This window comes from Saccopteryx bilineata, chromosome X (assembly GCF_036850765.1).
Source record: "Saccopteryx bilineata isolate mSacBil1 chromosome X, mSacBil1_pri_phased_curated, whole genome shotgun sequence".
NCBI classification, from domain to species: Eukaryota; Metazoa; Chordata; class Mammalia; order Chiroptera; family Emballonuridae; genus Saccopteryx; species Saccopteryx bilineata.
Genome location: NC_089502.1, coordinates 102,153,735 through 102,297,913, shown reverse-complemented (window position 1 = coordinate 102,297,913; position 144,179 = coordinate 102,153,735). Strand labels below are relative to the sequence as shown.

Here is a 144,179-nt window from a genome sequence, read left to right as displayed (position 1 = left end):
GGGAACCCTCCTGCACTGCTGGTGGGAATGCAGACTGGTGCAGCCACTGTGGAAAACAGTATGAAGATTCCACAAAAAAATTGAAAATCGAACTGCCTTTTGACCCAGCTATCCCACTTTTAGGAATATACCCCAAGAACACCATAGAACTGCTCCAAAAGGCTTTAAAACTTTTTAATGATACTGCAAATACGTAGTCCACATGGTTTGATTGACAACACATATGTACATTTATAAAATATAACATTGCAAGTTATATATAAATTAAAAATAAGTATTAGTGACTTTATAAATTTATCATACTATGTTCATCGTTTAAAAAATCAAGGAGTATAAGAAAATATGAAAGCAGACAAACTTACTTGAACCAATTGAGTCATGGCTTTGTGTACAGAAGAGAGAGAGAGAGAGAGAGAGAGAGAGAGAGAAGTGGGAGGTGGAGGGGTGGAAAAGTAGATGTTTCCTTCTCCTGTGTGCCTTGATTAGGAATCAAACCTCGGACATTCACATGCCAGACTGACACTCTACCACTGAGCCAGTCAGGCAGGGCCTATTGTGCTGTATTATTTTTTTAAATGTATTGTTATATTCAATTTGCTAGTATTTTCTTTAGGAGTTTTGTATCTGTATTCATTATTTATTCATTTTAGAGAGGAGGGAGGGAGGGAGAGAGAGAGAGAGAGAGAGAGAGAGAGAGAGAGAGAGAGCAGGGAGAAGCAGGAAACATCAGCTCCCATATGTGCCTTGACCAGGCAAGTGCAGGGTTTTGAACCGGCGACCTCAGCATTCCAGGTCGACGCTTTATCCACTGCACCACCACATGTCTGTATCTGTATTCATTAAAGGTATTGGTTTGTAGTTTTCTTTTTTAGTGTTGTCTTTGACATGTTTTGCTATCAGGGTTATCTTGGCTTCATAAAATATGTTAGGAAATATTGCTTCTTTTTTCTATATCTATTAATAAATATTATGATAACAAAATTAATAGTACAATTTGATTCACATTATTAGAAATAAAAATATATTTAATTTATTGGCATGACATTGTTTAATAATAACATTGTAAAAGTATGAGGTATGTATCTTCATAATATGACATCTGTATACTCTTTAATATATACAACACCAGAAATCTAGTCTTTTTTCATGACCATATATTGGACTCCCTTTTCTCTATATGTCCTTCTTTACACCCCCTTCTTGTCTGATAACCACCATTCTGTTGTCTTCATCATGAGTTTATTTTTTAGTTTGTTTATTTTGTTTGTTCATTTGTTGAATTTGTTTTATATTCCACATATGAGTGAAATCATATGATTCTTGATATGGTTCTTGTTCTTTTCTATTTCACTTACCATAATACTTTCAAAATCTATTTGCGTTGTTGCAAATAGCAATATTTTATCTTTTTGTGGCTGAGTAGTATTCCATTGTATATATGTATCTCATATTCTTTATCCAATCATCCACTGAAGGACATAGGCTATTTTTAGTTATTGGCTATTGTGAATAGTGCTGCAACCCCCCCCCCCCCAAAAAAAAACAGCATAGGTATTTGTATGTGTTTATGAATAAATGTCTTCAAGTAGATACCCATAGAGAGATTGTTGAGTCATATGCTAGGTCTTTTCTTAATTTTTCAAGAACTTTTATATTGTTTTCTATAGTGGCTGCACCAAGTTGCCTTTCCACCTGCAGTGTGTGAGGTTTCCTGTTTCTCCACATACTCTCCAAAACTTATTTCTTATCTTATTGATAAATAGCCACTTCAACACATGTGAGGTGGCATTCTCATTGTGGGCTTGATTTACCTTACCCTTATAACTAGTAAAATTGAGCATCTTTTCACATATATGTAAGCCATCCATATGTAATTCTTTATATTTTGAAAAGAGAAAACGAGGCAAGAAGAGAGAGAGAAGGTGAGAAGCGTCAACTGGTACATAGTTTTCCTTTAGTTGTGCATTGATTGCTTCCCCGTATGTACTTTGACCAAAGACAAGCTAGCGTCCCCTTACTCAAGCCAGTGATCTTGGATTTTTCATGTCTGCGACTTTTGGGCTGGTGAGCTTTGGGATCATTTGAAACATTTCTGCTCAATTCAGTGATCCCACACTGACGAGCCCGTGCTCAGAGCCAGCGACTTCGGGGTTTTCAACTGTTGATTGATCTCAATGTTCTGGGTGGATGCTTTATTTACCGTACCACCACAGGTCAGGCAATATCTATTTCTTAGAAAAGTATGTATTCAGGTCCTCTGTCTATTTTATTTGTTTATTTTTGTTTCTCTAACTTTTTTTGCACTTATTCACTTTTGTAAGGTTTTATTTTTTAATTGTTTTGTTGTTGCTGATGAGTTGTACGAGTTCTTTAAATAACTTGAATATGAGCCCCTTATTAATATTGTTTGCATATATCCTCTTCCATTGTGCTTTTGTTTTGTTGATGGTTTCTTTTGATGTGTAGAAGCTTTATTTATTTATTTACTACATTTTCAATTAAAATTTAAAAATTTATTGTGTTAACATGATATCAAGTGTCTCACTCAATATAACACCCTCAACCCCCTGCAACATGCCTCTCATTACACTTCCTTTGTCCCCCTCCCCCAACCTCCTCCCCCCCCTTTCCCTCTCAGAAGTGCTTCTTTGTTATCTGTATCTATGTGTTCTGTATATATAATTTGGCTAATCCCATCACCTTCTTTGATCTCATCCCCTTTTCCCCTTTGCTCTGACAGCTGTCCTTCTGTTCCTTGTAACCTGCCTTTGTTTGTACTTTGTTACTCAGTTTATTGTGTTCATTAGATTCCACATATAAGTGAGATCATATGATATTTGTCTTTTTCTGCCTGACTTATTTCACTTATCATATAATAATTTCCAGGTCCATCCATGCTGCTTCAAAAGGCTTACCTTCCTTCTTTTTCAAGGCTGTGTCGAACACTTGGGCTGTTTCCAGATCTTGGCTATTATAAACTATGCTGCAGTAAGCACAGGGGTGCATGTTTTCTTTTGAATTAGTGTTTTGGGATATTCCTAATATGTGGAATGTATTCCTAAGAATAGGATGTTAGGTTACAAGGCAGTTACATTTTTAATTTTTTGAGGAAATGCCATCCTGTTTTCCACAGTGGCTTCACAAGTCTGCATTCCCACCAGCACTGCAGGAGGGTCCCCTTTTCTCCACATCCTTGACAGTACTCGTGTTTGTAGATTTGTTTATGAAAGCCATTTTGAAAGTTGTGAGGTAGTATCTCATTGTGGTTTTAATTTGCATTTCTCTAATGATTAGTAACTTTGAACATCTTTTTCATATGCTTATTGGCCATCTGTAGGTCGTCTTTGGAAAAGTGTCTATTCAGGTTTTTTTTCCCCCATTTTTAAATTGGATTGGTTACATTCCTGGAGATGAGTTTTAGAAGTTCTTTATAAATTTTGATTATTAAACCCTTATTAGATGTATCAGCGAATATGTTCTCTCATTGAGTGAGTTGTCTTTTTATTTTGTTAATGGTGTCTTTTGCTGTGCTATGCAAATGCTTCAGTTTGATACAGGTCCTTTTGTTTATTTTGCCCTTTATTTCACTTGCCCAAGGAGATAGATCAATAAAGATATTGCTACTGTGGAAGAAGGGGCAGGACCCCTCTTCCCTGAGAAGAAAGAAACAAAAAGAATACAAGGGAAAGGATCCAGCTGGGGTAACCAAGCCAGCTAGTGATAAATTATCTATATCCCATAGTTACAATACAAAACAAAAATAGCAAGATCTGTATGTAACTATGGCCAGTGATCTGGAAACCCCTTTCCTCTTGTTTATTCCACCCAAACTTTCTCTCCCCTCTCCTTGAGTCCTGGGAAACCTTAAACAAAGAAATCACATGCACATTCCTTAGATACTGTAAAAGTATATAACCTGTAAGAAAATCAACTTTGGGGAGCCCGTGTTTTGGAGCTACAAGCTCACGTGCTCCGCTGGCTTAATAAATTCTCCTTCTTTTATTGATTGAGTTATCTGAGTGTCTATCCTCCATTGGGTTGCTTCCTGCAACAGATTTTGGTGCATTGGCCAGGAAGCAAGGAGGAGAGACACCCGTGTTTTGTTGACTTTGGGAGCCCCAAACCATCCTGTAGACATGCCTGCTGAATGTGCACCAGGAATTTTTCCGTGCGGACACCTCACAGGGAAGAAAGGGGAATTCTCACCTGCCAGTCCCAGCAAGATTCAGATAACAAAGGAATGGGAACAGAGGGGCTTCTGAAGCATGGTAAGGCAGACCGGGCAAGGGTAGCTAGCTAAGGTCCTGCCTTACTGGGCAGAAGGGAGGCCTGATCACCCTCTGGAGAGTGACTAATCACCCTTCATAGGTTAGGAGCGGTGACTGTACACTCTCCACTGTTTGTGGAAAATGGGCCCCATGGGTTAGGAATGGTGACTCGTCACCTTCCATTGGTGTGTTGGAGGTTGTGTGAAAGAGAGTGAGTATGGAGTGACTGAGGCAGACACCAGGAGAGGGTTCCGACTCTCTCCCACAGGGCCGAAACGAGTGTTAGGCGCTGGTTCTGTAGGACATCTCATATGGCTCAGAGGCAGAATTGCCTACAGATGGTTTATATCAGCTTGCCATAAGCCAAGAGGGCCTGTCATTCTCATGAGGGGAGCAGCCAGTGATAGACTGAAGTGAGCGGGGTCTCCTCTAAGTTTTCCATCCTTTTCTGCTATTCCTTCTTGCAGTGTGACTGTTGTCTGTCATAGGAGGTATGGGAGATTCACAAGGAAAACCCACTCCTTTAGCCACGATGGTCAAGAATTTTAAGAAAGGGTTCTCAGGGGATTACAGGGTTACTATATCCCCAGGGAAATTGAGGACCTGTGTGAGTTAGAATGGCCCGTTTTTAGAGTAAGATAGCCATCAGAAGGAAGCTTGGATAAATCTGTTGTACAGAAGGTGTAGCAGGTAGTCACTAGAGATCCAGGCCACCCCGACCAGTTTCCCTACATAGACACTTGGCTTACACTAGTTATGCACCCACCCACTTGGCTTAGAGGTCAGGTTTCTACAGCATTAGTAGCTAAGGCAGGGAACATTCCACCAGACCCAGAGAGCCACTGCAGTAACCAAAGCCAGAAATTTTAACCCCTAGTGGACCAGACGTAGAAACTCTGGCTCCTCTACCTTGCATACCGGCGAGGCTCTACCCATTCATACCTGACTCTCTGTCCACCCCAGAGACTGCCACTGACTCAGGCCCATCATTGCCAGATATATCAGGTCCTAGAATGAGCTTGCTGGAGCCTGAACTAGAGGTGATTCCCACTGCACACCAGAATCAAGCCGAGGCTCTCCCCCCGATTCTAACTGTGAGGTTACGCTTAAAAACAATGCCTGGTATGCAGATGCCTCTGAGAGAAGAAAGAAACACAGTAATAAATGAGCAAGGGAATATAGTAGAACGGCGAGTGCTGGTGTATCAACCTTTCACCACCACCGACCTCCTCAATTAGAATCACCACACTCCCTCTTATACAGAAAAGCTTCAGGCCCTAATAGATCTCATGCAATCCATATTCCAGACCCACAATCCTATGTGGGCAGACTGCCATCAATTACTCCTTGTTCTGTTCAACACAGAGGAAAGACGCTGGATTATGCAGGCAGCAACTAAATGGCTAGAAGAGAATGCTCCTGAGAAACACCAGAATCCCCAGGAACATGCAAGGGTCCAGATGCCAGGAGAGGATCCTAAGTAGGACGTGAATGAAGAGGAGGGCTTGAGGCAGCTTAGAAGATATAGAGAGACTCTCCTCCAAGGCCTACGGAAGGGAGGCCAGAAGACCACGAATATCAACGAGGTGGCAGAGGCTTTACAGAGGAAGGATGAAAGTTCAGGTGACTTTTATGAGTGATTGTATAAGACCTAAAGAATGTATACCCCTTTTGATCCAGAGAGTCCAGAGAACCAAAGAATAGTTAATATGGCCTTTGTCAGCCAGATTGCAGGAGATATATAAAAGAAACTCCAGAAATTGGAAGGCTTTGTGAGAATAAATATATCCCAACTCCTGGAAGTAGCTGATAAAGTCTATGCGAACAGGGAGATTACAAGAAGAAAGGAAGATGAGTGCCAAATGCAGAAAAGGCGGAATTCATAGCTGCAGCTCTTTAGCAGAAGGGAAAAGGGAAATCTCCCCTGTTCGAAAATGGAAAGAAGACAGGCAAGGGCAAGAAAGAACAGTCAGGCAGAGCTCCCTTGTGACGTGATCAGTAGTGACAGTCATTGGAAAAATGAATGTCCCAACCAGGACAAGGCAGAGGCGTGCTTGCCAGCTGCCTCCCAAGGGGAAGGCACCTTGTCCAACATAGCTGGGGAGTTCCTCTTGGATTGAGGGCAACTGGACTCAGGGGCCCCCACTGAGTCTATGGTCCACACAGTGGTAGGGGGCCAGCAGATAGACTTCCTGATTGATACAGAGGCTGGCTGTACACTCAGTGGTGACACAGCCAGTAGTGTCACTCTCCACCTGTAGAGGGGACATTATAGGTGCTACAGGAACACAGGTGGAACAGGCGTTCTGTCTGCCCTGTAAATGTACAATAGGAGGTCATGGAGTTATACATCAGTTTTTATACATGCCTGACTGTTCAGTGCCCCTACTAGGATGTGATCTGCTGAGCAAATTAATAGCTACTATATATTCTGCTGACAATGGCCAGCTGGACTTACAGGTGCCTAAGCCCAGGCTTGTTCTAACTCTAACTGTCCCCAGAGAAGAAGAGTAGAGGATTTTTGCTGCCGCATCTGGGAAGCTTCCAAGCCAAAAGCTAATTCAAAAATACCCTGGAGTCTGGGCTGAAGACCCCCCCCCTTCGGGCTGGCAATAAACCAAGTGCCAGTGCGGATAAAGTTGAAACCCAGGGCACTACCTGTCAGTCAGAAACAATACCCGATTTCTAGGCAGGCCTTGGAAGGAATCCAGGTGTATTTACAAAGACTCAAAGAATACAAAATCATTACCTCATGCCAGTCACCCTTGAATATTCCTTTGCTCCCTGTCAGAAAACCAGGGCCAGTGATTATCGGCCAGTACAGGATTTGAGGGTCATAAATAAGGCATCAGTAACTTTGCACGCGACACTGCCAAATCCTTATACACTCCTAAACCTCTTCTCTGCTCAAGTCTCATAGTTCACTTGCTTGGAATTAAAAGATGCCTTCTTTAGTATAAGACTGGCTCCTGAAAGCCAGAAGCTGTTTTCCTTCCAATGGAAGAACCCGGCTACAGGGGCAAAGGTGCAGTATACCGGGACTAGGCTCCTACAAGGGTTCAAGAACCCCCCTACCATCTTTGGGGAGGCCTTTGCTTGGGACCTCCAGAGGTTTCCGGCACAGGACATCGGATGTGTCCTCCTTCAGTATGTGGATGATCTGTTGCTAGGTCATGAGACTCTCCAAGGATGTGCTCAAGGAACGAACGAGCTTCTACATCATCCAGAAGAAGGTCCAGATCTGCCAAAGGCAAGTAAAATACTTAGGATTCATTCTCCAACAAGGGGAAAGGAGGCTAGGGGTAGAATGGGAACAGGTTATTCAGAACATCCCAGTCCCCACCATGAGGAGAAAAGTCAGAGCTCCTGGGTGCCGTAGGATTCTGCCATTTGTTGTTCCCCAACTTTACAGTACTGGCCAAACCCCTCTATAAATTCAAAGGGGGGAGAAAAGGATCCCATAGACTAGGGGCCAGAACAGGACTGTGCCTTTCAGACTCTTAAAAAGAAATCACAAGTTGCCCCAGCGCTAGGTCTTCCTAACCTAGCAAAACGTTTTGTGCTGTATGTCTCAGAGAGGAGCAAGACAGCAGTGGGTATACTAACCCAGGACGTGGGGTCATGGCCTAGACCAGTAGCCTACCTCTCCAAGCAACTAAATGGGGTTGCAAAGGGTTGGTCACCATGCTTGAGAGCCCTAGCAGCCACTGCTATGCTGGTACAAGAGGCAGACAAACTAACTTTAGGACAAGACCTGAAAGTGAGGGTGCCACATGCAGTAGTGACTTTGATGAATGTCAAAGGACATCACTGTCTCACTAATGCCCACCTCACTAAGTACCAGAGCTTATTATGTAAAATCCCAAAACTGGTAATAGAGGTGAGTACCACTTTAAATCCAGCAACACTGCCCCCAGTGCTTGAGGGAAAGCCGCAACACAATTGCTTGGAAATACTTGACTCAGTATACTCCAGCCAGACGGATTTACTGGATCAATCCCTAAGGGAGCTTGACTGGGAGCTGTATGCAGACGGAAGCAGCTCCGTCAACTCAAGGGGAGAAAGGCAGGCAGGATATGCTGTAGTGACTCTCACAGAAATATAGAGGCATGGCCTCTATCCCAAGGCACTTCTGCTCAGCGGGCAGTACTCATTGCCCTGACTTGAGCCTTAGAGCTCAGTGAAAGGAAATAGTAAATATTTTTACAGATTCCTGTTTGCCTTTCTCACTCTCCAAGTACATGGGGCAATTTACAAAGAGAGAGGGTCTCTTGACTTCTGGCAGCAAAGAACTTAAATATCCAGGAGAAATTCTCCACCTGCTAGAAGCAGTCTGGAAGCCAAAACAAGAGGCAGTGATCCACTGCCGAGGACACGAGAAGGGAGGAACGGTAAAAGCGCAGGGAAATGCCAGAGCACAAGCAGAGGCAAAGAAAGCTTCTACTCTGCCCTACCACAAGGGTACTCTAGGCTCTCATCCCGTGGGCCCAGAAACCTGCAACCAGATATTCCGAGGGAGAGAAAAGGTGTGCAGAGAAAGAAGGGGACAAAGAATTAAAGGACAGCTGGCTGCAACTGCCAGATGGTAGAGTTGTTGTTCCTCACCTGTTGGGACCAGCAGTAGTCCAGGCTTTGCATGCTGCCACCCATCTGGGACAAAAAAAGACAGAAAAACTGCTAGGGAGATATTTCTATATCCCTCTCTTGGTAACCCTAGTCAAGAAAGTCAGCCGTCAGAATAATGCAAAACAAGGACCTTCAGTATCCCCCCGGTATTCAGTCCTATGGGGCAGCCCCCTTTGAGGGTATACAGGTAGACTTCACCGAGATGCCCAAGAGTCAAGGTTACCAGTACCTGTTGGTGTTAGTGTGCACCTACTCAGGATGGGTAGAAGGCTACCCCACTTGGACTGAAAAGGCTAGAGAAGTAACAAGGGATTTGCTCAGAGAAGGAATTCCAAGGTTTGGACTGCCACTTCAGATTGGCTCTGACAACGGCCCAGCCTTTGTGGCTAAGGTAGTACAAGGAACAGCTCAAGCATTAGACATCACCTACTAGCTTCATGCATCATACAGACCTCAGAGTTCGGGAAAGATAGAAGGCATGAATAGGACTCTGAAGTTAAAGCTTAGCAAATTATGATAGGAAACAGGTCTTAAATAGGTACAAGCTTTGCCTCTAATATTGTTTAAGGTTCAGTGCACCCCTTCCAAGAACACCAGGTATTCACCTCATAAGGTATTATACAATAGGCCTCCCCCAATATTACATAGCTTTCCAGGAACTCCTCGAGAATTAGGAGAAACAGAACTACATTGGCAATTAGAAGCTTTAGGCAAGGTAGCTGCTACCATAACCAAGTGAGTACTAGACAGGGCTCTGATCAGTTTGTTTGCCCCTGCCCATTTTTTTTCCCCAAGAGATCAGGTGTAGGTCAAGGATTAGAATCCAGATCCCCTTTGATCCAGGTGTAAGGGACCTTACACCATGATCCCGACAAGTCCCACTGCTGCCAAGGTAGAAGGTGTACCCGCCTGGATTCACCACAGCCGGCTGAAGCCTGCGGCCCCAGTGGAGACACCTTTATAGATAGCAGAGACTGACCCTGCCAACCTTTATAAGTTGACCTTGAGAAGGACAACATGCCTTGCTCCAGCCACAAACCAGGAGCTGGCTGGTCCATCTATGGCCAAAGCCTGAGGAACCTCGCTGTAGGATTCCTTATAATTAGACTCTAGGGAGGGAGGGGAACTAGGGCAGAGGACTGTGAACTGTGTATCCATGTCACCAAGGAAGGCCAAAAGGTCTTCACCACCTTGCTTTTCTATAGCTTCTATGAGTGTAAGGGAACTCAGAAAGGGACCTGTACCTATAATCAGACTCAATATTCAGTGTGTGACCCAGGGGATAACCAACACTATGTCTATTATAATTCTACAGATCCTCCTACTACAACAATATTTAAAATAAAAATAGCAGCAGGAGGATGGCAAAAATGGGTAGAAGGACCAAGAATAGCCCAGACCAAAGTTAAAGGAAACCCTAGACAAATTACACTGAGTTTTGATGAATGTGCAGCCACAAGCCAGGCATGAGATGAAGGAAAGACCTGTGGGTCTCTCAGCTGGGGGAGAAACTACAGGGTAGAAGAAAAATATATATACTCTCAAAGTTTCACCTGTGAAACCAGCTGTGTATAGTGGTCCTGTGTCTTATAGGCAACCTAGGAAAAGGATAGTTCCAAGAAGAGGGAAGTATACCCGAGGAAAGGAATAGCCCTGTCAAATTGTAGTAGCCATGTATGCAGTCCCTTAGAGCAGGGGTAGTCAACCTTTTTATTTCTACCACCCACTTTTGTATCTGTTAGTAGTAAAATTTTCTAAACGCCAACTGCTTCCACAGTAATGGTGATTTATAAAGTAGGGAAGTAATTTTTACTTTATAAAATTTATAAAGCAGAGTTACAGCAAGTTAAAGCATATAATAATAATTACTTACCCAGTACTTTATGTTGGATTTTTGCTAAGTTTGGCAGAATAAATCTTTATAAAAACAACTTACTATAGTTAAACCTATCTTTTTATTTATACTTTGGTTGCTCCGCTACCACCCACCATGAAAGCTGGAATGTCCACTAGTGGGCGGTAGGGACCAGGTTGACTAACACTGCCTTAGAGCTAGTTATAACCAATCTTCTGGATCCCCGCTGGAGGAAAAATGAGGTATTAACCCTTTGCATTAATAGAGCTAGCTTAAACCCCTATACTCAACTCATCATTTGAGGCCAGATCCAAAACCACCAGTTCAAGCCTTCCAAGTATATAAATTTTTTTATAAAGAAATAATTAGACCCCTACCACCACTCCCACCAACAAGTAAGAACTTGTTGGATAGTTAAGGGAATAGCCCATTCCCTAAATGTCACCTCTTGCTATGTATGCAGGGGAACTCTAATGGGGGACAAGTAGCTGTGGGAAGCTAAGGACTAGTTCCCACAGAGGCTAAGCCAAATGTAATGATCCCCTGCACCTCTTATGAGAGCCAATAGATTTTATAACATCCTATAATAGGGTAGTACTGCTTAGCCAGAGGAGGAGATCTGACTGAATCAGTTGGGGAACTGACTTGCCTTGGACAATGGTATTATAATGCCACCTCCAAACAGAGTGTATGGTAGGAAAACCAGATGGAGAGAAACCTGTTGGCCAAATTCCCTGAGCTAACTAGAGCCTGGTGGGACCCAGGGAGGGATAGAAACTAGATAGCACCACGTGGACTTTACTGGATCTGGGGAAATAAGGCTTATACATGTCTTCCCAAGAATTGAGAAGGAAGCTATGTAATAGGTACAATAAAGCCCTCTTTTTTTCTCTTGCCTCTGGAAACAGGGGAACAGCTTGGCTACCCAGCTCCACAGCCCTTACAACAGGTAAAAAGAGAACTCCAGATAAGAAACTAGAAAGATGATGAGTATTCCCAAGAATGGATAATCCAATACTACAGACCTGCCGCCTGGGTAGAGGATATATTTTAGGGGTACTGCACCCTCATTTATATGTTAAACTGGATTATTCAATTGCAGGCCATTTTAGAAATTATTACCAATGAGACTAGGAGAGCCCTAACCCTCCTTGCACATCAGCAAACTCAGATGAGAAATACTGTCTACCAAAACAGATTAGCACTAGATTATCTGCTAGCAGCAGAAGGAGGAGTGCGTAGGAAATTCAATCTCACTAATTGTTGCCTGCAAATAGATGACCAGGAACAGGCAGTTGAGGGCCTTGTCAAGAAGATAACATAAGTGGCACATGTGCCCGTACAAGTTTGGCACAGACAGAACCCTAATAGCCATTTTAGGGGATAGTTCTCAGCCTTTAGTGGGTTTAAAATCCTAATAGGAGCAGCCTTACAACTCCTAGGAATTTGCTTAATAGGTCCATGTTTGTTGCCATTATTAATGAACAGCATAAGGAACATGACAAAGGCCACAATACAGCAATGAACCACTGCCCATGTATACTTTACCCACCACTATCAGGCCTTCCCCTTAGGATCTGATGAAGAATGTGACTCCAGTATAAAAGAAATTCTGAACTTTCAAAGGGGGGAATGTGGAAGGAGGGACAGACCCCCTCTTCCTTGAGAAGGAAGAAACAAAAAGAATATGAGGAAAGGAACCAGCTGGGGTAACCAAGTCAACCAGTGATCAATTATCTATATCCCATAGTTACAATACAAAACAAGAACAGCAAGATTTGTATGTACCTATGGCCAGTGATCTGGAAACCCCTTCCCTCTTGTTTACCCCACCGAAGCTTTCTCTCCCCTCCCCTTGAGTCCTGGGAAACCTTAAACAAAGAAATCACATGTACATTCCTTAGATTCTGTAAAGGTATATAACTTGTAAGAATGATATCTTACAAGTTGATTACTTTGGGGAGCCCCGTTTTGGAGCTACAAACCCCACATGCTCTACTGGCTTAATAAATTTTTCTTCCTTTATTGATTGAGTTATCTGAGTGTTTATCCTCCGTTGGGTTGCTTCCTGCAACACTACAAGGGATATTGGAGTTTACTGCTTATGTTTTCTTCCTAGATTTTGATGGTTTCATGACTCACATTAAAGTCTTTTATTTACAATATTATGAGTTTGTTTTTGTGAATGGTGTAATTTGGTAGTCTAGTTTCATTTTTTTTTTTTGCATGTACCTGTTCTGACTTTTTTTTTTTGCAGATCTCAGTAGAGTGTGGCCACCAGGAGTCGGGTGGGTGTGGCTTCTGAAACACAGAGATGTAGTCTGCCTGCAGTCTGGAAAGTGTCTACTGAATCTCCCTTGAGGCGTGGGGAAAAGCGGTCTCAAGTGAGTCACTGATGTACCCCCCACATCCTGTTTTACTCCTCTCAACAGGGCGGAGCAAGAGAGATTCCCGAGGGTGGGGCAGTTGCTTTCCCCCAAGGGTGCTGCCTTATGGAAGGACTACTCCACCCAATAAAGGTGGCAACTGCCATATTGGAGAATGACTCAGCACACGGGTTCTTGTGGCTGTCCCCCTCAGTGTCTCTTCCTGGGCCACCAACTTCACTCTCTCCTCATGCAAATCTAGTCCCCTCAGCCCTCCTTTCACCAGAAACTTGGGTAAGTGACTGTGAATGAGGTTTTCTTTCTGAGTCCTTCAAGACAGTGCCTGTGTCTCTGAGAACTCCCATGTCTTTCTTGCAGACAGAAACCTCATCTCTTTTCACTGCCAAATACTATGTGGTCACCTCTTCTAGGCTCTGGTTCTTTAGACTCGAATGCCTGGCTTGTGGCTTAGAATCCACTCCTCTCTAGGTGAATCTCCCTGCAGCTGAGAATCCCTCTGGACCATTCACCACTCACTCTTCGGGCAGTACTATTTGTGCCTCTGCCCTTCCTACCAGTCTCAATGTGGCTTCTTCTGTGACTCCTTGGTTATGTACTCCTCTTCATTTAGCTCGAAGTTCTTTTTTCAAGATGATTATTCTTAAATTTAGTTGTAATCCAATTTGGTCCTGGGAGGTGGCAGTTGGAATGTCCACTTACTCTGTTGCCATTTTGGAATCCCATGTGCAGAAGCTTTTCGTTTTGTATAGTAATGTAGTCTCACTTATTTATTTTTCTTCCCTTGTCTTTGGGGTCAAGTTCACAAAAAAACCCCTCTGCTACCAATGACTATAAGTTTAATGTCTATGTATTCTTACATTTATCTGATTTTTTCTGGTCTTATATTAAAATCTTCAATCCATTTTGAGATAATTTTTGTGTATGGTGTCAGATAACAGTGTAGGTTCATTCTTCTGCATGTGGCTTTCTAGTTTTTCTCACATTATTTATTAAAGAAGTTTTTTGTGTTGTCCTTGCTAGGTTTTGGTATCAGGGCAATGTTGGACTCATAAAATGAGTTAGCAAGCATTGGCTCTTCAATATTTTGGAAGAGTTTGACAAGAATAGATATTTAATCTTCTTTAATTAATTGGTAAAATTTAGTAGTAAATCCATCTGGTCCTGGACTTTTACCTTTGGGAAGTTTTTAAATTTTTTATTTATTTTAATTTATTGTGTTTACATAGATTCTAGTGTTGCCCCGAATGCATTTCCCCCCATATTCTTCTCAACATCTCCCTTGTCCTTCTCCCAATAATGTCCTTCCCCTCTTTCCTTCAGGTTTATCCCATCCTATCATCCCCTTTCCCTCTGTCCTCTTTTCCTCTAGTACCTTTGATCCCTCCTCTGTCTTAATTCTGTTCCTCAGTTCACATTGTTCATTGGAATTCTCAAATGAGTGAGGTCATATGATATTTTTCTTTCTCAGTCTGGCTTATTTCACTTAACATAATAGTTTCCAGATTCATTCATGTTGTCACAAAAGGTAAGATTTCTTTCTTTTTCATGGCCCCATAGTATTCCATTGTATATATGTACCACTTTTTTTAAATCTTATTTTTATTCATTTTAATGCAGTGACATTGATAAATCAGGGTACATATGTTCTGAGAAAACATCTCCAGATTATTTTGACATTTGATTATGCTGCATACCCCTCACCCAAAGTCAAATTGTCTTCTGTCACCTTCTATATGGTTTTCTTTGTGCCCCTCCCCTCCCCCACCCCCTCTCTCTCCTTCCTCGTCCCCTCCCCACCTCCCCTCCCCACCCCCTGTTACCATCACATTCTTGTCCATGTCTCTGAGTCTCATTTTTATGTCTCATCTATGTATGGGTTCATATAGTTGTTAGTTTTTTCTGATTTACTTATTTCACTCAGTATAATGTTATCAAGGTCCATCCATGTTATTGTAAATGATCCGATGTCATCATTTTTTATGGCTGAGTAGTATTCCATAGAATATATGTACCAAAGCTTTTTAATCCACTCGTCCACTGACAGACACTTAGGCTGTTTCCAGATCTTTGTTATTGTGAACAATGCTGCCATAAACATGGGGGCGCATTTCTTTTTTTCAGTCAGTGATATGGTGTCCTGGGGATATATTCCTATAAGTGGGATGGCTGGGTCAAAGGGCAGTTCTATTTCTAATTTTTTGAGGAATCTCCATACTGTTTTCCACAATGGCTGCACCAGTCTGCATTCCCACCAGCAGTGCAGGAGGGTTCCCCTTTCTCTACATCCTCACTACTACCTATCATGTGTTGTTTTGTTAATGAGCACCATTCTGACTGGTGTGAGGTGGTATCTCATTGTGGTTTTAATTTGCATTTCTCTAATGATTAGTGATGTTGAACATTTTTTCATTTGTCTATTGGCCATCTGTATGTCCTCTTTGGAGATGTATCTATTCATTTCTTGTGCCCATTTTTTGATTGGATTGTTTATCTTCCTGGTTTTGGTTATTAGCCCCTTATCAGACGTATTGTCGAATATGTGCTCCCATTGTGTAGTTTGTCTTTTTATTCTGTTCTTATTGTCTTTAGCTGTGCAAAAGCTTTTCAGTTTGATATAGTCTCATTTGCTTATCCTGTCTTTTATTTCACTTGCCCGTGGAGATATATCGGTAAATATATTGCTGTGAGAGATGTCAGAGAGCTTACTGCCTATGTTTTCTTCTAAGATGCTTATGGTTTCATGACTTACGTTTAAGTCTTTTATCCATTTTGAGTTTATTTTTGTGAATGGTGTAAGTTGGTGGTCTAGTTTCATTTTTTTGCAAGTAGTTGTCCAATTTTCCCTATACCATTTCTTAAAGATGTTGTCTTTACTCCATTGTATGCTCTTACCTCCTTTGTCAAATATCAATTGTCCATAAAGGTGTGTAGCCCAGGCACATGAACACAGTCCCACTTGCGCAGGAGAGGCGGAAACTGCAGCAACTGCCGCAGCGGGCCAGCACTGGCAATGCCCATACCCAAACGCCCAAGGCAGTGGCAGAGGGGGTGGCAGGCCTGCAGATAGACCACACTTAGGGAACAGAGAGGCCACACCCAACTGACTCCTGTGGCCACACCCTTCTTGTACACAGACAAAATGGGAAGGCAGAGAAATACAACCCAAATGAAACAAGAGAAATCCCCAGAAAAGGACTTGAATGTGTCAGATATAACCAAATTACTGGATGCAGAGTTTATAATAATGATTTTTAGGATGCTTAAAGCAGTGATTTTCAACCTTTTTTGAGCCGTGGCACATTTTTTACATTTACAAAATCCTGGGGCTTAATCTAGTGGTGGCAACATTTACCTCCAGTCCTGACCAGGATTAGAAATTGGGACCATGGGGAGGAGTAGCAACTTCAACTACTCGCTGCGGCCACACAATGACAAGTGCATGGCAGCCCGAGCGGGGGACCTTCCTGGGTGTGGATGAGAGGTTGCCTACTATTGGTTCATCGCTAGTGGTTGGGATGAATCCTAGAAGGTGATTGGTCAGTGAGCGTTCCCTGTGCCTCCACTCTTCCTGTCACTGATAGCTGGAAGGATTGTGAGGGGAATGTTTATGTTTGGATGGAGGCCGCTGGCGGCAGGCCGGATAAATAGCCTCTGTGGGCCATATCCGGCACACAGGCCGTAGTTTGGGGACCCATGTTTAATTTCCCCACGTCACACCTGACCATGTCTCATGGCACACTGGTTGAAAAACACTGGCTTAAAGATCTTAGAGAACAATGGATGGACATAACAAGCACCTAAATAAAGAGATAGCAAATATTCAAAAGGACAATGAAATAATAAAAAAGAATCAGTCAGAAATGACAAATACAATATCAGAAATGAAGATCATACTGAAAGGAATTAAAAGCAAGATGGATGAAGATTGAATCAGCAAGTTAAAGGACAAAATAAATGAAGGCATGGAAGCAGAGTAGCAAAAAGAGGCTCAAAAAGTCTGTGTGCTTGGACCAAGAATCAGACCCGGGACTTCCACACAACAGGCCAAAGCTTTACTTGCAAGTCAATCACACAGGGCAATGGTATATTTAGTTTTTATTGCTGTTTTCCTCAGTGGATTTTCCAATTTCCCTTGTGGTTTCTTCTTTGACCCATTGGTTATTTAGAAGTGTGTTGTTTTATTTAGAATTTCATTCCATGTCAGAGAACATACATTGTAGGATTTAAATTTTTAAAAATATATCAAAATAGTTTTATTACCTAACATATGATCTGTCCTGAAGAATTTTCTATGGGCACTTGAAAAGAATGTTTATCCTGCTGTTGCTGAACTGTTCTATGGATGTCTGTTAGGTACAATTAGTGTGTAGTGTTGTTAAAGTCTTTTATTTCCTTATTGATCTTCTTTCTGATTGTTTTATCCATTAATAAAAATAAGTATTGAAGTTGGCTTTATTGTGTTGTATCTCATTTCTCCCTTCAATTCTGTCAAAGTTTGTTGCTTATATTTAGAAACTCTGAGGCCTTAGCCAGATAGCTCAGTTGAGCATCGTCACAATATGCCAAGGTCGCAAGTTTGATCCCTGCTCAGGGTACATGCAAGAAACAAGCCATGAATGCACTGGAATAACAATTCGATGTTTTTCTCTGTCTCTTTTTCTTTTCCTCTCTCTCTAAAAATCAATAAGTAAAATATTTCTGATGTTTAGTACATAAATATTTATAATTGTTATGTCTTCTTGGTGAATTGAACTTTTATCAATATATAATATCTTGCATAACAGTTTTTTACTTATAGTGTACACTATCTGATATTAGTAAAGCCCTGATCTATTGTTACTTACTATTGGCCTGGGATATATTTTTCCATCTTTTCAATTTCAAACTTTGTGTGCCCTTAGATGTAAAGTGAGTTTCTTGCCTCACCAGTGGTAGCACTGTAGATAGAGCATCGAACTAGGATGCAGAGGACCCAGGTTCAAAACTCCAAGGTCCTCAGCTTGAGCGTGGACTCAAACAGCTTGAGTGTGGGCTCACCAATTTGAGAGTGAGGTCACTGACTTGAGCATTGGATTATAGACATAACACCATGGTCTCTGGCTTGAGCCCAATGGTCACGGGCTTGAAGTCCAAGGTTGCTTACTTGAGCAAAGGGTCACTTATTCTGCTGTAGCCTCTCAGTCAAGGCACATATGAGAAAGGAATCCATGAACAACTAAGCTGCTACAACAAAGAACTGATGCTTCTCATCTCTCTCCCTTCCTACCTGTCTGTCCCTCTCTCTCTGTCTTTCCCTGTCTAGCTAAACAAATAAAATGAAATGAGTCTCTTGAAGACAACACATAGTTAGATCTTGTTTTTAAAAATCTATTCATCCAATAAGTAAATCAGAAAAAAACAGGAACTGTATTATTCCATACGTAGGTGGGACATAATAGTGAAACTAAGAGACATTGATAAGAGTGTGGTGGTTACGGGGGGGAGGGGGGAATGGGAGAGGGATAGGGGGTGGGAGGGGCACAAAGAAAACAAGATAGAAGGTGACAGAGGACAATCTGACTTTGGGTGGTGGGTATGCAACATAATTGAACGACAAGATAACCTGGACTTGTTATCTTTGAATATATGTATCCTGATTTATTGATGTCACCCAATTAAAAAAATAAAATTATAAAAAAAAGAAAAAAAAATCTATTCATCCTATCTATAAGTCTTTTGATTGGGGAGTTTAGTACATTTACATTTAAAATAAATATGTTAAGGAGGGACTTATATTTGCAATCTGTTAATTGTTAGTTGTATATCTTGTAGCTTTTTAAACCCTCTTTCCATTTCTTACTGCCTTCCTTTGTGTTGCATTGATATTTTGTTGTGGCATGCTTGGATTCCCTTATTTCTTATTATGTATATTCTATTGTTATTTTCTTTGTGTTTACCATAAGGGTACAGGAAATATCTTAAAATGACAAAAACTTAGCTTTAATTGCATACAAAATTCTACTCCTGTATAACTTTATGTTATTGATATCACAAATCCTATCTTTATAAAATGTATAACCATTGCAACAGATTTATTGTTATTTTAGTATTTGTTATTTAAATTCTATATAAAAATTAAAAGTGAACTTACATACCAAAATTACAGTAATCCATGTTACCATATTTGTTCATGTACTCATCTTTACTAGAGAAGTTTTATAAACTTTGTGTTTTTTTATTGTCCTTTCATTTCAACTTGAAGGATTCTGTTTAGCATTTCTTGTAGAGAAGATTTAGTGGTAATTTAGTGGTAACTTTTTCAGCTTTTGTTTATCTTGGAAAGTCTTAATTTTTCCTTCATTTTAAAGAACACTTTTTTCCTAGATAGAGTATTTTTGGTTGAGAAAATTTTCCTCAGCATTTTAAATATATCATCCCACTTTATTCTGACCTGAAATGTTTCTGTTGAGAAATATGCTCATATTCTTAAGGAAGCTCCTTTATATGTTATAAGTTGCTTTGTTGCTGCTTCCTATATTCTTCTTTGTCATTGATTTCTGATGGTTTTCTTATAATATGCTGTGTGTGGGCCTCTTTGGGTTTTCCTTAGTTGAAATTTTTGAGTTTAAGTTTGTATGTTTATTTATTTTTTCAGATTTGGGAATATTTTTGCCATTATTTCATCAGATAAGTTCTCTACTCCCTTTTTCTTTTTACTCGTTCTGTGATTACCATAGTGCATATATTGGTCTTCCTGATGTCCCATAAGTCTTTTAAGCTCCATTTGCTTTTATTATTTTTTTATTGCTCCTATGACTCAATGATTTCAAATGACCTGTCTTCAAGTGCATTAATTCTGTCTTCTACTTGATCTATTGTACTGTTTAATTCCTTTGGTGAGGTTTTCAGTTCAGTTATTGTATTTCTCAGCTCCAGAATTTTTTTAGTCTCTGTTTGCTTTGTTGTTATTCCTATTGTTTTTATGCATCTTTTTTTGGCTTTTGTTTAGTTGTTATTCTGTGTTCCTTTTTCACTGAGTATTTTTAAGACAGTTTTAAAAGTTCTTTATGAGGTAGATCATATATCTCTGTTTCTTTAGGGTTGATTTCTTAAGTTTTATTTTGTTCTTTTGATTGGACTATGTTCCTCTGTTTCCTTGTAGACATTGTAATCTTTTCTTGAGATTTGGGCATTTGAATAAACAGTCCCATCTTCCTGTCTTTATCAACTGACTGTGCAATCAGACAAGGTATAAATTCAAGGACCTCTCAAGCTTTTTCAGACATGTGTCACTTCTGGGCTTTAGGTGTGTGTGTGTGTATGTGTGTGTGTTTAACTGTCTCAAATTCCCTAAGCAGGTTGTCTCTGTTTTTTTTTCCAGAAGAATATAATCTCTCGTTTCCCCTGCTTTTGCTTGTAGAATTGTAGCTCTAATGTGCCACAGTTCTCATCTTGTTTTCAGTGGCTTACAAACTATACTGCCAGGCCTGTCTGTGCTCTGAGTAAGGCAAGAGGAAAATTCATTCCATAGTCAACTTTGAGATAATCCAGAACATTTGACACATTGTCTAATGTTTTGTTTCCATCCTAAGGGAATATTCAAGTATGGAAAATTTTCTCCTGGTTGTGCCTCGCTATTTCAGGTATGAAGAAGAACACAGAGAGGCACACAAAATGCTGTGAATTTCCCTGTCCACTTCTCTGGAATCCCTTTTTGACTTTACATTGGCCTGGATTCTATCACTGCTCTATTTGTCTTTAGGGTTTTCACAAAATTATTCTAAAATATAGATTTTTGTTAACCTGGGGCTTCATAGTCTATCTTGTGGATATCACTCTCAAACTGCCTCTGTTTTTCTTTGTCTTTTGACCTGATGACTCTGCCCTTTCACATGTCCCAATGTCAACCTCCAAAACATTCACTCAGAACAAACAGTGCATGAAATTTTGTGAAAATTATTTAATATCTTAGAGTTGAATGAAAGGAGTTACATCAAGCACCTAGATAACTTTCTACCAGCTCCTTGGCTTATAATTTACTTATTTTTAATCCCCCATCAACTCTCTACCTTTATGGGGAAACAAAATAAACTTCCCCTTGTCTTATGCCCACTCAGGATTATTACTTACCTCAATAATTTATTTATGTAGTTAGAAAGATAGATAAATTCAGAAAATATTTATTTAGAGTCTTGATGCCAGGTTGAAAATCCTTGGAAACATAAAAAAACCCACATAAGTATTTATGCTCTTGTGGATCTTATTTTTTAATGGGGGGAACAGATTATAAACAAAACCATAAAAAGTAATTAAGATACACAATGCATTGCAAAATAAAAGTTATGAGAAAAAGAAAAATAAAGCATAATAAAATGGGGTCAGGATAATAAAAGGTGATCTGGAGGTACTTATTTGAAAAACATTCTCCACTTTGAAAGACTAGGTCATGTAACTATATTATGGAAGAGTATTCTTGGCAATGGAAATACTTGAGCAAGCAAGTCCAGTATATTTAAGGATCCAGAAGAAAACAATGTGGTATGAGTGGAATGAATGAAGAAGTGAGACAAAAAGATAAGAGAGATGTTGAAGGAATCATGTTGGACCTTACAAATAAATCTAAGGACTTAATTTTACTCTAAAATTTATAAAGGAAATGGAAAGGCTGTGAGTAAAGGAGGAACATGAGGTTTTAGCATGATCCTTCTGAATGCTGCACAGAGAATAGGGTGTATGGTACATGATGGAAACAGAAAGACCATGAGGATGCTATCATAAAGGTTCATATAAGCAATGATGGTGGTTTTAACCAGGACGTTAACTACAGAACTGGTAAGAAGTGGTCAAATGACAAATATATATTGTGAAGATAGAATGAAAATATTTTCCTGACAAATTGGTTGGATGTTGGATGTGGAGAGAAAGAAAGTATTCAACGACAAATACATAAAAAGTGTAAAGAAAATATTTAAAATGATAACAGTGTTTATACTGGTATAAAATTATTTTTATTTTCTTTTGTATTTTATAAATTCTAAATAAAATATGAATTGCTTCTATAATAAGAAAAGAGTAAATCTATTTAATCGCTTAGTTTTCAAATATGGGATTGGCTAATTTAAAAAGATAATAAGCCTGACCAGGCGGTGGCGCAGTGGATAGAGCGTCGGACTGGGATGCGGAAGTACCCAGGTTCGAGACTCCGAGGTCCCGCGCGGGCTCATCTGGCTTGAGCAAAGAGCTCGCCAGCTTGGACCCAAGGTCGCTGGCTCCAGCAAGGGGTTACTCGGTCTGCTGAAGGCCCACGGTCAAGGCACATGTGAGAAAGCAATCAATGAACAACTAAGAAGTCGCAACGCACAACGAGAAACTGATGATTGATGCTTCTCATCTCTCTCTGTTCCTGTCTGTCTGTCCCTGTCTATCTCTGCCTCTGTAAAAAAAAAAAAAAAAAAAAAAAAAAAAAAAAAAAAAAAAAAAGATAATAAGACCAGTGTTGGAGATAATGTAATAAAATTAGCATTATATATAGCTGCAGCACTATAAATTGATACAAATATTCAGAGAGAAATATAGACATGAAAGCCTTAGAAGTGTTCATATATTTTCTTCAATGATTCCACCTTTATGAACTAACTACATGAAAATAATCAAAGATTTATTTTAATAATTAGATGCAAAATTATTTATTTTCATGTGCAATAGTGAGAATTAGAAAACACCTAATTGTCTAATGATATGGGATTTAAAAAATACATTATACACAATGTGAACCTACCATTGAAATCTTTTGTGTGTTTTTGGACACTATTTTTATAGCCTTAGGAAATGGTGAAAAAAATTATAATTTAAGGAGAGAAGACACCTTTAGGGTTTACTTCAGAGAGCATCTGTAGATATGAGAAGCATGTAGACATTCCTCCCACCAAAGTGGCCAGAATGTCATGTGGAGCAGGCAGAGTTACATTGATATTAATACCTAATTAGTGACATTTTCCCCCATGTGAAGACAAAATGTACAAGAATAAAGGAAGTAGTCTGTATGGAATCTGTAGGGAGTAATCCAAACTGCAGCAAAAATGGCAAAAGTGTGTTCCTTTGTGTGAGGTAATCTATCATGGAGTGACCCAGCTGCTGACAGGAACTTTAGAACTTGTGAAGAGACATTCCCCATACAGGCTATAGGATGCATAGAGAGTTCTAATTCAAAAATTTCAACTACTGAGATTACTAACCAACTTTACTCTGATGTTAAAGACTCCAAACTACCTGTGATGATTTTACTCTATTGAGAGAGAAGGTGCACATTGCAAACAGTAGCCAGTCAAAATGAGTTTGTTAATGTTTTGGCTTTTGTTGTATGTATTAGTCTCCTGTGAGTTTGATTGTAATGGGTAAGCCTTCCCAAGCTGGATCTTTGTAAAGTGCCCACAACTTGAAACATGGTGAGGAATGATGTCAGAGTAATGAAGGTGTGAGAGATACTCCTGATCTCTCCAGTTGAAATTTCAACAAATTGAACAACTATACTGCTCACAAAAATTAGGGGATTAGGGAATATGGAGATACTCCAGTACTTTCAGCCTTTTGTATAATGCATTTTCACCAATGAAATAAAAGTTGATTTTGCATCTCATCTGCAAAATCAAACAACTTTCTTATGAGCAGTATATAATGCAGCAAAGGAACCCCAAGTGGGCTCACAGGCCAGCGTAAAAAATCCACACACCAAATGGACTAAAGATGGGCTGGGTGCAAAGGGGAGCAAAAGATAAAATGCACTCATAGTTGGCTCTGAAGAAGAGACAAACCCAATGAGACTGTTTTTTTTTTCTCTGCTGAACTATGGGGAGGAAGGAAGTTTGAGCTCTCTATATTTTTGTCTCAGGGGTACGGAAAGGGAAACTCAGAGTTACTGGCTCTCCTTCTGCCGAGAGGAGTGGTGAGATAGAAGGCAGAGGGGGAGATAAATCAAAGCAGCCAGATTGCAGGGTTACAGCCAGAGTTCCCATGATCTGCCTGCAGCCTGCACTTAGAAGAGCCAAAGAAAGCTAAAATGTGCCCCTCCCCAGCCTATGACATACTGCCTTCCTCATCTTGCAGTACAAAGATTGGCAAAGAGAAACCCCACAGGTAGCTCTCCAGAGTCATTCTCTCCCTTGAAGAATGGAGGTGCTCCAGGTCCAGTCCCTAGGTCTGCTGAGGTGTGGAAAGGAGTGCACAGAAGCCTGAGATTGTCATTGCTAGAGCCACAAAGTTGAAAAGCTGAAGCCATAAGACTAAAGCCATAAAGCCCTTACAACACACCCCACCCACCAACGTGACTGCGGCGTCACCTACATCAACATTAAGCAACTTCTCAGTGCATAGCCTAGGAACTGAAAGGCTATGTTGAGAGGTTTCTTCCAGTAGGTGTCACTGTATTACAACTTTTAGCTCTGTGAAGTTCCTACGCTATCCACTGCTGAGAAGGTGTGAGAGATACTCCTGATCTCTCCAGTTGAAATTTCAACAAATTGAACAACTATATTACTCACAAAAATTAGGGGATTAGGGAATATGGAGATACTCCAGTACTTTCAGTATTGGAGTTGTTCAAGCTAGATGAGCTCCACTGAAAATCTTTTACAAACTATAAACCAATACAATAAAGTTGTAGAATAAAAATCAATATGCTAAAGAATATTGCTTTCTTATACACCAATGCTGAAGTATCAGAAAAGGTACTAAAAAATTTTTTTTACAATTGCCAAAATAAACAAACAAAATACCTAGAAATATACTGAACAAAGGATGTAAAAGACCTATATACTTAAAACTACAAAATATTATTGAAAGAAATTGAAAAAGACAGAGTTAAATGGAAAAATATTTCATGTTCATGGATTGGAAGAATCAATGGTTAAAATGGCCATATTACCCAAAGCAATATACAAATTTAATATAATCACCATCAAAATGCCAATGTCATTTTAAAAAGAAATAGAACAAAAAATTATCACATTCATATGGAACCATAAAAAATCCTCAAAGAGCCAAAGCAATCCTGAGGAAAAAGAATGAAGATGGAGGTATCACACTACCTGACTTCAACTTAGACTACAGAGCCAGGATAATCAAAACAGCATGGTATATGCTGGCAGAAAAGCAGACATACAGACCAATGGAACAGAATTGAGAACCAAGAAATAAAACCACATATTTATGGACAAATCATCTTCGACAAAGGAGCCAAAAATACACAATGGAGAAAAGAAAGCCTCTTCAATAAATATTGCTGGGATAATTGGAAACCATATGAAAAAGAATGCAATTTGACTACAGTTTGACCTCTGCACAAAAATTAATTCAAAATGGATCAAAGACCTAAATATAAGATCTGAAACAATAAATTATATAGAAAAAGACATAGGTAATAAACTCATAGACCTTGGCCATAGTAAACAATTTATAAATTTGACCCAAAAAGCAAAGGAAGTAAAGACAAAAATAAATGAATGAGAATATGTATATCAAACTAAAATGTTTCTCCACAGCAAATGAAACCGACAACAAAACATATAGACAGCCAACTAATTGCAAGATGATATTTGCAAACAACAGCTCCAATAAGGTGCTAATATCCAAAATATATAAATAATTCACAAAGCTCAGCAACAAGCAAGCAAACAATCCAATTAAAAAATGGGGAGAGGACCTCGACAGACACTTCTCCCAAGAGGACATACAAATGTCCAACAGATATATGAAAAGATGCTCATCTTCACTAACTATTAGAGAAATGCAAATCAAAACTACAATGAGATACCACTTCACACCTGTTAGATTGGTTATTATAAACAAAACAGATAATAACAAGTGTTGGAGACACTGTGGAGAAAAAGGAACCCTCATTTACTGCTGGTGAGAATGCAAACTAGTACAACCATTATGAAAGAAAGTATGATGATGATTCTTCAAAAACTTAATAGAGCTACCATATGACCCAGCAATTTTTTTTTTTTACAGAGACAGAGAGAGAGTCAGAGAGAGGGATAGACAGGGACAGACAGACAGTAACGGAGAGATGAGAAGCATCAATTATTAGTTTTTCGTTGCGCGTTGCAACACCTTAGTTGTTCATTGATTGCTTTCTCATATGTGCCCTGACCGCGGGCCTTCAGCAGACCGAGTAACCCCTTGCTCCAGCCAGCGACCTTGGGTCGAAGCTGGTGAGCTTTTTGCTTAAGCCAGATGAGGGCGCGCTCAAGCTGGCGACCTCGGGGTCTCGAACCTGGGTCCTCGGCATCCCAGTCTGATGCTCTATCCACTGCACTACTGCCTGGTCAGGCTGACCCAGCAATTTTATCTACCCAAAAAACTTGAACACATTGGTACATAAAGACATGCACTCCCATGTTCATCGCAGCATTATTCACAGTGGCCAAGACATGGAAACAACCAAAATGTCACTCGACAGAGGACTGGATAAAGAAGTGGTACATATATACAATGGAATACTACTCAGCCATAAGAAATGATGACATTTATGACAACATGCATGGACCTTGAGAACATTATACTGAGCGAGATAAGTAAATCAGAAAAAGATAAGAACTGTATGATTTCACACATAAGTAGCATATAAAACCAAGACTCATAGACACAGATAAAAGTGAAGTGGTTACCAAGGGTAAGAGGACGTGGTGTAAGGGTGTAAGGAGGGAGAAATATAAGGTGACAGAAAATGATTTGACTCTGGGTCATGTACAACAGAATTTCAAATGCTATAAAAATGTTTAAATGAAAGCTGTTTACTCATTGATCAATGTCATCGTGTTACAGTTAGTTTTCTAAATAAAATTTAAAAATTATAAAAACAACAAAAGAAAGAAGTTTACTAGCCAAGGCCTTAAGGTTTGCCAGTCCAACAAACCATTGGTTTCTCTGAAATAGATCTCTTTTAAGGCAGTGGTCCCCAACCTTTTTTGGGTCAAAGACCAGTTTAATGTCAGAAAATATTTTCACGGACCAGCCTTTAGAGTGGGACGGATAAATGTATCACGTGACCGAGACAAGCGTCAAGAGTGAGTCTTAGATGGATGTAACAGAGGGAATCTGGTCATTTTAAAAAAATAAAACATTGTTCAGACTTAAATATAAATAAAACGTAAATAATGTAAGTTATTTATTCTTTCTCTGCAGACCGGTACCAAATGGCCCACGGACCGGTATCAGTCTGCAGCCTGGGGGCTGGGGACCACTGCTATAAGGGAACAGGTGATACACCAAAAACCTGAGACTCTCCACAGCTTTAGGAGTAAAGGAAAGGAACCTAGGGAAAATACAGAAATAGAGAGAACAGATACTTGATTGCCACCACCTGGCTCTACATAGGCCTCTAACTCACTAATTGCCTGTATACTTCTCCCTTGCCTTTTGTACAAATCTAGCCATGGACTCATTTTGTGTGTATGGAGAGAAAGACGTTGAGGAATGTTATAGGTCATACATCACAGCCAGATCTTTGCTCAGGCTTGTCCTCCTCTCACAGCTTCCCTGGGAGTTGAATATCAACTTCTTCCTTTTACAGATCAAGAAGATGAGGCACAGACATAGTATGTGAGCTCACTATATGAAGCCACAGAATCAGTAACAGAAAATGTAGAATTTGGGCCCCATGTTTACACTAGTCCTGGTCTGGGAACTAATGCACTCTCCCTTCTTGAGTTTCTGCCACAACTCCACCACCCACCTCCCTTGACCTGTCAATGACCCAGCTCTGACTGTCAGGCCTCTTTGCAGAGAGTGGCACAACCACACTGCCCCCGAGGTCTTCCTGGTGCCCACTGGAGTGGCCGAAACAATCAGGCACTTGTGTGTCTGAGCTACTGCAAACCCTGCTTTAGAGTACAAGTTTACCCTGGTTCCTTCCAAGGATGGGCCTCCATTCCTGGGGTAAAGGGCCAGGCCAGTCTGTTGCCAGCTGCATGAGCCCACTCAGGCACTCCACTTCTCTGAGCCTGGATTCCCAATATGCAAACTGAGAAGGGCAAGGAGCATGTTACTGGGGTCTTACCAAGGACAAGGACAATGACAAGGACAAGGACACACATGCTACTGTTCTTTCAGAATAACTGGAGAGATAAAGGAAGAAAATGATACAGAGATGTGAGATGACCCAAATTGAGCTGATACTTTTCAAAAATCCAAGGCAGACCTCTGTACATTTCACATTTGTTCTGGCATCAGCTCCTGCCAGGAGTCCGCATATGAATGGAAGCTAATGCCAGGAAGGACCACAGCATTTGGCCCCCAAGAGCCAACATCAGTTCTGCCTGCGAATGCATCTTCCTCATCTGTTGCATAGCAACGTCCCCGGTCAGCTGCCTGTTATTCCTCAGCACTTTCTCTGTAAAGTGTCTGCAGTGGGACGTGAGCAGACTGAGGAAAGGAGGTTAGGAAGACCATTTTATACGCTATCTGCTTCCATATCTGTATCTGAAGTCTGGATTTGGCCTATGAATTCTGGATCCAGAATCCAACTGCCAACCTCATTTCTCTAATTGAATGTGTCTTCGTATTTTATTTTTAAAATAAATCAATGGGGGGTAACCTTGGTTAATAACATTATGTGAATTTCAGGTACTATTTTCAGAATTAACAGGTTACGAACTGATTCCTTTCTACATATCCTTGTCTTCACCAACATTGTGTGTGTCTCCTTTAGTCATGTCTTTCTCTCCCCATTAGAATGAAAACCTTTTGGGGAGATGGACTTTTGTTTGTTTCATTTATTGCTGTATCCGGAGGAGGACCTAGAATGATGCATGTCTTATTTTATGTGTTCAAAAAATATTTGTTTGCCTGACCAGGCGGTGGCGCAGTGGATAAAGCGTTGGACTGGGATGCAGAGGACCCAGGTTCAAGACCCCGAGGTCGCCAGATTGAGCGTGGGCTCACCTGGTTTGAGCAAAAAGCCCACCAGCTTGAATCCAAGGTCGCTGGCTCGAGCAAGGGCTTACTCGGTCTGCTGAAGGCCCACAGTCAAGGCACATATGAGAAAGCAATCAATGAACAACTAAGGTGTTGCAACACACAATGAAAAACTAATGATTGATGCTTCTCATCTCTCTCCGTTCCTGTCTGTCTGTCCCTGTCTATCCCTCTCTCTCTCTGGGAAAAAAAAGTTTGTTTAATGAATGAATGACCCCACCAACCACCCTGTTGCTAAAGTAAGAAACCTGAGAGGCATATTTTCTTCCCTTACTTTTACTCGTTATACATACAATGCATATGAATAATTGAAAATTCAATCAGTATTGAAATATTTTAGAAATTAAGTGAACATCACTCTAAGTCTCACCACCTTGTGATAACTGCTATTAAAATGTTGAAGCTACCACTTAAAATAATGCTTTGTGCATACAGTGTGGGGCAAAAGTATGTTTACAGTTGTTTGCATGAAAATATGCAATGATTAAGAAATAATATAGGAACGAACTCTGTGTTTTGCCTACCCACAACTCTAAACCTACTTTTGTTCCATTTTGTATATATTCTTACTTACATGGCATTGATTACATTATAATGCCATAAATATGTGAATAGCACTTTTGCTATTACCTCCCATTCCTTTTTTTCATCTCTGCCCTCATGTGCCAGACATCCATTTTTAACAACCATTTTTATACCCTTCCATGTTCAAAAAGTCATGATTTTAAGAAGTTAAGACTGTGTGCACTTTCAGACGGACGAGGGTTTGGGGACCTGGGTGAAAACGGTGAAAGGTTTGAGAAAGAAAGATTATATGTGAGCTTTTTTTTTTGTTGTTGCTGTGACAAAGACAGAGATAGAGACAGAGAGAGGAACAGATAGGAACAAACAGAAAGTGAGGGAGAGAGATGAGAAGAATTAATTCTTTGTTGCAGTACCTTAGTTTTTCATTGATTGCTTTCTTATATGTGCCTTGACCAGGGAGCTACAACAGACTCAGTGACCCCTGCCTACTCAAGCCAGCGACATTGGGCTCAAGCAGGTGAGCCCTGTTCAAAGGAGATGAGCCTGTGCTCAAGCTGGCACCATCGGGGTTTCAAACCTGGGTCCTTCGCGTCCCAGTCCAATGCTATATCTACTGCACCACCACCTCGTGAGGCCATTTCAATGCATCTGTTTTATGTTAGTTAATGTTACCCAACTCTGATTCATTCTTTTACGCTACTGGATAATATCTCATGATAAAGATGTATCACATTGTAGTCAACCATTTCCCCACTGAAAACCATCTGCTTTAGTTTCAGGAGTACCTTTTTTTGGCACATATAAACAATATTGTGATAAAATACTTGTACATAGATCCTTATGTTTTGATGTTTAATGTTTTTTATTCTTATGGCACCAGATTCCTGGGAGTAAGATTGACATACTCCACAGTGCTTCATATTGTAATCTCTCCAAAATCCACGCCAACCTGTTAGTGTTTTGCTGGTATCTCTTTGTGGTTTTAATTTACATTTGTGATAAGTAAGTAGTGAAACACATATTCTTATATTAATGGACCTATGAAATTTCTTTTGTAAATTGCCTGTGTAAGTCTTTTGCCTATTTTTCTTATGTCCTTGTCTTACTGATTTTTAGGACTTTTTTATACAGTCCTATAGATGGTTATTAAAAAACCCATAGGACTAGATGTATTTCAATTTTTCCCCTACATTTTAGTAAGGTGGTATATTCTGTGTACTCCAACTCCAAAAGCCACAAAGGTCAGATACTCACATTTTCACATTCCCTCTGCAGCTAAGAGAATGTGATCTAGGATATACTAATACGGCAATGTCTTGAAGACCACCTTTGAGTTCAATGATTGCTAGGACTCATAGAACTGAGAAAATGGTTTTCACTCATGTCTAAGGTTTATTACAGTGAAGAGATGCTGATTTAGATCAGCAAAGGCACTTAGGGCAGAGTTCAGGGCAAGACCAGGCATGAGCTTCCAGTTGTCCTCTCTCAGTAGAGTTGTATGGCCAGTGTTGAATTCTTTCAAGAAGATACGTGACAACCAGGGATGCTCACCTGGGCCTTAGTGCCAAGATTTTACGAGAGATCAGTCACGTAGGCATGGAACGCTTGCATGGCTGACGTTAGTTACTCAGTCTCCAATCTATGCAGAGGTCAAACTAGTATTGCAAGGTCCAAGGCCCTACTCTAGATCTTACTGTTAACATAAGTTATCTAGTGTGGCCTAAAGCCTCAGGTGAACGAAGACACTCTAATTGGATAGGATAGTCCAAAGGCTTAGAGGTTATCTCCAAGGACTTTTTCAAGAGCCAGATCTTTCTTTGGAATGTGCAAATATTTTTGTGGGATACACAGAATTTGAACACCCCAGACCTAATGAGTCATATTTTACTGCACAAACAGTCACAAATAAAATCTAATACATGGTAAAAAAAGAGTGATTCAAAGATGCAAAGATGGAATTCAGTGCTATAACTGTGGTGATAGGAGGAGCAGCCACTAGAAAATTCAGTATCTAGGAGCAGCATTGGCAAAAAGGCCAAGGACAGCATCCACTATCCATTGTTCACTGGCGGCAATAATGGGGTTCAACTGGCTATTATTTATTTCAAAAATTTTGAAAGACAGCTGGGCTAGTTGCTTTTAGCAAATTAGTTTTTTAATTCTACTAGTTTAAAGAATTTTAAGAAATGTTTTATTTTGAGATAATTATCGATTCAGGAAGTGGCCATCATAGTACAGAGAGGTCCTATATAGCTTTCAGCCACTTCCTCTAATGGATACCTCTATATAACTCTAATATTTATTAAGACCAGGAAGTTGACAGTGGTATGATAAGCATGTATAGTTCAGTGTCACTTTATCACATATGGAGGTTTCTATGGGTAATCACCACAGTAATCAAGATACAGAATTATTTCAACAGCATAAAGATTTTCCTGTATTACTCCTTTATACTCACACTTATCTCTTTTCTCTCCACTATCCCTAATCCGTGACTTCTTTATCCTTAATCCTAAAACAGCTGACCTCGCCTGTCCAATTTAATATCTCTTGGTATTCTTGAGATACTGACATATCTTAAACTGATGTCTTGTAATATATTCACCTTCTTATCATCATCATTTATTCCTTCACTTGACTTACCATCTCAGTAAATACCACCAACAAGCTCTCAGATTCTTGCTCTATAAATTTAAGAGTATTTCATCACCACTCCCTTCCTGTTATTTCTTTTCCCATATTACCAAATCATGAATATTTTTTCAAACATATACTAATTTTTCTCCCTTTCTACCATTAATCTAGTCCACTGTTATCTCTCTAACCTGGCCTACTGAAGGAGAATTTTAATTGGCTTCTCTGCTTCCAGTCTTTTTCTTATTACAATCAGTTCTTTACAGAATAGCTAGTGTAATATTTTGAATATTCTACCAAATATTCAAAGAAGAACTAACACCTATCCTTCTCAAGTTATTTCAAAAAATTCAAGAAGAGGGAAAACTTCCAAACTCCTTTTATGAGGTGAGCATAATCCTCATTCCCAAACCAGGCAAAGACAACACAAAGAAAAAAAATTATAGGCCAATATCCCTGATGAACTTAGATGCTAAAATTCTCAATAAAATATTAACAAATCGGATCCAGCAATACATGAAAAAAATCATACATCATGATCAAGTGGGACTTCTTCTGGGGAGGCAAGGCTGGTACAATATTCACAAATTAATCAACATGATTGATCACATAAACAAAAGGAAGAATAAAAATCACATGATAATATCAATAGATGCAGGAAAAGCATTTGATAATATCCAGCACCTATTTAAGATCAAAACTCTGAGCAAAGTGGTCAATTGATATTTCACAAAGGAAGTAAGAACATACAATGGAGTTAAGACAGTCTCTTTAACAAATGGTGCTGGGAAAATTGGACAACTACATGCAAAAAAATGAAACTAGACCACAACTTACACCATTCACAAAAATAAACTCAAATGGATAAAAGACTTGACTGTAAGTTGTGAAACCATGACCATCTTGGAAGAAAACATAGGCAGTAAGCTCTCTGACATCTCTCACAGCAATATATTTGCTGATTTAACTGCACAGGAAAGTGAAATAAAAGACAGGATCAACAAATGGGACTATACCAAATTAAAAAGCTTTTGCACAGCAAAAGACAAAATGAACAAAATAAAAAGACAACCCACACAATGGGAGAACCTATTAGCCAACATGTTCAATAAGGGGTTAATAACCATAATCTATAAAAAAGTTGTAAAACTCAACACCAGGAAAGTAAACAATCCAATCAATAATTGGGCAAAAGAACTGAATAGACACTTCTCCAAGGAGGACATCCAGATGGCCAATGGGCATATGAAAAAATGTTCAACATCTCTAATCATTAGAGAAATGCAAATTAAAACCACAGTGAGATATTACCTCACACCTGTCAGAATGGCGCTCATCAACAAAACAACAAATAACAAGTGTTGGTGAGGGTGTGGAGAAAAGGGGACTCTAGTACACTGCTGGTGGGAATGCAGACTGGTGCAGCCACTGTAGAAAACAATATGGAGATTCCTCAAAAAATTAAAAATCAAACTGCCTTTTGACCCAACTATCCCATGTCTAGGAATATATTCTAAGAATAACAAATCACTGATTCAAAAGAAGAAATGCACCCCCATGTTTATTACAGCAGTGTTTTCAATAGCCAAGATCTGGAAACAGCCCAAGTGTCCATCAGTAGACAAGTGGATTAAAAAGCATTGGTACATATATACAATGGAATACTACATGGCCACAAAAAAGAAAAAATCGTACCCTTTGTGACAACATGGGTGGACCTGGAGTCTATTAAGTTAAGCAAAATAAGCCAGGCAGAGGAAGAAAAATATCATATAACCTCACTCATATGAGGAATCCAATGAACAATGTGAACTGAGGAACAGAAGAGAGGCAGAGAAGGGATTAAAGAGTCCAGAGTGAAAGAGGTCAGAGGTAAAGGGGATGAGAGGAGGGGATCAAAGAAAAGAAAGACTTTAGGGAATGTATATACACATAACTCAGCGAGATAGAGGGCAGCATAGTAAATCATGGTGGGAAAGGGGAAAGTCAGTTGGGGGAGGGTGCAAAGACGGTATCAAGGAGAAAACAGGGAGGGCAGAAGGGAGTTATATTCAGGGGAACACTTATAACTATGTAATCACAACAAATTAAAACAAAAAAAAGACACATATGAGAAAGCAACCAAAGAACAACTATGAGCTGATGTTTCTAAAAAAAAAAAAGTCTTCTATCCATTTGTTCGAAAGTGAGACTACAGTATTTTAAAAACCAGAGATAAAATGTTTTAAGGAGATAGCCCACATAATAAAGTACAGAAAAGCTCTATTGCTTAGCCCTCATCTCTGCCCACAGTAACACTATTTAGTTAGAAAGTTTCCTTACTTTTCTGACTCAAGGACAAAATCATTTTTCCCAGAGGTTCCAAAGTGAACAACCAAGAAGCATGAACAATTTATCATGAAATAGCACCAAACTGTAGCAGCTTTAAGGAAGACTGAGTCATAAAATGTAAGGAATGGCCCAGAAGCCTTAGGGAAAATTGCATTAGTGTCTTAGAAAAGTACAGTTTATGTCTGCTATGCACACCAAGTAAAAAGGGATTGTGACTCTCTGGAGAATAGTAAGAGAGGTAGGGCTCCTAGGCCAGTTTGGTCAAAACATAGAAACACTTGAAATTTCCAGTCAAGTAGGATAATGCAGTACTTGTATCCTCATACAACTACATCAAAATTACTACTAAAATACAGAACAACTGATATTCCAAACTGCCTGAAATTTAGTTGAACAGAAATCCTACAACTAAGGTTATAGAGAAGCCATGTAGAGACTAGTAGAAAGGGCAGAGACATAGGACAGGCTGATTCCACATGACTGTGTTGTGAGTTTGATAACAATTAGGAGGGATATCTCAGTGTATGAAACATTCTCAGGATAGATTCTATGTTGAGCCACAAAACTAAGCTCAACAATTTCAAGAAGATTGAAATTATACCAAGTATATTCTCCGACAATGGGGTTTTTGTATTAGAATTTAACCCCAAAAAGGCAGTAAAGAAATCAAGAAAAATGTGGAAATTAAACAACATATTTCTAAAAAATGACTGAGCCAAAGAAGCAATAAAAGCACAGCTCAGAAGATACATACACACAAATGAGAATGAGAAAAAGACATATCAAAATTTCTGGGATGCAGCAAAATCAATAATTAAAGAAAATTTTATATCATTATAGGCTTATCTCCAGAAACAAGACAGATCTCAAGTAAACAACCTAACATCACTGAAAAGAACTAGAAAAAGTAGAAACAAGGCAACACAAAGTCATTAGAAGAAAAAAATAGTAATAACTAGATCAGAAATAAATAAAATAGACAACAAAAACTATAGAAGAAAATAATACAAGGAGTTAGTTCTTTAAAAAGATCAATAAAATCGACAAATTCCTGGCTAGACTCATTAAGGAAAAAAGGGAAATAACTTATATAAACAAAATCTAGCCTAACCAGGCAGTGGCATGGTGAATTCAGCGTCAGACTGGAATACTGAGGACCCAGGTTTGAAACTCCCAGGTCACCGGTTTGAGTATGGGCTCATCCGGCTTGAGTGCAGGCTCACCAGTGTGAACATAGGGTCCCCTGCCTCAGCGTAGGATCATAGTCATAACCTCATTGTAGCTGGGTTGAGCCCAAAGGTCGTTGGCTTAAAGACCAATGTTGTTGGTTTGAGTCCAAGGTCACTAGTTCAAGCAGGAGGTCACTCACTCTGCTGGAGCACCCAGGTCAAGGCACATATGAGAAAGTAATCAATGAACAACTAAGATGCCACAATAAAGAATTGATGCTTCTTATCTCTCTCCTTTCCAGCCTGTCTGTCTCTGTCTTCCCCTCACTCTTGTGTGCATGCTAAAAAGAACAAAACAAAAAACAATCCTGATCTGTGGTGGTGCAGTGGGTAAAACATCGACCTGGGACAGTGAGGTTGCTGGTTCGAATCCCTGGGCTTGCCTGGTCAAGGTATATATGCAAATTGATGCTTTCTGCTGCTCCCCCCTTCTCTCTCTCGGTCTCTCTAAAATGAATAAAAAACAAACAAAACCCCCCCAAAAACACAAAAAAACTGAACTAAAAGAGGAGAAATTACCACAAACATCATAGATATACAAAAGATCATGCTAAAATACTATTAAAATTATATGCCACCAAATTCAACAATCTAGAAGAAATAAATAAGCTCCTAGAACTATACCATCTTCCTAGACTGAGTCACTAAGTAGTGGAAAACTGAAATAGACCCATAAGCAAGGAGAAAATAAAAATAACTATCACAAACCTCCCCTAAAATAAAAACCCAGGACCAGATGGCTACACTAGTGAATTCTACCAAACATTCAAAGATTTAGTACAGATCCTTCTCAAGTTTTCCAAAAAATATAAGAAGAACCAATACTCCTTAAAACATTTTATGAAGCCAACATAACCCTGATAACAAAACCTTGCAAAGAGAAGACAAAAAATGAAACCTACTAACCAATATCTCCAATGAATACGAATGCCAAAATTCTAAACAAAATACTAGCAAATTGAATACAACAATATATTTTAAAAATAAAACATTCTAATCAAATGAGATTCATTCCAGGAGCACAAGGATAGTTTAACATATGTAAATCAATCAACATAATGAACCCATCAACAGAACAAAGAACAAAAATCATATGATCTTATCAATAAATGCAGAAGAGTCATTCAATAAGATATAAAAATCTACTTATGCTTAAAACACTCAATAAAATGGATATAGAAGGAAAGGACCTCAACATAATAAGTGTAATATGTCACAATATCAGCCAATATATAATAAATGGTTAAAAAATGAAGGCTTTTTTACTAAACTCAGGAAAAAGACAAGGCTGCTCACACTCTCTACTCTTATTTAACATAGTTCTAGAAATTTTAACCAGGGCAGTCAGCCAACAGAAAGAAATAAAAGGCATCCATATCAGGAAAGAAGTAAAGGTATCATTTTTAGCAGACGACATGATCCTGTATAAACAAAATCCAAAGACTCCACAGAAAACCTATTATAAACAACAAATCTAACAAAATATGTGAAGGACCTATATACTGAAAACTACAAAACATAATTGAAAGAAATTGAAAAAGACACAATGAAATGGAAAAATATTTCATGTTCATGGAGTGGAAGAATCAACATACTTAAAATGAACATATTTCCCAAAGCTATATTGTATATTTGTATATTAAACTGAGTGGAATCCCCATCAAAACCCCAAAGCCATGTTTTAAAGAAAAAAAAGAAACAAAACAAAAATCACCAGGTTTGTATGGGACCGTATAAACACTCCAAATAGCCAAAGCAGTCCTGAGGAAAAAGAATGAAGTCGGAAGTATCACACTACCTGACTTCAAATTATATTATAGAGCCACAATAATTAAAGGAGCATAGTATTGGCAGAAAAACAGATACGCAGGCAAATGGAACAGAATCAAAAGCCCAGAAATAAAACCACATATAAATATATGAACAAATCATCTTCAACAAAGGAACCAAAAACACACAATGGAGAAAATTAAGCCTCTTCAATAAATAGTGCTGGGAAAATTGTAAAACCACATGTAAAAGAATGAAACTTGACTATAGTTTGTCCCCCTTCATAAAAATTAATTCAAAATGAATAAAAACCCTAAATCTAAGACCTGAATAAATGACCTAGAAGAAAACATAGTACTGAGTTCATGGACCTAGGGCATAGAGAACCATTTACGAATTTGACCTCAAAGGCAAGAAAGTAAAGGCAAAAATAAATGAATAAAACCAAATGCTTCTGCATAGTAAAAGAAACTGATAACAAAACAAAATGATGGTCAACTAAATGGGAGATGATATTTGCAAACAACAGCTCCAATGGAGGTTTAATATAAAAATATAAAAAGAACACACAAAGCTCAGCAACAAACAAGCAAACAATCCCATTAAAAAATAGAGAGAAATCCTGAACAAACACAAAAGGACATAAAAATGGCCAACAGATATATGAAAAGATGCTCATCTTCATTAGCTATTGGAGAAATGCAAATCAAAGTACAATAAGCCTGACCATGTGGTGGCACAGTGGATAGAGTGTTGGACTGGGACGTGGAAGACCCATGTTCTAAAACCTGAGGTCACCTGCTTGAAGTGCAGGCTCATCCGGTTTGAGCACGAGTTCACCAGCTTGAGCGCAGGGTCACTGGTTTGAGCAAGGGCGTCATAGACATGATCCCGTGGTCGCTGGCTTGAGCCCAAAGGTCACTGGCTTAAAGCCCAAGGTCGCTGGCTTGAGCAAGAAGTCACTCACTGTGGTATTTGTGACAACTTGGATGAACCTGGGGACATTCTGTTAATTGAAAAAAGTCAGACGTTGAAAGACAAATATTGCATGATCTCACTTATATGTGGAATATAATAAAAACAACTGTATTAACAGTAATTCATAGTAACAGAGTAGAACAGTGGTTTCTAGGGCTGGATCTGAGGACTTACTGTTTAATGAGTACAGAGTTTAAGTTTTGCAAGGTGAAAAGATTTCTGGATACAGATGGTAATGATCATTGCACAGTATGAATGTACTTTATTTCACTGAATTGTACATGTAAAAATAGTTAAGAAGATAGTAAGTTTTATGATATGTATATTATGACACAATATACAATAATGAAAATAAAGAAACAATTTAAAAATGTATTTTAAAAAACAAATTGAATTTCTACTATAAGTGATTTCCTATTTAAATCTTGAAATTAGGGGTATTTTGTGATAAGTCTTATTATCTTATTTAAATCTTACATTTTAGCAGACTCCCTCTAACACTGCTCCAGTGTTGAAAGGTAGCATTGCCTTATTACTGTCAGGTAGAAGTGGAAGTGCAGGCTTTCCAGGTGGTCTCTGTTGATAGATATCCAGAATGCAAGAAGAGCTCCTTATTACTGCTGTGCAAGGTTGGTAGTTCAGGATCCCTGTTAGCCTTCTGCTTGTATTAACTTGGCTGGGAGAGGCAAAAACCTTGTCACCACACACTATGGAGTGGTGGCCTTTATACTGATAGGGGATGGTGATAGTTCTTGCTTTCTACAGGCCTGCTCTGACACCACCCCACTGGGGATGGAAGAGTGCCTCACTGTTGCTGGGTAGGTGTAGAAGTCCAGGCTCCTCACATTGTCTTCACTGATGCTGCCAGAGACGGGGTGGATTCCTTATCCTAGAGGTGGTAAAATTTCTGTCTCTCCATTAGATATTCTCTGACACCACCACAATCAAAAGGGAGAGAGATTCCTTATGAAAGCTGAGTAGAAATGGAAGTCTCTCCTCGTGGTCTATATGACCATTGAGGTGGTTGGTGGAACTAGTTACTACCTGGAGAGGATAAAAGTCCTGACTCCCCGTTCACCTTTCTCTGACATCAACCATCAGAGTTAGAGTCTGGGGTGCTTCTTTACACCCACTTAAGAGTAGAAATGTAAGTTCTCTATTTGACCTTCACAGGGAGTGGGGATTGGGGAGTTCTGAAGTTTTTTCCCATGGTGCTTGGCGGTTACTGCCTAAAAATTTTATTCTTGAAAGGAAAAATAATTAGGTATACTCCATATTTCTGGAAGCAAGAGTCCCACAAGTGACTTTTGAAAATTATTTGTATTACATGACTTAGGACTAACAACAAAAAACAACTTAAATATTGAACTCTAAGTAATAGTTTTATAGTTGTTTTTGGTATTGGTTTGATTTTTCTCCAAGAAGCATTCGTTGAAAAATAAAAAAAAACCAAAAACCTAATTTTTGTATAGGCTATGATTGAGCAAATAAAGTATATACATAGTGGATAATGCAAGACATTTTTCTCACTGTCAGCAAACGGGGTTACAATTATTGAAAGAGAGATTGAAATGAATCCTGTGTTGAACTGGAATTGTGGTGACAGTATGAATGCATGGTTTTAATATGGATATAAAATGCATTAAAACATGTATATGCACACTGTATCTCCTAAATCTATCATCTGAGAGGTACTAGTAACAATGATGCCTCAATAGCAGTGAGCACACTTAGCACCAGTATCATGCTTTACAAACACCATTACCCACTGAAGAAACCTCCAGAGCTCCATCATGAAATACATGATACCTGGGGCAGGAAACATACAAAATAAGTATGTAACATCTTGCTGTGCCCAAAAGTAAGAAGTGCTAAAAAAAATGAAGGGGTATGTCAAATGGATTTAAGTCAATTTAAAGTGGCTTCCACTGACCAAATCTGTAACTATTTGCATATCTAAATAGATAATCTTAGTAAAAAATTATAATGTGTGTAATGGAATAATAATCACTGAGTCAACACTGACATACATACATACATATACACATATACATTCTTACATGAGAAGGGAAAGAAATCTCTTTGTAGCAGAAAAAAAACCAATAGAAATCCAACCTCTAAATAGTAGAAAAGGTGATGAAAATAGAAAGTCATCTCTAGACAATAAGCATGATAATAATTGAATGAGGGAAGGATCATCAGTGGGCACTAAAACTGATGGGTGAAAAATTGATACCATGCACATGGCTGACTAATGCTCCAAAAGAGAATCTAAGCAGCCTTGGCCGGTCTTTGAGGCTTTTCTTCAATCTGGCCTCAGTTTACACTTGTTCCTTTTTCATATGTAAATTAGGCCATCCCAATGAAGCTTGTATCTTTCACTTGCTTCTCTACCAAACCAAATTAAGATCGACTCTTATGTGTGAGCCATCCCAGTTGTTTCCTGTTTTCACCCTATGACCACCAGTTCACCTCCACCAGGACATCCAACTACACACCTGGGGACCCTCCTTCAGACACACATTATTTGGAAAATATATGGGTCATTACAGGTTGTCCTGGAAGTGCACATATTACTTCTATCTATTGGTTAGAAATAGTCATATGACCTCAACAAAACCACAAAGGTGGCTGGGAAATGTAGAGGAGTGCATGGAAATGTAGTAAACACTAAGTGGTTTGGGGCTTTGTTTGTTTTTGCCAAATACTGTATTTTTCTCATATGCTTTCATAGATGAGTAAACTAAGACACAGAAATGGGAAAATACTTTTCCAAAATCACATTGCCAGGGACAGGAAGAATTTGAAGCCTAGGCTCTCTGATGTTAAAATCCAAGTTCTTTTCACGATATCCTACTGTCTCTGCCCTCCTAGAGTTCACATTATCCCAGCCTTCTTCCGTGCACTCACATGTTGCATCACTTAAGGTATTTTTTCTTACAATGTTTTTATTTAGTTTTTAAAAAAATTTATTGGGGTACAAGTTTCAAGTGTACAACTCAATAAAATATGGTCTGCGCACTGCATTGTGCATCCATCACCCTAAAGCAAAGTCTCTTTCTGTCCCTATCCCTCACTTTGCTATCTTCCACCTTCCCTCACCCTCCTTTCCTTCTGGCTACCATCACACTGTTAGCTATATCTATGTGATATATATATACACACATATATATATATATTTTTCTCAATCCCTTTATTGTAGGCTATATTGTGCTGGTAAATGGTTAACAACTGATCCTCAAAACAAAGCAAAAAAATCCTGATTGGTAGTTTTTGCCACTTTTCATGGAAAAAAGAATCCCACCATGGGCAGTTTCAAGTTACCAATTTCACTGAATGCGAAGGTGGGATGAAGTGCATACAGGTGTAAGCTGACCTTGGTACATCATTGGTTATAAATAATAGGAAGTGGGTGGTTTTTTTGGCTAATGTAAATAAGTGAATTTTTGTTTTTTACTTTACCCTCTTCCATTTTTTTAAAAATTATTTTTCAATTACAGTTATATTCAATATTATTTTGTATTAGTTTCAGGTGTACTGCATAGTGGTTAGACAATCATATACTTTACAAAGTGTTTCCCCCAATATTTTCAATACTCAACTGGCACCATACATAATTATTACAATATTATTGACTACATTCTCTATATTGTACCACACATCCCATGGCTGTTATGTAACTATCAATCTATACTTCTTAACCCCTTTGTCTTTTATAGTCAGTCCTCCAATCCTCCTCCCCTCTGGCAATGATCAGTTTGTTCTCTGTATCTGTGACTCTTTCAATTTTGTTTGTTCATTTATTTTGATCTTTAGATTCCACATATAAGTGAAATCTTATAGTATTTGTTTTGATCTGACTTATTTTATTTAGCATGATACCCTCTAGCTTCATCCATGCTGTCACAAATGGTAAGATTTCATTTCTTTTTATGGCTGAGTAATATTCTATTGTATATATGTACCATCATTTTTTAATCCACTCATCTATTGAAGGACATTTGGGTTCTTTCCATATTTTAGCTAATGTAAATAATACTGCAATAAGCATAAGGATGCATATATTGTTTTGAACTAGTGTTTTGAGTTTCTTTGACTGTATATCTAGAGGTGGAATTGCTCAGTCTTAAGGCAGTTCCATTTTTAATTTTCTGAGGACACTCCATTCTGTTTTCCATAGTGGCTGCACCAGTATGTATTTCCACCAGCAGTGCAGGAGGGTTCCCTTTTCTCCATATCCTTACTAACACTTGTTGATTTACTGATGATAGCCATTCTGACAGGTATGAGGTGATAGTTCTTTGTGGTTTTAATTTGTATTTCTCTGATGATTAGTGACATTGAGAATTTTTTCATGTCTATTGGCCATCTGTCCTCTTTGGAGAAGCACCTATTCAAGTCTTCTGCCCATTTTTAAATTGCATTGTTTTTGGTGTTGAGTTGTACGTAATTGGATTTTATCAGAAAAATGTCAGAGACACAGAACTGGATGAAATCTAGAGATAGTAACTTGAGAACAGGACAGAAAACACAAAAACAAGAACAGCCTGATCAGGAGGCTGCCCTGGGGATAAAATGACATAAACCATTTTTCCCCTTTGTGTCGAACACATGAGTTTCAATGTCCAGCAAAAGAGCAAATGATTGAGGAAGAGTGGGTTGCAGGCCTGCCCTTTGGCAATATCGGACAGGGAGAAGAATCTGTCTTACTTTATTTCAATAAGAGTAGGAAAGTACCTGGATATATCATCTCACAAAGGCTATGTATTAGTTTTATATTAATGCACAACAAATGACCACAAGTTGAGTGCCTGAGACAACATCAATTACCTCAGTAATTGTAGGCCAAAAGTCCAGGCATGACTTGCCTGCGTTCTTTGTTTGAGCAAGCCTGAAATTAAGGTTTTATCAAGGTCACATTCCTTTCTGGAGCCTCTGGGGAAAGACTCCACTTCCCTGATCATTCAGATTGTTAGCAGAATGCCTGTCTTAGGACCTGTTGTCTCAGGTGATCATTTCTTTGATGAAAGTCTTACTTAGTTCATAGACGCCACTCATATTCTTTGCCATATATCCCCCTTCATCTTTAAATCCAGGAATGGAGAATTTCCATGCATCAAATCCCTATCACTCTTCAAATATCTCTTTCCAAGAAGAGTGCATTTCTCTTCTAAGGTTTCACTTGATTGGATCAACCAGGATGATCTCCCTGTTTTGAGTTCAACTAATTTGAGACCTTAATGACATGTGGAAAATCACAGTAGTATCTAGATTATTGTTTTATTAAACAATTGTAAGAAGGTCTATATTTACCAGGGGTGAAGATCTCATAGGCCACTCTAGAATTCTGCCTACTAGAATTTTATCTACTACAAAAAGAGAGAAACTATTATTCTAAGAGGGAATTGAGTTCCATTAAGAAATATGAGTGAATACCAACAAGACAATATTCACTAGAGTCCATTTGTCCAATATCTACACATATGTTTTTCCATTCCATACTTTGGAAAAAATGACAATATGCAATTATTATTTATACATGCAAAAATGTATTTTCTCATCTTCAAAGGGAAACCTAAAGTTTTAACACTCATAATATTCAGATTCAGGGTCTTCAGATGGCATCAATTTTTCCTCTGATTCAGTACAAATGCTGTATCAATACTCTGGAATGAGTTATATAATTTAAAACTTCAACTGCCACCAATTCACCATATATAGAATAGTAAGTAAAAGAAATGGAAAAGGGACACATTAAAATATATAAATATATGCATATTGTTGCAGAGAATAAAATATGAGTAACTACTGCATTCTTCATTTCTAAAAATGGTTACAAAGTCAGAGTTGATATAAACTTCCTTGCCTCATTCTTTAGGTCATTTTCCCTTTCTTACAGTCAGCATCTTAGTTAGATGAATTCTGTATGGAATGGAATGATTCAAACTTTTATTTATGTGGAGTCCAACTAATTGGTAGCCTTACCTATATGGAGTAGGTGTAGTTATCTAGTAATTTTTACCACTTTGAGGTATGATAAAGCATCCTAGAAGGTGTCTTAGTCTCCAGACACATTCCGTTCTGCTCTCATTATGTGTAGGAGCAACCCAACTTCACCTTAAAAACTGAAATCAATCATCTTGGCAAGTACAAAAGCCTCATTTTTACCTACTTGTCCATTGTTATTAGGATTCCAAAATCGCCAGGTGGCCATCTCAACTTCCAAATCAATGAAATCATTGTTGAGTAACCTGATAAAAACACATCTTCTTTAAGTACTAAAAGTTCTAGACCAGTCTAGCCCAAAGTTGCAGGGAACAGAAACAAACATTTTGTAAATAGGTCTTTAGGAACAACTTCTAATCTTTTGTTCTTAGACCTAGGAATTCTGTTTGTTGATTATATGGAATCAAATATATTGGTGGCTAGTTTAAAACATGTATCATATATTGTAGGGCAGGTCCTTTCACACATAAGGTGCTATTTTTCAACTGATGGCACAACTGTCTTCTTCAGTACAGTTATTATTTCAGTGTTTAAGGGCAACTTTTTTCTGAGTGATGGAATACATGATAAGACCAGTGAATTCTGTGAGACTGGTACCTATCAGGAACTCAGTACAGTGTTGGCAAGTTGGGACTACAGCAGTAGAGGTAGTCACATCAGCCTTCGTAAAAGGAAACCATGTTGCCAAGGCCATACATAGCCTCTGTTCATGCCACCCTAACCACTTTGTACAGGTTCCCATTGAGTAAACATAGGAGTAGCTGAGAAAAGAAGTTTACTGACCTTTACTGATGTGAGTGGGTCATATCACCCAGTTGATTACTGAGAGCCTATCGGTGAGCATTCACATATAATATTAATAGTCTCATGCTCCTGACCAGTTCTAGGAAGTCCATATACAATGTCCCTAAATGTGTTTTGTGTCTGTTTTCCCAGATGTGTTCATTCAAAATCCCTGCTAATTAGGATAACCATTATCCCTGGACTTGGATCTAGATAAAACAAATTATGAGACCTTAGGATTTTTCTCTTTGGAGAAGAATGAATGCACTTTTGTATGTATGAAGAATAACTATATCATGTTACACAGTGTCTTTTTTCCAAAGGCTGCAAGTGTGTGTAGATGTTGGATGAGTGAACTTTAGTGACTATTTGTTAAACATAATTTTTGTTTTTGACTTTTTATTCTTATAAAATTGAAGACTTACAAAATATTTTAAATACAGTTCCAAAAAAAGTTTCTCTCTCCCGTTCTCTCTCCTAACACACACACACATGAAAAGGCTTAGAGGGTATTCTGCTACGTGAAATTAAGTCAGACAAAAAGACAAATAACATATGATTTCACTTATGTGTGGAATCTAAGACAAACAAACCAGAAATAAATTCGTAGATACAAAGAACAAACTAATGATTGCCAGAAGGGAGAGAGTTGGAGATGGATAAAAAAGGTAAAGGGGAGTAAGTGGTACGAACCTCCAGTTATAAAAGCAGTAAGTCATGGGGATGTCATCTACAGCATAGAGAAAATACTCAATGTTATTGTGATAACTTTGCTTGATGGCATGGTTACGAGGTTTACTCTGGTGATCCCATCATAAAGAATACATATATTGAATCATTATGTTGTACACAGAAACTAATGTAGTATTGAATGCCAACTAAACTTCAATTAAAAAATTAACTTAAAAAACAGGAAAAAAGTTAACAGGCCTTTGAAAGCAAAACTTTCTTCTTTCTCACCTTGTTGATGTTGAAAAATAATAATAGCGAAAATAACAAAATGTTAAAAAATTTAGAATAAAGTATTTTGAGAATAAGTTACAAAGACATTATCTCACAGAAAACAGTACAATAATCAAAATCAGACTACAAACACTAATATAATACTATTAACTAATTTAAAGACCTTCTTCAGATTTTCCCAACTGTCTAACTTGTACTAGAATTATATGAGCAGGGAAGAGACAAACTCAAATCCCTTCTGGATTGTGAACAGGGCTGTTGGTGTACTGAAGCCCAGAGCTGAGTGCAATCCAGAGATGAAGCTAAGGAGGTTTCCATAGGTATTGGGCCTCCTCTGCCAGCTCTAGGCCCTAATGATCCATCTTCTTCCTTCTTCAGGTTCCCCAAAACTTCCTTGTGACATTCCATACCTGGGACGTTGCCATGACCATTGTCTTCTAAGTAAACTTTACCTGGGACTGATGGTCCTAAGGCAGTGGCCCCAGGACTCTTCCACCACTTCACCACCTGACACCTGACACCAGCCAGAGGATGCCTGGAGCTCCATCATTACTATATAGATTAGGTTGCTATCTCAGAGATCACAAGGGTTGAGGGAGGCCCCAGAGATCATCTCCTTTCATCTTCCTATTGACAATTGAGGCTTGGTGAACACTGAGACTATTGGGGAAGAGCTGGGAGGACACCCCACTGGTTGCCTCTTAGGCCTGGTGTCTTCCTCACACACCAGAGCTGGTCTAAATTCCCCTCCCTTCAGAGAGTCACAACTGCACACAGCATGAAGATGAAGGTGTGGGTGGTGGTGGGGGTGGTAGGAATGATACCTCAGGGAGGACTTGTGCTTTCCTTGGGGGTTGGTATATGGACGATTGTGGAGTTTTTTGTTTGTTTTGAGGCTGCAAAGTGGAGTCCATTTACCTGAATGTGGAGGCTGTAAACACACATCGGGAGAAGCCTGAGGTAGGTGAGGGCTCTGTGGCCTAAGCGGGCACATGGTGAAAGCACCCTCACCCACTGAAAGGCCACCCCAGTCCCACAGACCTTGGGTGTTTCACACCAAGTAGAATAATCAGCACCCAGAAATGCTGGAACCACAGCCCAGACATGGAGGCACCAGAGATGCAGGGCTAGAGCAACCCCTGACAAAAAGGCCTCAGGCAGAGATTCCTCCAGAATTGCCTGAGAAAAGGGTCAGAATCCAAGCCTGACTGAAGGAGGGGGGCCTGGTAGTGAAGACACAGACAGGGCAGGGGTTGGGGCTTCATATTGCTGTCTCTTTCCTATTAATCCTGGGCTTTCTTCTCTCAGAATATGCACTTCACTGGATAACTTGAGGAAGCCCTGGACACTGTCCCTCCCCACTACTGAGTCTTTCCCAGGAGGCTAAATTGACTTTGCTCTTGCTTTATTCTATCCCAGAACTCCTGCTTCTTCCCTCGCCCTCTGGCTTAGTACCACCAAGCCTCTGAGGAAGTTATGGCCTAGGAGAGCTCTTTGCTCTAGGAGAGCAGACCTTAGCAGCTCAAGCCAGGTCCTGATAACAATCACAGCCAAAAGGCTGCCTAGGTCTGCATGGACCTTTGTCTTACTTTTGTGATTCTTGTTTTCTAAGCAGCAAAGGTTCCTTTATTCCCCCAAACAAAAGAAAAAAAAGAGAAGCACATCTAATTCACTTTGCAGTTTCAATGTTTATTTCTGATACCAAAACTTGACAGCACACAAGGGGGAAAAACAATAGACAAGGAACAGTAAATAAATTTATCTCGCATGCCACTTTCAATCAACAGGATGTGGCTCTCTAGATAGCTGTTTAGAAGGAATATGAGGCTTCAGCCTCACTCAGGGGAAAGACTGTTGCAACTGATCAGCAATATCTGTGAACACAAGAAAGAGAAAAAAATTAAAAGTCAATGACATAAATCAAATAGTAAGGAATATAAATACCAAACAATGCTTCCCCATACGTCTTGCATCTCCCCACCATGGGTTTATAACTCCCAGCTTTGCACATAAATACATTCTCATAGACCTTACATTTCCCAATGACTGTACTCTAGACGACAATCTAAAGTGATGTACCTACCCAACATCTCACTCAACCCAGAAGAAACCAATGGCACCAAAGTTGGCAGCAAAGTTGGCACTGGCTGTACCACCAGGGCCAATAATGGGGCCAGTGAAGGTCTGAGGAAATCTGGTACGGGCATTCTGGTGGTATCTGGCCCAGAAAGTAAATGGGATTCTGGACCAAGGATCTCCAAACTCTCCTTCTTCATCCCAGGTCAGCAGCTCAAATTCAATGTCATCCCAGCTCCAGGGCCCAGATACGGCCTCTTCTCCAATCCCCATGCGGGTTCTCGCCTCAGCCCGAGCCTCGGCCTCAGCAGCAGCAGCATCCAGAGCATCCAAAGCCTCATCTGCGGCCTCCATGAACTGTGCAGTCCAGTCACGAGGGTCTCGCTTCTGAACCTGAGATGAAAAATAGAAAATAAAACAAAACCCATAATGGTATTAGTTAATATTTATAAAGCACTTATATTTAGTACCTTACTTTGTGCTAGTTTTTGCTTAACAAGAATACCACCAGCACCTACCGTGTGCAGTACCTAAGATCTTATTCCCAACCAGTCAAACCTTACTCCATGATCTATCAAGTCTTGAGCAGTTCCTCTATTACCTCTGCAATGAATCTCAGCACTTTCATCTTGCTAGTCTCATGGTAGGAACGAAGGCCCCAGAGGAACTCATACTCAGGAGGGTTGCTGTTGGGCACTCGTCTATAGTCCAGGTACCTCAGAGAGAGCAAAAAGGTCTTTGTTTCTATAAAGGTAGAATAGTAGTCCATTAATGCATAATAGCCCTAGACTGTGGAATGCCAGATTTCAGGTCGCAACTCCCCCAAGACTCACTCCTAAACACGATTAGAGTATTTACCCCCTAATACTCAGGCCTTCAAATTTGTGTTAGTGCTTCTACACTGAGCTGTCATCTAGAGATGCAAGGGAGGCCTGCGGAGGGTCATGGAAAGGACAATACTTAATCTCACCTCCTCTGTTAGAGCTCTGGCACCAGGTTCTTGTACTCTTGTCAGTGAACCACAGAAAAAACCATTGCAATGATTACACTATAGTGCAGAAGTCTCAACCAGGCCCAACCTTGGAGCTGTCTACTGTGCGAATGGTGGACAAGATTCACTTGCAAGATTACTGTACTATAGAAAATTCAACTGCAAGGAATATACTCAATAAATACTTCTGAGTGCATACATGTTTCAATAGATTGATAGATGATAGATAGATAGATAGATAGATAGATAGATAGATACACATAGTTAAGTGTAAAAAATGAGCATGGGAAGAACCTTCTGAAGCTGACAAGAACACAGAACTCATTAGTGCCAGACAAAACCCTTAGGCACTACTTACTTTTGCTTTACAAATTCATAAGTGAGAAGTTTCCTCAGATCTCCAAGGAGGGGATGTCTCACCCTGAGAGTAAAAAAAGAAACCTATAATCAGAGACTATAACATTCCCCCCTCAAAAAAAAAGCTTTCCAGCACAGAGATCAGAGATGAGAAAGGAGGCAGAGAATTGACTACTGCTCCATCTACTCAGGTCACATTCTTGGGCTCTGTACCTCCCCAAACCCCCTAGACCACCAAGCTGATGCAATCCTGGGACCATCCTCTGTTGTCAAAGGATGGTATAAACAGGAAAGAGATGAGAGAGCCCAATCATACCCAGGACGCAGTCCCATCTTGCGTAGTGCCTCCCAGAGGACAGCTGCAATGGGAGGCAAGGGGAGACAAGGGATGGAAAATGAGCATGGAAATTAGGCTGTAGCCAACCCCTAGTTGCAGCTCCAGCCACTCACCTTCACTGGCACGGTTGCCATTCATGAAGATGACACCCAAAATCACTAAGAGGAGACCCAGCTTGGGTGTGTCTTTGGTCCTAAAGGAGTAAAAAAGAAGATGCTTTCAGCAGTCATTTGCATGAGACACTCCAGGAAGCATCTACCTTCTCCAGGATTCCCCAACTATGGGATAATTATACTCCAGCTTTACCCATGACCTGTTATGTGACCCTGAATTTTGGACTCTGACCTACCCTCAGAAAAAAAAAAGCACCACTGTGAAAGGCAACATTCCCCCTCCTTTCCCATCTTACGTTCCCAGTATGCCAGCCAGGGACTCGGGAGTACTGATGAGAATATATAGATGTTCTTCCTTGTCAATTTCCTTCAGTTGAATCCCAAATTTCTACAGATAAAGGAAAACAGACTATGAAATTACAAAATCTAGCAAAGTTACACATATTCAGTTGCTCATCTTCCTATAAGATTTGCCCTAAACTCTCAGTAGGAATTCCTTGAATCTTTGAAATAAAGACTTTAGCCATCATTCCTGTCCCTTAGGAGCTGTCTTCTCACCTTCTCCAGGACAAAGCATGCACGTTCAATGATTTCTGGATAAACATCAGTGAATTCACGGATGATATCCCTCAGCATTTCTGTAGGAGAGAGGAGGGAACACCTGGGCTGAGTAGGGGCCACAGAGCTGCAGCCCCATTGTCAGTTCCACTGAAGAGAACATAGGGTCCACAAGGGCGAAAAAAGAAGAATCAGCCATGGAAGGAGGGGACTGAAAGGGAGGGGATTTAGATGTAAGAGATACACACAGATCATGGGGTGAGAGGAAGGGCAGAGCCCCAGGAGGGCACTGGATGCCTACCTGAGCGCTTGATGGGCACCTTTGTGTAATCTTTAAGCATCAGGTACTTGACCAACTTGTTTGCCTGGGAGGGGAGAAGAAAATCTTTTCAGTTATAAGATATTTACAGAAAACTTGGTTGAGTTATAGGTGGGAGGATGACAAAGAAAAGAGCGAGACAAGGGAGAAGTGACTGGGGAGTTAAAGTGCTTACTCTTTCCTGAAGAAGGGCCACATCTCGTGGTTGGGAGGCACCCATGTTTTGTGAGGCACGTGAGTTGGGAGAGGGGCGCAGGTTTGGTGAGGGTCGAAGGTTCTGCCAGTCAGGTGGAACTGGCCAATCAGTGGGGATCCAGTCAGGTGGGAGCGGCCAGTCAGAGGGAAGTGGCCAATCGGGTGGCAGTGGCCAGTCGGGTGGTAGTGGCCAGTCAGGGGGGCCTTGCCAATCTGGAGGACCCTGCCATCCAGGTGGGGTCTGCCACCCAGGTGGGGTTTGCCATCCAGGTGGATTCTGCCAGGCCAATGGGTTTGGCCAGACAACTGGACCAGGCCAGACAATGGGATTTGGCCAGATCACTGGATTCTGCCAGATCACTGGGTTTGGCCAGATCACTGGGTTCTGCCAAGCAACTGGGTTTTGCCAGGCTGGTGGGGTCTGCCTAGCTGGGGGGCTCTGACGTGCTGCTGGGGTCTGCCTCGCTGCTTGGTTTTGCCAGCCTGATGGGTTCTGCCAGGCCAATGGGGTCTGCCAGAGCACAGTGGGGGTTGCACCAAGTGGGTTCTGAATGGTAACTGGAACTGGTGCAGACCTCCAGGTCCCTGGAGGCGGTGCAGCCCGCCTCTGATCCCCACTGCTGTTCTCTTCCACATTCAAGTTATTAATCTGTATCATTAGAGAAAGGAAGGTCCAGGGTTACTAGTTGTTTCTGTGTCTTCGTCCTATCTATTCCAGGAAGGCCCCCTAAAACCCTCACCTTTAGTGACAGCCTGACCCACTAGCCAATGGTCACCCTGAGTCCTGGGCTTGTGTTTCATTCTCTTCTAGACAGGAGTTTCATCTCTGAACCAGGCCAGGATCAACCCAAGGGTGGGGCCTGAAGCTGCTCTTTTTCCTATGTCCACCACTGGCTCTGCCTCCACCACCCCGGACAAATCACTCAAGTCACTTCACCTCTCTGGGACTTAGTTTCCTTCTCTTTTAAACTGAGACTATGATCTCTAACTCATATTAGGTACTTTGAAGATTTAACGAGTTAGATAATCAGTGTGAATGTGCCTAGCTCAAGACCTAACACATGGTGGCTACTATCACAATGTAAACTAAATTACATACAGGTTGTATATATTACATCTCATCTCTCCATCAGTCTGTGGACATTTAGAGGGCAGGAATTACCACATTCACTTTATCTTCTTGTATAATATAGCTGAATAAAGGCAGATATAGATATAACTATGTAGATATAGAAATCTCTATATATTTTTCCTCTATGCTATTTTAAAAACAAATAGCAACCTTAGAGAAGAACCATTAGAGAGATAACCCAAAGCAAATTGGAGCTACCAGGGATCTCACCTTGCGGGTCCTCTTGCCCCGAATTATAGTCCTGGACTCCAGATTCTGAGCCTGGGAACCATCTGCTGATGTCTGTGCAGCTGCACCATCAGATTCAGAGATACCTGGGTCGACCTCTATGTCAGCCTGGGTAGTGGCCATCTTGGTTTGGTTAACATTCTGGGTCTGGGTATCTGCTGTTGGGGCCTTAGTGGTATCATTCCAATCCTTGAATGCTGTTTTAGGCTGAGTGTTAGACATCTCACTGGCATTGAGAGACTGAGAGAAATTGTAAGTGGTATTTGGGCCCACCTTAGCAGTGGCATTCTGGGCTTTAAAGGCCATTTCAGAATTGTTGGCAGTTAACTCATTGGTTGCTGCCTGGGAAAAATCATAGGCAGCATTTGGGCAATTTGAGGTGGCATTCTGGGTCACAAATGCTGCCGTAGGTGGCGTCTCCTTGGCATTAAGAGCCTGAGAGAAATCATAGGCACCATTTGGGCCTTTTGCAGTGGAATTCTGGGCCTTAAAGGCTGTTTTAGGCCTAGCTGCAGCTGATGAAACCTGATTATCAGCAGTCTCCCTGGCTGTTGGGGGCTGTGAACTCTGGGGACTAGAATTCTGCCCACAGGCAGCTGCAGGAGCCTGGTTGGTAGGTGGAGCCTCTGAGATCTGGATGGCCTCCATCAGGGTCTGCATAAGCAAGGTGCTATCTTCTACGGAGGCCTCAGCCTGCAAATACAGGGGGGAAAAATTCAAGTCCCTGGGCCTCCAAAGCGAGCAGAGGGATAGGGGGAGCATCGCAGGGTAGAGGGAGCATGCAGGGGAGGTGCAGGCAAGCAGCTTGTGTAAAAAAGGAGGGCTGAGGTCGAGGTCGACTGTTGGGGAGGCATGCACAGTGGAAACAAAATGTCTGGTAGAGGATAAGTAGGGTAGGGAAAGAGGGGTGGGGTGGGAAGAAGAGAGGGGTAGAGGTGGAATGGAGGGGTGATCAAGCAGTTAGGTTAGCGCAGGGCAGTGCGTGCTTTAAAAGCTCCGGACTGAGGAATTGAGGAGAATAAGGAGGCGGGGAGATCGTAAGGAGTGGGGAATGCAGGAGAGAGGCAGCAGAGAGAGGGAGAGAGGGAGAGAGAAGAGAGAAGAAGAAGGGGAGTGAGAGAAGGAGAGAGGGAGAGAGAGAAGCAGTGGGGGAGAGAGAAAGGGAGAGAGAGAAGCTGAGGGGGAGAAAGAGGGGGAGAAAGGGAGAGTGGGAGAGTGGAGGTGGGGTGGCTGGGGGAGGGGGCGGCAGACTGTTCTACAAACGTCAGGACTATGGGAAAAAATGGTTCCTTATCCAGCCCGCATTCTCTGGGCAGATTGCCCTGACTACTAACAGGGTCTCCCCTTTCTCTGAGCAGGGACTGATGGCTGAAAAGGGACGCCCCTCCCCCCTCGATAAACCCTGGGAATTTGAAAGACGATGGAGTCTTGGCATCAAGAAGGCAAATCGAACCTAGGCGTTTGGACGTCCTAAGGGGCCTGGGGTTGGGGATCTGTCCGCTGGGGAAACGGGGGTGGGGTTGGGGTGGGGGTATAAATCTCACCTGGAAGCCTTGGAGGCCTGCACCACAGTCCATTTTCTGAGCCATCGCTCCTGTCCCTCTGGCAAGAGCAGAGCCTAGGGGGGTGTGGGGGGTGGGAGGAGCCGGACGTTATACTACGGAGGGTAAATACAAAGAACCAAATTTTGGGGCGGAGTGTTTGGGGTTTGATTGTGGGGACGGATGAAGTGCCGAATGTCAAGGGAACGGGCGGGATCGATATAGGAAAAGTGACAGAATGTCCAGAGGGAGATAGAGAATCTGAATTCCGAGAAGCTTCAAATCGGGGTTCGGAAAGCAAAGATTGGATTTGGGAGCCGCATCTGGGAAACTGAATGGAGGTTTCGAATGAGAAGAAATCCTACCAGAAATCTGTGGAGATTTTGAACGATGGGAAGGGTTCAGAGAGAGAACAGGGGTTCTGAATACGGGAGGATCAGGTGAGGGGTGTGAAACAGGGTTTGGGGAGAGGAAAGGGAATCAGAATCCGGGAGAAAGGGATCGGTATGAAAAATAGGGGGGCCCGCACCAGGGGGCAAATGCCCCGTCTGGGGGCTAATCTCACCTTGCCTCAGGCCCCAACCCCAACCCCTTCGTTGCCTCCCTTCTTCACGTCTCAGAAGATCTGGATTGCAGTGCTTGGCTCTCAGCAATTGCACTCTCTCCTTGTCCAGGAGAAAATGCCAGCGCGGCAGCTAGAACGACCCCGCCTCTACGCCTAATATACCACCCACCGCCTCACAAGTTTTTGCGCATGCGCAAAAGCAGATCGAACAAATAAGAGTCCTGTCAGCTTTCCCAACAAAAGCCTCATTCTGAACGCCGTGATGCGCATGTGCAACGGGAGGTAGTCCCGCCCTTTTGCCAGCACACCACCCCACCACCAACCAGGTCTACAGTATACAACGATCCCTCCCTGTCCTCTATATCCCCTCCCCAAAACAGTAGCACTGCGCCTTCAAGTCACACCCCTTATCTCATACACCAGCCCCCTACCTTTTCCGCAATGCGTCTCCGTTCCATCTCTCCCCTCTCATGGACCCTCCATTCAGGTCGCATGCATTTCCACTCCCTTGCCTTAGTACCTTAAGTCACTATTACGGAGGTCTCTGTGTGGGGTCTCTAACTGCAACAAGTGCTAGGTTTTAGGGCCCAGAAAAAGAAATGTCCGGAGAGGATACACTGTTGGAGGTAGAAAAAGCCTGTGCTTCCCACGTGATTCTATATGATTCACCCCCGCCCCCTCTTAACAGCTCCCAGAATCAATGAACAAGTAGCTTCTTTCCTGACCTTTGTTCAGCCCCAGGCACGGACTTCATTTTGTGTGTGAAGGACACAACTTCTACATCACAGTACAATCTGTAACTGGGGCTTATTTTCCTCTCACAACTGTCTTGGGGTGAAGGTTCCCATTTTACAGATCAGACACACAAACACGCTGCATACATGAAATAGTAAAGATCACATGCGATATTGGGTCTGGGTCTTCCTGACTCCAAAACCCACGTTCCACTAGCATTGCCTTGACGACTGAGGCACCCTCCTCTCTTCAGTTTCAGCAACAGCGTCACCACCACTTTCTCTACCTGTCAATACACTATATCTGCCCCGAACAAGAAAGGTTTGTGTTCTCTGAGACCTAAGGTTATGCACGCGAGAGGACACAGGTAGAGGATTCCAAACCCAATCCCTGCCTATTCTACATGAGTCCATCCTACAGCAGACTTTTCTACCTCCAATAGTGTATTCTCTCTGGCCATTCCTTTTTCTGGGCCCTAAAGTATGTAAGTTTAGCAGGAACCTAGTGCTTGTTGCAATTAGAAACCCCATACAAAGACCTCTTTAATAGTGACTTAAGTGATGTTAGGCCAGGCAGTGGAGATACAAGCTACTGACAGGAGGGACAATGAGGGGAGGGATAGAACTGACAGCACTACTGAAAAAGTTCGGGGCTAGTGTGTGAGGTAAGGGGTGGGACTATTATTGCTCCTTAGGGTCGACTACCTACTCCCATAGTCCAGCCTTTTCTTGAATGGTACAACCACACTGCCCCTGAGGTCTTCCTGGTGCCCACTGGAGCGGCCGAAACAATCAGGCACTTGTGTGTCTGAGCTACTGCAAACCCTGCTTTAGAGTACAAGTTTACCCTGGTTCCTTCCAAGGACAGGCCTCCATTCCTGGGGTAAAGGGCCAGGCCAGTCTGTTGCCAGCTGCATGAGCCCACTCAGGCACTCCACTTCTCTGAGCCTGGATTCCCAATATGCAAACTGAGAAGGGCAAGGAGCATGTTACTGGGGTCTTACCAAGGACAAGGACAACGACAAGGATAAAGACAAGGACAAGGATACACATACTACTGTTCTTTCAGAATAACTGGAGAGATAAAGGAAGAAAATGATACAGAGATGTGAGATGACCCAAATTGAGCTGATACTTTTCAAAAATCCAAGGCAGACCTCTGTACATTTCACATTTGTTCTGGCATCAGCTCCTGCCAGGAGTCCGCATATGAATGGAAGCTAATGCCAGGAAGGACCACAGCATTTGGCCCCCAAGAGCCAACATCAGTTCTGCCTGCGAATGCATCTTCCTCATCTGTTGCATAGCAACGTCCCCGGTCAGCTGCCTGTTATTCCTCAGCACTTTCTCTGTAAAGTGTCTGCAGTGGGACGTGAGCAGACTGAGGAAAGGAGGTCAGGAAGACCATTTTATACGCTATCTGCTTCCATATCTGTATCTGAAGTCTGGATTTGGCCTATGAATTCTGGATCCAGAATCCAACTGCCAACCTCATTTCTCTAATTGAATGTGTCTTCGTATTTTCTTTTTAAAATAAATCGATTGGGGTAACCTTGGTTAATAACATTATGTGAATTTCAGGTACTATTTTCAGAATTAACAGGTTACGAACTGATTCCTTTCTACATATCCTTGTCTTCACCAACATTGTGTGTGTCTCCTTTAGTCATGTCTTTCTCACCCCATTAGAATGAAAACCTTTTGAGGAGATGGAATTTTGTTTGTTTTATTTATTGCTGTATCTGGAGGACCTAGAATGATGCATGCCATAATTTATGTGTTCAAAAAATATTTGTTTTATGAATGAATGACCCCACCATCCACCCTGTTGCTCAAGTAAGAAAACCGAGAGGCATATTTTCTTCCCTGAGATGAATTCACTTACTTTTACTCGTTATACATACAATGCATATGAATAATTGAAAATTCAAACAGTATCAAAATATTTTAGAAATTAAGTGAACATCACTCTAAATCTCACCACCTTGTGATAACAACTGCTGTTAAAATGTTGAAGCTACCATTTAAAATAACGCTTTGTCGCCCATCTGCTTCTCCAACCTTCCCTCTCTCCTCTCTCTCTCTCTTTCTCTCTCACTTCCCCTCCTGCAGCCAAGGCTCCATTGGGGCAAAGTTGGCCCAGGCGCTGAGGATGGCTCCATGGCCTCCGCCTCAGGTGCTAGAGTGGCTCCAGTCGCAATGGTGTGATGCCCCAGATGGGCAGAGCATCGCCCCCTGGTGGGCTTGCTGGGTGGATCCTGGTCAGGCGCATGTGGGAGTCTGTCTGCTCCCCCCCCTCCCTGCCCCCCACTTCTCACTTCAGAAAAATAAAAAATAAAAAATAAAAATAAATAAAAAAAATAACGCTTTGTGCATACAGTGTGGGGCAAAAGTATGTTTACAGTTGTTTGTATGAAAATATGCAATGATTAAGAAATAATATAGGAATGAACTCTGTGTTTTGCATACCCACAACTCTAAACCTACTTTTGTTCCATTTTGTATATATTCTTACTTACATGGCATTGATTACATTATAATGCCATAAATATGTGAATAGCACTTTTGCTATTACCTCCCATTCCTTTCTTTCATCTCTACCCTCATGTGCCAGACATCCATTTTTAACAACCATTTTTATATCCTTCCATGTTCAAAAAGTCATGATTTTAAGAAGTTAAGACTGTGTGCACTTTCAGATGGACTAGGGTTTGGGGACCTGGGTGAAAACGGTGAAAGGTTTGAGAAAGAAAGATTATATGTGAGTTTTTTTTGTTGTTGTTGTGACAAAGACAGAGATAGAGACAGAGAGAGGGACAGATAGGAACAAAGAGACAGGAAGGGAGAGAGATGAGAAGCTTCAGTTCTTCATTGCGGCACCTTAGTTTTTCATTGATTGCTTTCTCATATGTGCCTTGACCAGGGAGCTACAGCAGACTGAGTGACCCCTGCCTGCTCAAGCCAGCAACATTGGGTTCAAGAAGGTGAGCCTTGTTCAAAGGAGATGAGCCTGTGTTCAATCTGGCGTCACTGGGGTTTCGAATTTGGGTCCTCCACGTCCCAGTTTGACGCTATATCCACTGCGCCACCACCTGGTCAGGCTATTTCAATGCATCTGTTTTATGTTAGTTAATGCCACCCAAGTGTAATTCATTCTTTTACACTACTGGATAATATCTCATGATAAGGGTGTATCACATTGTAGTCAACCATTTCCCCACTGAAAACCATTCGCTTTACTTTCAGGAGTATTTTTTTTGGCACATATAAACAATATTGTGATAAAATACTTGTACATAGATCCTTATGTTTTGATGTTTAATGTTTTTTATTCTTATGGTACCAGATTCCTGGGAGTAAGATTGACATACTCCACAGTGCTTCATATTGTAATCTCTCCAAAATCCACGCCAACCTGTTAGTGTTTTGCTGGTATCTCTTTGTGGTTTTAATTTACATTTGTGATAAGTAAGTAGTGAAACACATATTCTTATATTAATGGACCTATGAAATTTCTTTTGTAAATTGCCTGTGTAAGTCTTTTGCCTATTTTTCTTATGTCCTTGTCTTACTGATTTTTAGGACTTTTTTATACAGTCCTATAGATGGTTATTGAAAAACCCGTAGGACTAGATGTATTTCAATTTTTCCCCTACATTTTAGTAAGGTGGTATATTCTGTGTACTCCAACTCCAAAAGCCACAAAGGTCAGATACTCACATTTTCACATTCCCTCTGCAGCTAAGAGAATGTGATCTAGGATATACTAATACAGCAATGTCTTGAAGACCACCTCCGAGTTCAATGATTGCTAGGACTCATAGAACTGAGAAAATGGTTTTCACTCATGTCTAAGGTTTATTACAGTGAAGAGATGCTGATTTAGATCAGCAAAGGCACTTAGGGCAGAGTTCAGGGCAAGACCAGGCATGAGCTTCCAGTTGTCCTCTCTCAGTAGAGTTGTATGGCCAGTGTTGAATTCTTTCAAGAAGATACGTGACAACCAGGGATGCTCACCTGGGCCTTAGTGCCAAGATTTTACGAGAGATCAGTCACGTAGGCATGGAACGCTTGCATGGCTGACGTTAGTTACTCAGTCTCCAATCTATGCAGAGGTCAAACTAGTATTGCAAGGTCCAAGGCCCTACTATAGATCTCACTGTTAACAGAAGTTATCTAGTGTGGCCTAAAGCCTCAGGTGAACGAAGACACTCTAATCGGATAGGATAGTCCAAAGGCTTAGAGGTTATCTCCAAGGACTTTTTCAAGAGCCAGATTTTTCTTTAGAATGTGTAAATATTTTTGTGGGATACACAGTATTTGAACACCCCAGACCTGCTGAGTCATCTTTTACTGCACAAACAGTCACAAATAAAACCTAACACATGGTCAGAAAAGAGTAATTTAAAGATGCAAAGGTGGAATTCAGTGCTATATCTGTGGTGGTAGGAGGAGCAGCCACTAGAAAATCCAGCATCTAGGACAGGGGTCCCCAAACTACGGCCCGCGGGCCACATGCGGCCCCCTGAGGCCATTTATCCAGCCCCCGCCGCACTTCTGGAAGGGTACCTCTTCCATTGGTGGTCAGTGAGAGGAACATAGTTCCCATTGAAATATTGGTCAGTTTGTTGATTTAAATTTACTTGTTCTTTATTTTAAATATTGTAGTTGTTCCCGTTTTGTTTTTTTACTTTAAAATAAGATATGTGCAGTGTGCATAGGAATTTGTTCATAGTTTTTTTTATAGTCCGGCCCTCTAACGGTCTGAGGGACAGTGAACTGGCCCCCTGTGTAAAAAGTTTGAGGACCCCTGATCTAGGAGAATCATTGGCAGTAGGGCCATGGGCAGCATCCACTATCCACTTTTCAGTGGTGGCAATAATAGGATCCAACCAGCTATTACTTATGTCATGAATTTTGAAAGACAGCTGGGCTAGCTGCTCTTAGCAAATTAGTTTATGAATTTTACTACTTTAAACAATTTTAAGAAAGGTTTTATTTTTAAATAATTATCGATACACAAGACACTGCCATCATAGTACAGAGTGGTCTTATATAACTTTCAGCCACTTCTCCCAATGGGTACATCTATATAACTATAACAGTATATTAAGACCAGGAAATTGACAGTGGTATGATATGCATGTATAGTTTAGTGTCACTTTATCACATATGGAGGTTTCTATGGGTAATCATCATAGTAATCAAGATATAGAAATATTGCACCACCACAAAGATTTTTCTGTACTACCCCTTTATACTCACACTCATCTCTTTCCTCTTCACTATATTTTACCCGGGGCATCCCTATCCCTAATCCTAAAATTTGAATTATTGTGTTCTCTATCTCTATAATTTTAACAGTTCAAGAAGCTTTTAAAATTAGAATCATGCAATATGTCACATTTGAGGCTGATTTTTTTTGTGTGTGTGACAGAGACAGAGAGAGACGGAGAGAGGGTTAGACAGGAAGGGAGAGAGATGAGAAGCATCAGTTCTTCATTGCGGCACCTTAGATGCTCATTGATTGCTTTCTCATATGTGCCTGGACCCAGGGGCTACAGCAGAGCGAGTGACCCCTTCCTTGCTCAAGCCAGCGACCTTGGGTTCACACTGGTGAGCCTTGTTTAAACCAGATGAGTCCATGCTCAAGCCGCTGACTTTGGGATTTCGAATCTAGGTCCTCCACATCCCAGTCCGCCTGTGCCACCGCCTGGTCAGGCAAGGCTGATCTTTTTTACTCAGTATAATGCCTGTGAGATACAGCCAAGTTGATTTGTGTATCAACATCTGTTCTTTTTCATTGCTGAATACTATTCCATGGTATAGATGCGCCACTGATGGCTTAATGATTCACACACTGAAGGACATCTGGGTGATTTCTAGTTTGGGGCTATTATGAATAAAGTTGTTATAAATGTTTGTTTACATTTTTTTCTGTGAGCATAAGATCTCATTTCTCTGGGATAAATGCCCAAGATTTCAATACTCTGGGTTGTAAAGCAAGAGCATGTTAGTTTTATAAGAATTTGCCAAAGATTTTCAGAGTGGTTGTATAACTTTACATTCCCCCAGCACTGTGTGAATGATCTTGTCTCGAAATCCATGCCAGCAAACTGTTGTCTGTATTTTTAGCCATTTTGAAAAATGTGCAGTGATAAACCCATTGTGGCTCTAATTTGCATTTACCTAATAGCTAATGTTGAACATTTTTACATGTGCTTATTTGCCATCCATACATGCTCTTTAGTGAAATTCCTCTTTGTCTTTAGTCCACTGTCTAATTTGATTTTTTTTTTTTTAGTTTTAAATCTTGAGGTCATACATTTTATGTATGAGTCCTTTTTCAGATATATGGCTTGCAAATATTTTCTCTCTGTTTGTACTTGTCTTTACATCCTCTTAACAGAGTCATAAAGCAAAATTTTGAGAAAGTCCAACTTATTATTATTTTTTCTTTTCAAAGACTTTTTTGTGTCATTTCTAAGAACTGTTTAACAAGACCTAAGACCTAAAGAGTTTATGCAATGTTTTATTCTAAAAGTTTTATGATCTTAACTTTTATATAGAAGTCTATTATCCATTTGGATTTAAATTTTGAATGAGATGTGAGGTTTAGGTTGAGGTTCATTTGGAGAAGGGTAAAAGCAGTACTATGAATAGTCAATCATTCTTGCACAATTTGTTTAAAAGACAACCCTTCCATGGAATTATTTTTGCACCTTTGTGATAAATAATTTGACAGTAACTTTGTGAGGTCTGTTTCTGACTTCTATCTTCTATTCCATTGACGTATGTGTCTATTCATCCAGCAATGTAACACAGTCTTGATTACTGTAACTATATAATAGTTTTGAAGTTGGGTAGAATTTAGACCAATGGAACAGAATCAGGAACCCAGATTAAAACCACACATATATGGACAAATCGGCTTCGACAAAGAAAGCCAAAAAACCACAATGGAGTAAAGAAAGCCTCTTCAATAAATAGTGCTGAGAAAATTGGAAAGCCACAAAAAAAGAATGAAACTTTATTACAGTTTGTCCCCCTGCACAAAAATATATTCAAAATGAAGCAAAAACCTAAATATAAGATCTGAAACAATAAATTACATAGAAGAAAACATAGGTATTGAACTCATGGACCTTGGCCATAGAGAATGATTTGTGAATTTGACCCCAAAGGCAAGGGAAGTAAAGGCAAAAATAAATTCATGGTACTATATCAAACTAAAAAGCTTCTTCACAGCAAAAAAAACTGTAAACAAGACAAATAGACAGCCAACTAAATGGGAGATGATATTTGCAAACAACAGCTCCAATGAGGGCTTAATATCCAAAATAGAATTCACAAAACTCAGCAACAAACAAGCAAGCAATCCAATTAAAATATGGAGAAGATCTGAACAAACACTTCTCCCAAGACGACATACACATGACCAACAGATATATGAAAAGATGCTCATCTTCACTAGCTATAAGAGAAATGTAAATCAAAAAGTACAATGAAATTCCACCTCACACCTGTTAGATTGGCTATTATTAACAAGACAGATAGTAACAAGTGTTGCAGAGGCTGTGGAGAAAAGGAAACCCTCATTCACTGCTGATGGGAATGCAAACTAGTACAATCACTATGCAAGAAAAGTGTGGTGGTTACTCAAAGAAAAAAGAATAAAACTACTATATGACCCAGCAATCCTTCTACTGGGTATATACCCAGAGAACTAAAAAATATTGGTAAGTAAAGACACATGCATCCCCATGTTCATTGTAGCATTAGTTACTGTTTCCAAGACATGGAAACAACCAAAGTGTCCTTTGATAGAGGGCTGGATAAAGAAAATGTAGTACATATATACCACATTTGTGGTATGTATAAAATGGAATACAACTCAGGCATAAGAAATGATAAGCTATTGCCATTTACGATAACATGGATGGACCTTGAGAACATTATACTGAGTAAAATAAGTAAGTCAGAAAAAGCTAAGAACTATATGATTTCCCACACAGGTGAGATATAAAACTGAGACTCATGGATTTAGGTAAAAGTGAAGCGGTTACTAGAGGGAGGGGTATGTGGGGGAGTTGAGTGGGGGGGGGAAGGGAATAAAGAGGGACTAATATATGGTGATGGAAAATAATTTGACTTTGGGTGATGAATACATAACATAATCAACACTTCAAATGCTAGAGAAATATTTACCTGAAACCTATATATTCTTACTTATCAATGTCACCCCATTGTTTAATTTTCTAAATGCAATTTTTAAAAAAGGAAATAAAATAAAGTGGGTAGAAATTTATTCTTTCTTTTCAAGATTATTTTAAACATTATTCTAGTTCTTTTGTTTTTCTACACATTTTAGAATAATCTATATCTATAAAACATCTTCCAGGGATTTTGATAGCAGTTGCATTCAGCCTGTATGTCAATTTAGGGAGAATTAATATCTTTCTATATTGATTGTTCTAATTCATGAAAATAGTGTGTCTCTATTTTGATCTTCTTCGACTTCTTTATCAGTTTTGTGTATATGGTGTTGTTGGGTGGAGCATTCTATAAATATCAATTAGATCTTGTTGGTTGATGTTGAGTTATCTTATAATTTTGCTGATTTTCTCTGTAGTTGTTCTATCCATTATTGAGAGATGGATGCTTAAATCTCCAACTATATAAATGTAAATTTCTCTCCTTTTACTGTCAATTTTATCAGTTTTTCTTTTGGATATTTTGCACCTCTGCTGTTGACACAATTGAGATTACTATGTACTCTTGTTAAATTGATATTTTCATCATTATGTAGTGTCCTTCTCTATCTATGGTAAATATCTTTGCTTTGAGGTCTACATTGTTATTACTATCACCACTCCTGCTTTCTTTTAATATTTGCATGGTACATACAGTAACATCCTTTTATTCTCAACCTACTTTTATCATTATATTTGAACTGAATTTCTTATAGACAGCATATAATTGGGTAATGTTTGTTTACTCTGCCAATCTCTGTCTTTTAGTTGGTGTATTACTATGATCTATTAGGGCTTAGTTCTGCCTTTTTATTTTTTCTCTATTTTTCACTTCTCTGTTTTATTTCTTCTTTCTTTCCCCTTCCTTCCTTCCTTCCTTCTTTCCTTCCTTCCTTCCTTCCTTCCTTCCTTCCTTCCTTCCTTCGGTCCTCCCTTCCTTCCTTCCTCCCTCCCTCCCTCCCTTTTTTTCTTTCTCTCTTTCTTTCTCTTCCTGTAAGTTGGTTAACCTTTTTTTTTTTTTTAAGAATTCTGTTATATTCTGAATGTTTGTGTCTTTCCAAAATTCATAATACCCCACCTGACCTGTGGTGGTGCAGTGAATAAAGTGTTGACTTGGAATGCTGAGGCTGCTGATTTGAAACCCTGAGCTTGGCTGGCCAAGACGCATATGGGAGTTGATGCTTCCTGCTCCTCCCCCCATTCTCTCTCCTCTCTAAAATGAATAATAATAATAATAAATCCTAATCCCCAAGGATGATAGCATTAGGAGGTAGTACTTTTGGAAGTGCTTAGTTCATGAGGGTGGAACCCTCATGAATGGAACTAGTGCCTTATAAAAGAAGCTTCAGAGAGATCTCTATCTCCTTCCACCATGTGAGGACATAGCAAGAAGGTACAACTATGGGCCTGGAAGAGGACCTTCACTACATGTGACCACAGTTGTGCTTTGACCTTGGACTTCACAGCCTCCAGAACTACAAGAAATAAATGTCTGGTGTTAACAAGCTACATTGTCTGTGATATTTTGTTATAGCAGCTCAGATGAACTAAGATAATTTCTCTTTTGATTTGCCTATAATGTTTTTGAGTATATAACTATGCATAAATATTTGTAGTGTTTGCTATAGGTATCACAGTATTATATGTAATGTATGACAGTCCATTCGTGTCAATGTTTTACTAGTTCAGTGAAGTATAGAAAATCCTTAACTCTGCTTACATGGTTTTTACTATTATATATAATTGTCTTAAGTATTGCCTCTACATACATTGGGAACTACAGATAGTGTTATAATTATTGGTTCAATCATCAAACGTGATGTAGAGAACTCAAGAGGAAAAAGAAAGTCTATTATGTTCACCCATATTTTACCCATTTTGTTGTTCTTTTTTCCTTGCTGATGGTCCAAGATTCTTTCTTGTGTCATTTCCTTTCTTTTTGTGAACTTCTTTTAGCAATTCTGTTAGGATAGATGGGCTTGTGACATATTCTTTTAGTTTTCCTTCTGAAAATCTCTTGATTCCCTCATCATTACTGAAGAATGTTTTCACTAGGTGTATAATTTCAGTTTGACAGTTCTTTTCTCGCAGCACTTGAAAATGAGAAATCTGTCATTAGTTTGGTGTTCTATAGGTAACATGTCATTTCTCTCTCTAGTGGCTCTCAAGATTTTTTATTTTTGTCTTTAACTTTCAGAAGATTGAAAATGATGTCTTGGTATAAATTTCCTTGACTGTATCTTGTTTAAAGTTTGCTCTTGAATTTATGGAATTAAGCACTAGAAGCTTCTTGAATCTATAGATTTACCGTATTTCCCCATGTATAAGATGTACTCTTTTCCAAAAAATTTGGTCTAAAAACTGGCTGTGTCTTATACAATGGTTGTAGATTGTTTTACTTGCATTTCTCGCTTTTTCATGCTTGTTTTTGTGCTCATTGTTATAGTTTTTTGTGTGTGACAAAGACAGAGAGAGGGACAGATAGGGACTGACAAACAGGAAGGGAGGGATAGAGATACGAAGCATCAATTCTTTGTTGTGACTCCTTAGTTGTTCATTAATTGATTTCTCATATGTGCATTGACTGGAGTGCTACAGCAGAGTGAGTGACCACTTGCTCAAGCCAGAGACCTTTGGGCTCAAGCCAGTGACCATGGGGTCATGTCTTTGATCCCATGCTCAAGCCAGTGACCCTGCGCACAAGGTGGTGAGTGTGCGCTGAAGTTGGCGATCTTGGGGTTTCGAACCTGGGTCCTCCACATTCCAGTCTGATGCTCTGTCCACTGCACCACTGCCTAGTCAGGCTGTTGTAGATTTTATTACTTGAATTTCCTGTTTTTTCGCGCTTGTTGTCTTTGTGCTCATTGTTTTGCACTTGTTACCTGTATAGGTTACGTCCTGCCCAGAAATGGCTAAGATTTTCGTACACTGCTGAATTCAAGTTAAAAGTGGTCCAGTTTTCAAAAGTGAATGGAAATCCTGCTGCTGAACATAAGTTTGGCCCCCCTTCCAACTGATAAATCAATCAAAGACTGGCTACAGGGAAAAGAAACCCTACTGAAAATGCCACAATAAAAGACAGCCAGGAGAGGCAAGTCAACAAATGGCTTGATTTAGAGAGGGAATTGAAGATTTGGATTGAAAAGCAAAGGGCAATTGGAATTCCTCTGTCCACAAAGATGGTTCAGCATGAGGCAAGAAGAATTGCTGATGAAAAAGAAGTTACTGATTTCAAAGGAGGACACAATTGGTGCTTCAGGTTCATGAAACAGAATGGACTAAGCAGGCATACATGCACCAGACTTGCCCAAAAGATACCTGAAAGTTATGAGCAGAAGGTCCTTGAATTTCATTGTTTTGTCATTCAATGTTGGAAGACACATCAATTTGAGTTGGGACAGATTGCAAATATGGACAAAGTCCCCCTTCAATTTGATGTTTCAAGTAACAGAACTGTTGATAAGAAGGGGGTGAAAACTGTAACTGTGAAGACAAGTGGACATGAAAAGAGCCATTATACAGTTGTTCTAGCTTATTGTGCCATTGGAACCAAGCTGCCTCCTACGCTGATTTTCAAACACAAAACAATGCCAAAAGAAGACGTTTCTTGAGGAGTGATTTTCCACATTCATGACAAGGGTTCGATGGATCAGGATGGGATGAAGATCTGGTTTGAGAAAGTTTGGAGAAGGAGATCAGGTGGGCTGTTATACAAATCTGGCCTATTGTTGCTTGATCAGTTCAGGGCACACATAACAAAAAACACAAAGAAGACTGCTGCAGAGCAAAAAACAAAACTTGCTGTCATACCTGGATGCTTGGCATCACTGCTCCAACCACTTTATGTAATATAATACATTGTTTTCAAATTTTGGGCCCCCAAATTAAGGTGCATCTTATACGTGGGAGTGTCTTATACATGGGGAAATAGGTAACTTTTTTTCCAGTTTGAGAATTTTCAGCCTCTTTTTCAGTCTTTCTTTTTTCTCTCTTCTATGACTGTGTAGAGCTGTATATTAAATCTTTAATAATAGTTCCTGACACTGTTTACTTTTCTTTATCAGCCTATATTTTTCTTTTGGTCAGATTGAATAATTTTCCATTGTTCTAGCCTCAAATTCACTAATTTATTCTTCTGTCACTCATTCAGCTGCTGAGCTCATCTACTGAGATGCTTTTTAAAGTTCATTTATTAGCTATTTAAGTCCTTAAATTTCTTTTTAATTCTCCTTTATGTCTTCTATTTTTTGAAGACTTTTCTATCTCTTTGCTAAGACTTTCTGCTTTCTTTTTTTCATATATTCTAAACATGCTCATAATTGTTCATTAAAACATTTTTATGATTGTTGTTTAAAAATCCTTGTTAGGTGATTTTAATATCTATGTCATCTAGGTGTTGATGTGTGTTGACTATCTTTCCTCTTTCAAGTTGTGATTATCATAGTTCTTGATATTATAATTGTTTTTCAATTAAATTTGGATATTTGCTTATTATATGATAGTATGAAGATCTAGATTCTATTTATACCTCTGTTTTATCACATGTGGGTGGAAGTCCACATTCCCCTTCAGTTTCCACTGACACCCGGGAGTGAGGGTTTTCTTTTTACTGAGGGCTGGTGAAAGTTCCAATTCACCAGCTGACAGGCAGAAGGAAAATGATCTAGGGCAGAAACTTGGGAACGACATAAAAACAGAAACAACATTGGAGGGAAATAAATTAAGCTTTCCTTCAAAGAGGAAATCAAAACTGCAATTAAAGATATTTTGGGATGCTTTAATCAAAGGACATTTATGCAATACATTGTCCATTATTAAACAACTACATGTAATTTTCAAACAAGCACATGTAGCAAAAATAAAAATAAAAAGGATAGAATAAGTTATGGCACACAATAAACAAGGGAAGATGCATTGATTTAAGACATAGCATTTTAAGGGGAAAGATTATTTTAGATAAAACGTTCACTACATGATAAAAATAATATACAAATCATAACAGATGGGCAAAAACACATAATAAAACCAAAATCATAACATGAGATTATAACACCCCTTTCTAAGTGAAGGATAGAATAATTACACAAAATAATGGGTCCTTCTTGAAACTTCTAAATATAGTAGATACTACACATTGAGACTCAAATATAAAGTATTACAATGTTTCAAAATGAGCATTACAGAATTTTTAAAACCCTCTGCCATGTTTTCTGTAACTGGAGCTAACTTTATTTTATGTCCTTTACTTCTATATGCATAAGAATTTAAAAATAAATTTTAAAGTATGCCTAGTAGGTGTTACGTATTGTGATAAGTGCTAGGGATATGATGACCAAAAAAACATGTGTATTACCTTCATTCAAAGACTAATGGATCTCAGTCTAATGTAAATAAAATTGAGTCCAGTCACACTCACACAATTTTAAGAAACTTTACTAGTTTTTGATACTAATTTGCATCATGAGAGCAGGTACAATGACATCTCAAGATTACATGAAATGATTCTGGCATAAACTTAAATAGGTTACACCTTCATACTGCACAGTCCTCTTCCTGTTAACTCCTCACTCCCCTCACCATAATAATTAACATTTCATTACTGAGCAGAAGGTTATCAGAAGAGACAAGAAGAGGACATCTGCAAATAGCACCTCCAAAGTAGTTTAAAGATGTTTGCTAGATACCCGATCAGATATCATTTGCTTCTGGAATCATATACCGATCATTTGCACTGGAAAATTCAGAAGTATATCTGAATGTTCTCATTTACCTGGATTATAATTTAGCTCCATGTGCCCTCAAGATTCAGCAGCAATATAGATTTTATAAACTGCCTATAAGCATGCATCATATACCCATGCACATGGACCCTTTTCAGTCTTCACTGTGTGAAGCTATGCTGAGGAGAGTGCAGTGGTGAACAGAGTATAGATCATCATGCTGAAAATAAACAAAACAAGGTAAACTAGAGTACTCAAGGCACAGTGTACAATGAGCTGAGAGGTACAGAAATTGCCACGTGGAGGAGGTTAGAGGAGGACGGGGTCTGAGATGGCTGGAGTGGAATGGCATGGGGAACTCCTAGAGTTCACATCTCTACTTCATCATTAATAAAAAGAAGAATTATCCTGGAAGTGGGACATTTAAGCAGCGTTATGAAGTATTAAAGGAGGACAGGATGGATGTAACAATGGGAGTGAAGGGAGGGAATTTCAGGCAGATAAACTAGTTTGAGCAAATGCAGGGAGGATATCATTTACAGCTTCTTAGATGTTTTCCAACCACACAAAACAAAACTTAAAAAATCTGTTTGTACATTCAGGGATTGCTAACTGAATATTAAAAATTTATAAGCAACTGATATAGGAAGATTGAGCAATTCCTTTGAGTTTATCATGGCACCCATCATCTTACATAGAGAGAGTAAGAGGCAAATGCCTTAATGATTTGAAAAGACATTTCTTAGATTCTGCAATTTGAAAATTAATACCATGTTGAGTAAAGTGGTCCCTTCTGGACCAAGCATTGGGGTTTGGGGTGTGAGTAATATCTTAAAGGGAAATTGGGAAATTATTGGGAAAAAAATTGAAATGATGTTTAAGGCACTTCGTATCTGGTCATGTGTTCAAACCACAGCTGGCTTTCAGTCCCCAAATATTGCAAGGTAGCAGATCTTCTATTGCTGGAAAATTATTCCCTTTAACCACATTAGTGCTTTGCAACTAATTCTTTTGATATTGAAAGTTGGAATAAAAACAGGAGAATGATAAGTGAAAGAAACATCTTAGGAACATGATAAAAAAAAGGATATTCTCGCAAATCAAATCGGCAATGAGATACCACCTCACACCTGTTCGATTAGCTGTTATTAGCAAGTCAGGTAATAGCAAATGTTGGAGAGGCTGTGGAGAAAAAGGAACCCTCATCCACTGTTGGTGGGAATGTAAAGTAGTACAACCATTATGGAAAAAAGTATGGTGGTTCCTCAAAAAACTGCAAATAGAACTACCTTATGACCCAGCAATCCCTCTACTGGGTATATATCCCCAAAACTCAGAAACATTGATACGTAAAGACACATGCAGCCCCATGTTTATTGCAGCATTGTTCACAGTGGCCAGGACATGGAAACAACCAAAAAGCCCATCAATAGATGACTGGATAAAGAAGATGTGGCACATATACACTATGGAATACTACTCAGCCATAAGAAATGATGACATCGGAACATTTACAGCAAAATGGTGGGATCTTGATAACATGATACGAAGCGAAATAAGTAAATCAGAAAAAACCAGGAACTGTATTATTCCATACGTAGGTGGGACATAATACTGAAACTAAGAGACATTGACAAGAGTGTGGTGGTTACGGGGGGGAGGGGGGAATGGGAGAGGGATAGGGGGTGGGGAGGGGCACAAAGAAAACAAGATAGAAGGTGACAGAGGACAATCTGACTTTGGGTGGTGGGTATGCAACATAATTGAACGACAAGATAACCTGGACTTGTTATCTTTGAATATATGTATCCTGATTTATTGATGTCACCCCATTAAAAAAATAAAATTATATAAAAAAAAAAGGATATTCTCTTGACACAAAAAAATTATAAACTGCCTAATTTGAAAATCATAAATCATTAACATCAACTATAGCAGATATAGAGCTGGACTTACACGTGATCACATACTTCAACTTATAACTTTCTTGTTTCATTTATGAAACAAGGATCATACGAAAAATATTGGGAAAATGGTCCATACCAACTTCAACATTGTGCACACCCACCCACAGTTGCCACGATAATTAATATACTCCATCTGAAACTTTTTAGCACATTTTACATCACAATTATTTCAAAATAACATTTTCTATGACATTAAAATGCAAATGAAAATTTCTTTATAATTATGCAGTATCTCATGACATAAATTTACTTCAAGCATTGTTTTCATTTATTTTTGTGGCGATTCCCACTCACCACAAACCTCTGTCATATCTACAATGATTTATTTATGGTATATTAAAAGAAACTGAATTATAAGGTCAAAAGGATATGAAAAAAATTAAGGTTGGTATTCAATAATAGCAAAATGCTCTCCAGAAAGTTTTTTTATCAACCCTAGTAATGTAGTAGAGTTCTTAAGTATTCTTTTTATTTATTTATTTATTTATTTATTTATTTATTTATTTATTTACTTATTTTCTCTTTGTACTTTTCTGAAGCTTGAAACCGGGAGAGACAGTCAAGACAGACTCCCGCATGCGCCCGACCGGGATCCACCCGGCACGCCCACCAGGGGGCGACGCTCTGCCCACCAGGGGCGAGGCTCTGCCCACCAGGGGGCGTCGCTCTGCCGCGACCAGAGCCACTCTAGCGCCCGGGGCAGAGGCCAAGGAGCCATCCCCAGCGCCCAGGCCATCCTTGCTCCAATGGAGCCTTGGCTGCGGGAGGGGAAGAGAGATAGAGAGGAAGGAGGAGGGCGGGGTGGAGAAGCAAATGGGCGCCTCTCCTATGTGTCCTGGCCGGGAATCGAACCCGGGTCCCCCGCACACCTGGCCGACGCTCTACCGCTGAGCCAACCGGCCAGGGCCGAGTTCTCAAGTATTCTTGATAGTACTCATGTAGTCTTGAACATTTGTTTTGAAATGTCTTTTCCATACATTGTATTCTGTGATGTTTTATAGAACTGTACACTTGAAACCTATACAATTTTATCAATCAGTGTCACCACAATAAATTCAACTAAAAATAAATAAAAGAAGGTTTTGGCCACTGGAGTCAGTCCACTGGGTGTTCCCTAGGTGTGGTCTGTCTGCAGCCCCGCCACCCCCTCTGCTGCTGCTGCCTAGGGCTTTCTGGAACGGGCGTTGCTGGTGCCAGCCCACTCGGGCTGTTGCTGTGGTTTCTGCTTCTCTTTCACGGGAGGGGCTGTGATCACTCGCTTGGGTGTACAAGCCTTAGTGGCCTCGGCCTTCATCCCGCCCCCACGGGTGGGGTTATGCTCCGCCCTGTGGGAAGGGTGAGCACTTATGCTCAACTGAGAGTCTCTGCCTGCTTCCGGGATTTTGCCCCACCCTTGCAGGAAGAGCCCAATCGCGGGATGGCTGCAAGCCTTGGCTCCACGGGCTGGCGGGGCTGCGTGCCCACGCTCAGTTGTGGGACTCTGCCTGTTGTGGGTTTTCACTCCGCCCCGGCGGGAGGAGCCGGTTCCTTCATCAGGCCACAAGCCTCGGTTCCACAGGAGGGGCGAGGCTGCACTCCTGCACCCTTGCTCAAGGGCGGGTCTCCACCCTTCCCGGGGCTCCTGCCCTTCCCTGGAGGCATGGAATTGGCATTCTAAAGCCGTAAAGCCCTCACAACAATTCCCACCCACCAATGCTACTTCAGTCCTGCCTACAACATTGAGACAGCAACATCTCAGTGGAGGTCAAACCAGATTTCATAGAGCTAAATTTTTTTATTTTTATTTTTATTTTTTATTAGTTTTACTAGGGTGATATCAATAAAGCAGGGTACATATGTTCAAAGAAAACATGTCCAGGTTATCTTGTCCTTCAATTATGTTGCATACCCATCACCCAAAGTCAGATTGTCCTCTGTTACCTTCTATCTAGTTTTCTTTGTGCCCCTCCCCCCCTGTAACCAACACACTTTTGTCAATGTCTCTTAGTCTCATTTTTATGTCCCACCTACGTATGGAATAATGCAGTTCTTGTTTTTTTCTAATTTACTTATTTCACTCCGTATAATGTTATCAAGATCCCACCATTTTGTTGTAAATGATCCGATGTCATCATTTCTTATGGCTGAGTAGTATTCCATAGTGTATATGTGCCACATTTTCTTTATCCAGTCTTCTATTGAAGGGCTTTTTGGTTGTTTCCATGTCTTGGCCACTGTGAACAATGCTGCAATGAACATGGGGCTGCATGTCTTTACATATCAATGTTTCTGAGTTTTGGGGGTATATACACAGTAGAAGGATTGCTGGGTCATAAGGTAGTTCTATTTTCAGTTTTTTGAGGAACCACCATACTTTCTTCCATAATGGTTGTACTACTTTACATTCCCACCAACAGTGAATGAGGGTTCCTTTTTCTCCACAGCCTCTCCAATATTTGCTATCACCTGTCTTGTTAATAATAGCTCATTTAACAGGTATGAGGTGGTATCTCATTGCAGTTTTGATTTGCATTTCTCTAATAGCTAATGAAGATGAGCATCTTTTCATATATCTGTTGGCCATTTGTATTTCTTCCTGGGAGAAGTGTCTGTTCATGTCTTCTTCCCATTTTTTTTATTGGATTGTTTGTTTGTTGTTGAGTTTTATGAGTTCTTTGTACATTTTGGATATTACGACTTTATCTGAGCTGTTGTTTGAAAATATCATTTCCCATTTAGTTGGCTGTCTATTTATTTTGTTGTCAGTTTCTCTTGTTGAGGAAAAACTTCTTAGTGTGATGTAGTCCCATTCAGTTATTTTTGCCTACACTTCCCTTGCCTTTGGAGTCAAATTCATAAAATAGAGCTAAAATTTTTAATACAGTGCCACCTGTATTAAAGAAAAATACAGAAAGAAAGAAAAATTCTCAAAAATAAAATGTCCTCTCTTTTTACATTTTCTTTAATTTTTATATTTCTTTTTACTTTTGAGGGTGTTTTGTTTAATTTTTTTTGTTCTCTGTTCTATGTGGTTTTCTCTTTAGCTTTTCATTATTTTTAAAATTTGTTCTATTTTTTATTATATTATTTTATTTTATTTTTAGTTGTTTTATTTTGTTCGATTTCTTAACAATACTACTCTCAAATGGGATAGAAGAAGAAGAAAAGCAAAATCAAGCCTACACAAAAAAAGAGAAGTTCAGAAAGAAAATAAAAATATCCCCAGAAAAATCTTAATCACATAAAAACCTTGGGGTTAAACAATGGAGATATCAACACTGAAGTTCTAAAATACTCAATAAGATGCGAGAAAACTCTGATAGACAAGTTAACTAACTCAAAACACAAATTAATGAACAAGTAAATACTTCAGTAAGGATACTGAAACTTTAAAAAAGAACCAAAGAGACGTGAAGAACTCAATACATGAATTGAAAAATGAGGTAGCAAATTGAGCCAATAGAACAGGCTAGATAAAAGAGATAATCAGTGACAATGAGAACAGGCAACTAGAGATGCATGCTACAGAGAGAAGAGGAGAGAAACTCACTAGTTAAAAAAAAACACAGAGCTCTACAATAATTGTCTGATTCCATCAGAAAGACCAATATAAGTATAATGGGTATATCAGAAGAAGAAGAGAGGGAGAAGAGAACAGAGAGCCTATTCAAAGAAATAATTGATGAGAAATGATTAATCCTATGGAAAGAGTTATATCTTTGAATCTAAGAAGCAAATAGAATGCAAAGTTACTTTAACCCAAACAGACATTCTCCAAGTCACATCAAAATAAAATTATCAAAAATCAATGACAAAGAAAGACTCCTCAAGGCAGCTAGGAATAAGATGAATATAACATATAAAGGAAGGCCCATTAGGTTATCATCAGACTTTTCAGAAGAAACTCTATAAGCCAGAAGAGAGTGGAACCAAACATCTAAAATAATCAAAGAGAGGAATCACCAGTCAAAAATACTATATCCATCAAAGTTATACTTCAAATATGAAGGAGAAATTAAATATTTTACAAGCATACAGAAGCTGAAGGAATTTATCACCAGAAAACCCCCACTGAAGGAAGTATTGAAGATGGTTATCCAACCAGACACAAAGAACAAAACAAATAAAGGCTACAAATAAAAACTCCAACAAGTTCACAACAAAAACAAGAATAATTTGTGACAACATAAAAGGGGAGGATAAATATCTATAGTAGCAAAGGAGGATGGAGTACAGAAGCACTCATAAAACAAAGGATTCTTGTACATATAAAGATTTTTCCAAATAACTTAATGGTAATGACCCACAAAAAAACAACTACTAAAACACAGCTTAAAAAAAGAAGAAATGGGAAAGAAGTATGGAATATCACTATACAAAAATGACTGACAGAAGAAAAAGAAGGACCAAACAGCTACCAGAAAACAAAACATAAAATGATTATAGGAAATCCTCAAGTGTCACCAATTACCCTAAATGTAAATGGACCAAACCTACCATAATGAGGCACAGAGTAGCAGATTGGATCAAAAAGCAAAATTCAAGCATATGCTGTCTTTGAGAGACACATCTAAGCTGCAAGCACAAAAGTAGACTTAAAGTGATAGGTTGAAAAACAATTCTGAAAGCAAATACTATCCAAAGAAAAGCAGGTGTAGCCATACTCATAACTGACAATGCTGACTTCAAGATGACAAAGGTAACCAGAGACAAAGATATTCATTTAACAATGATAAAGGGGACATGGCATCAAGAAGACATAGACACTTCTAAATATATATGCACCAAATCAGGAAGCACTAAAATAGATAAGACAACTACTAACTGATCTAAAAATAGAAACAGACAAAAATAATCATAGTTGGATAACTTAACATACCATTAACAGTTTTAGATAGATCATCCAAACAGAAAATCAAAAAAGAAATATCGGCTTTAAAAGACACACTAGACCAAATGGACAATAATAGACTCCTACAGGACATTTAATCCCAGAACCTCAGAGTATACATTTTTCTCCAGTGTACATAGAACATTCTCAAGAATAGACCATATATTGAGCCACAAAATTAACATCAACAAATTCAGAAAGATTGAAATTAACCCAAGCATATTCTCTGAACATAAAGCTTTGAAATTAGAGTTCAACTGTAAAAAAAAGTAAAGAAACACACAAAAATGTGAAAATTAAACAACATACTTCTAAAAAATGATTGGGTCAAAGAAGAAATAAAAGCAGAGATCAAAAGATATATACAGACAAAAGAAAACAACACAACATATAGAAATTTCTGGGATGCAGCAAAATTATTAATGAGGGAAGTTACAGGCTTATATCAAGAAACGAGAGAGCTCTAGTAAAAAACTTAATATCATATTTCAAGGAATTAGAAAAAGAAGAAGAAAGACAACTCAAAATCAGCAGAAGAAAGGAAATAGTAAAAATCAGAGTAGAATTAAATGAAATAGAGAAGAGAAAAACTATATAAAAATTAACACAACAAAGAGCTGGTTCTTTGACAAGATCAAAAAAATTAACAAAACTCGAGCTAGACTTACGAAGCAAAAAAGAGAAAGGGCTCATATAAACAGAATCCGAAATGAAAGAGGAGAAATTATCACAGATATCATTGATATATAAAGGCTCATTGTAGAATACTATGAAAAACTATATGCCACCAAATTAAACAATCTAGAAGAAATGGATAAATTCATTGAACTATACAATCTTCCTAGTCTGAGTCATGAAGAAGTGGAAAACCTAAATAGACTCAAAAGCAGAAAGGAAATAGAAAAAAAAAATCCTCCCCCAAAATAAAAGTCCAGGACCAGACGGCTACATTACTGAATTCTACCAAACATTCATAGAAGATTTGGTTCCTTTCTTTCTCAAAGTCTTCAAAAAACAACAACAACAAAAAACAGAAGAAACAATACCTCCAAACACATTTTATGAGTACAACATAACTGTCATACCAAAACATGGCAAGGACAATACAAAACAATAAAACTACAGACCAATATCTCTAATGAATACAGATGCAAAAATCCTAAACAAAATACTAGCAAATCGAATACAACATATTAAAAAAATAATACATCACGATCAAGTGGGATTCATTCCAGGAGCAGAAGGATGGTTCAACATACATAAAGCTATTAACATAATACATCATATCAACAAAGCAAAGAACAAAAATCATATGATCCTATCAGTAGATACGGAGAAGGCATTCAATAAGATACAATATCCCTTTATGTTTAAAACACACAATAAAACCAGAATCGAAGGAAAATACCTCAACACAATAAAGGCTATATATGAAAAATCATCAGCTAATATCATACTAAGTGATGAAAAACTGAAAGCTTTTCCTCTAAAATCATGAACAAGACAAGGCTTCCCACTCTCTCCATTCTTATTAAACATAGTGGTGGAAGTTTTAACCCGAGCAATCAGACAAGAGAAAGAAATAAAATTCATTTATATTGGAAAACAACAAGTAGAGGTTTCACTTTTTGTAGATGACATGATCCTGTATATAGAAAACCCCAAAGACTCCACAGAAAGGCTATTAGAAACAATAAACCAATACAGTAAGGTTGCAGGATACAAAATGAATATACAGAAGTCTATTGCTTTCATATATGCCAACAATGAAGCTTTAGAAAATAAATTCAAAAAATAATCCCTTTTACAGTTGCAACAAAAAAAAAATTAAAATAAAATATCCAGGAAAAAAATATAACAAAACTTGGAAAGAATGTATATACTGAATCTACAAAGCACTTATATTAAAGAAAATTGAAAAAGACACAATGAAATGGAAAAATACCCATGTTCTTGGATAGGAAGAATAAATATAGTATAAATGGCTGTATTACCCAAAACAATATACAAATTTAATGCAATTCCCATCAAAATTCCAATGTCATTTTTAAAAGAAATAGAAGAAAAATTACCAGGTGTGTATGGAACCATTAAATACCCCAAATATTCAAAGCAATCCTGAGAAAAAAGAATGAAACTGGAGGCATTACAATATCTGACTTCAAAATATACTACAGAACCATGATAATCAAAACAGCATGGTATTGGCTGAAAAACAGAAACACAGATCAATGGAACAGAATTGAGAGCCCAGAAATAAATCCACATATATAAGGGCAAATTATCTTCAAAGGGCCAAAAACACACATTGGAAAAAAAAGTCTCTTCAATAAATGGTACTGGGAAAATTGGGAAGACACATGTAAAAGAATGAAACTTTAGTTTGTTCTCTTGCACAAAAATTAATTCAAAATGGATCAAAGACTTAAATATATGATCTGAAACAATAAATTACATAGAAGAAAACATAGGTATTAAACTCATAGACCTTGGCCGTAGAGAACAATTTATGAATTTCACCCCAAAGGCAAGGAAAGTAAAGGCAAAAATAAATGAATGGGACTATATCAAACTAAGAAGCTTCTGCACAGCAAAAGAAACCGGTAACAAAACAGCCAGCCAACTAAATGGGAGTTGACAGTTGCAAACAACAGCTCCGATAAGAGGTTAATATCCAAACTATATAAAGAACTCACAAAACTCAGCAAAAAACAAGCAAACTATCCAGTTAAAAAAATGGGGAGAGGAGATGAACAGATACTTCTCCCAAAAAGAAATTCAAATGGCCAACAGATATATTCAAAAATGCTCATCTCCACTAGCTATTTGAGAAATGCAAATCAAAACTACAATGAGATACCACCTCACACCTGTTAGATTGGCTATGATTAAAAGACAGACAAGGTCCTGACCGGTTGGCTCAGTGGTAGAGCGTCAGCCTGGCGTGCAGAGGTCCCGGGTTTGATTCCCGGCCAGGGCACACAGGAGAAGCGCCCATCTGCTTCTCCACCCTCCCCCTCTCCTTCCTCTCTGTCTCTCTCTTCCCATCCTGCAGCGAGGCTCCATTGGAGCAAAGATGGCCCGGGCGCTGGGGATGGCTCCTTGGCCTCTGCCCCAGGTGCTAGAGTGGCCCTGGTCGCGACACCCCGGAGGGGCAGAGCATCGCCCCCTGGTGGGCAGAGCGTCGCCCCCTGGTGGGCAGGCCGGGTGGATCCCGGTCGGGCGCATGCGGGAGTCTATCTGACTGTCTCTCCTCGTTTCCAGCTTCAGAAAAATACAAAAAAAAAAAAAAAAAAAAAAGACAGACAATAACAAGTGTTGGAGAGGCTGTGGAGAAAAAGGAACCCTCATTCACTGTTGGTAGGAATGTAAATTAGTACAACCATTATGGAAGAAATTATGGTGGTTCCTCAAAAAATTAAGAATAGAGGGCTGACCAGGCAGTGGCACAGTGGATAGAGCGTCAGATTGGGACATGGAGGACCCAGGTTCGAAACCCCAAGGTCACCAGCTTGAGCGCGGGCTCATCTGGTTTGAGGAAGGCTCACCAGCTTGAGCCCAAGGTCGCTGGCTTGAGAAAGGGGTTGCTCGGTCTGCTCTAGCCAATCCCCCCCCTCCCCGTCAAAGCACATAAAGGAAAGAAATCAATGAACAACTAAGTTGCCGCAACGAAGAATTGATGCTTCTCATCTCTTTCCCTTCTTGTCTGTCTGTCCCTCTCTCTGTCTTTCTCTGTCTCTGTCACAAAAAAAAAAATTAGGAATAGAACTACCATGTGACCCAGCAATCTCTATACTGAGTATATACCCCCAAAATTTGAAACCATTGGTATGTAAAGACACATGCATCTCCATTTTCATTGCAGCATTATTCCATCTATGTGTGAAATCGTATAGTTCTTAACTTTTTCTGATTTACTTGTTTCACTCAATATAATATTCTCCATGTTTATCTACGTCAAGGGAGGAAGAAAAGTGCTCCCAGAATACAGATCAGCTTGAAGAAAGGCACTACAAGGAAATAACCACCAATACATGGAAATAACCACCATGCCCTTCGATAGAATATTAGATAAAGAAGATGTGATACATACATACAATGGAATACTACTCAGGTATAGTTACATTTATGACAACATCGATGGACCTTGAGAACACACTGGGTGAAATAAGTAAGTCAGAAAAAGCTAAGTACTGTGTGAGTTTTCACATAGGTGGGATATAAAATTGTGAATCATGGACACAGAGAACAGTAAAAAGGTTATCAGGGGGAGTGTGTTTGGGGGTTGGGGTGAAGGGTGTAAAGATGGCCAATAATAAGGTGAAGGAAAATAATTTGACTTTGGGTGATGGGTATACAACATAATCAACAGTTCAAATTCTATAGAAATGTTCACCTGAAACCTATGTATTCTAATTGATAAATCTCATCCTATTAAGTCAGTTTTCTAAATAAAATAAAATTAAATTAAATTAAAATACCTAATAGAATACTAAGAAAAAGAAAGATGGAGAAAAATAAGGAGCTCTGAGGTAAAAATTTTTTAAAAAGGAAAGAAAAATTGAAGGTACGGTAGAAGATGGTTTCAGATTGTTAGTGACAGGAACATTTAGAAACCTACCACTCTCTTATTTTCTGAAGTTTTGTCTTAGCCAAGGAGCTGTTAGTCATCATGTAATTATAGAGTTATAGTTCTTGTTTTACACACCTAGTACTTAATTTATATAAGGAAGTTTCTCTAACCTTAAATTTGGTCGAGGTATTATTTTCCCATGTTATTTTCTGTTTCTCAATTTGTGGAGAAATAGGGGTCAGTTTATGATTATTAATTGAGTTTTAGAAAAAATTTTAATGAATAATTAAAACAAATTTTATAACTGTTCTGTGTTCCATATTTCAAAAAAAAAGCTTGAAGAAGAAATAGTCATATTAAATAAAGAAATTAGGTATAGTTAATAAGGTACAAATCATATATCTGGTGATAAGAACCACAATGGTTAAAATAAAAAAATACCCTGAATGGAATTAGTTAGTAAAGATTAGTGAACTTAGACATTACAATAGCAAATATTCTACATGGAATAAAAGTAAAAAATTTCAAACAGATCATAAGTGCCTTTGTTCAAGCTGAATCGTATACTGGGAGCACTTTTCTTCCTCCCTTGACATGGATAAACCTTGAGAATATTATATTGAGTGAAACAAATAAATCAGAAAAAGTTAAGAACTATATGATTTCACACATAGATGGGATATAAAACAGACTCATGGACATAGGTAAAAGTGAAGTGGTTACAGGGGGGTGGGGGTTTTGGTAAGAGGTGGGGGAGGGGAATAAAGAGGGCCAAGTATGAGGTGACAGAGAGTGATTTGACTTTGAGTGATGGATATACAACATAATCAACAGTTCAAATGCTATAGAGATGTGTAAGTGAATCCTATGTTCTCTTATTGATGAATGTCACCTCATTAAATTTAATTTCTCAAATAAAATTAAAAATAAAAAAGAAAAGAAACCAGTAGCTAGTTGCTATTTATACAGCTAGGGGATGCTGCCTGGTAACATAATAGCTTCACACCACAACTTGAAATTTCATATTTGTTTTCAATGTATGAACTTTAATAAAGTCAGCTGCCATCCCATTCCTGTGTTAACATTTCAAAATTTTATGAAATTCAAATAATTTCTGAGAAGGTACTATGTAATGTGTTTGTGATTTTATTCCAATCCAACGGCTCAATTACAGTCTTTATACATGGAATTTGAGATGTACGTAAATATGTCTTGATTAAAAGTGTATTTTGTCAGAGCAGTACCAATACAACACTAAGAGATGCTCCCTCAGTCTGCAGTAACAAATTCTTTTTTATTGCTGGTGTTTTGTTAGCAAGGGGCTCTGAAGAGCTAAAACAGTAAATTTTTAAGATACAAGGGGTATTAATGATGGCAAAGTCACAGTTCTATCCAATGGATGTAGGTAGAAATTATTGGGTAAGATTTTTGGGAAAGCTCCATATAATGGAGACTAATTCTATTGACAAGGTATTTTTTGCCCTCTCCTCTTCCTCATTGCCGTATCTCAAAAACAGAAATGATAGCTAGAGTTGGAGCAGACATTCTCTAGTCATAAGGCACCTGAAAGATGGGAGTCACATGCTAAGGCTCGTGGAAGAAAAATAAAAACAAACAAAAAAGAAAATGAAACATATATATTATATTTGGGGTTTGAAATGCTGATGAAATCATGAAGTCCTGGACTTGGATTTGTTTTAGGTAAAATAAAGAGATAAAGATATTCTGTCATCATTTGTATCAACTCATTTTCAGATCTGTTACTCATAGTCAAATATAACTCCAAGTGCCCATCACAAAACATTAAATCTCTCACTCTTTTCCTCTAACACACACACACAATCTTTAAAATACTTTCTCATTCATAAATAATTGCCTCTGTAACTTATATAATGAATATGATTTATGATTTATGATCTCTACACACTATCCCAATTCTCCAAACTATCCTCCTAACATGTTCAGTCTATATTACTCCCATTTCTATACCCACACTGTCTTATCCTGTACCATCATCCACACAAAGTCCATATGGTACCATGACACTTCACTGCCAGATACGAGTAGTTCTAACCTAATCCCTATTATCATACACACCATCTCTATCACTCATGGTCACACCTACAATTACTCAATCTGTACACTACCAGTGCCTAACCATATCCACTATCATAGAGTCCACATTCCCACTCTAAAAGCTTTAACATCCTCTAAAACTCCTTTCCCACATGTTTGTGCATCTCCATATCATACACACAATCAATATCCACATCACTTCCACTTGCACACATCCTTTTCCCATTCTTCACTGACACTTGAAAACTCTTTGCATTTTCCCATCACACACTTAATTCAACCCCAGACACTCATGATTTCTACAGTCCATTTCCCAATAGCACAATGCTCACTGTACCTATTTGCCCCCACAAATAGATATGCTTCTCATTTCCCCCAGCACAACATACACACGAACACACTAACCTTATCATTTTCACCATGTACCTATCTTCTATCATCATATTAGAGTGCTCCTATTGTACCCACTCTCTACATTTTTTTTTTTTGTATTTTTCTGAAGCTGGAAACGGGGAGGCAGTCAGACAGACTCCCGCATGTGCCCGACCGGGATCCACCCGGCATACCCACCAGGGGGCGATGCTCTGCCCATCCAGGACGTCACGCTGTTGCGACCAGAGCCACTCTAGCACCTGGGGCAGAGGCCATGGAGCCATCCCCAGCGCCCGGGCCATCTTTTGCTCCAGTGGAGCCTTGGCTGCGGGAGGGGAAGAGAGAGACAGAGAGGAAGGAGAGGGAGAGGGGTGGAGAAGCAGATGGGCGCTTCTCCTGTGTGCCCTGGCCAGGAATCGAACCCGGGACTGCCGCACGCCAGGCCGACTCTCTACCACTGAGCCAACTGGCCAGGGCCTCTACATCTTGTTGTTACTAGTTGAAATGTCTTACTCACATTTTCACACACACAATGATCCCAGTGTCACATTATCAGTATGTCTTTTTCCACTATTCTCTCTTCCTTCCCACTCTCTCACAGAACCATCCATGCACACAAACAATTCTCATCTTTCACAGAATGACATACATTGTGTCCATACTACAATTATAACATCTGTTCTGATCTTGTCCTGTCATTCTCAATTACATTGCCTCTACCTTCATTTTCACAGCAATTTCATAACATCTTCTAACATTACTCACACTGTCTCCATTATCACACAGACCTTGATCACATCAACCTCATTATCCCACTGTCACTCAATACTTTCCCCATCTCTGCATCAAGCACATGACCCAGATCATCCACAATTTGACACATGGTGCCCATCCCCTTCAATCTCTTTCTCATTTTCTCTCTTCTCCCTTTCCTTCTCTTCTCTCCCTCCACCCCCATGCTCATGCACTTTCCCAATATGTGTATATTACATGAACCCAGATATAATAGAGAAATTTCTTTCTTGAAGCCTTATTTCAAAGCTCTAGCACAGGGCTTGGGAACCTATGGCTTGTGAGCCAGATGTGGCTCTTTTGATGGCTGCATCTGGCTCACAGACAAATCTTTAATAAAAAAATAATGTTAAAAATATAAAACATTCTCATGTATTACAATCCCTTCATTTCCTACCGCTCATGTTCATGGTTGTGGGTGGCTGGAGCCAATCACAGCTGTCCTCCGGGACAACACCAAAATTTTATTGGATGTGTAACGTACACGGGTTGTTGTATGGCTCTCATGGAATTACATTTTAAAATATGTGGCGTTCATGGCTCTCTCAGCCAAAAAGGTTCTCCATCCCTGCTCTAGCAAGTTAAGGAACATATCATGCTCAAAAGGTACAATATGTAGTGTTCCAGTTGTTATATACTTGTGAATGGATTCCTTTTGGTACATTTGCTTTTAAGAAGCATGTCTTGCCTGACCAGGTGGTGGCGCAGTGGATAGAGCATTGGACTGGGATGCAGAAGGACCCAAGTTCGAGACCCCGAGGTCGCCAGCTTGAGCGTGGGCTCATCTGGCTTGAGCAAAGAGCTCACCAGCTTGGACCGAAGGTCACTGGCTCCAGCAGGGGGTTACTCGATCTGCTGAAGGCCCGCGGTCAAGGCACATGTGAGAAAGCGATCAATGAACAACTAAGAAGGCGCAACGCACAACTGATGATTGATGCTTCTCATCTCTCTCCGTTCCTGTCTGCCTGTCCCTGTCTATCTCTGCCTCTGTAAAAAAAAAGAAGCATGTCTTCATGATTTATTACAACATTTTAAATATTACACTGATGTATCTTTAATATGATACAATGCAGTTTAGCTATTTGTGCTATACTTAAGTCTTCCTAAAATACCCTAATAGCTATTTGTTTGTTTATTTATTTACTACAGCAAAGTTGTGATATTTTTGGTCCTGAAGAGATAGACAGGTTCAAGCAAATGGCAATACTGAATATATGACTGAGCTGTGTTAGAGGGAACACTTAATCTTTATGTCTCAGGTTTCCATGGGGAAAGACTTCAACTAGACTAACACTCATGCTTTTCTGCCCACAGAAAGAGGGATGAGCTATATAATTAATATATTTGGAAAAATACCCGAGTGTACTTGGCTCAAGCCCTTGCTCTCTGTTTTTCTCTAAAGCATCTGTATGCCCATAGAAAACATGACTCCAGACTAGCACCTTGGCATGCAATTGGAGGACTACTTTTGGTCTGCAGTATTGTGGTTTTTCAGCATTGCCTGTAACTGTCTGGGTAAGTCTGTCTAATTTTGGGATCTAGTGTTAGGAAGATAACACTAAAATCTTCTTCAATCAGATTTATTAATAATGATGACGTTGTTCTGATCTTCACATATCTGATTCCTAAATTCATATTTTAATTAGTAATGAACCTAAGCAGGGAAGACAAATGTAATGATGTGGACCATTGAAATCATGTAAATTCTCTTTACTGGCTTTATCGATGTTTTAATAGAGAAGTTTCTAGGTAGAGTTTGATGTTGATTAACACTTGAGACAAACACTTGGCAACAACTAAGATTAGGTCTAAATAAAGAAATTGTATGTCCACACCCTTAGACTCCTGATTCCCCCAAGATGAGGTAGTTCAAACTATGAAGGATTAGAGTTACCATAGTACAGTATATGCTAGTTGATTAATCAGGATGGTGGGGAGTAGGCACCAACTGGATCTGTTTTCCTTGGCCATACTGATAAATCCTAGGTGGGCATAACCAAAAGAGCTCTGCATGGGATGGCGTGGCAAACTTTTATGTGGAATATTAGACAAGGATATAGACAGTCATGGAAGCTTTATTAAAGAAAGACAAATCAGTGAACCATTTCTCAACAGGTAAAAATCTTTTTAATTAAAAAATAGAATTTAGTCTGATAGAATAATCTTGTTAACAAAAAGTTCCCTGGAAATTTAGATGTAACAGTCATTATAGCACTCTTTTTTTTTTTTGCTATCTAGTTTTGGGCTAGCTTTTGAACCCTCCATACAAATTTAAATAGTGTGCTTATCTTCTCTCAGTGAAAATATATCATTTCAGAGCACCAATATTGGAATTTTCAAGGTTTTACCAGAGGACAATCAGTATTGTGAAGAAATGCCAACTATTCTCTGTAAATAAAACAGTGTGATGATTCAAATTCACATGTAACTTCTTTTGCATAGGAACCCTTTTCATATCTACACAGTGTTCTAGCAGTACTGACCCAAATACACAAAATGATCATTCATAAAAATAAACATGTAAATAAAATAGGTCTCAGGAGTCAAAGAGAAATGAAAAAAAACAAACACTACTGCATAATATATGTAAAAACTTGACTAAAAAGTAGTAAGAGGCCCTGGCCAGTTGGCTCAGTGGTAGAGCATCGGCCTGGCGTGCGGAAGTCCTGGGTTTGATTCCCGGCCAGGGCACACAGGAGAGGCACCCATCTGCTTCTCCACCCCTCCCCCTCTCCTTCCTCTCTGTCTCTCTCTTCCCCTCCCGCAGCCAAGGCTCCACTGGAGCAAAAGATGGCCCGGGCGCTGGGGATGGCTCCTTGGCTTCTGCCTCAGGCGCTAGAGTGGCTCTGTTCACCACTGAGCGATGCCCCGGATGGGCAGAGCATCGCCCCCTGGTGGGTGTGCCGGGTGGATCCCGGTCGGGCGCATGCGGGAGTCTGTCTGACTGCCTCCCCGTTTCCAGCTTCAGAAAAATACAAAAAAAAAAAAACAAAAAAACAACCCAGTAGTAAGAACACTTCACAAAAGTCAAGTATAGCACAGAAACACACCAACAACCTTCTGGAGTTCAAAGCTTTAAAAAACTCAATTGAATAATAAAATAAAAAATGATGGTTAGTGATGAACCCTGATCTATTGGACCAGAAAATCAAGTGCAAGATTTATATCAAAGCACTGAGGAAAAAAAAGTATTGGTAGTAGGCCCTGGCCGGTTGGCTCAGTGGTAGAGCGTCGGCCTGGCGTGCAGGAGTCCTGGATTCGATTCCCGGCCGGGGCAGACAGGAGAAGCTCCCATCTGCTTCTCCACCCCTCCCCCTCTCCTTCCTCTCTGTCTCTCTCTTCCCCTCCCGCAGCCAAGGCTCCACTGGAGCAGAGTTTGCCCGGGCGCGCTGAGGATGGCTCTGTGGCCTCTGCCTCAGGCGCTAGAATGGCTCTGATTGCAGCAGAGCATCGCCCCCTGGTGGGTATGCCGGGTGGATCTCAGTTGGGCGCATGCGGGAGTGTGTCTGACTGCCTCCTCGTTTCCAGCTTCGGAAAAATACAAAAAAAAGTATTGGTAGTAGTAATAATAATGATAATAAAATAACAATAGACTCAATGAGGGACAAGTTAAGATATTTAGATAGTTCCAAAGGGAACTACCATGTGAATATGAGTGGGTGAGTGGGGAGTTAAAGGAGAAAAGAAACAGAAGGAAGGGAAGCAATACCTAAATAAGTGATGTAAGAAAATTTCCCTGAGATAATGAATGGCCTTCTAAATTCCAGACAAGGTTGATTCATTAACTGGCTAATTTATCTATTCATCCATACATTCATTAATTTCTGTTCCCATACATTAATTTAATTAATATATTTAACAAGAATTTATTAAGTGTCCAGTACTGTTCTAGGCACTTGAGATGTATCAGTGAACAACAGACAAAAATTCCTGCCCTCATGAAGATTATATTCCTAGACACCTAGGTGCGCCCTGATCAAATTCCTGAACTTAAAGAATAAAGGAAACATCTTATAAGCTTACAGATAGAAATAAAAAGTTACCTACAATAGAAAAAGTAAATTAGAAGGACATAAGATTTTCACTAGTAATACCAAATTTCAAGATCTCATTCCCTAATCTTCCTCAAAATGACTTTATTTAATTCTCGTGGAAATTAAAGTGAGTCTTTGACCCAGAATCTCTGTTTTCCTGGGAGACTTTAATCTAATAGAGACAATACTACCCATCCCTCATGCAGATAAATTTGTTCTTTTTTAATTTTTCCAAAACCAAGCAATATATTATTTAGGGGCACACATATAGATGATAAAACTATAATAAAACCAAGGAGATTGTTATTACAAAAGTCAGGGTAGTGTTATCTCTAGGTGGAGGCAGATAGGAGGGTATGATCAGAGAAAGGGGCACTAAGGTACTGCTAAAGTCTTATTTCTTGTCCTGGTTGGTGGGTTTATCAGAATATTTTATTTATATTATTCTAAATGCAAAGAGTAGTAAATTTATTCAACAAATAATAAGGGCTTATCATGTATCAGGCATTAGTTTAGACACTGGAAACACAGAAATAAAATAGATAAAATCTGTCTTTATGGAGCTTGCAAGTTATTAAAGAAATAATAAATTTTTCTAGAGCTTAAGTGCAAGAACAAACAAATTGAAAGAGTTTAGCAAGTGTCCAGCATAGTAGGTACACAAATATTCACACACATCATGAAATTTCAGAACATCAGTGATAAAGTGAAAATCTAGAAGATTCCATGAGTTGGGGGTAGATATAGTCCAGATGAGAGCAGGGCAAAAGGCTTTAAAAAGGAGACTCCTAGAAAATAAAATTTCTGGATAATCTGACTTACTTGAGCATGTTGTGAAAAAATATATAATAGATCTAATGGAAAAACAGGAATATATAAAAATATATGGTGAAAAGCAATTAACTCTAGAAATGATAATAATGTGTATAAGAAATGTAATCGCATTCACTACTTGTCTCTTTAATAAACAATATTTGCACAATCACAACAACATAAACATCACTAACAAAAATGTATGCTACAACTATATTAGAAGGATGGAGAGGGGAAATAAGAGAGAAAAAGAGTTTGATTTTCATCTACCATAATGAGAAATCAACAACTAACATCTGAAATAAATAACTCAAGAAATAATAGTATAGCCATATTGTTTAGAATTATGGAGATAAAAACCGAAAGAAACTGTTAATATATTTCAAAGTTGGCTACTTCAGGTATATGACCGTGGTGAGTAACAGAGGTGAAGCTAAATACTGCCATTATTTTGTTACTATTTGATTTTTAAGCCACATATCGTGGCTTAAAATACAATATATATTATATAATACTTAAAATAATAAAATACAAAATAAATATATTTTAGTTATAAATGGAGCTATTTAATTATAAAGGAAAAGGCTATTATGAAAACTTTACTGAGTAAGATGTACTGAAATTAATATAGTTAATAGAATAGTTCAAAAGAGGTGGGGAGCATGCCTAACAAGGTGGTGGCGCAGTGGTTAGACCATTGGCCTGGGATGCTGAGGACCCAGGGTTGCAAATCCCAAGGTTGCTGACTTGAACATGGGCTCACCAGCTTGAGTGCAGGGTCGCCAGCTTGAGTGTGGGATCATTCACATGAACCCACGGTCTATGGCTTGAGCTCAAAGGTTTCTGGCTTGAAGCCCCAGGTTTCTGTTCTGGCTTGAGCCCAAGGTCGCTGACTTGAGCAAGGAGTCACTGGTTTGGTGAAGCACCCCTCCATCAAGGCACATATGAGAAAGCAATCAATAAACAAGTAAGGTACTGCAACTATGAGCACATGCTTCTCATCTCTCTCCCTTCCTCCCTCTCTCTCTCTCTCTCTCTCTCTCTCTCTCTCACACACACACACACACACACAGACACACACAAAGAGGTGGGGAGCATATATATGTAGAAAATAAAGGGCTCTCTAATGTTCACTTTTTATTTTTTGCAACATTTGGTGGAAGATGTTCCAAATTGCTCTTAAATTGTAGTAATAGTCAAAGGAGAGTTTTACACTTGTGAAGTGACCACCAGAGGACCTGTTAACCCCAGTCTCACAAGAAGAATGAGACTGGAAATTATGGGTCCAAAATAGGTAGTAAGGGAGAGGGAAGACTGAAAACAGGAGAGAGGATATTTATTGTGAAAAAGGCGAAAGATTTATACGATCTGAAGAGAAACCAGAGCATTATTTATTGTGAAAAAGAAATTCATACTGCCACAAGAGGGCACAACTAACTAGAAAACAACCTTTCTTCTGGTTTTTCTCTTCTCTTTCCTGCTGCTCAATCTCAGCTTTCTTTGCTTCTCTCCTTTAAAATACCTGTTTTTGAGATTTTGTGTGGACACCCTCCCTTTTATTTTCTCTCATTCTAGACACTCTTCTGGGGAAATCTCTTTAATACCTTAATTAAAACCACCACCTCTGTGCTTGATGACTTCCAAATCTATCTAATCTCACATGCTTTACAGCTGCAAAATACATATATTTCTGACTACCTGCTGGATAATTCCTCTTGGACATTCCAAAAGCGCTTCAGAATTTGCATGTTCAAAATTAAACTAATAATTTCCCCCCTCAAACCCGTTCTTTTTTTTTATTTTTTTAAAATTTTTATTTTATTTATTCATTTTAGAGAGGAGAGAGAGAGAGGAGAGACAGAGAGAGAGAAGGGGGGAAGGAGCTGGAACATCAACTCCCATATGTGCCTTGATCAGGCAAGCCCAGGGTTTCGAACCGGTGACCTCAGCATTTCCAGGTCGACGCCTTATCCACTGCGCCACCACAGATCAGGCTCAAACCTGTTCTTTACGTTGAATTTCTGAGCTCGTAGAACAGCTTTACACCTTCTCAACCATACGAGGCAAAATAAAACTGAGGAGCACCCTAGATTCCTTCTTCTCCATCAGCCCTCCTATATCCAGCCAGTGACTGAGTTCTTAATTTCTCACATACATGTGTTCTCATTTCATTCCTATAGCTTTAACTTGGCTTTCAACATCTCTTCTCTTTTGTAATAGTCTCTGATTCAGCCTACCTGTACCCAGTTCTGTCTTCTTCAGACTGTTTGTCACATTCTCACCCACTGGTTATTTCTAAAATGCAAATTTGAGCCTATTAATCTCTTGATTAAAATCCCTAAATATCTCCCCACGGTTCTTAGCACAGCATTCAAGGGTCTCCAAGATCTGGCAAGTATTTCTTTCTCATTACATCCTCTCTCATTTTATATTCCAGCTGCACTAAACTTACTGAATGTACCATAAACATACTGTAAACATTGAATGATTTTATATAACGTGTCTTCACTCATACCACTTGACAACAGCAAGGATTTGAAAGAAGGTAAAAAGCACAGATTAATTTTCATGGTACTAAAAAGGGGGAAGCAATAGAGAAAGGACAAGTAATCGGGTATGCAAACAAAAGGTAATCACAAAGAAAATAGGGGAAAAAAGAACCCTCTCTTGCCTGTGTTGTAGCACCCACCAATGTCACCCCAAAATACTCCACACTGGCATACTAATTATTTGAATTAAAGTTGCTTGAAAAACAATAGGAGCAAAAAGGATATTCTGTTTTCTGTCCCCCAGAAAGCAGAAGATAAATCACCCATGTGAAAGATACCCTCTTTATACATTCCCCTAAGGGTAGAAGGCATCCTTATCAGCAGAGATAGAGAATTTAGTCCCAGAAGACTATATAAATAAACCTTGTTAATACTTTATCATTTACTATACCCAACCTAAACCCCTTGTCAATTCTTCACAAATTTATTGTTTCTTTAAATTTATAAAAACGTCCTGCTGTGGTCACTTCCTTGAGTCTCATATTTTTATGGGGCAACTGTACATATAAAATTAAATATGTTGTTCCCTTGTTAAGCTGTTTATGTCCATTTGATTATTAGACCAGCTAAAGAACCTATGTACCCCCATATTCATTGCAGCATTATTCACAGTGGCCAAAACATAACAACAACCACAGTGCCCTTCACTAGAGGATTGGATAAAGAAGAGATGGTTCATATATATATAGATATATACAATGGAATACTACTCAGCCATAAGAAATGATGACATAGTGCCATTTACAACAACATCGATGGACCAAGTAAATTAGAAAAAGCTAAGAACTATATGATTTCACACATAGGTGGGATATAAAACTGAGACTCATGGACATAGATAAAAGTAAAGTGGTTACCGAGGGAGGGGGTTGTGGGAGAGAGTATGGGAGAAGGGAGTAAAGAGGGACAAATATAAGGTGATGGAAAATGATCTGACTTTGTGTGATGGGCACACAACACAACCAACAGTTAAAATAAACTATAGAAATGTTTATTTGAAACCTATGCACTCTTATTGATCAATGTCACTCTACTAAATTTAATTTTCTAAATAAAAATTTTTTTAAAACTTGGAAACATTATCTATAAAAAAGGAAAAGAACCTAGAGGAGAAACTTTCCCACCCCTACAGATGCAACAATAATAATAACAACTACAATAACTAGTTAGTAAACTTGTACCAAACAATTAACTGAAATACATCATCTATATTTCACATAGAAACCTTGAGAGATAGTTATTATTGTTCCAATTGTATAGATGAAGAAACTGATGGTCAGAGAGGGGAACTGACTTGCTCAATATTTTAGAATTAGTAAGGAGGGAACTGAGAGTCAACTGAAGTGTGTTTGGCTCCAAAGGTCCTGTATTTTTACCATGTGGGCATTCAGAAACCAGAAACTATTTCTAACATTAACAAAGCTGTAAATTCTCAAGCCCCTGCTTGCCTCATTCTCCTTCCTTGACTAACTTAAAAGGATTTCTTCCTGGATCCTTTTGCCCTTAGTTCTTACCAAATTCACCAGGGAATTCATTTTGGTCTTCTGAGGTAGAAAATCCTTCATTTGGACAAGGAAAAAAAAAAAAACTTTGTGGTTAGACCTAAGATACTAAATTTCTCCAGTTCAGTTCTAGGAGGTATAAAGAAGGTAGTAGAAGGGGTTTCTTATTTACTAGGATACCTTAGAAACAGGCAGGGGTCTTGTAAGAGACGTATAAAAATGCACGTTCCCAAGAGCTAGGGAGAGAGCGTTGAACTTGAGGAATAAAAACCCGGTAAGAAAAATACACTGAGTCATTTATTCTTTTCCTAAAAGAAAGATGCCCCACAATCAGAAACAAACAGACAAAAAATACTGTGATTCAAAGGATACAGTGCATTTAACTGTTTGAACAGAGCTGGGCTCAAGTCCCTATATTACTATTTACGTTATGTGACCTTGAGTAAATACCTTTACTTTTCTGAGCACTGGATATTTTCTCTATAAAATAAAGAAAATAAAACCCAATGGTAAGAAGTTTAGAGCTTAAACCTAATGTCAAAGAAAACGTAGGAAAGGTGTCTACGGCCATACCACCCTGAACGCGCCCGATCTCGTCTGATCTCGGAAGCTAAGCAGGGTTGGGCCTGGTTAGTACTTGGATGGGAGAAAACGTAGGAAAGGGTTATAGGAAATTTTCTTAGTTCTACTAACTGCCAGCTAGGTTGTTTGGACAAACCCTCATACTAAAAACAACTAGAAAGTCTTGATGAAAAAGTAGTAACATCTATTTTAAAACAATAAAAAGACAGGACAATAAAAATATGGAAATAAGAGGCAGAGCAACACCAGGGGAAAAGGAGTACCTAAAAAAGTAAATAAGAAGGGATGCATGATGACATCTGTCCATTAAAAAAAAATACTTCCATATATACTATGGAATACAACTCAGCCATAAGAAATGATGACATCGGATCATTTACAATAACATGGATGGACCTTGATAACATTATACGGAGTGAAATAAGTAAATCAGAAAAAACTAAGAACTATATGAATCCATATATAGGTGGGACATAAAAATGAGACTCAGAGACATGGACAAGAATGAGATGGCAACAGGGGTGAGGGGTGGGGGGAGGGGGGATGGGTCAAGGAAGGAGAGAGGGAGTGGGGGGAGGGGAGGGGCACAAAGAAAACCAGATAGAAGGTGACAGAAGACAATTTGACTTTGGGTGAGGGGTATACAGCACAATCAAATGTCAAAATAATCTGGAGATGTTTTCTCTCAACATATGTACCCTGATTTATCAATGTCACCCCATTAAATTTAATAAAAAAATAATTTTAAAAAATAAAATAAAATAAAATACTTCCATTTTTGTTGCCTTGAAAAGTAAAGGGGACAGAAATTAAAGTCCAGAACTACAAAGAGTAGGAAAAGTAACAGGAGACTTTTCCCTATAACTAACTGGAATCCCAAAAGGCTACCTTCTCAGGGGGAACATAAATGGAAAGGAGGTCATTTTGCAACTCAGGTTGAATTACATAACTTGCCCTGAGATCCTTGAGCTTTGAATTGGTTAAAGAAGAAAATAAACAGGGTCGGCTGATAACAGAAAAGACTTCAAACACTGGATTTAGCAAACATCAACTATAAGATAACTATTTTACCATGGATAAGGAAATCAATAACACACTTGAAGCTATTTACAAACAACAAGAAATGGTAACAAATAACATATCACAATTAAACCTAATCACAAAATTAGAAAAAATCTAGAACTCCAAATCAAAAGGGGTGTAAAGTTGCCATGGACTAACTTAAGTCATAAAAGATGAAATATTGCCATTTGCAACAACATGGATGGATCTTGAGAATATTATGTTAAGTGAAATGTGTCAGATAGAAAAGGACAACAACCATATTATTTCACTCATAATTAGAATATAATAAAAAATAAACAAATGAAACAAAAACAAACTCAGATACAGAGAAGAGGCTGTAGTTAACAGAGAGGAAAAGGGTGAGGGGAAGATGAAATGGGCAAAGAGGATCAAATGTATGGTGGTGGATGGAAACTAACTTTTTAGCAGTGAGCGTAGTAGTGTATAATTTTGTGCACTTGAAACTCAAATAATGGCATTAACCACTGTTACCTCAACTAAAAAGGAAAATAATTTGTGAGAAGGAAATTATTAGAGTACAGTACAAAGAGACAAAAAGGTAGAAAGTACAAAAATGAATAAGACACAAATTGCTTCCATTCCGCAAGCAGGTGTGAGTCACACTAAATCTTAACTATTGTACAAGGCACAAAATATCTACATCTCAATGATACTGAATAAAATCCTTTCCAGCCTTTTCACCACTTCTACAATCAAAATTGGGTTCCAAGACCTGCTTTTTCTATAAAACTAACTAATGAAATTGCAGGACCTCAATTTACAATGAGCTCTTCATAATCAACAAAAGAAAACTCAAAAAGACTTGAAGGCTTTGTACCTGTAGAGGGGTAGAAAGGATTTCACTCCACAATTAGTTTATATAATCTAAATTTAAAACATGTTACATTGATCATTTTGATGAGAATGTCAATCTTATTCTCTTTTATAATATGGAGATTTATTAATATTCATGAGTGTTACCAACTAGTTCTATTCTGTTAACATAAATTTTTCTTTAGAAATAGTATTTAAAGAAGCATTTTTAAGACTCTCACAACTTTAGAAATGGATACATTCATTGTTCTATGAAAATAACCTATAAAAGAAATGTGTAATTCTAATTAGGTGTCTTACTTGGTAATTTATTAACCTATGATAGATAGAATAATGGCTCGCCCAAGGTGTCCACAATCTGATGCAGTGAATATGTTACCTTACTTGGCAAAAGGGACTTTGAATATATATATGATTAAGGATATTGAGATGGGTAAAGTATCCTGGATTATCCCAAAGGACTACATTTAATTAAAAGAGCCCTTATAAGAAGGAAACAAGAGGATGAAAGTCAGAAGGAAATGTGAGGGCCTTCTGGTCAAGGTGGCAGTATAGATAAATGCGGTACTCACTGTCTCCCACAACCACATCAAACTTACAACTAAACTGCAGAACAACCGTTATTCAGACTGCCTGAAATCTAACTGAATGGAAGTCCTACAACTAAGGATTTAAAGAAGTCACATTGAGACTAGTAGGAGGGGGCTGGTTTCACACGCACGTATGGCGGTTTAAAATTGGGAGGGATGCTCTGGAGGGGTAGTTTAGCCAGTTAGAGTATCTTCCCAATGTGCCAAGGTTGCGGTTCAATCCCCAGTCAGGACACATATAGGAATAAACTGATGAATGCATAAAATGGAACAGCAAATCAATGTTTCTCTCTCTCTCTCTCTCTCTCTCTCTCTCTCTCTCTCTCATCAATAAAAATAAAAATAAAATAATATAAACAAATAAATAAAATTGTGAGGGATATCCTGGCTGTGGAGGTTCCTCTTGAGGAGCAACGGGTCCCAACCCCATACCAGGGCTCCCAGCGCAGGGTTCCAGAGCTAGGATGAGAAGTTCCCATAACTTTTGGCTGTAAAAACCAGCAGGGATTGTGGCTGAATGAGATGGAAAGCTACTGGAGTCCCAGGCAGTTCCTCAAAGGGCCCATGCACAGACTTACTCAGACTCACTCTCTCTGAGCTCCAGCACCGGGGCAGCAGCTAGAAAGGCACCAAGAGATACATGAAGAGGAACTGAATTGTGTGGCAACAGAGCAAGAGTGGGGGGAGTAGTTTTCTCCCAGACAGAAGTGCAGGCAGTGGGCACTATTCTTTTGAGAAGCTTTCCTTCACCAGAGTAGCAGGAAAGCACCATATCTGAGTCTCAATCAACCTGGCTCACATTGTTTGCCCTGCCCTGGTGATTTTCTAAGACCCCCACCCCACACAACTTTCAGGCCCACCCAAGCTGTTTTCAGTGGCTTTCCATATGAATAGCTTATCTTGGCTCATGCTTTAGATTTTCCTAAAATCTCTCAAATAAGCAGCATTTGGTCTCAGCATACCTTGTAGCTCTTGCTAAGTGGCCCCAGCCCCAGCACTCGTGGCAGCAGTCATCCTTCACAGCTTGGCCATGCCTGGTTACCTCTAAGCCCAGCACAAATAGCTGCCATCTGCAGATCTCTTTGTAGCTCATGCTGGGTGGCCCTGGGCAGAACACAGGCAGCAGCTAACCTTGGCCTACACCTCTAGAAGGCCTCAGAATCATCACACCCAGTGGACAGCTTCAGACCATCTCACAATATCACCAATAAATCACATCTAAAAGTGACACCAAGGGGCAGACTCAGCGGGCACCAGAGCCCCATTGAAGTTAAGTTCTATTCTGTGGGGTGGGTCCCTGCACAGCTGATCTTCCATGGCAGTAGGAGGTTGATGATTACAGATACTCCTTGCAGTTAATTGGCCTGGGGTTAAATCCCTCCCATTGACATGCCAAGAGCAAGGAAGTCTCAACTACAAGAGGAAGGTGTACACAGCCCACATGAGGGGCCCACCTTGTGCAGCCAGTTTGGGTGATTGGGGAGGTTGTGCCACTGGATTTGGGAAATGCTGTGGGAGTGGGACTTAATGGGTTACATAGTATGCCTTCTGGCATGAACATTTTCTTTTCCTAATTAAGTGAGAGATGAGGAACCAGAGACAGATTCCCACATGCACTCCAACTGGGATCCACCCAGCAAGCCCCTACTAGGCCAACTGGGCTGCAGCTCCTTTGCTCGGCAAACAATCTATTTTAGTTAGCACTTGAGGCCAAGGCCATGAAGCCATCCTCAGCACTGGGACCAACTTTGCTCAAACCATTCGAGCTATGGCTGGGGGAGGAGAAGAGAGAGAGAGAAAGATAGAGGGGGGAGAGGTGGAGAAGTAGATGGTCGTTTTTCCTGTGTGCCCTGACAAAGAATCCAACATGCCAGGCTGATGTTCGACCACTTAGCCAACCAGCTACGGCCACCTGGACATTTTCTTGCAGCTGGTGGGGCAACCAGAATATCCTTCTCGGTCCATAACCAGCTTATTTCATCATGAAACTCTTCTAGCAGTGAGCACCCTAATGGCACTTAAGTGCTCAACCCGTGCCGGCAGTGATGTGGCAAATGGCGAAGGGGATGGAAACTGACTCTTGCTGGTATAGCCAGAGGCTGTGGGAAAAGAGAATAAAAAAGGAAGCTCTCTATATCCCAAACTCCCATTGCCAGAATAGGCACCTCCATATCCTGGAACCTATTCTACTGCTCCCTGCCCAGCGCTTTCTAGACTATGCCCACTCCAAGAAGCAAGTGCTCCTAGAGGCCCCATCAAAATACAGGTGCCCTTTTCAATGCAAAATCTTCTTCAAATCAAAAATGAGCAAGGGAAGTTCTAAGATAACCCTAATAAATTCATAAGTGTTCCAAATGGTCTATTTAACCTTTGACCTAACTTGTAATGATATCAATCTCCTCTTCAATAAAATTCTCTCTGAAGGGGAGTACCAAATCATAGCTGAGGCAGCCTTACAGTTTGCCAGCAGTTTACATATCACCAATCAATGATGTCCAGAGGGCTCTGCCGCCAGACCCCAACATGACCCAAAGTGGGATTACAACTCCCCAGATGACATCTAGGTGACAGATAATATGTTAAGTTGCATACTCAGAGGTATGAGGGCTAGCAAGACTAATCCAATGAACTTTAATAAATTATCCACCATTGAACAAGGGCCAAATAAGAATCTCAATACCTTTGTAGAAAGTTTGCAGGAGGCCTTCCTAAAATATACAAATCCTAACTTTGATTCACGTGAAGGGAATCTGATTATGAAAGATCGGTTTTTAACACAAGCAGCCACTGATACTTGAGGGAAACTCCAAAAATTAAGAATAGGACCAGGCATCCGCTTCCCTGACATCTTAAAGGCTGCTACCTCAGTCTTTTATAATCGAGACAAGGAGGAGAAGGAGAGAATACAAAATGAGGAAAATGTAATGCAACAAAGGAATCCCAGCTGGGCTTGTAGACATGCCTGAAGGATCATGCACTGAATGGACTAACAGTGGGATGAGGTGAAAAAGGGGGTGGAAGACAAAATGCATTCATGGAGGGCTTTGGAGAGGACTGGAAACTAACTTGGAGTGACTGGGTTTTTTTTGGTATTTTTTTCTCTGCTGGACTACTGGGAAGAGGTAAGCTCAGGCTCTCTGGATTTCATCTGAGAGGTACAAAGAGGGAAAGTCAGAGTGACTGGGCCTCCTACTGCTGGGGGGAGTGGTGAAATAGAGGGGCAGAGAGGGAGATAAACCAAAGCAGCCAGAGCACAGGGTCATAGCCAGTGTTTCCGTGGTCTGCCTCCAGCCCACACTGGGCAGAAAGAGAGAAAGCTAAAGTGTGCTCCCCCAGCCTCTCAGATCCTGCTTCCCTCACCTCATGGGTATGGAGAGTGTCAGAGACAAATCCCATGGCTAGCTCTCCAGAGCCATTCTCTTCCCTGAAGAACAGAGGTGCTCCAGGTTTGGTTCCTAGGTCTGTTGAGAGGTGGGAAGGAGCACTGGGAAGCCTGAGATTACCATTGCTAGAGCCATAAAGCCAGAAAGCTGAAGCCATAAAACCAAAGCCGCAAGGCCGTTCTGTGGAAAAGCCCTCACAACACACCCAACCTAACAACACGAATGCGGCCCCACCAACATCATTGTGACAGCAACATCTCAACAAACAGCCCTGGAACTTCACAGAGCTAAAAGTTGTAATACAGTGACATCTACTGGGAGAAACCTCTCAAAAACAAAATTTATATTTGCTCTTTTTTCCTTTTTTTCTTATTCTTTTTTCTCTTTTGAATTTCATCTTCTTTAAATTTTATATTTTTATTCTTTTTTTTGTAGTGTTTTGTTTTTTATTTTTTCTGTTTGCTTTTGATCATTTTTTGTGTTTTTCCTTTTTGTCATAATTAAAAATATATATATTCTTATTGTATTTTTTATTTCAATTTTTCATTTTTTAAAGTTGTTTTCTTGTTAAGGTTCTTAACTATATCACTCTCAAATGCCATGAAGGAAGAAGAAATTGAATAACAAGACAGAGACATAGTTCAGAAAAAAAACGAAAAATCTCCAGAGAAAAATCTCAATCACATGCAAACCTTACAGTTAAGTGATAGAAAATTCAAAATTGAAGTTCTGAAAATATTCAACGAGATGTGAGAAGACATCAATAGGCAACCAAATGAGCTCAGAAAACAAATTAATGAACAAAACAAATAACTTTAAAAACAGAGATGAAGAACTCAATACATGAATTGAAAATGGAGGTAGCAAGTTTAGCTAACAGAACAAGCCTGATAGAAGAAAGAATCAGTAACATCGACAACAGGGAACTAACTAGAGATGTTACAGAGAGAAGAGGAGAGAGACTTACAAATTAAAAAAAATCAACTGAGAGAGCTCTACAAGAATTTTCTGACTCCATCTGAAAGAGCAATATAAGAATAATGGGTATATCAGGATAAGAAGAGAGGGAGACGGGAATGGAGAGCCTATCCAAACAAATAATTGATGAGAATTTCCCAAACCTATGGAAAGAGTTAGAAACTTGAATCCAAGAGGCAAACAGAACATCGAATTAAGGCAACCCAAACAGACCTACTTCAAGGAACATCATAATAAAATTGCCAAAAATCTAAGAAAAAAAAAGAATCCTCAAGGCAGCTAAGGAAAAGAAGACCATAACATATAAAGGAAAGCCCATTATGTTATCATCAAACTTCTCAGCAGAAACTCTACAAGCCAGAAGAGAGTGGACCCAAATATTCAAAATACTGAAAGAGAGGTATTACCAGCCAAGAATACTATATCCATTAAAGTTATCCTTCAAATATGTAGGAGAAATAAAAATTTTTACAGACACACAGAAGCTGAGGGAATTTATCACCAGAAAACCTCACTGCAGGTAATACCTAAGGGGGTTATTCAACCACATACAAAGAACAAAACAAATCAAAACTACAAGTAAAAGCTCCAACAAGGTCACAATAAAAACAAAGATAATCTGTGAAAACAATAACATAAAAGAAAAGAGAATAAAGGTGTGCAATAACAAAGGAGGATGGAGTTCAGGAGCACTCATAAAACAAAAGTAACCAGAGACAGAGATGGACATTTCATAATGATAAAGGGGACATTGTATTAAGAGGACATAACGCTTCTTAATGTATATATATGCACTGAACCAGGGAGCACCAAAATATATAAGACATCCACTAACTGCTCTAAAAATAGAAGAGGACAAAAACATGGTTATACTTAGAAATTTCAACACAGCATTGATGGCTGTACATAGATTATCCAAACAGAAAAATGAATAAAGAAATATTGGCTTTAAATGACACTCTGGACTAAATCTACATGAGACATTTATAGGACATTTTATGCCAAAACAACAGATTTTGCATTCTTCTCCAATGTGCATGAAACATTCTCAAGGATAAACCATATGTTGGGCCAGAAAACTAACATCAACAAATTCAGTAACACTGAAATTATACCAAGCATGTTTTCTGATTATAATGCTTTGAAATTAGAATTCAATTGTAAAAAGGAAGTAAGAAACCCACCAAAATGTGAAAATTAAACAACATATTTATAAAAAGTGACTGGGACAGAGAAGAAATAGAAGTATAAACAAAAGATATATTTATATATAGACAAATGAAAATGACAACACGACATACCAAAATTTATGGAATGCAGCAAAAGCAGTAATAAGAGGGAAATTTATATCATTATAGGCTTATATCTAGAAACAAGAGGGATCCCAAGTAAACAATCTAATATCACACCTTAATAAACTAGTAAAAGAAGAATAAAGGAAACCCAAAATCAGCAGAAGGACATAGTAAAAATTAAACAGAACCAAATGAAATAGAGAATAAAAGTATAGAAAAATTAATATAAACAGCTAGTTCCTTGAAAAGATTAATAAAATTGACAAACCACTTGCTAGACTCACTAAGGAAAAAATAGGATGCACTCATATATAAACAGAATCCAAAATGAAAGAGAAGAAATTACCACAGACATCATTGATATACAAAGGATCATAGTAGAATATTATGAAAGATTTTTTTTTGTATTTTTCCGAAGCTGGAAATGAGGAGGCAGTCAGACAGACTCCCGCATGCACCCGACCGGGATCCACCTGGTATGCCCACCAGGGGGCAATGCTCTGCCTATCTTGGGGCGTTGGCCACAGAGCCATCCTTAGCGCCCAGGCCAACTTTGCTCCAGTGGAGCCATGGCTGCGGGAGGGAAAGAGAGAGACAGAGAGGAAGGAGAGGGGGAAGGCATATGGGTGCTTCTCCTGTGTGCCCTGGCTGGGAATCGAACCCAGGACTCCTGCACACCAGGCCGATGCTCTACCATTGAGCTAACCAGCCAGGGCCTATTATGAAAGATTTATGCCACCAATTCAACAACCTAGAGTAAATGGATAAATTCCTAGTACGATACAGTCTTCTTAAACTGAGTCATGAAGAAGTGGAAAACCTAAAAAGACCTATAAGCAGAGAGGAAGTAGAAACAACTATCAAAAACCTCCCCCAAAACAAAAGTCCAGGTCCATATGGCTATACTGGTACATTCAAAGATTTGGTACCTATCCTTCTCAAATTCTTCCAAAAAATAGAAGCAGCAGCAATGCTCCCCAATACATTTTACAATGCTCCCCAATACATTTTACGAGGCCATTTGTCCTCCTACCAAAACCTGGCAAGGACAACGCAAAAAAAGAAAAAGTACAGACCAATATCTCTAATGAATACAGATGCAAAAATGCTAAACAAAATACTAGGAAATTGAATACAACAACACATTAAAAAATTCATCTTGATCAAGTGCGATTCATGCTCGTAAGGGTATGGAGAAACAGGAAACTTCCTGCATTGCTGGCGGAAATGCAGACTTGTGCAGCCACTGTGGAAAATAGTATGGTGTTTCCTCCAAAAATAAAAAATGAAACTGCCTTTTGATATGATTATCCCACTTTTAGGAATATATCCTAAGAGTGCCAAATCACTGATTCAAAAGAAGATATGCACTCCCACGTTTATTGCAGCATTGTTTACAATAGCCAATTTCTGGAAACAGCCCAAGTGGACACATGGGTTAAAAAGTGTGGTACATATACACAATGGAATACTACATGGCCATGGAAATGAAAAAAAAAATCTTACCTTTTGTTATGGCATTGATGGACCTGGAGATTATTATGCTAAGTGAAATAAGCCAGGCAGAGAAAGACAAATGTCATATGATCTCACTTATATGTGGAATCTAATGAACAACGTGAACTGAAGAACATAATAGAGGCAGAGGTGGGGTCACAGGGAGCTGAGGTACAGCTGTTGGAGGAAAGGGAGATGAGGGGATGGGATCAGAGAAGGTGAAGCAATTAGTTAAATTATATATACATAACACATAGATATAGATAAAGGACAGCAAATCCCAGAGGGAAGTGAGGAGGGAGTTAAGGGGTGTAATGGTCATACGGGGGTGTGGTGAGGGTGTTATATTGAGTGGGACACTTGAATTCGTGTTAACACAATAAATTAAAATCAATAAAAGTTTTTTAAAAAACGGATAGAAGACCTGGATACTTCTTCCAAGAGGACATACAAATGGCCAACAGATATAAGAAAAGAAGCTCATCTTCACTAGCTATTGGAGAAATGCAAATCAAAAAAAAAAAAAAAAACTACAATGAGATACCACCTCACACCTGTTAGATTGGCTATTATCAACAAGACAGGTAATATCAACTGTTGGAGAGGCTGTGAAAAAAAAGAAACCCTCATTCAGTGCTGGTGGAAAGGCAAGTTAGTATAACCATTATGGAAGTAAGTATGGTGGTTCACCAAAACATTAAAAACAGAATTACCATAAGATCCAGCGATCTTTCTACTGGGTATCTACCCCCAAAACTTGAAAACATGATACATAAAGACACATGCACCCCCATGTTCATTGCAGCATTATTCATAGTGGCCAAGACATGGAAACAACCAAAGTGTCCCTCAAAAGAGCTTTGGATAGCCTGACCAGGCGGTGGCGCAGTGTCTAGAGTGTCGGACTGGGATGCAGATGACCCAGGTTCGAGACCCCGAGGTCGCCAGCTTGAGCGCGGGCTCATCTGGCTTGAGCAAAAGCTCACCAGCTTGAACCCTAGGTCGCTGGCTCCAGCAAGGGGTTACTTGGTCTGCTGAAGGCCCACGGTCAAGGCACATATGAGAAAGCAATCAATGAACTAAGGTGTTGCAACGTGCCATGAAAAACTAATGACTGATGCTTCTCATCTCTCTCCGTCCCTGTCTATCCCTCTCTCTGACTCACTGTCTCTGTAAAAAATAAATAAATAAAAATTAAAAAAAAAAAAAAAAGAGCTTTGGATAAAGAAGATGTGGTACATATACTCAATAGAATACCACTTAGCCATAAGAAATGATAGTGACATAGTGACATTTGTGACAACATAGTTGGACCTGAGGACATTATACTGAGTGAAATAAATCAGAAAAAACTAAGAACTGTATGATTTTACACATACTTGGTATATAAAACTGAGACTCATGGACACAGATAAAAGTGAAGTAGTTACCAGAGGGAAGAGAATGGGAAGGAGAGGCAAAAGGACTTGAGTGAATGGGGAGTAGCAGGTGTGGCGAAGGGTGTTAAGAGAGACAAATATAAGGTGACGGAGGATGATTTGACTTTGGGTGATGGGTATACAACATAATCTGCAGTTCAAATGCTATAGAAATGTTCAACTGAAACTTATGTACTCTTATTGATCAATGTCATCCTGTTAAAATTACTTTTTTAATTAAGTAAAATTTTAAAAAATAAACAATACCTCCATACTCAAGGGAAAAAAAAGAAAATGCCAAAAGTTAAAGACAAAGAGATAATTTCAAAATAAGCAAGAGAAAAGCAGTTTGTTCCTTATAAGGGAGCTTCCATCAGCCTATCAGCTGATTTCTCAACAGAAACTTTTCAGGCTAGAAAGGATTGACAGGAAATATCAAAGTGATGAAAAGTAAGGACCTCCAACCATGATTACTCTACCCAGTAAAGCTATCATTTAGAATTGAAGGACGGATAGAGATCTTCCCAGAGAAGAAAAAGTTAAAGGCAAATCAGTATTAAATGAAATGTTAAAGGCTCTTCTTTAAGAAGAAGAAAAATAAAAAAACATGAATAATAAAATGGCGAAAAATGTATATCTATCAACAATTGATCTAAAAAACAAAATAAAGAACAGAAACAAACTCATAGATACAGAGAATATTTTGATGTTTGCCAGATAGGAGGGGAGTTAGGGGAAGAGATGAAAAAGGTAACAGGATTAAGAAGTACAGATTGATTTTTACCGAATAGTCATGGGAACATAAAATACAGCATAGGGAAAATAGTCAATAATATTTTAATAACTATGTATAGTGTGAGATGGGTGCAAGCCGAGTCGGATTTAATGGCGGGTACACCAGGCTCGAGCCCTCGGCCCCAACTTCTGAAGGACCCTGCACAACCCCAACTTTACACTTTTTTTTCTAATGTAAGGAGCCTAATATTTTCTTCTGTGCCCGGGGCCTCAACTGACCATAATCCACCTCTGGCGCAAGATTTATCAAGATGATCATTTAGCAATTTATGCCTAATCACTGGGGTGTGTACCTGAAACTAATATAATAATGTTTGTCAACTGTAATTAAAAAATGAAAATGATTTTAAAATGAAAAATGAACGAAATATGACAATGAAAGTAGAAGATCAGAATCAATGAGTTCAACAAGCTAAACTGTTGGATCTGAAGACTGAGGAAAAGATCTTGAACCAAAGAATTCAGGTAGCCTCTAGAAGCTGGAGAAAGGCAAGGAAACGTTCTCCCCTAGAGGCCGCTGGAGGGAGCTGACGCCTTAACTTTAAAACTGCTGACCTTCATAATTACAAGATAATAAACGTGTTTATTATCTGTCATAATTTATTACAACAGCAATAGGAAGCTAACACATCGGCTGATAAATTTGTAATTGCCATCTCTATATCTGGAAACATGAATACTTCTAAGATCATTCTGACAAATTAGTAGATAATTACTGGCACTTCCCTCTTCATTCACAGGCATGGATAAACAAATAAAACCCCGGTTCTGCTGGATTTACTATATAACAAATACTTTAAGAGGATATATTTATTTTAAATTTGGCAGGGTCACGATTTCTATTTCATCAGTGAGAAAAATGAAATTCTTAAGAAGTAACTTGTCTAAAGTCAGTGCACAAAGAGCTAGGATTCAAATCCCTGTCAAATGACCACAAAATCCAATACCTTCCATTACGTCTTGCTGCCTCTCAACTGCTTCAGGTATGATGGAGAGGGCAGACCATCCAAATATATTCTTCAAATAAACTATATCTGCATAGAAGACTGTTTGTGAGAGTCACTTTTTTGCTTTAATTTCACTCTCATAGTAAGCAACATGCTGTTTTCTTAGTTTGATTTCCCAAGTACCCCAAAAGTGGAACTGATTGGAGAGAGGCCCTGAGTGTCTGGTCACTGGAAAGAATATATTAGTGTAGGATGTATGTTTTTCTTTCTATATCTACATTAGTCTCAGAAAATTAATTTGTACTTGTTTTTCAATAAACTTAATTTCAACATTTCATAAATGCTAAAGGCCAAATCCTGGACTGTGATCAACTAACTGAAATATCACCACCCTGTTGGAATTGCCAAATATAGAGAACTTCCTGTCTTTGATAACTTCAAAAGTATAATATTTACATATCAAACACAGCTAATTAGAGAATGAGGCCTCAGAGATGCTTAAGTAAAATTGTTTCAGAAACAACATCTATTTATTTTATATAGAATGACATCAAGTTACAGAGGTATAAGAAATAAAAGGTAAAAATTACAATTATTCACAAATTACATTAATAAATAAACATTTTATGGTAAATCGAGTTTTACAGTTATGATTTATGCATTTTAAAGTATGTTTTATATAAACTTTATATAAAAACTTAATAAAATCAATAAACAAAAGATTGGACTTATAGAAAGAGATTAGCAAAGTGAATGGATCTAAAAACAATACACCAATGTTCATTGCAGCATTATTTACACTAGCCAAGATATAGATGCAACCTAAGTGTCTATCAATAGACAAATGGATAAAGATGTGGTACACATATACAATGAAATATTACTCAGACATACAAAAAAATGAAATATTGCCATTTGCAACAACATAGATGGGCCTAGAGGATATGATGCTTAAATGTAATAAGTCAGAGGACAAAATTCTGCATGTTTAATTTATATGTGTAATCTAAAAAACAAAACAAAACAGAAAACAGAAACAGACTGATAGATATAGAAAACAAACTGGTAGTTGCCAGAGAAGGTGTTAAGCCAAATTCGGAGGGACCCGAAACAGGAAAGACAGGAACAAGGTCCGTCGTTTACATATCAAAGCTTTATTGTCTAGCTTGGCCAAGCGGCGGGAACTCTGACAGAAATCTGACAGAGAGCACGCCGGCCCTTTGTTCTACTTAGTTTTTATAGTTTTGTAAGTGGGAAGTACAGAAGCGAAAATTGCAATTAGGAGCCCCTTACCACTATTGGTTATAGTCATATGTCCTTTAACATGATAGGACCACGTTCCATTTGCAAGCCATACATCCTTTTGGGGAAAACAAAGTTTACAAGCCAACACAATGGTAGAAAGATATCTCTTTACATATTAAAGGTATTCCTATATTATCTAGTGTTTATCTGCCATCTCTCTGTCCAGAGTCACATGTGTTAACCACACGCATTTACATAGGAGAGGTAGTTTCGGTGGGGACAAATGCCCGCGAATGGCTCATTGCTATAAGAAAAGGTTTATTTTGGTTTTTCTCTCCCTGTACCTGGCTAGCCATTCACACTTTTCCCCACAGGCGTGGTGGAATGTCTGGGAATCCATGTTTTCCTCCCCTCTGCATTTACAATACAATGCCAAGGGCCATCCTGACTATGCCAATCACACAGTACAGAGACTATTCTCACAATTTCTCTGCAAATTACCTTAACCCAAATTAATAAAATGTTCTCCAAGCCTCTTATAATATTAATATTAATCCTGTAGCCTTTGGTTCTTTACAACACCTGTGAGTGAAATGGCTCAGTGGCTCCTCAAAGGGATTGGAGAAGATGGGTGAAAAAAAAAAAGAGGAATAAGTGGCACAAACTTCCTGATAAAAAATAAATAAGCCACAGGGATGTAATGTGCAGCACAGGGTATATAATCAATGACATCATAACCTTGTATGGTGTCATATGGTAACTAGACTTATTGTGGTGATCACTTCATTAGCTATGCTGTTCATCTGCAACTAATATAATATTATATACCAACTGTATTTTAATAAAAAATAGAAAAATAAAAATGAAAAGAAACAAAAACAATACACTGGGATCAAGCATTCTCATATACCAGTTATAATCAATTACAGAATGTAATTTAAAAATATTAGTAAGAGCAACAAAAACTATCAGGTTCACAGAAATATGTCTAAGAAAAATGCATGAGACCCTTATTGAGAAAATTATAAAACTTTTTCAGAGACATAAAAAATACCTTGATTAAAGGAGAGATGAACCACTTTCACTGATGTAAAAGTGTCATTTTTGTCTCTATAATCTATAAATAAAATGCAGTTTTAATAAAAATTTCAATATTTCTTATAAACCACGTTAAACATCTTAAAATCATATGGAATATTAAAGGGCAAAGAATATACTTTTGAGGATGAGGAATAAGGCAGGGATATTTCCCTACCAAATATTAAAATGCAATACAAAACTATAGTAATTAACAGTGTAGTATCATAGTATCAGTATAGAAATAAACAAATAGATCAATGGAATCGAATAGAAAGCGTAAAAGAAGACATGTATATATTACAGAGACAGCATTAGAAATCTGTGAAGAACAGACTACTTTAGTAAACAGTTCTGGATCAGCTGCTTAATCATTCAGAATAAGATTAAGTAAGATCTCTACATCATACATAAAAAAAATAAATTCCAAGTGGATCGTAAACTTAATTGTGAAAATAAAATAATAAAACTTCTACAGTAAAATACTTTTATAAAACAAAGGTAAGAGAGAATTACTTAAACAAGATTAAACATAGATAGCATATATAAAATTATAATAATGAAATATTAAAAAATTATCATTCTTTGGCATACTGGGGGAAATGGAAAAGCCTGCTTATGCATAAAGACTAAGGTGATTGATATTATAGCATAAATTTAACCTTTTATAAAACTGTTCCTCTCTACTTAGCCCTTTTCCCTAGCTCTATTACATCAATCAGTGGCCCATTTCTTAAGGTACTTCCCAAACTCAGGGTTAGATGTCAAATCCAGACAGGCATTATACATGGTCTAAATCAGTGGTCCCCAACCCCCGGGCCGCGGACCGGTACCGGTCCGTGGGCCATTTGGTACCGGTCCGCAGAGAAAGAATAAATAATTTACATTATTTCCATTTTATTTATATTTAAGTCTGAACAGTGTTTTATTTTATTTTATTTATGAATAAATTTTTATTAATTTTAATGGGGTGACATCAATAAATCAGGGTACATATATTCAAAGAAAACATGTCCAGGTTATCTTGTCATTCAATTATGTTGCATACCCATCACCCAAAGTCAGATTGTCCTCTCGTCACCTTCTATCTAGTTTTCTTTGTGACCTTCCCCCTCCCCCTCTTTCTCTCCCTCCTTCCCTCCCCCCCCATCCCGTAACCACCACTCTTGTCCATGCCTCTTAGTCCCGTTTTTATGTCCCACCAATGTATGGAATCCTGCAGTTCTTGTTTTTTTCTGATTTACTTATTTCACTCAGTATAATGTTATCAAGATCCCACCATTTTGTTGTAAATGATCCGATGTCATCATTTCTTATGGCTGAATAGTAGTATACCATGGTGTATATGTGCCACATCTTCTTTATCCAGTCTTCTATTTTTTTTTTACAGTAATTAAAGCCTTTAAGCAAACTCTTGGCCAATACAGCAAGACGATGTTTTATTTTTAAAAAATGACCAGATTCCCTCTGTTACATCAGTCTAAGACTCACTCTTGATGCTTGTCTCGGTCACGTGATACATTTATCTGTCCCACCCTAAAGGCTGGTCCGTGAAAATATTTTCTGACATTAAGTCGGTCCGTGGCCCAAAAAAGGTTGGGGACCACTAGTCTAAGTGACAGCTTATTCTTTGGTCCCCATTCTCATTCTCTGCCAGATTGATGGCTATTTGTATGCAAAATTACATTCTTAACATGGAGGCTTTCCCTGAGCCTTTAGGATGGAGAACCTTCTTCCATGTTTCTACTGACAGCATCACACCCTGATATTTCCTTTATCATAACACCCTTGTTACAACGTCTGTGTATATCTCACCCACCAGATTCAATAGAAAATGCATCTAATTCAACTATATGTCTTCACTATCCAGCAAATTAAGTTATTTACTTAATTGATTAATTAATTAATGGTCTTATTGAAATTTTCTAGGCTTCTAATCAACCTATTTTCTCCAATGGTGACTTAGCACTTCTAACACTTTCAGACCTTGTACGTTTGCCTCTCTCATCTTCTGATTTCCTCCTTTGTCAACTCATACTTCTTGTCTGGTAGGATCCTGGGAAAATATTTTTCTGATAACCAAGAAGACAAATAGAGAGAATGAGAAACAGGAAGTCATGCCCATTTTCCCTTGAAGCTATGGGTTCACTGCTTTCTTTCCTACCCGGAATCTTTCCTTTGTGACCTGTAAAATTCCCCTTCTTGAAAAATAAGCTCATTCACGCTGCAGTGGTTCACAGAACATTACCTTCACCTCCTAGCCATAAATGAGATAGTTCTCTCTTAAGCCTGCTGATTCTCCCACACCCTTGGTCTCCAAATTCCCAAGGGTCAAGACTGGACTTTTCTGGATAACTTTACATGTTCTATTTTTTGGTACTGGACAGTTCTTTTATAGATGTTTACTTTATAATTATTCACTTTTCTGTATATTTTACCTTATGCAACTTTTGCCATTTTTGTGATATTGCACAATTAAAAAGCATTTTTTTAAAAGAAAGAATCTAGGGGCTTCCTATGTAACTCCCTTAAAGCATGTGTTCTCAACCATTCTGGGATAAAAATGTAATATAAAAAGCATCGCCCCCTTTCTGTAAAAGCTATGGGTGCTGGCTATCCACATTTGTTTGCCATAAGATTCTTGGACAGGGACATTTGGGTAAGCCAGGGTCCGACAAGCAGTACTATTTCCCTTAAAGTTATTAAGAGCAGTTTTTCAAGTTCCTCCAAGTATATAAATGAATATAGAATGCTAGCTTAGCTTCTCTCACATTCAAGATGAGTCTAGTTCTTTCTTGGCTCTGGTCATTGGCAAAAAAAAAAAAAAAAAAAAAAAAAAAAAAAAAAAAAAGGCTTGTTAGGCAAAGACAAAGTTGAAACCAAGTCAGCGTTATCTAAGGGATAAATTGCAAAGCTGGTTAAGGGTGACCACTCATGTTGTCCTTTGCGTTTCTATTCCCTAAATCTTCTTCCCTGCTGGGAAAATCTCTGTTCCTTTGGTTCTCATGTTATCTGCCTCTCAGCTACACTTACCCTTTCTTCTACAAAATATAGTGTATTTCTCTCTAACACCCTATAACTTTCTCACTATCTTTGATGATACCATAGCTAACTTGTCCATCACCCCAGCTTCACAGTTCCTAGATCTCCTCTTCTCCAACTCACCCACCTACTGAGCTTTGTCATCAACCAACACTACTTTTCCTCTGAAATCTTAAACTCCAATATTTTACTCTGACTATAATTTTTTGTCTACCATTCTTTTTAATATCCACTCTTTAGGTTTTGAAGTCTCTATGCAACTTCCCCTACACCCACCCACATATTCACACAGCTTCCTTCACAGGTTCCATACAATCTTATTGAGAATACACTCTTTCCTGATGACATTAGATGCCATATTCTATAACTTGGACAAATTTCACCAGTAACTGCAACAACCCACTAAGCTAAGCCCTTCACACCTTCCACCACCCACAGTCATCACCACCACCACATTCACAACTCTAAAATCAAACACAATGTTTGCCTTCCTTGCTGCAAATTTCTTGGCAGCTAAGCATAACTGGAAAAAAAGAAAAAAACCTAAAAACACTTTACTTCCAACTCAGATAGATGTGCATAACTGCCCATCAATCTTCTCTTATTTTCTAGAGAAGGTTGCAACTTTCCTCTTTTTTTCTCTATTGGCCATCTCCTTTCACACTCTAAAATACCTTTACTACCTTATTCACAGGGGATATAGGGACACCAGGAAAGAAGCTATTTCAATATCTTGCCTTTTATAACTTCAGAAACATGCCTTTCTGACCCTCCTTAACTCTGATGTCAGAAGTGATGCCTTTTCTCTTATTAATGGCTAGTCCTTTCACATGTTCTGTACACTACATCTTGTTTTTCCAGTTATCCCTTTTCCCACCTATATTTTCAACCTCTCTGTTTTTATCAGCTCCTTCCCTACAGAACATATAAACATGTTCAAATCTCTCATCCTAAAAATATATTTTTACCACCTGTTATCCATTCACGTACAAGATCCTTGACATGGTAGTTTACACTCCATCAACCATTTTACCATCTACATTATTGGCCCTTTGCACTTTAGCTTTCACCAACACTGATCCATATACATTCACTGCCTTGTTTGCTCCTACGTCCCTAATCTAACAGAACCCTCTTTTAGTGCACATCTTATATAACCACATATTTTCATACTATGTATTAAAAAGTTCAAGATAGTAACTTTAAAAGACAAATGCAATACATGTTCATTAGTATATAAATGCCTGGCCCAGAGAAACATAAAAAGAAATAAGCATCTTCAAGCATTCCATCTTTCCAGAGACAATTGTTGAAGCTTCATTCTATCTAACCTGGGGGAGAAGCTGAGCAATTGTTTCACTCCAGTTCCAGAAAATTCCAGGAAGAAGTAGAGGAAGAGTAATTCTCAGATTACTCAAAGGTACACAACTGGGTATCTGTGCCAACTGATGGAGCTTTGAAGAGGAACAACTCAATAAACAAAACTTTTGATGTGGCCTATTAAAGAAAATAATTATTCTGACACTTGTTAAAATGATAGAAAACAGTTTATTAAGGACTATTGTGATAGGTGTCAAGATTATTGCAAAAAGGAAGAAAGATTGATCTCAACTTTGATCATTTTTTAAAAATTCTAAACAAAATACTAGCAAATCAAATAGAACAGCACATTAAAAAAAATAATATATCATGATCAAGTGGGATTCATTCCAGGAGCACAAGGATGGTTCGACATATATAAATTGATTAACGTAATACGCCATATCAACAAAATAAAGAACAAAAATCATATGATCTTATCAATAGATGCAGAGAAGGCATTCAATAAGATACAACATCCCTTTATGTTAAAACACTTAATAAAGTGAGAACAGAAGGAAAATACCTCAACATAATAAAGAGCATATATGACAAACCATCAGCTAATATCATACTAAATGGTGAAAACTTGAAAGCTTTGCCTCCAAAATCATGAACAAGACAAGGCTGCCCACTCTCTTCATTTCTATTCAACATAGTGCTGGAATATTTAGCCAGGGCAATCAGACAAGAGAAAGAAATAAAAGGTATTCATATCAGAAAAGAAGAAATAAAAGTTTCAATTTTTGCAGATGATATAAGCCTGTATATAGAAAAACCCAAAAAACTCCACAGAAAGACTATTAGAAACAATAAACCAATACAGTTAAGTCACACAATACAAAATGAATATACAGAACTCTATTGCTTTCATATATGCCAACAATGAAACTTCGAAAAATGAACTCAAAAAAATAATCCCTTTTACAGTTGCAACAACAAAAAAATACCTGAATATAAACTTAACAAAACAAAGAATGTAAAGAATCTGTATACTGAAAACTACAAAGTATTGTTAAAGGAAATTGAAAAAAACATAATAAAATGAAGAAATTTTCCATGTTTTTGAGTAGGAAGAATAAACAGTTAAAATGGCTATATTACCCAAAGCAATATACAATTATTTATTTATTTATTTAAGAGAGGACAGAGAGAAAGAAAGGGGAGGAGCAGGAAGCATTAACTCCCATATGTGCCTTGACCAGGCAGGCCCCCGGTTTCGAACTGGTGACCTCAGTGTTTCCAGGTCAACACTTTATCCACTGTGCCACCACAGGTCAGGCTGAACTCAACTTCATTTACAGTAAAAACAGTTGGGGATTTATAGCCAAGGAGCAGATGTGAGAGGTGGAGGACACATCAAGGATAAAAGGATTCTTACTAACCAACTTAGGATTCTTGCAGAGAGTGATCAGATATCAAGTGTGTGTGGGGGTGGGGAATTTATGCTAAATTGACTTAAAATTCTTTCTAAAACTGGGCTAGGCATGTCAAAGACAATGCCCCAAAATAAAGTCTAGTTGAAAAGAGGGTTCAGAGGAGCATGATTAATGTTTGTTAACCTTTTCTCATTCTTCAGTTTTCCCTTGGAAGTATATATCCACTGAACTATAGTATATATTAGACCTGTGGTGATGAGACAGCCTCTGAGTAATAAATTGTAGACGTGCAACACTATATACATGTGTATGCACAGATCTAATATATATATATATAAAATATATATATAAATGTTATGTTACACTTCACCTTATGTGTGAGTCATGTGTGTGTATATATATATGCACATAATTTCCATATATTATACTATTATAATATAAATTATGGCTCACACACATTATTTGCACACACATAAGGTGCAGTATGTAAACATGACAATATCTCTCTCCTGGACAACCACATCTCTCTCCTCCTTACCAGTCTCCAACTGCCCCACTAATATCCACTGACCCAGTGCTTCCTCAATACATCACAGAGGATACTTAAGACAATTGCTTAAGACAATTCCATTACTTCTCCCTCATAGCCTTCATAGTGAAATCCCAGGTTTCTGTCCTAACCTTTGGGGCTCACAACATCCTAGCTCCTATCTATGCTTCAGTTTTGTCTCTCTCTCCTCCATAAAACTTTTGTTTCAGTTTTAACCAACTACATCAATGTGTTCCTTAAATACATCAAGATCCCCCAACCTCTTCCAGTTTCGTCTGTCTAGAATGCCATTTCTAGCTCCTCTACCTTCATACCACCTCTACTCACCCATATCAAGCATTATTTCCCTTTCCAAAGCATTTTGAAATGTCCTCTCTGTGATCCCACTTACCTATGCCCATGATAGTATTGATCTTACTCTTTAGACATTATTTATTCACATTCTCACTATAATGAATCTACATCGAGGACAAGAAACCAGTCAGGTTTAACTTCATATCCCTGTATCTAGCATAAGACCAGATACATGGCAATAAGTGTTCTATAAATTTTTGTTAAATGAATGACTACAGAAACAAATGAAAGCCAATCTAACTGATTTTCAATGGAATGCTGGTGGAATCACTCAAATGTACTCAAAATAGTGAGAAAAAGGGTATTAAAAATAACAATCCCTGAACACTCACATCTTGGTTTCTAAATTCCACTCCTTACTGAAAGAATCCATGATTCCTCACAAAACTGTTTATTCCAGGGCTAGGGCAGGCAGTGTACATAATTGAGCCTAAAATATCTTGTATCAGAAAACAAAGAAGTTAATGAAATAATGTGAAAAGGACACAGAAGCCAAACAGAAAATGCTCTTAATTTCTAAGGTGACAGCGTTTGAGCATAAAAAAATAACAATGGATATACATAAAAATCTATGAATTCATAATGTTATTAAAGCAAGCAGTGATGGTCTCTAGGAAACCAACTCATTACTCTGAGAGTTGATAAATGGGGAAAAAAAAGAAGCATTTATGTTTACCTTCTTTTAAAATTAACAAATAGGCCCTGGCTGGTTGGCTCAGTGGTAGAGCGTCGGCCTGGCGTGCGGGAGTCCTGGGTTCAATTCCCAGCCAGGGCACACAGGAGAAGCGCCCATCTGCTTCTCCACCCCTCCCCCTCTCCTTCCTCTCTGTCTCTCTCTTCCCCTCCTGCAGTCAAGGCTCCATTGGAGCAAAGTTTGCCCGGGTGCTGAGGATGGCTCTGTGGCCTCTGCCTCAGGAGCTAGAATGGCTCTGATTGCGGCAGAGTGACGCCCCAAGATGGGCAGAGCATTGCCCCCTGGTGGGCGTGCTGGGTGGATCCCGGTTGGGCGCATGCAGGAGTCTGTCTGTCTGCCTCCCGTTTCCAACTTTGGAAAAATAAAATAAACAAATAGGGTACAGGGGTGATAAACGGCGAAGGATGGAGACTTGACTTTGGGTGGTAAATACACAAGACAGTGTATAGATGACGTGCTGTAGAATTGTGTATCTGGGGTCTGTATAATTTTGTTAACCAGTGCCACTTAAATAAATTCAAAAAAGGGAAATCATTTAAAAAGTCATTGAAATGTTTAAAAAATAAAAAAAATGGGAGTACATCAAACTAAAATATTTTTGCACAGCAAAATAAATCATCATCAAAATGAAAAGGCAACCCACTGAATGAGAGAATATATTTGCCAATGATATATCGGATAAGAACTTAATATCCAAAATTTATAAAGAACATATATTGCCTGACCTGTGGTGGCGCAGTGGATAAAGTGTCAACCTGGAAATGCTGAGGTCGCTGGTTCGAAACCCTGGGCTTGCCTGGTCAAGGCACATATGGGAGTTGATGCTTCCAGCTCCTCCCCCCTTCTCTCTCTCTCTGTTTCTCTCTCTCCCTCTCTCTCTCCTCTCTAAAAATGAATAAATAGAATTTTTAAAAAAAGAACATATATTACTCAACACTAAAAACACACCAAACAATCCAATTAAAAATGGGCAAATAACCTAATTAGACACTTATCCAAAGAAGAGGTAGAGGTGACATATGAAAAGATGCTCAATGTCACTAATCATCAGAGAAATGTGAATTAAAACCACAATGAGATGTTACCTCACACCTGTCAGAATGGCTATCATCAATACATCAAGAAACAGTAAATGTTGGCAAGGCTGTGGAGAAAAGGGAGCCCTTGTGCACTGTTGGTGAAATTGCAGATTGGTACAGCCATTATAGAAAAAAGTATCATCAGTTCTCAAATAATTAAAAATGGAACAGCTTTATGACCCAGCAATTCCACTTTTGGGTATATGTCTGAAGAAACCCAAAACACTAATTCAAAAGAATATGTGCAGCCTTATATTCATTGCAGCATTATTTACAATAGCCAAGTTATGAAAACAACTTAAGTGCCCATCAATAGAGAAGTGGATAAAAAAGCTGTGGTACATATACACAATGGAATATTACTTGTCCATAGAAAAGAATGGAATCTTACCATTTGTGACAGTATGGACAGACCTAGAGGGTATTATGCTAAGTGAAATAAGTAGTTCAGAGAAAGACAAATACAATATGATTTCACTTATATGTGGAATCTGAAAACAATATAAGTGAACAAACAAAACAGAAACAACTCATAGATTCAGAGAACAGACTGATTGCAACCAGAGGGGATGGGGTGAAAAAGGTGAAGGGATTGAGGAGTACAGATTGGTAGTTAGAAAATAGTCATGGGAGTGTAAAGTACATAAAAGGAAATATAGTCAGTAATATTGCAATAACTATATATAGTGTCAGGTGAGTACTAGAAATATCAGGAAGAACACTTTATGAAGTATATGATTGTCTAACCACTACTACACTGTACTTCTGAAACTAATACAAAACAATATTGCACGTATACTGACATAATTTTTACAATATATATTTCAGGGCAAAAAAAACAAAAACAAAAACAAAAAAACAAACGTAGCTAAATGGAAAAGTCTGTTTTATAAGATAATTCCAGCTAATAAGTACAGAAGTGTTGATAGAATTAGGCTACCATTTTTCAACCACTACTGAAATAAGGAATTTAGACAATTGTCTTCAATGGCTGCTAAACCCAACAAGTTTGGTAGGAGATTCTACAACGGAGAGATCAGGCTGACAACACCTAAAAACACCAATCAATCCCAGCATTAGTTAAAAAGATAAAACAAGATATGATGAAATGCCATAGAAAGTACATATCGTTGCCTGAAATGATTCTTTCCCTTAAAAAACCACCGAAACGGCCCTGGCCAGTTGGCTCAGCAGTAGAGCGTCGGTCTAGCGTGCGGAGGACCCGGGTTCGATTCCTGGCCAGGGCACACAGGAGAAGCGCCCATTTGCTTCTCCTGCCCTCCCCCTCTCCTTCCTCTCTGTCTCTCTCTTCCCCTCTTGCAGCCGAGGCTGTATTGGAGCAAAGATGGCCCGGGTGCTGGGGATGGCTCTGTGGCCTCTGCCTCAGGCGCTAGAGTGGCTCTGGTCGCAACATGGCGACACCCAGGATGGGCAGAGCATCGCCCCCTGGTGGGCAGAGCATCGGCCCATGGTGGGCGTGCCGGGTGGATCCCGGTCGGGCGCATGCGGGAATCTGTCTGACTGTCTCTCCCTGTTTCCAGCTTCAGAAAAATGCAAAAGAAAATGCAAAAAAACAAACAAACAAACAAAAAAAACACACACAAAAAAACACCGAAACATCCTAATCAAACCTTAGCTCTAAATGCTAGTGAGCAGGAAACATGAGACTGGGAAAGTAAATGTCACCTCAAGGAAGCAATCATCTAAACCCATTTGTCAGTAACTTAGTTTCTCTAATAAATCAATGATTTTTAAAATAGAAGGCGTTATAAAGGGTTTTATAAGAAAAAAGATTTAAAATAAAAATACACAGTGGCAACAAACATTCCTCATTTGGATCCAGATTTAACAAAACTACTGTTAAAAGACATCTCTAAGACAATCGTTTAAATCTGAATAAGAATTGAGTATTAGCCTGACCAGGTGGTGGCACAGTGGATAGAGCTATGGACTGGGACACAGAGGACCCAGGTTTGAAAACCCAACATCACCAGCTTGAGGGCAGGCTCATCTGGTTTGAGTAAGGCTCACCAACTTGAGTTCAAGGTCGCTGGTTTGACCAAGGGGTCACTCTGTCTGTTGTAGCCCCCCACCCCCATCAAGGCACATGAGAAAACAATCAGTGAACAACTAAGATGTCGCAACAAAAAATTGATGCTTCTCATCTCTCTCTCTTCCTGTCTGTCTGTCCCTATTTCTTCTTCTCTCTGTCACAGAAAAAAGAATTGAATATTAAATGATATAAGTAATTATTGTTAATCTTATTACGTATAAATGTCTAGTGGTTATTTAATATAATGCACCTCTGAGATAGAGATGCATAATGAGTTATTTACCTGTGTAATAACATGATGTTGCAGATTGCTTTAAAATACACCAGTGGGTCCTGGCTGGTTGGCTCAGTGGTAGAACGTCGGCCAGCTTGTGCAAGTGCCATGTTCAATTCCTGGTCAGGGCACACAGGAGAAGTGACCATCTGGTTCTCAACCCTCCCCTCCCCTCTCTGTTCCCCTCCTGAAACTATAGCTCGAATATTTTGAGCAAGCTAGCCCTGAGCACTGGGGATGGCACCATGGCCTCATCTCAGGTGCTAAAATAGCTCTGTTGCTGAGTTACAGAGCAGCAGACCCATATGGGCAGAGCATCATTGGTAGTGGACTCCCCAAGTGAATCCAGGTCGGGCTGAATGTGAGAGTCTATCTCTTTGCCTCTCACCTCTCACTTAATAAAAATAAATGAATAGCCCTGACCGGTTGGCTCAGTGGTAGAGCATCAGCCTGGCATGTAGGAGTCCCGGGTTCGATTCACAGCCAGGGTACACAGGAGAAGTGCCCATCTGCTTCTCCACCCCTCCCTCTCTCCTTCCTCTCTGTCTCTCTTCTCCTCCCACAGCCAAGGCTCCATTGGAGCGAGGTTGGCCCGGGCGCTGAGGATGGCTCTATGGCCTCTGCCTCAGGCGCTAGAATGGCTCTGGTTGCAACAGAGCAACGCCCCAGATGGGCAGGGCATCGTCCCGTGGTGGGCGTGCCAGGTGGATCCCAGTCGGGTGCATGCAAGAGTCTGTCTGACTGCCTCCCTGTTTCCAACTTCAGAAAAATACAAAAAAAAAAAACAATAAAAAAATAAATGAATGAATAGATAAATAAATAATAAAATCCACCAGTGACAAAAGACAAAAGATAAAAAAAAATTGGCAATATGATATTAATTGTTGAAGCTGGGAAATGGATACATAAATGCATGTTTATTTTACTAGTTTCTACTTTAAATATATTTGAAACCTTCGGCAGTAAAAGAAAAAATACAATATAATGTGAAGGGGCTATAAGCAGCCCCTTCCAAATCAGATAATTTCAGCAACAATAGAAATAATGACTACAATGAATTGAAAGGTACTAAATATATACATAATCACAAGTTCAACAAAATAATAGAAAATAACAATAAAATCTCAAATATAAAAATCCATTAATCTAAGTTATTTTTTCAATATCAGTTATAAAACGCTTAGGGAAAAAATTTCAAAATGGATTAAGTATTAGATGATATTAAGAAATTATTGTTTTTCTTGGTGAGATGATGGTAATTAAATTATTTATAAAATGTTCCTAATATTAGAGGTTGAATGCTGAGATATTTTGAGGTGACTTGCAATGATATGTGCTCCTCAGGTTGATCTACTAAGTGGTATCTCAATCCAAATGTCAATAAGAATTTTTGTGGATATTGACAAGCTGATTCTAAAATGAGAATGAAAATTCAAATGACCAAGGATAACCAAGGAATTATTAAAGAATAAGCACAAAACTGTAGGACTTATTGACATATATAAGGTTCATTTTCAAGTTACATTAATTATGAAGTGGTACTCATACAAAAATAGAGAAATAAACAAAATATACAAAATTCAGAAATAAACCTGCATATATAACCTTATCATTTGATTTATTAAAAAGATAACACTATAGCAGAGGAGAACGATCTTTTCAACATGTGGAATTAGGTTGAATGGATGTCCATTTCAACAACAACAAAAAAGTCCATAAAGCCATACTCATAACTCACACTGGCAACATACACAAAGATCAATTACAAATGAACTGTAAATATATATGAGAATATACAATAACACAACATAGAAAAATATCTTCATGACCTTGAGCAAGACAGATTTCTTAACCAGGACAAACAAGCACTAGCCATAAAGAGGAAACTCATGAATTGAACAATATTAAAATTGATATATTCAGTTCATCAAAAGATACCACTGAGAGACTGAAAATGCCAGCAACTCAGACTTGCAATAAATATATCTGACAAAGTAGTCATGTCTTTAATATCGAAAAATCACCTAAAAATCAATGAGAAAAACACAGTCCAAAAAAGAAAAAAAAAAGACTCAAACAGGCACCTCATAAAACAATATCCAGGCCAAGAAACGTATGGAAAGATGCACATATACTAACAGAGATATGCAAATTAAACCACAACGAGATATCACTTATAATCGCTAGATTGACTACTCCCTTTTTCTTAAAACAAAAAACAGTGATAGTGCTGGCTATATTCTAGTCCAGGGGTAGTCAACCTTTTTACACCTACCACCCACTTTTGTATCTCTGTTAGTAGTAAAATTTTCTAACCGCCCACCGGTTCCATAGTAATGGTGATTTATAAAGTAGGGAAATAACTTTACTTTATAAAATTTATAAAGCAGAGTTACAGTAAGTTAAAGCATATAATAATAATTACTTACCAAGTACTTTATGTCGGATTTTCACTAAGTTTGGCAGAATAAATCTTTATAAAACAACTTACTATAGTTAAATCTATCTTTTTATTTATACTTTGGTTGCTCCGCTACCGCCCACCATGAAAGCTGGAACACCCACTAGTGGGCAGTAGGGACCAGGTTGAGTACCACTGTTCTAGAGCAACTGGGACTCTTAAAAATTTCTCTTGGGAATGTTTTAGTACACTTTGGAAAACTGTTTGACAATAGCCATTAAAGTTCATCAAATACATGACCTATATTCAGCAATTGTACTCTTAGGTACATACCTGACATATATCTCACACACACACACACACACACACACACAGAAAAACATGGACTAAAATTTTCACACTGCTATTTGCAGTCTAAAAGTGGAAACAACCAAAATGCTCACCTATTGTGGTATATTCATACAGTGGAATGCATATCAATGAGAATGAAGGAATTATGGCTACACCTAAATAGTAGATACATTTCAAAAGCAAAATCTTATGGCAAAAAATCAAACATACCAAAAAAAAATACAAACTATGCTAGTGTATTTTTATAAAATTCAAAACCAGGCAAAATTATTATACATAATAGAAGCAAACAATTTGAAGTTTACTTGTGACTGAGAGAGGATACATTCAAAGTCTTTCAGATACTTATCACGTTCTAGTTTTTAATCTCCATGGTGGTTATGCAGGTGTGTTTACATTGTAAAACTGCTTTGAGCTGTGTACTTATGATATGTGCACCATTCTACATGTGTTTAAGCTTACTCAGAAATAATGCTTGCAAAACTTCAAATTATTCTGCAAAATAGATAGATAGATAAATGACACCTTAATAAAAAAATAGATGGATGAAGTGAGCAAGTGAATGAATAACTGATCTAATATGGCAAAAGTTAACTTTTGAATCTAGATTCAAAGTATAAAAGTATTTATCATATTCTTGCCTTTTTTATTACATTGGGGTGATATTGGTTGATAAGATTATATAGTTTTCAAGTGTACAAAAAAGCTCATACAACCTGACACCAAACAAACAGTACCTGAACAGATACTTCTCTGAGGAATATATACAAATGACCAACAGATATTTTAAAAAGAGTCCCGGGTTCAATTCCCGGCCAGGGCACACAGGAGAAGCGCCCATCTGCTCCTCCACCCCTCTCCCTCTCCTTCCTCTCTGTCTCTCTCTTCCCCTCCCACAGCCGAGGCTCTATTGGAGCAAAAGTTTGCCCGGGCACTGAGGATGGCTCTGTGGCCTCTGCCTCAGGCGCTAGAATGGCTCTGGTTGCAGCAGAGTGACACCCCAGATGGGCAGAGCATCGCCCCCCCGTAGGCATGCCGAGTGGATCCCGGTTGGGCGCATGCGGGAGTCTGTCTGACTGCCTTCCCCTTTCCCACTTAAGAAAAATACAAAAAAAAAGAAAAAAAAAAAGATGATCAACATCATTAGCTATTAGGGAAATGTAAATCAAAACTTCAATGAGCCTGACCTGTGGTGGCGCAGTGGATAAATTTTCGACCTGGAAATGCTGAGGTTGCCGGTTCGAAACCCTGGGCTTGCCTGGTCAAGGCACATATGGGAGTTGATGCTTCCAGCTCCTCCCCTCTTCTCTCTCTCTGTCTCTCCTCTCTCTCTGTCTCTCCCTCTCTCCTGTCTAAAATGAATAAATAAAAAATAAAGAAAAAAAAAAAAACTTCAATGAGATGCCACCTCATGCCTGTTAAAATGGCAATTATCATCAAAATGACAGCCCTGGCTAGCTGCCTCAAGGGTAGAGCATTGGCCCTGGATGTGGAAATCCCAAAGTTCAATTCCCTGTCAGGGCACACAGGAGAAGCAACAATTTGCTTTTCCACCCTTCCCCCTTCCCCCTCCCTCTCTCTCTCCCTTTCCCTCTCCCTCTCTTCCTCTCCTGCAGCCATGGCTCGAATAGTTCAAGTAAGTTGGCCCCGGGTGCTGGGGATGGCTCCATGGCCTAGCCTCAGGCACTAAAATAGTTCAATTGCTGAGCAACAGAGCAGCAGACCCAGATGGGCAGAGCATCACCTGGTAAATGTCTTGTGGGTGGTCTGGTCCAGGTGCATGTGGGAGTCTGCTTCTCTGCCTCCCCACATATCACTTAAAAATAATAATAAAAAAGACAAATAATAACAAGTATTGGAGAGGTTGTGCAGAATAAGGAACCCTCCTGCAAAGCTGGTGGGAAAGTAAACTGGTACAACCACTATAGAAAACAGTATGGAGGCTCCTCAAAAAAATTACCACTGTATTCTTCTTTCAACTTATACTTGTTTATACATTTTCTTGGAAAATGTTCAAGTAAAAAAGGGTCATTACACTTATCAGCTCTTAATATTTACAACTAGGAAGCAATTCAAGCACCTGACATAGTCTGACTTGTGAAAGTAAACTTTACAATTAAAATTTCTATATCCAGATTATGTCATAAAATAATAAAATATTCCATAAATTTTTCCATTTTTCATTAATAAACAGAGAAAGAAAGAGAGAAAAACAAAATCAGGACAGAAATATGTCTTACAGACCTTAATTCCATGAATTTTACCACCATTTAGCAAGTCACTATATCTCTGAGTCTTGTTTTTATCATCAGTAAAACGACAATGACAATGCTGACCTTAAAGGGTGGTTTTTAATCTTAGGTGGCCAACTATATTTAGAACCACAGAATTCATTTCCTTTTACCACACTCAACATTTATGGTCTACATATTATGAACACAGTGCACCACAAAGAGAGGTTGAGGATGGAGATAGAGATATGTCTTCCTGGAAGGGCTGGTAATTGACAATTCACCTAAATGCTAGCAAAAAACTAGCCAGGAAGAAGAGAATATGGGAAATTTTTGTGAATTAATTAAATTAATTGAGTATACAAAATGTTGAATTAATGTTATCCAGAAAAGTGACTGGGTGTGGGCTTGTAAGAACCAGAGTGATTAACAAATGCAAACCCTGACATAACTATATCCTGTTTTCCTGGCCATTCTATCTAAAATAATGCAGCCTCTCCTTATCACAACACCATTATATGCTTACTATATATTCATTTATTGTCTATCTTAGCTATAGTTTAAAAGACTTTGTTTTGGGGGTCAATTCAAGAAGAAGATCTAACATTTATAAATATCTACGCACTCAACACAGAAGCACCTAAAAATGTAAAGGTAGTATTAAAGGGCATAAAAGAAGAAATTCACAGTAATACAATAAAATTAGGGGATTTTAATACCTCATTCATATCAATGGATAGGTTATTCAAATAGAAATTTAATAAGAAAATGGCCTTAAATGTCACACTAGACCACATCAACTTAATAAACATTTATAAAACATTTCATCCAAAAACTGCAGAATACATATATTTTCAAGTGCACATGCTCTAAGATAGATAATACATTAGGCCACAAAACAAATCTCAATAAATTCAAGACTGAACTCTTTTTTAACCACAATAGCATGAAGCTAGAATTCAACTACAGGAAGAAAATTGGAAGAAACACAAATACATGGACACTAAAGAACATGCTACTAAACAATCAATGAACCAAAGAGGAAATCAAACCGGAAAATTGAAACTACCTTGGACAAATGAAAATGAAAACACAACGTTTCCAAATTTATGAAAAGTTTTTGTTATTTTCTACTGTTGTATCTTCAATGCTTAGAACAGTGTCTGGCGCATAAAAGTCATTCAATAAAAAATACTGAATCCGTGGATGAACAGATGTTCAGTGGGTTGAAGGTAGTGTGATAACATTTAAATTTTGTGTAATTGAGATTTGAATAGAGAATATAGAATACCCTTTGATAAGGTTCCTAAGTGTTTTGGTGTCATAAAATATCTGCTTCATTGTTTACTCTAAAATAAATAAAAATGGTGTAGAAAAAAGAATCACCTCTTATTTTGGCAAGCATAACACATTAATTACAAGAGAACAAGGGAATGAACTGCTGGTTCAAGGAGATCCTTGGTTAAATTTCCTTTCACAGCTTGAAAACTCTGAATCTCATAAATATAATCATCATTTCCCTTCTTTGGGTAAAGAATTGAAATAAAAATTCTGATTATTAACTAATGTTCTCACAAAATCAATTACATGTGATAAATGAAACAGCAAAATACATTTCACACTGCAATAAATGAAGAAGAAAGACAATTCACAATGCATCAAAGTATATAATACTCTCAAAGCCCCTAGGAAAAAAAATTTGTTTGAAACATCTGCCACCTTGCTGTTCAATGTTGCTACCAGAGACAAGAAAAATATTTTCATAATAAATCCAACTCATGAAATAATACATTTTTAATCAACCATTTCTGCTCTATAAGAGAGGTTCTCAAGGTGAAGGGAAAGCTTCCACCTCCTAAGGCAGACACTAGGTATAGGCAAATGCTTGCCATTCTATAAAAATTTAGGGAGTCAGTTCTATGCTAAAATTTAAAACTAAAAAAACTCATGAGTAGAGGGCTGAAACCAGTGCAATACCTAATGTGTAATTGTGTCGACAGTAAAAATATAAATAAAAGGACACAATAATTTGAACACGTCTCTTTGTCTCGTAGGACTCTAAAATTTGTTTCTTATTTTTAAAATGAAATAGCCTTGACCTTGAAATTGAAGTCACACTTGATTTTGTAAAGTGGCTTCTGCAGACAGGTACAGGAAAAATCAGAAGCCTTCAGAGGGAGTGAAATACTGGGGTCAGAAGGAAAGGAAAAAAATAAAGAATGTAGGTTCAGAGTGGGGGAAGGCGTTTGCAAAAGTTCTGAGGCTTAGAGGGGGCGGGGTGAGAGGTAGGAGTAAAAGATAGGAAAGAAGTCTGTGGTAGAGGGAATGATCCAGTCTCAGAATGATCAGGAAGAGGATCTGGGACAAAGAGGAGAAGTGAAGAATGACATGATCAGGGATAAAAGAGCCACAAGAGTAAGAATGGGGAAAGCTGCCATCTCTGAGGAAGAGATAGTGAAGCGTTCAGAACCACAAGCGTCAGAAGCATCCCTCACACTCGGAATGAATTCTTTGTTTAATCCCATGCTGAAGCAAGGAGGGAAGTTTCCCAAGCATGTTTGTGGATTCACCTGTGAGAATTACCATCCCTTCTTTACACTCACCTTGATGAAGAAAGCCGGGACGCGATGTGACCGGAAGTATTCTTTTCTTTTGTTTGGCGGAAGCTTTAGTTAGCTTCTACTGCCACCACCCTTCCCCACTTTCACTTCAGGCAGCTTCCTGTGCCTCTCTAGCAAGCTCTTGCAGTACTTTATTTCACTAGTCTCTCATCAGATCAAAACCTGGATAGATGTGTAAGTTGGCTGGAAATCAGTTAATTTTGTTTTTTTCAAATCCTAGCTCTAACCATCCCAGGAACTGCAGTATCTCTGACAAACCCCATGTATCCAGTTTGTCACTTTGTCTTGTTGATTCAGGGTATTAAGTACTTCCCTTACCCTTAGATGTCTAGGGTTACATATTTAACATACCAGTTTACTATTTTCTGGGATACTAGTTTGAAACAACAACAAAAAAAAAGGTTATTTTTTTTACTAGTAATATACTTTGGATTCAAGGTTTGTTTGTTTTTTGTCTTAAATCTGTATAATTTTTGTCTTGGAATGGTATCCAGAGAGTTTCATGCTATACTATATTTCCAAATAAATAAAAATGAACTCTTTAGAAATCATTCTTTTACACTTATATACTCCCCCAATAAAGAAAATGACAACTTATAAAATGTTTCAATACAGTAGTAAAAATAATCCTTACTTTGCTTTAAAAGTTCAATATTGAATTACCTATTGCCACTTCCTCCAAGAAACCATTCTGGGCTCAAAATCTGGACCACAGTTTTTTTTCTTTTGTGGTTTACAGTCAATTCACAGGTGTATACCAGAACATTTACCATGTCTCAAACACTATGTTACACCCAGAAGCATTTAACTAGTGGCCTTCAGTGTAAAGAGTAAAGGTGACAGTTAAACACATAAGAACCTAAGATAATATAGGTGATTGTAAATGTTTGCTGAATGAATAAATGACCAAAATGTAGTCAGAGCAATGACAGGGGCCAACGCAAAATCCTTACTTTTTCTAATATTTTTATAGTTTATTTCAACATTTTTGACTTATATCTTGTCATTCAGCCAACAAATTTTGAACAACCACTCAGTGTAAAGTTCTGTTCCTGATATTGCCCAGATAAGGAAGAATAAAACACAGTCCTGCATTTTGAGATCCTCCTACCAGTGGGGGAAGCACACCTAAACAGCTAGCAGCAATATAATGTGACAATAATAATCAATAAAGAGGAGGCAATGTAGGAACTCTGACTATGCCATTGACCGGTGCATACTAAAAACCTACAATAGACCTTACTTATCTCTAGTGGATACTCAAAAAAGACTTGTTTAGGTTGAATATATGATTGAATGAATGAATAAAAGGGAAGAATGGTGGTGGACTTGAAGTACAGAGTGAAAGGAGCAGTGATGAGAGATGAAGCTGGATATAAGAAGAGGCCAGAGAAGGAAGGACCTTGCATTCCATTTTATGGAGTTTGAGCTTAATTATGAGGAAAATACAAAACAAAAGAAGGATTTTAAGCAAGGAAGTAGATAGTAATGCTTCAAAGCAGAACATAGAAAATAGGTTGTACTAGTGTAATCTAGAGGTAGACAGGTTGGTTTAGAGGATACTGTGGTGATCAATGAATAGATACAGAAAATTAGGAATTTATGCTATTAAGGTTTAATTGATACGTAAAAACACATGTAGCCCCATGTTCATTGCAGCACTGTTCACAGTGGCCAAGACATGGAAACAACCAAAAAGCCCATCAATAGAAGACTGGATAAAGAAGATGTGGCACATATACACTATGGAATACTACTCAGCCATAAGAAATGATGACATCAGATCATTTACAGCAAAATGGTGAGATCTTGATAACATTATACGGAGTGAAATAAATAAATCAGAAAAAAACAAGAACTACATGATTCCATACATTGGTGGAACATAAAAACGAGACTAAGAGACATGGACAAAAATGTGGTGGTTACCAAGGGTGGGGGGAGGGAGGACGCAGGAGGGAAGGAGGGAGAGAGTTAGGGGGAGGGGGAGGGGCACAGAGAAAACTAGATAGAGGGTGACGGAGGACAATCTGACTCTGGGCGAGGGGTATGCAACATAATTTAATGACAAGATAACCTAGACATGTTTTCTTTGAATATATGTACCCTGATTTATTAATGTCATCCCATTAACATTAATAAAAATTTATTTTAAATAAATAAATAAATAAAAAAGGTTTAATTGTACTTGGGAAATGAGCTGGAAAAAATAACCAATAGATTATCAGAAATTTAATGGCATTGAAACATGATCACTTCTTTTACTCCCTCTGCATTCAAATTTTTCATTAATTCATGCCATACAAATATTTTAATTGAATTAGCACCATATAAATATGTAATAAGTAATTAATATTCCCAGACTCTGTGGATAGAACTGTAACCAGAACTGTAACAAAAATGTCTACTTTCACAGGACCTGCATTTTGTGTCAGGTAATGAAAATTTTAAGAAAATACATGCTAAAAGTTGACAAGTGCTATGAAAAAGAAAACAAATAAATACAATAACAACGTAGAGGTTGTTGACAACAAGAGGTTGTCAGTATAGAAGGTATAGAAGGACTTACTAAAAGGGTAATGTATGAACAACATCTATAGACTTCATTTATTTCTTTCAGTAACCAGGATCACTATCTTAGTTTAGATTCTCCATATTTCTCTCCAAATTCCAACTCCTTACCATCCATGGTACACCTTGACTTTGTAGTCTAACTCTCTCTCTCTCTCTCTCTCTCCCTCATCCTTCTCTCTTATCTCTCATCAATCAGCTTCTTCCACCCTAAGTCCAAGTTTCACATAACTGCTCATAATTTTTAAACTACACCAAGAGCTCAAATCTGTGCTTTCACATGCTGCTAACTCATAGTTACCTTTCAAAGGTAAGCTCATATTTTGTTTCTATAATGAAAGCTTGCTGACATTTCCTTCCTTTCCTTAACCAAACCAGACAACTTCTCCTCTTCTCTGCTCCTTTCATGTTTCTTATTATCACTTTTTTTTCATTTAGTCTACAAACATTTGTTAGTCAACAACTGTGTCATTGTCACTGTTCAAGGCAGTAGAGATACATACATTAAAAAAGTGAAAAAAATCATTGCACTCTTGAAACTTACATTTTAATGAAGAAGACAAGCAGTAAATAAAATAATAAATATGGAACTTATAAAGCAATAGTTCTCAACTCTGGGTCCACATTTACAATTACTAGGAGAACTTTTGTCTTTCTTCTTTTTAAAATACCAATACCTAGTCCCCATCCCAGCTAAAATTAGTCTAAAACTCTAAGAATCAGTTCAGACATTAATATGCATATATTTTTACATTTCCTTAAAGTATTTCTGATGCACTGAGATTGAAAACTACTGATCTATAGACTACACCTCAGAAAAAAGGAAATGATTCCAGAAAGACAGTCTGACAAGATAGAAGGAATGGTGAACAAATAAAATGATAAAGATGTAGTTCATCTAAAAAACAAATAGAGTATATATAAAAACGATAATTAGGATGGAGTTGTAGGTTGAAGAAAATAATGACTCAAAGATTCTGAACAAAAATATGTAACTCAGGAAGAGATGGAAATCAAAACTAAATTGCTTGGGAGAGAAGTTAATATATTTTTAAAGTTTAGATATTGTTAAGTTAATAATTTTATAGATGGTGAACACACAACATAATATACAAATGATGTATTATAGAATTGTACACTTGAAATTTATATACTTTTATTAACCAGTGTCACCCCAATAAATTCAATAAAAGTTTTAATAAAATAAAATAACAAAAAAGTAATAAATATTTTAAAGTTACCACTGAAATAACAAAAGCACGAGAGTAAAAAAAATAATATAAGAAAAAAATGTGTAAATTTAAAACTTAGAGAGATAAAGTTGAGTAAGATAAAATTTTCAATCAATTAAAAAATAGAAATACGTACTTATATAACTAGAAAGACATATGAATTGGTAGATAGTGTTTACTTCCAGGGTAGATGATGAGAAAAGGCAAGGGAAGATCTCATAAATGAAATTGATTAATAATTATCTTGCTGTTGGGTTGAGAGATAGTTCAAAAGTGTTTATTATACCATTGTTGTTTATTATTTACAAATATATGACATAAACTAAATAGAATAATTTAAAACAACAAAAGAGGAGACAAAATTATATGCAGTAAATACTTTCCATCTTATTCTTGGCACCTAGCCATCTAGTGAGTTTTGAATTCTTTTTTTTTTTTTTTTTTTACAGAGGCAGAGATAGACAGGGACAGACAGACAGGAATGGAGAGAGATGAGAAGCATCAATCATCAGTTTCTCGTTGCGCGTTGCGACTTCTTAGTTGTTCATTGATTGCTTTCCCACATGTGCCTTGACCGCGGGCCTTCAGCAGACCGAGTAACCCCCTGCTGGAGCCAGGGACCTTGGGTTCAAGCTGGCGAGCTCTTTGCTCAAGCCAGATGAGCCCATGCTCAAGCTGGCGACCTTGGGGTCTCGAACCTGGGTCCTTCCGCATCCCAGTCCGACGCTCTATTCACTGCATCACCACCACCTGGTCAGGCCAGTTTCTAATTCTTTTAAAGAAATTTTATACATATGCAAGCAAACACACACACACACATTACATTTTTACAGCAGCATATTACACAAACTACTTTTTGTTTCTTTGTTTTAGAAACATGAATTTGTTATTCTACCCATTCATGCTTCATTGGTTGACTCTTGTTTGTGCCCTGACCAGGGATCAAAACACTGGCATATCAGGACGATGCTCTAACCAACTGAACCACTTGGCCAGGGCTGACCCAAAGTATTTTTGCAGGATTTTTTCACTTAATTATAAATGTAGACATTCATTTTACCTAGATACATAAAAATGTCATTTTTAAAATTTACATACAGCAAATTATTTTTTTGTTGTGTACAGCACTATGAGTATCAACACATACATAGATTCTTGTACCTACACCACCATCTGGATAAAAAACAATCCCATAACCCCCAAAAGTCCCTACAATATCTTATTTTACTTACACAGTCCTTCCTCCCCATTCCTTAACCTTGGCAAAGACTAATCTGTTCTCCTTCAGTCTAGTTTCCTCTTTTCTAAAACATCATATAAATTGATAAATAGAATATATAACCTTTGGAGACAGATGTTTTTTACTTAAAGTAACAGCTTTAATATTCATCCAAGCTGTTGCATATATCAATTATTCATTAGTTTTTATTTCTAACTAGTATTTCATTGCATGGATATAAACTCTACAAATTCATGAGCACTAGATGTCACTCCATTTCTTTATACCTTCTTAGATTTCTTTAATCACTGTCTTATAGCTTTCTAAACTCTGAACTTTTAATTTTTGTCTTAAATTTACACCTAATCAGATGTATTGTCAAATATGTTCTCCCATTGTGTAGTTTGTCTTTTTATTCTGTTCTTATTGTCTTTATCTGTGCAGAAGCTTTTTAGTTTGATATAGTTTGATATAGTCTCATTTGTTTATCCTGTCTTTCATTTCACTTGCCATGGAAATAAATCAGCAAATATATTGCTGCGAGAGATGTCGGAGAGCTTACTTCCTATATTTTCTTCTAAGATGTTTATAGTTTCACGGCTTACATTTAAGTCTTTTATCCATTTGAGTTTATTTTTGTGAAAGGTGTAAGTTGGTGGTCCAGTTTCATTTTTTTGCAGGTAGCTGTCCAATTTTCCCAAGTGGGAGGTATCACACTTCCTGATATCAAGTTATACTCCAAGGCCATTGTACTCAAAATAGCCTGGTATTGGCATAAGAACAGGCATATAGATCAATGGAACAGAACAGAGAATCCAGAAATAAACCCACAGCTCTATGGACAACTGATATTTGACAAAGGAGGTAAGAGCATACAATGGAGTAAAGATAGCCTCTTCAACAAATAGTGTTGAGGAACTGTGGTTTTGTTTCATTAGGATCATACTAGAAAGAAATTATTATGGTACTAGAGTTTTGACTGGGTGAATAAATTATGTCCAAAGGGAGAACAACATTAACTGTGAAAAGCAGGTAATGTCACCAGCAACTCTGAGAGCCCCTGTAAGTGTCAAGCTAGTGCCCAGGTGTCAGGCATTATTTTTCTCCTACATATGACTAAGGAGCAGAAAAATTTGGGGGAAAGTGGCTCAACTACCTGGGCAGGGGGCAGGGCCAGGCCATGCAGGGCCCGAAAGACCATGTTAACAGAGATTAACTTTATCCTAAAAGCAAAGGGAACAGAGTTGATGTACTTATTAAATCCGTGTGTCAAGAACTGTGGAAGGTCTAAGATTTATGCTCTTTGCAAGCTTACAAGTTCATTTGTCACAAATTGACCAATGCTGCCAGATGACCACAAGACAGAGGACTCCTGGGTGAGAGACAAAGGACTTTATTGCTGGCAGCAGAAGCAGTAGCCAGAACACCACATTAGCCCCGGTTCTACCACATCCCTAAGAGCCATGGGTGCAATGAAGATAAACTTACCTGGAGTCCACACGCAAAGGGTTGTGACGTAAGAGAGGAACTCTGAGTTTGGGAGATTTACTGCTTTGGTAGTGAGCAGAAGCAATCCTGCTCTTTGGGAAAAGGTATCCCTATATCCCGAAGAATTGCTCAATACAAACTGAGCCCCGAGAAACTTCCCAGGTAAAGTGATTAGGGCTTTGAATCCTTGGGAAACCCAGAAAAAAACCATGAAGGAACACTCAGGGCCCATAATGGATGTCCTCTCTCAAAACTGTTTTTTAAAAGGTCAACAGTGGAGACTTGGCTCACTAAAGGACAAAACAAACACTGAATCTGCCTTCCATTTGATATTTCCATCACTCTACACACATGCTATAATTTCTCCTGTGTGACCCCCACATACACCTCTACCTACTGACCCACCCCGTCAACCTATTAATGGGCAGGGGAAATATACCACACCCTGAGATAACTCTGATGACAAGAGGGTGTAAAGGGATGGTGGCACTTTGATGAGTGAAAGAAGAGCCACCCCACCCATGAGGAAGGAAGGACTGGTGGAAGCAGGGAGGAGGGTTTTCTGGGCTGGTGATATGGTAGATGCTAAACCTATGGACATTGGTGCTCTGTAAAAGCATGAAAACATCACTCAAGAGGTAGCTTTATATGTAGAAAATGTGGGCCTGGTATGAAGTAGACAGTACCCAGAGGAGCGGCATGAACCCACGCATCAATATCCAGACTACCTCTTTGACAAAGGCTCACCCTGCATTTTCTATGAAAGATGATCTCCCTGATATATTTGGTTGCCATGGGAACTCAGTACATGCCAGCTTCTGTGTCTCACCAGGAACAACTTTTCCCATGATGGATTCAAAATGGTTTTGTTCTGAACTTGCCGATGTCATCTGCAGATGGGTGAACAGCTGGCCTATTTGGACTTTAGGGATGAACTAGGACACATTTCTCCATCAAATCCCTGGGAGGATTGCCCGTCTAACCTGTTTAGTCCCTTGTTCTATCTGTTCTGATATTTGCGTGTGTTCATTACGCTATTTTGCACTATTTTAACAGAGTATTTAACAATTAGAATTCTGGCACAGTATTGACTGATTTTTAATTGGCAACATCCTACAAATTACTATCTCATTAATGACTTAAAATGTGAATTTTAACATGTAATGATTGGTTACAGTGCCAGATACCACGCTAAGCACTTTACTCACAAAATCTAATTGAAGCTTCACACAAAAAGCTATGAGTTTATTTATTTTTTAATAAATCATTACTTTACAGAAGAAGAGACTGAACCCTAGAGAAGTTAATTAAGCTTCCAGAGGTCAGATATAGCAGCAGGGCTGCCTCTAAAGACCTGCAACTCATGTGGCTTCTGGGTTAACGTTGCCTCCTTGAAATTCTTAACATTTTTAATCTGAATTTGTGTTTTGTAAGTACTGTCTGATGGGACAGCGCAGTACGTACTGGGGACCTGGGGCCTCACTAATCCTGTGGTCTAGACCCACCAGCTCTCTGCCTCACTGGGACAGGTTTTCTGCTGCTCACTCACTCACCCGCCCACCCACTCACCCATATCCCCCTTCCTGTCTTGCCCATGTGACTGCTGCTGCCCTTCACCCTCTGGGTCAACCTGAGTGTGGGTACAGCAAAGACCAGGTTTGAGGGTGTCAGATCATGGGGTGGGTGGCGTGGGGACCCTGGCCAAATGAGAGTAACGCACGGCAGTCTACAGCTAATAGAAAACACCATGTGGAAGAAAGGAAGAGATCTTTCCCCTGCTTTTTGAATGGAAAACCCTACCTTTTCATTCTGTGTTAGGACCTTCACTATATAGTAGGACCTGCATGGTAGAGGAGGCCACAAATTAAGAATGCATTGCTCCAAGCCTGCGTGATTATTGCATTTCCTTTTCTCTTTTTGCCTTCAACAAAAGGACAATAATTAAATAGGTAATTAATGCAGGCATGGTATAAAATTGAAAAGTTTCAAAACATGAAGTCAAAAGTATGCCGTTCACTACAGATAAAAAAGCACCCAGTTCAGAATAGGAAGCCAGGCTTGGTTACCAGGCTCTGCTAAGCTTTCCTAGCAGAGGTACATTATTCATATGCAAGCATTTGTCAACTACTCCCTTTTCTATGCAAATGCTCAAATACCAAGCAGCTTCCTGGACCTTCCTTTTTTTCATTTCACATGTATCTTGGAGATCTTTCCGGGTGACCAAGGTGAGAGTGAAAGTTAAAGCATGCTTGTCATTCCATTGTTTTACATGCTTTGATACATCTCTCATCACGCCAAGGAAGCGCACACTATCCTCGTTTATTGAAGACGAAACGCAAACATATAGAGCTTAAACAACGTGCCAAAGGTGGCACGGCTAAAAGTGGAAAGAGCCAGGATGAGAGCCATGCAGTGCAGTTCGGAATGCACACTTAACTGCTAAGCTAAAAGCATTCGATATTTTTAAATTAGCTGCCTGGTGTCCTTTTATATGGTGGTATCCTCTTTTATTGACTTAGCCAGTTTGCTACTGATGGACAATTATGGGTTTTCAAATCCTATGTTATTACAGACAATAATAACTGTTATTATTCACTTGTATTGAATTAACTTATATATAACTTCATTCCACATATGTGCAGGTACATTTCATGGATAGATTCATAGGAGTTGGATTTCCGGATCAAAGGGTAAAATCACACATAATTTTTACAGATATTGCCCTCTCTCGGTGCTAAGTCAGATTATAGCAGCACTCACAGTGCAGGAACATTTTTTCCCCCCACATTGTTGCCAAAATGGTGTTACTTCAAAGGCTGCTATATTTGGCCATATATTGATAATGGATGGTCTCTTCTGGTGGGTAAAGTACGGATTCTTTTACTGTAAGTAGATTGGGGAGTTTTAAAACTTATTTAAGGGCACTTTGTGTTTTCCCTCCTGTGAACTGTCATACTGATTGTTCTCCAAATCCATTTCCCCTCCTCCTGAGGTCTCCCAGCCCTCCAGCAGGTAATTGTAGCTGGGGACTGAGTCCTGGCCAAGGGGAAGCGAGCCTAAGTGATGCACAGCTCTGACCAGCATGACTCCTAAAGCCTCCTGTAAGATCCTCCTATTCTTTCCCCATCTGCTGGCGCAATGTCTGCACTCTGGGATGGACTATGAAGCCAGCTGCGGAAGAGGGTAGAGCTTCGCTCAGTCTGGTCTCTGAATTATTGCAGAGAGCGGAGTCATGCCTCCCAACCCTGCTTCCCTCCGGGTTGTACACGGGCAAGAAACATTTTTATCGTCCCAGGCTACCCAGATTTGGGAGTTCAGCTGTTAAAGCAGCTAGAATTATCACAAATAATAGTGAAGCCTTTGCTCCTTTTGCACAAATGGTCCAAAAAAAGACTATTTTCTGTTTAGGCTAATTAGCATTTTGTGTGTGATATGGGTAGCAAATCCTTTTTAAACTTTACCTTTTGAGTTCTAACTTTACTTAAGATAGATTTAGCTTGTTGAATCTCTCTCTCTCTCTCTCTCTCTCTCTCTCTCTCTCTCTTTATCTTCAGTCTCCATGTACACATATCTATCACCTTTTCCTTTGATAAATCCTGGGTTTATCACATACCTAGGAAAACACTGTTTATTCCAAAATTGTATCTAGACGCTTAGGAGAATATTTCTTCGACCTGTTTTATTAAACGTTGTTTCATCATGAGTAACTGATGACTTTTATTTATGTTTTTAAAATTCATTTATTCATTTTAGAGATTGAGAGAGAGTAAGGGAGGAGCTGGAAGCATCAACTTTTATATGTCCTTTACTATGTAACCCTGGGGTTCCGAACGTCTCCCTCAGTGTTCCAGGAGGACATTTCACTCACTGCGTCACCACAGGACAGGAGAATGACTTTTAATAGAGTATGTTTATGCATCAATTGAGGTGACCATACTTATTTTTTCCCCTTCATCTGTTAAATTGGTGAAAAATACTGATTTATTTTCTAAGGTTAAACCAATTTTGCTTTCCTGGGATAAACCCAACTTGGTCATGATATAGTATCATTCTTTACTTATTGAATTTATTGGGGTGACATTGATTAATAGAATTATATAGTTTTCAGCTGTACTACTCTATAATACAACCTCTGTATATTGTATTGCGTGTTCACCAGGTCGAGTGGAGTCAAGCCTCCTTCCATCACCATTTACCTCCCCTTACTCTTCTTCTGCCTCCCCCATCCCCGTTCCCTCTTGTAATTTCCAAACTGCTCTCTGTGTCTATGAAGGTTTTTGTTGTTGTTGTTGTTATTTGTTTGTTTTGCTTAATTCCTTCACCAATTGCCCATCAGTAAACGAGTGAACAAAAGAGCTGTGATATGTTGACACAATGGAATACTATGGAATACTACTCAGCCATAAGAAATGATGACATCGGATCATTTACAATAACATGGATGGACCTTGATAACATTATACGGAGTGAAGTAAGTAAATCAGAAAAAAAACTAAGAACTATATGAATTCATACATAGAAGGGACATAAAAATGAGACTCAGAGACATGAACAAGAATGTGATGGCAACAGGAGTGGGGGGTGGGGGTGGGGGAGGGGGGATGGGGTGAAGAAGGAGAGAGGGGTTGGGGGAGGGGAGGGCAAAAAGAAAACCAGATAGAAGGTGACAGAAGACAATTTAACTTTGGGGGAGGGGTATACAGCATAATCAAATCTCAAAATAATCTAGAGATGTTTTCTCTTAACATATGTACCCTGATTTATCAATGTCACTGCATTCAATTTAATAAATAAATTTAAAAAAAAAGAAAAAAAGAAAAAAAAAGAAGGAAATCTTACCTTTTGCAATATGATTTCCTTTTTATGTGGGATCTAGTGACCAAAATAAACTAACAAACAAAATATAAACAGACCCAAGGATAAGGAGAACAGACTGAGAGCTGTCAGAGGGATGGAGGTTGGGGGGCTGGGGGAACAGAGTGACTGGTATCATTTTTATACATGGTAGGTTATTTTTTTGCAAATATGATGCTTAGGATAGTTTCATCTGTGTTTATGAGACAAGCGATTTTGTAAATTAATATTCTCAAAATTTCCCATCTAGTTTTGGCATCAAAGTTATGCTTCATAAAATGCTACTAAGTAGTGTACCCTGTACCCCTAGTCTCTGAAACATTTGAGCAATATTGGAGTTATCTCCCAATTAATTATTGACGGAACTCATTATGAAGCTATCTAGAATGACATTTCTGTGAAAATTATTGCATGTTTCATTTCATAGTTTTAGTTCAAATCATGTTTTCTCACCTTCTTTCTCAGTTTTATTAAGCTGTATTTTCCTGTGTTTCTAGTCGCTCTAAATTTCTATGTTTATTGGCATAAAGGTCTCTGGTGATGTCACCCCCTTTTGAGTCCTGGAATTAGTAATGTGTGCCTTTACTCTCTTTTCGTGATAACTGTCAGCAGAGATTTACTGGTTTTATTCTGATTTTTTCGAAGGATCAGGGAAATGCTTTGTTAATATGCTCTACTGTGTTTTTGTCTTCTCTTTCACTATTTGTTTTTCATCGTTAATGAATATTTTATTTATTTATTAATTTTTACGTTTATGTCATTACTTCTCAAGATGGATGCTTAGCTCACTTTTAGCCATTCTTCCTCTTAAATATAAAACATGCTTTTAAGGACATACATTTTCATTGAAGTTAAGCTGTTTCCCCAAGCTTGGTCTGTAACATCCCTGTTGTCACCTACTTTAATGTATTTTATCTTTACACCCAAATGATGCAGAGTAGGCTAAAATGGAAGCTTATTTATTTAGGTTTTCTTCATTATGACTCGGAAAGTGTATGCTGGAGGACACGTATCTTCTAAAAGGGGCGGGGTGGTTACCATCATTACCACTGTTGATAGCTCTGAGAATTGACGACACTTTTCCCTCTAACAATGGCACCAAAGCACAGTTTAGCTTTACAGCTGTTTACCTACAGGGAAAAAGCAGTTCTCAGTCTAGGTTTGTTCTGTGAGGCCTGTCTTCTCTAGAACACAGTCATTGGACCCAGTAATTCCTCTGTATCCTCTTGGAACTAAATTGATGGAAATTTTTTTCTTTATTCAAATCTTGGGCTTCACAGTTACTCTCAGCAAGCACACTGGACGGCATAACCCACTCACATTAATCAAAATTTGAACTCTGTAATCTCAGTGCGGGTGCAGAGTATGAGATACATCACTTTGACCTCTCATTTGTTATTTATTTAGTTCTTATACATTCTTATTAATTGTGTGCTCTTAATCAACTATACACTGAGAGAGCCCATTTCAAGTCTCACACTGTAATTTATGTCTGTCATATTCACAAGTGTCATATCATCTTAGGTTAATGTACTCTTTTCATTTTTAACTTACAGCTGACATTTAATATGATTTTATATTACTTCCAGGTGTATAGCATAGCGGTTAGACAATTATACACTTTACAAAGTGATCCCCCGATAATTCTAGCACACATTTGGCACCATACAGAGTTATTACAATACTATTGAATATATTCCCTAGGTTGTAATTTATGTCCCTGTGACTATTTTGTTACTACCAATTTGTACCTCTTACTCCCTTCACCCCTTACACCTAGTTGCCCACGGTCCCCTTCTATCTGGAAACCACTAATTTGTTCTGTGTATCTATAAGTCTGCTTACATTTTACTTGTTCGTTTATTCTGTTCTTTACTTTCCTCCTATAAGTGAAATCATATGGTATTCATTTTTCTTTATCTGACTTAACTCACTTAGCATTTTTCTTTTCTTCTAGGTGCAACCATGCTGCTGGAAAATTTGAAGAGCCCATACTTTTTATGGATGCGTAATATTCCATTGTATATATGTACCACACCTTCTTTATTCAATTGTTACAGATGGGCACGTGGGTTGCTTCCTTGTCTTGGCCATTGTAAATAACACTGAAATAAACATAAGGGTGCACATATCTTTTCAAATTAGTGTTTTGAATTTTTTTTAGATATATTCCCAAAAGTAGAGTTGCTGAGTTAAAAGGTAGTTTTATTTTTTTAATTTTTTAAGGAACCTCCTCCCTGTTTTCCATAATGCCTCTCCCATTTTTTCATTGGATTCTCTGTTGTTGTTTCTGGGTTGTAAGAATTAACCTTTCACCAGATGGCTTATTGGCAAAAATCTCTCATTCATTATGTTGATGATTTTCTTCATTGTGCAAACTGTTTTTTCATTTGATGTAGATTCAGTTGTTTAGATTTTCTTTTGTTTGCTTTGCCCAAGCAGATATATTGGAAAACATATCACTAAGAGCACTGTCACAGAGTTTACTGCCTATCTTTTCTACTAATGTTTATACGGTTTTGAGCCTTACATATATGTTTTAATCCATTTTGAGTTTATTCTTGCAGATGGTATAAGAAGATGGTCTTGTTTCATGTTTTCCTTTTGCATGTATATGTCCAATTTTTTTCAGCACCATTTATTGAATACTGTTTTTACTCTATTGTATATTTTTGCCTGTTGACATAGATGATTGGACCATATAGGCTTTGCTTTATTTCTAGGGTCCTTATTCAATGTCCTTGATCAATGACTCTGTTTACATGCCAGAACCATGCTCTTTTAATCACTGTAGCCTTGTAGTATAGTTTGGCATAATGTAGTGTGATGCCTCCAACTATGTTCTTCCTTCTGAGATTGCTGTATGAATTCGGGGTCTTCGTGATTCCATATAAATTTTAAGATTAGTCCTGTGCAAAACACCATTGGTATTTTGATAGCAATTGCATTGAATGTAAAGGTTGCTTTATAGCATGCACATTTTAATGATGGTAATTCTTCCTATTCATGAGCACTGTATACACTTTCATTTATTTGCATGCTCTTCACTTTTTCTCTTCACTGTCTTATAATTTTTTTCAGAACAAGTCTTTTACCTCCTTGGCTAAATTTAATCCTAGCTATTTTATTTTATTTTATTTTATTTATTTCCTTTTTTATGTAATTTTGAACTACATTATTTCTTTATCTTCCTGGGTGGTTAATCTGGCTGCTGCCAAAAGAGCCTTGAGCCATGTGGGAGTTGAGTGGAGCAGGATCTCAGGTAGTTGTCACGATGTAGCTAGTGGAGTTTACCAGACTAATGCAGATTCAGATTTGCCTTGTGGGAGAGGGCTCAACATAGGAAAAGTAGTGCCTGGCAATCCTGAGAGAGGAGGAGTACTCAACACAGAGACAGTGACAGCAGTTGTCTCTCTTCAGCTCTCATCCTGAAGCCTCAACACTCAGTTTCCCCCTGTATGTCTCTGGAAGCCCCTGAGCATCTATCTATCTGTCTCTCTGCTGGACCCGCAGGTGAGTGCCTGCGAGCAAAAGTTTGTACATAGGGCCTTTGAAGAGGATGCCTGAGTTTCTAGCCACTTGCCTTCCACCCGGACAGATTAAATTTTCACTGATTTTCACAGCCGGATGTTATGTGAGCTCCTGTTCCTGACACTGGTGTTCTTTATTGGGAAGCTTGATATGGGACTGAGAACCCTTGGGCCTCAACGAGGACTTCTGTGGCTAAAATATTTCTTCAGAACCTCAACTTCCATGTGTGGATGTGGGACCTGCCAGTTTCACGTGTCCACCCTTCTGACAAGTTGCCATGTGCCTTCTTCTTTATATCTTTAGTTATAGAACGTCTGTTCAGCTAGTCTTAAGACACTTAACCAGGTTGATTGTTCTATCGTGTAGTTGTAATTTTGATTTGGTAATTGGAGGGGTGAGGACAGTGTCCATCTGCGCCACCATCTTGAGCAGAACCGTGAAATTGTATTCTTTTGCAATAAAATATGCCCTTCTTCTCAGGTTCATCACATTCTAATCTTAATTCTTGTCTTACTTTAAGATTGTGACATGTGTTTTGAGAAGAATATATTACTTTTGTCTGGAAAGTCAGCCTGTCTAGGCTAAGCTATACCATGGTAACAAACAACAGCAATATGACTTTTCCTCACGTGCTGGTGATGTACAATTCCTTGCCACATTCCTTCAGGATGTAGCCTCCAGTTAAGGTATGGCTATATTAAAATTTTTGATTGGAGGTAAGAGAAAGTATTATGTAATGCTATTTAGAAGACTTTGAATGAAATGTACCTGTCATAGCAATGCATGTGAGTGGTATAATGTGTCTTAAAGACTGGCTACTAAGTTTACATGTGTCATAGATCAAGATAAGGCAGTGGACATGTTTGAGTTCAACAGGGTTGTGCAGTACTCCCACTGGGGAATGTCAATGAAGAGTTCAGTGATGAATAATTTGTAGAATAATATAAAATGCAACCTTTGGTACAGCTTGTTCTTTTAAATGTTAATCCTTCAACATCCATGAATCACTTGCTACATATAGCTATGTCTTGAGAATTCATCACACACCTGAGTTTTATTTTGTGATTCAAAGAGAAAATAGTGTTATCAATTCAATTCCAAGCAGTAGAGTGTTAAAGTTTCCTACTATAATTGTGGATTTGTCTGTTACTCCTTTCAGCTCTATCACATTTTGTTTCATATATTTCCTTAATTCTGGCTGCATACACACTGAGGATCGCACGACTTCTTGCTGAATATACCTTACACCATTATGTAACTGCCACCTGTACTAGTAATTTTATTACTCTGGAGCACACCGTCTCTAGCAGTGATATAGCCATTCTTCTTTTTGTTAATAATTAATGTTAGCATGATATATTCTTTTCCATAAACCTACTTTCCATGTGTTTTTTTAGTTGTGTTTAAAATGCATTTTTTTAAAACTAAATATACCAGGGTCACTTTTCTGGAAACATTTCTGCTCATCACTGTCTTTAATTGATGTATTTAGAGGAATTATATTGAAATTAGATATTCATATGTTAAAACTTTATGTTTTCTTTTTCAAAATTTTTGTTGTTTCCTCATTTCCACATTCTTATAGAGTTTTTTTTTTGCATTTTTGTGAATTCCTTGAATATGTTTTAAAGTCCCATTCAAATTCCTTTAATGTTTTTGAAAATACCATCTTGTATCTTTTTCAGTGTTTTTTTCCAAGTATTATAATGTACATGTGTAGCCACCATCTACAGAGTAATGTTTTATGATTTTGCATGAAGTTAGAATGCTTAAGTCCTTTTAGCTCCATTTCCCTTCCTAACTTTTAAATAGAATTGTCTCAAGGATTTCCTTTCCATGCATTTATCATCCAAACAGATGTTGTAATTTTTACTTTAAATATCAAACTAGATTTAAGATGCCCCTGAGGAAATGGATAACTTATTGTATTTACACCGATTTTTGTTCCGTTCTATTTCTCTTCTGCCCTCTGTGACATTCCAAGCTTTCTTCAATTATTCTTTCTCTTTCATTTGCAAAGTTTCTTTAAGCCACTGTCTAAGGCTAGACCACATGATCATGGTTGTCCTTACTTAGAGTATACCTTTATTCTACCTCATTCTTAAAGGATACTATCTCTACTTACAAAATTTAGAGTTGTCAGAGTTTTCCTCAGGAACTCAAAGATGTCTGTCAAAGGGCCCAAACTGTCGATCACATGATGCATAACTTCTGG

At 38.7% G+C, this 144,179-nt stretch overlaps 1 protein-coding gene across 2 annotated transcripts; it reads right to left on the bottom strand.

Annotated features, from left to right (window-relative positions):
* Positions 1 to 47,977: 47,977 nt before the first annotated feature.
* MAGED1 (MAGE family member D1) lies at positions 47,978 to 127,110 on the bottom strand. 2 transcript variants are annotated; one of them, XM_066248773.1, is made up of 13 exons: positions 127,052 to 127,110; positions 54,160 to 54,233; positions 52,598 to 53,308; positions 51,236 to 51,904; positions 51,043 to 51,106; positions 50,742 to 50,821; positions 50,480 to 50,571; positions 50,184 to 50,263; positions 50,050 to 50,092; positions 49,735 to 49,797; positions 48,987 to 49,101; positions 48,393 to 48,778; positions 47,978 to 48,183 (listed from the first exon to the last, which is right to left on the bottom strand). In XM_066248773.1, the coding sequence occupies exons 2-12, from the start codon at positions 54,202 to 54,204 to the stop codon at positions 48,401 to 48,403; spliced, it is 2,340 nt and encodes a 779-aa protein (XP_066104870.1). In that variant the 5' UTR covers positions 54,205 to 54,233; positions 127,052 to 127,110; the 3' UTR covers positions 47,978 to 48,183; positions 48,393 to 48,400. The 2 variants fall into 2 exon arrangements, with proteins under 2 accessions (XP_066104870.1, XP_066104869.1); XM_066248772.1 differs by lacking the exon at positions 127,052 to 127,110 and adding an exon at positions 54,722 to 54,935.
* Positions 127,111 to 144,179: the final 17,069 nt, after the last annotated feature.

Coding starts and splice junctions, on each gene's coding strand:
- MAGED1 (XM_066248773.1), bottom strand. CDS start 54,204: ATGGCTCAGAAAATGGACTGTGGTGCAGGCCTCCAAGGCTTCCAG. Junction 53,309..54,159: donor CAGGCCTCCAAGGCTTCCAG/GTGAGATTTATA, acceptor CTGTATTTGCAG/GCTGAGGCCTCCGTAGAAGA. Junction 51,107..51,235: donor TGGCCCTTCTTCAGGAAAGA/GTAAGCACTTTA, acceptor CTCCCCTCCCAG/GCAAACAAGTTGGTCAAGTA.